The 144,179-nt window shown below is 40.8% G+C and overlaps 2 protein-coding genes across 11 annotated transcripts; one reads left to right on the top strand and one right to left on the bottom strand.

Annotated features, from left to right (window-relative positions):
• Positions 1-44,762: 44,762 nt before the first annotated feature.
• R3HCC1L (R3H domain and coiled-coil containing 1 like) lies at positions 44,763-113,556 on the top strand. Of its 9 annotated transcripts, none has more exons than XR_005654709.1 (10): positions 44,764-44,881; positions 58,874-58,942; positions 61,198-61,306; positions 88,548-90,379; positions 98,239-98,414; positions 103,395-103,465; positions 104,412-104,507; positions 105,009-105,149; positions 106,495-106,593; positions 112,747-113,556. XR_005654709.1 is itself a non-coding variant. In XM_039871565.1 (10 exons), the coding sequence occupies exons 5-10, from the start codon at positions 88,562-88,564 to the stop codon at positions 112,812-112,814; spliced, it is 2,370 nt and encodes a 789-aa protein (XP_039727499.1). In that variant the 5' UTR covers positions 44,764-44,881; positions 58,874-58,942; positions 61,198-61,306; positions 73,288-73,440; positions 88,548-88,561; the 3' UTR covers positions 112,815-113,556. The 9 variants fall into 9 exon arrangements, 8 of the variants coding, with proteins under 8 accessions (XP_039727505.1, XP_039727499.1, XP_039727498.1 ...); XM_039871565.1 differs by lacking the exon at positions 106,495-106,593 and adding an exon at positions 73,288-73,440; XM_039871566.1 differs by lacking the exon at positions 106,495-106,593 and adding an exon at positions 47,369-47,413 and having other exon boundaries at positions 44,814-44,881.
• A 2,725-nt stretch (positions 113,557-116,281) lies between these two features.
• Positions 116,282-136,560, bottom strand: LOXL4 (lysyl oxidase like 4). 2 transcript variants are annotated; one of them, XM_039871572.1, is made up of 15 exons: positions 136,406-136,560; positions 131,805-132,119; positions 131,015-131,193; positions 129,951-130,156; positions 128,514-128,552; positions 128,146-128,365; positions 127,091-127,277; positions 126,759-126,913; positions 125,815-125,982; positions 124,596-124,758; positions 122,153-122,396; positions 120,915-121,030; positions 120,098-120,234; positions 119,563-119,674; positions 116,282-117,529 (listed from the first exon to the last, which is right to left on the bottom strand). In XM_039871572.1, the coding sequence occupies exons 2-15, from the start codon at positions 132,085-132,087 to the stop codon at positions 117,459-117,461; spliced, it is 2,280 nt and encodes a 759-aa protein (XP_039727506.1). In that variant the 5' UTR covers positions 132,088-132,119; positions 136,406-136,560; the 3' UTR covers positions 116,282-117,458. The 2 variants fall into 2 exon arrangements, with proteins under 2 accessions (XP_039727506.1, XP_039727507.1); XM_039871573.1 differs by having other exon boundaries at positions 127,091-127,274.
• Positions 136,561-144,179: the final 7,619 nt, after the last annotated feature.

Genomic DNA, 144,179 nt, shown 5'->3' with positions numbered 1-144,179 from the left:
AGCTCTCTTGATCTAATTAGGGTGCTGGGTGAAGATTATTGTGTTTGCAAGCCATGAGTCATCTATCCTATTTCCCAGAGCAATCAGTTAAGCTTCTTCATTGTCACCACCACCATCATCATCACCAGAATCATTATCAGTATATATTTTTAGAGCTCCTTATTCTTACAAGGGACTTTTCTAGATTCTGAAGATAGATATATAGAGGTATGATATAATGCCTGTCCTTGAGGAGCTTCCCACTCAATGGGGAAAACAGAGGAAACTTCCATGTTGAGGTACATTTAGCCTGGGCCTTCTGAGGAGAGTTGTTTGGAGGAGGGGGAGCAGAGTTAGGACTTGTACTATGCTAGACAGAGGGAATAGTGTAAACAAAGGCAGAGAGATGTGGAAGTGCATATTTAAAGAAACCCATGTTTAAAGAAATGTAAGCTGTAGAATGAAGGGAGTTTAAAAGTTGTAACCTTTTACAAATATTTGGAATATATTTCATGTGGTGTGAGGTAGGGATCTGATTTTTTTTTCCATATGGATGATTAATTGTTCCAGCACCAGTTAATGAATTGTCAATCCTATCCCCACTAATTAAAAATAACATGTCTTCCTTATACCGAATCCCCTTAAATGCTTGGGTCTGTTTCTGGATTCTGTTCTGTTCCATTGTCTGTTCTGTTCCATTTCTCTGTACCTGAGCCGGTACCACATTATTTAAATTCATATAGCTTTGTAATATGACTTGACATCTGGTAGGACAAGTGTCTTTCTTTGTTCTTTCTCAAAATAGTTGTGGCTATTCTTGCACATTGACTCCCTTGTATGAATTCTGAAGATGCTAATCAAATTCTCTGAAAATCATAGAGGGCATAAAGGGAATGCCGTGAGGCATAGAGTGTAATGGACCACGAGGCTGGTAAAGTAGTTCGGAGGCCAAATAATGGAGACTTAGCTTGTCAAGCCAAGACATGCAACGCCCACAGCATTTCTGGGCATTTCTAAAGAAGCTAGAGTAACTTCTGGCACTCTAGCTCTTCCCTTAAGAAATTTGTCTGCGGTGCTTTACATGTAGATTGCTATGAGCTGGCCAGAACACTCTTGTCCCCAGAGCCCTGCATAGTGGGCTGAAGAGAAAGTTCAGCCTATGTTAGAACATCAAAGAAAGGCTTGTCCATTTTACCCATTCAGAATCAGAAGTGACCTGAATCTGAAACCCCGAGGCAGCTCCTTTTTCTCTGCCTTGGTTTTTTCACTGCCTCTGCCCCTTTTCACATGCAGCCCTCCCTGGCTGCCATCTGTCACAGTTACAGATGATTAGATAAGGATAAGGAGAGAGTGTCAGCCGCCTGTTCTGTCTTCCCCTGAAGACTAATGTCAGCCCTGGATCAGAAATCATGGGAAGCAACCTTGGCCCTTGGGGAAGGGGAGGAAGTATAAGGGCCCTTTGGACAAGCCTCCGAGAACAGGCTGCCCTCTCATCCATCCCATTCCATTAGCTACAAGACAGAGACATGTCTGCAGGGAAGATGTCTCCCTTCTGCTTGCCTCTCCAGTTTCTCTTCTTTAATTTTTATTTACTTCTTCATTTAACAAGTCTTTATTGAATACTTGCTATATATCAGGAATTGAATAAAAATGTGAACAAAATAGACTTGGTTTCTGCCCTCATAGAGCTTACAGTCCACTTGGGGAGGCAGCCAACAACAAGCTAGCAAACACACATATGTGTTTTCTCCTCCATTGTCCTCTCCTCCAAGCACAGCTCTCTCTCAGGAAGCCTCTGTCAGAGATGGGTAGAGGTAGATGGGGGTGATGTATCCATATAAAAAGGCTTTAGACATATCAGCCTGGGCATTAGAATGGGAGAATAATGGATGATTTCTAGGTGTAAGGGGTAATCTGGAAATGTCTTAAAAATCTTAGCTAGGTTTGTATTTTTCTAACCTTAACAGGTGATTCTTGTCTTCCCTTTTTGAGGGTCAGGTATATGTCCCATTTCTGAATAATAGCCCCCACCCTCAATGAATGACATGAACTGTAGGAGGTTGTAGGAATTTTTCTGCTCTATTCAAGGGGAAGGAGAATGGCGAATAATTCTATATCCAAAGGTGAGGAGGAGGAGGACAGAGTGTTCTGGCAGGGGGATCCCAACTTCCCAGAGGCAGTCTGCCCTCCCTCAATGAGGTTCCTGGTGCTGGTGACCATGATATTATGTGTATGATGGGAATTTTAGGCCAGCTCTGTAGTCAGAATAATTTGAAAGCAAGGAATACATGAAAAAGGGAAAGAACAGTGGTGTGGCTTTGAACACAACGCATCAGCAATCTCATGGAGAAGGTGGAGATGAAAGGAACAATGTAGACCCATAAAAAGAAGTGCCAGAGAGAAAAGTATGAAGAACTCTGGACAGAAATCTTTTAATACTGAATATATAGAATTTGTTTTAAAAATAACAAAATGTAAGTGTGGCCTGGGAAATGTCATGGGCAATCAGTGTCTGCATTTATAAATAAATTGTGGTTGGGGAGGTGGGTTGGGGCGCCGAGAGTGATATTTAATGATTTCTAAGATTTTTTGTGCCTTTAATATCGTGTGATACTGTTTTTATCCCTGTGGAGCAGACACCATGTTCTATAAATGTATAGAGGAAAGTTTTTGTTTTTGTATATTTACTTTTGGGAGTCTATAGGCTCTTTGAAAGCAAAAAATCTCCCTAGCACAGAAACTTGCATAAAGTTTTATTGGATGAATTAAGAAAAAAGTAAAACATATAAAAATTTCCTCTTAAGAAGGGGTCTACTTCTGGGTTGAAGAGAACAATTAATACACTTGAAATAATTAAAGATATCTGCTAGACAATCCATATTCAAGTTCTAAATTCTTACTTTACTCCCTGGTTCCAGAGAGTACTGTGGACAGCTCCATGGTGCTGAAGATAGAGCTATAATGAGGTGAATGCACATTTCAATCCACCTAATCATTCATCCCACAAACATTCACTGAGGGTTTATTACATGCAAGCAGCATCCAGGTACAGTTGGGAACAAAGAAGTCTTTGAATGTTTTAAAGTAGAAGATAACCTTAGAGGAAATGACCAAATGCTATTACAACATAGGTTTCTAAGAAAAATAGGAAAGGAAACACAAAAGAAAGACAATTTTGGTTTAGACAGTTGGATTCGGAAATATTAGGAAACTTTACGTAATAGGTACCATTTACTGAGTGTCTAATATAAACCAGGCTCTGTACATACTTACCTTATTTCTAAATAGTTCCATGAGACAGGAACCCAGAGAAGGTAAATGGATCCAAAATCACATGGCTTATAAGTGGAGCAAGACCAAGGTTCATGTTTGTTTCACTCCAAAGCCTGGGGTCTTTCTAAATCTTCATGATTCACCCATAAGTTCACCTTCTAGTTTGCATACAGCTTATAAGAGCTCATAGGGAGAAAGACCAGTTCCTCTATTCTCCTTCATCCTCTAAGTGTTTCCTTGCCATCTTGGCTGTGGGCCAGCACCAACTGGTGGTTGGCAGGAGCAGAGTCTCCAGAACTATTTGAGGTATATTAGGCAGAAATCTTTCAGTAAGGTAATAGTTTCTCCAACTCAAATAAGCCTAATCGAAAAGGTAGGTAATTAGCTCACAAAACTAGGAAATCTAGGTATAGATTCAGCCTCAGATATTCTGAACCTTGGAGGGGAGGAGAGTGGAGCGTTGTGTGCCACATGACATCATCGTAACTCTGCCACTTCCTTCAGCCTTCATTTTCTGCTTTGCTTTATTCTGGAGGCAGGCCATCATCATGTGATGACAAGATTCTGCCAGGAGTCCCAGAATCACACCCTCTCTGCAGAAAAGTACCTTCTCTCTCTCAACTTCCACACATCAATCACAGGGAATATTGTGATTGGCCCTGCTTAGGTCATGTACACCTACTCTGACTGATCAGCCTGAGTCTCACGGCTTCACCTGGTGGGAGAAGAAGAGCACATAGGACATGAGGATGATGGCTCAAATGGCATCACCTGAAGTGCGGGAGGACCTTCCTAAAGAACCATAAGAAAGACGATGGAGAGTCAGCCAGACAAATAAAAATGTTAAATACTCTGGAGCACTATAATAGAAACATACAACCCCAGGCATTAGGCAAGGGGCTCCCTAAATGGTCTTATTTCCTGACAGAAAAGTGAGGAGGCTGTGGGAAGCAGGGCCAGGAAAGGCAAGCAGCCTCACTCAGAGGGCTCTTCTGGACTAAAAGCAGTTCTGATTCCTGGTTTCACCGGCAGCGTTCACCTTTTTATGGCAGAAGATTAAGCCTATTCACAAAAACAGTGACCTCTCTATACATTCTCTCAAATTTACCAAAGACTGTCTTACCTTCTTCTCCTCAGAGACTCATAACTCCTCTGGAAGGTACTTCTCTACTTTATAGGTAAAGAAACTGAGGCTCTGAGATGCTAAGTGGCCTGCCCAAGGTCACTCAGTTAAGTTGCAGAATTGTGACTATCAACCAGCTCTCCGGTGCACAGAATTAATTAAAGGCCTATGAAAAAAAGTTCCAACATGATCAAAATTGGTAAGTGATGAGAAGAAATCTCATTGGTCAGGCAAAAAGCTGCAGAGAAAACAGATCTGCCAGTTGGAAAGGCAAAAATAGGAAGCTTGGCCCAATTGCCCAAGAAGAGAACAAAAAATAGCAAGAATTTATAGGTGTGAGAAGAGAAAAGTCAAAGAAAGAAATGAGACGCAACCTGTAAAACACATAAGAGGAAATAGAAAAACATTCTTTAAAATACACTAGGAACAAGAGGAAGATAAGAGGGAATGTTTCTTCCTGATAGATGATGAGAGAAAACATAATAGATGACACGAGAAATGCATAGGTTTTTGATGCTTTATTTCTCAGTTAGCTGGAACAAACTGCATACAGACTAGAAGGCAAGGAAAATAGCTAGAGAGTAGAAGGTAAAGGGAAGGTGCCTGCCTGCAAGGAACTAAAGGTCTCGGATCACCAGTGACAGGGAATCCTAGAAAATCAAAGCTCGAGGGACCCAGATGTCATCTGGCCCCAACCTCACGTTAGAGGCAATGAAACTGAGTATTAGCGATAGGGAGTGAGCTACCCAATATTACTCCGTTAGTATTAGAGGGTGTGATTTTTGCTCTCAGTTCAGTGTGTTTTCCCGGCACCTTTGGAAGATGGAGAGAAGGGGAGAGACAGTGATGGATAAACCAAGACACATAAAATCTAGTATGAGAATCAGGCAAGTACACAAATAACCTGATTGAAGGGAGGGTGGAAGGCAGGATTCAGGGAGGATCAGGGGTATAAGGTAAGGAAGAAGCTGCCTTGACATCAGGGTTCAAGTCTGGCTGTTGCTCTGGCCTCCAGGCTTCTGCTAGTCTGGATTTTTAAGGGTCTTCAGTTGTCAGACTCCCTCAGATCTGTGGGTCTCTGGATCACTGACTGTTGTCTGTTGCTTGGATGCTGCCTGTCTTGCTTTGTCTCTTGAATCAATTTTCTTTTGTCACAATAATGCTGTCTAACAAAACAGACCAATATTCAGAGGCCTAAAACAATATGCATCTATTTAGCTTGCTGTGGGTTGATGACTGAGGCTGGGCTCAGCTGGGAGATTTTTCCTATAATGGCTGGATTCATTTACATGTGTGGGGAGATTGGTTTGCTGTTGGCTGATCTAGGATGGCTGCCTCTGGATGTTTTAGATGATTGGGATAGATGAGATGACTCAGCTCTCTGTCAAGTGTCTGGCAGGATAGCCCATATATATTCTCACGGCATGGCAGAGGTGCATGGCCAACAACTCCCATCATACAAGGAATGGGAATACACAAGTACCTTTCAAGTTTCTGATTGCAGACATGTTTGCTAACATTTGGATGGTCGATACAAATTACAGAATCAGAGCGGGCAGGACTACAAAATTACAGGGTAGAGAATATAGTTTGGCAAGATTGTTAACTGGAGCCATAGCACACTCAGTGTACCATGGGCCCTCCTTTCCCAGGATCTTTGGCTTTTCTGCCTTTTTCTACTTCCCACTATCTCAGTCCTGCTGAGTGAGATGCTTATCTGGCTCCCATCTCTCATCATGGAGAGTGCTTCGCTGTGTGGGTTCACTCAGCCCATTTGCCGGCGGGATAACAAGCTGAGTCTCACACCCTGATTCTGCCCAGGTAGACTTTTGGATATCCCCCATCTCACCTGAGTTTGCCACTCTTCGGACAGTGATGAAGACACCATGTGCTCAGAACCTGTCTGCTGCTTCCGCAGTCTCAGTAGCAGCACCCTTTAAAAGTTTGTTAACCAGAAACCCCTAAACTTGTGGGCATTTATCTGCTATTTGCTTCCAAGTCTTCCCTGCCCAAGGTCACATGTCAAGGAGAAGCCAGGTAGGTCCTCTGCAGCCTTTATCCTGCGTCCACATCACCCTGGACTCTGCCCTCTGAGAGGATGTTTGGGCTCAATTCTGTGGTACTTTGTATGGCAGCCTGAGCAGACTAATATAGAGGGAGCTACCCAGCCTTGGATGTTTGACTAAAGATGTCAGGATCCTTGGAGACAGCCTGCCTTTCTGCACCATAACTACAGACTTCAAAACAGGGAAGCGCTCAGTGGAGACACCAATCTGTGTGAAAGTACCTCTGGTTTGTATTCTGAAGACTGAAATGTCCTCTCCCTACTTGATGAGCCTCTGGTCAGAGCTAATTGACTGCAGGACAGCAGACCTCTGCTTCCCCCCAACAAGGCTATTTCCCTCACCTCTGGTTCTTTACCTTCTTCTGCCTGGCCCTGCACCCACTTCTGTCTTTCTCCTCCTTATCTCCATCAGGCCAGTTCAAGTAGTTCATCATTTCCTGGCCCAGGGTCCTACTATGGGGAGATTGGGTTTGAATTATCATGAATTTAGGATGTCAAAGCTCATTCTCTTCTATCACCCTCAACAACATATACTATTCAATCTTCCTTTCTGAAAGAAAAAAATTAATGCCCCTATAATTTGAGAAAGGAAGGATAGTGTGTTTCATTACAAGGCAATGAATAAGGAGGACCTGTGCTAAGTTCTGAGGCAGGAGAGCGGTTGGTCAAAGGAAGCCTTTGTTGGATGTGGAAGCACAATTTAGATTGCAAGGGATGGGCTGGTGGCTGGGAATGGGCTAGGTAGTTACTGCTCTGGTGGAGTGAACAGAGCCCTGGGCTAGAAGAAGACCCAGTTCTGAATCTGATTCTGTTGGTCAAGCCTTGTACGTATTGAGTAGGATGCTATGTGCCACTTTACCAGGTGCTGGGAATACAGAGTTGAATATTAAAGACATGGACCCTGCCCTCATGGAGTGTTCAGTGTCTCTCACCATGACACTGGGCAGTTAGTGCACATCTGAGCCTCAATTTCCCCATCTCTAAAATGAAAAAGTTTAGACCATGATTCCTAATGTTCTTTTCTGCTCTAGCATCCCATAAGGGCTGTCCTCATATATGAAGTATTGAGGATTTGATCATGACAGTGGCAACTTTAAAAATAGGGAGTTTACAAATGAACTGACTCATTACTTATGGGAAAAGAGTGAATCTGAAGAAGCAAAAATGCCTGAGGTTTTTAGCATGAAGATGTCATTGACAAGGAAAATGGAAATTAGGAAAATGACGAAGATGAAGCTAGCCCAAATTAGATTATTTCTTGGTGATTATACAGGCAAGTGGGTCAAAATGATGTGTTTTTTTTTTTCCTCCAAAGAGGGAAAAATAAACTATATAAGTAAAAGGAGTATATGGCGGTGGGGGAAGTACTCAGTGGCTACATATACAAATGGGTGACAAAGATCTTGAGGTCGTAGTAGAAATCAGTACTGCTACAGAAGACCATCACAATATGGCTGTGTAATAACAGATGGGAATTGCATGTATAAGGACCATTCTTATGTGTGCTGGAGGCCACAGTGCTGAAGATGAAAACTGCCAGTTCATTGCTCCTGGGGGATTGTGAACCTGAAGCAGATGTCCTTCTTAACAACATAATTTTTCATCTTCCGTGGGAGCTGAGTGCCTGGTAAACTAGCCAAACCATAAGTGGCCATCGTTTAGTCAACTCAGTAAACATTATTGTAGTATCCCCCATATTCCAGGCAACAAGCTAGGTGCCAAGGATGCAGACATAAATAAGAAAGAGTTCCTGTTTATAAAATTAGAATAGGGGAGACAGACACATGACTGAGTCTAACGCAGGCACCCTGTGACTTTTGCTTAAAACATTGTATGCGAAGTGCTGGTGACTAATTCTAATGGCCAAGCTCTGAGAAGGCTTCATAGAGGAGGTGACGTTTGGGCTGGGCCTTATGTGAAATCTATATAGGAAGAGGTAAGCTAAATGAAGGGACTTGTGGAAGTATCATCTGTAGGCTTTGGCAGGACAAGAACAGAGAAGAGTAACATGGGGAGTAGACGATGTTTTAGACCAAGAATGTGAATAACTTTGGAGCGGGGACAGGGGAGGGGGCTCTCCTAAGATGATCCTGGATCCCTAAGCGCCCACACAGGACAGAACCAGACAAACTGATTTAATTCAAAATGAAATGGGCCACCATCCAGAGAATGACAGGAGTTACGTTGGTAAGGTGGGGAGGAGTCAGTAACGAGGAGGTATGGGAAGAGGCTGTTACAAGCCAGCAGAAGGATGTGGAAGGTTTCAGACAATGCAGCTCTTTAGGAAGGGTGAAACAGGCCAATGCTGCAAAGACGTGGAAGGCTCCAGAGCCCGAGGGACTGCGCACTGATGAGCTGCTTGGTCAGTGAAGCAAGGAGAGGAGCTGGGATGGCAGCTGAAAAGATCCGTAGGGTCAGAGGAGGAGGGAGGCAGTAAGAGGCCTGGGAATTCTTAGCTTTTACCTACGCTGCCCTGCCTGAGCCTGGGGCTGGAGGTGAGAGGGCTGCAGGTTTGCCAGGATCTGCAGGGAGGGGTTGTGGACCAGCTGTAGGGTTCTGACAGCATGGGGAGTGATCAGACTTTAGCACACACACAGGCAAGCTTCTGAGGCAGTGCAACTGACCAGATGTAGCCTGCTTACCTGGCAGGTATTGCAGACAGGGAACAGGTGTGAGCCCAGATCCCTATGCTGCTCCCACTGCTTCCTCTCTTGGAGTCTGCCTTCCTTTTCCTCCCCTTTTTCCTTCTTCTCTCTCATCCTCCCTATTGCTGCCCTACCTTTCAACAAAAATTTATTAAGAATGTATTATATTTGTACTAGACTGTTCTGCATAAAGCCTCAGAGATTTTTTTAAAGAGGAAAAACTGAGGCTCAGTTACAGTTACACCCACCTGGATCCCACCTGAGAGTCTTTGCAAGACCCTATCTGCACCCTGCATGAACTGGGCAGGATAAATCTTGTCGGCTGCTCTTTTCTCGTGCCCGCCCCACAACTGATGACATACCAAAGAGGATTTTGAGGTAAGGCCTTCACATTCTTGGTAAAGTCTGTTTCCTACACAAGGCTATTTTCTTCCCAACAATAATTATCTTCCTAATGTCAATCTTACCTTCTTCCTCCCAGTCCACTTTAATTTAATTCCTGGCTTTCTCTCAAGTTCCTGAGGGAAAGTTAGAGGGTTCGGCTGGGAGGATTATTAATAATAATAATGTAAATGGCTATGACTTACTGAACAGTTATAATAATGTCAGGCATTAATTAAGCAAGTAACTTTATTTATACTTTAGAACAACTCGATAAGGTAATATTATTCCCTCCCCATTTTTCAGAATAGCATACTGAGGCTCAGAGAGGTTAAGTAACTTAACCTGCAAAGTCATACAGCTATTAAGTGGCAGAGCCTATATTTTATTCCAGGCTTACCTGACTCTGAACCTGGGCTAATAAACACCGCTTTAGACCGACTTCCTTTAGTCTTTAAACAAAGCCTCACAGGTTGTCGCCTGGGATGAGAAATCAGATGATCCCTTCTCTTCATACCCATATCCCCACTCTGCAAGTCTAGCCACATTTAGTTTCAGCAACATCCACACCCTTAATGCGTCCACTGTAGCTGTATTACCTACATGGGGTGTCATTTTGCCACCAGCTTTTCAGAGTGAGGGGAGCAAGGTAATTTGGCAGCAAAAAAGGACAGAGCTCAGACACAGAACAACCGAGGACAAGGGCAAGGGAGGGAGTTGGTTCCATTTTTCAATCCCAGTGACTTTATTGGCAGAACAAGGTAACCAAGCGTTGCCAAAGCTAGTTCATCAACCTCCTGCTCTTTCCTCTCCAGCGGGAGCTAACGTTCCCATCTCAATCCAAGCTGGTCGGTGTCCCAGGGGCAGCTGTTGGCTCCTGTCAGGAGTCTGTCTGCCACCTCTTCTCCCTCCAAAGCCCCTGATTTCTTTCCTTGATAATCTAGAGATGATGGTGACTATGATGCATTTTCACGAGCATCATCTCATCTCCATATTAGTAATGAGGCCTATTCCAAGAAATGTTTTCGGGGTGAAAGGCTTAGATACATTCTGAAATGCTGCTCCCCATCTCTTTCCCTGGATTCCAGTCTTTATCTCTTTCCTTAGCCAGATTTGACCCCCAAACTCTAGCTTTTGCCCAAACATGTAGACTCTACTGTCACCTGGGAGGGAAATGATGCTGCTCCTATTAAGATAGGAAAGACTGAGGTTCGAAGAGGTCTTGAGTAAGGGTACACAGCTATTAAGTAGAGGAGCCAAGATTCAAGATTCAAGGGCTCTCTCTATTACACTGTGTTGTCTCCATCCCTGCTCGAGCCTTCCAGGGGGTAATGATTGAACTGGGCCATGATGCGCAAGCAGGATTTTGATTGCAAGGGAGGGAGTACGAAAGGCAGGAAGGTGGGACAGGACATGACAAGTGACTTTGTACAGCTGGAGGACAGACAGGGCTGGGGACATGGCGGGGATGTGGGGCCCCACTTCAAGGGCTTTCTCTGCCATGTTAATGACTTTGAACCTCACTCCAGGCATGGCCCGTAGGGAGCCATTGGGATTCAGGGGAGGGGAGTGAGATCATCTAATCTGGGTTTTAATGTAGTTTGAATTTCTGAGGGATGTATCGGACATTCCAAGGAAACACCTGAAATCGGTCATTGGAGAATCTGATGAAAGAAGTGTAGTTGAATCTAGTGGTTTTGTCCAGTGAGAATATTGCTGGAGCTAGGATGAGTCAGAGGGTTCTTGGTCAGCAGTACAGGAGGTATCAGAAGACTTGTGTGTTCTGAGTAGGGGACTGGGTTCTTACCTGAGCCAGGGCAGGGGACTTAGGAGCTGTCTCATGGGCTACAGAGAGAAGATAGGTTCCCATTAGCTGAAAGACCAGGTGTCAAGACTTCAAGAAAGAGCCACAAGGGGTGAGAAAAATTACCTTCAGGCCTCCAGAAACAAAAAAGCATATGCTCATGGATTTGGGCAAAGGGTCCAGGGCTCTGGGGGCAGTGCTCAGTAAACTCTGTGGAACCTCCTCAAGAAGCCTGGGGCCCAGCCTCCCCTGATCTTCCAAGGATCTGGGAGAGGGAGCCCTGACTTGACATGAAAGCCCTTGAAGGAGGAGACTCAGCAGATTTCAGCATTCCAGCCTCTGGGAAGAAGATGCAAAGATGTGGCTGAATATCCCAGGACAGGACAGGACTCTGCCCCTGGGCTTCGGTTAGAAAATCACTCAAAAGCAGGCAGGTTCCCAGCTGGGGAGCAGGAGGCAGTTTGGGATTCTCTCCACAAGCTGAACCAGGCCTTCCTCCCCACCCCACCACCTCCTGGCTTACTACACTCCAGCCATACCGACAAGTTCCTTCCTTAGCTCCCTATGCCTTCCCTATGGGGGATTCACGCAGTCTCCCCTATCGGTCCCTTTCCCCTCATTATCCCTATTTGTCCTTTGGTCCGTTGTACCTTGGCTTAGATCGAGTTCTTCACGGGGGACTTGCCTGACTCCCCAGATGGAAACTGGGCCCCTAGCCTGGATCTCATAGCTCCCTGTATTTCTTTATCGCAGAATCTTCTTTCAGTTTGCAACTCAGAGGTTTATGTGTATGTGTGGTTTTGTTTCATGTCTGTCTCCAACCCTAGACTGTGGGCTTACTGCGGGCAGCCACTGAGCCTGGTGTGCTCACCAGTATGTTCTGTGCCTGGCACATTGTGGGCACTCAGAAGGGCGATGCTCAGAAGTGCTTCCTGCCACTGTATGAAATCAGACATGAGACTGCCCTGTGCCATCATATTAGCCTTGGATCTGGGAGTCTGGTGAGTTCAGGGTCTCAGGCATCAGTGGGCTGTGCAGTGTAAAGGTGCCTTAGGAGGTTTGGGGGCTATTTTAGGGAATTCTAGATGCATTTACTCAATCATTTAGGAGATTGAGTCTTCTTAAGCAACCAACCAACATGGTGGCCCCCAGTTGCTCAATCTTCAAATCCAACGGAAGAGAGAGCTTCACTCTCCTATCAGTTTCAACAAAATCTCCAGGAGGGGCTCTCACTGGCCTGGTTTGAGTGATGACATTCCCTAAACAACCAACGAAAATCTCTTTTTTGCCAATTTTCTCCCATAACGTCATCCGATAAGAATGCTGTAAGGTGTCGTGATTTTTATCAAGATTGTTGCAAGGTTCCAAGTTTTCCAAGCAACTCTAGAGCCTTCCTTTTATGTGACACAAAAACCCATGAGGTAGGGAGGGCAAGCATTATCTTCATTTGAGGAGGGTAAAATGAGACTCAAGGAGAAATTAACTTGCCCTGGTGAAAGGTTCATAAGAGAAAGCAAGTCTGTAACCCTGGTTTTCTGACTCCTAGGACAGAACCCTTTTCCTTACACCCGTGATGCCTTCACTGGAAGTGGTTGTCATCAGGACATACTTCTCTCACTCTCAGGATCCCAGCTCAATTCCTCTTTGAGTCCCGAGCAGCTGTTCTTGCTCGGCAATAGAATGAGAGACAAGAGAGAGGGATATTCCACTTGCAATCTTTTGTCTACCCACCCAATGAAACTGCCCTCTTAGGGGCACCCCCTGTGTGCCAGGCACAGTGCTGGGGTTGCCATCCTTGTTTCTCCTTCAACAATCTCATGAGATAGGGCTGATACTAGAAACTCATTTTACAGATGAGAAAAATTGAGGCCCAGAGAGAATAAGTGACTTGTCTAAGGTCACTGCTATTGGCAGCACGGCTGTTGATTTGACTCCAAAGCCCACGGACCTTTCATATTCTCACATTGCTTCTCATTACCATATTCTCTGGGAAGAACCAGAGAGGAAGATGGAATGCAGATGTTGAGTGATGGTTGTCTTTTACCTGAGGCAGGAGTCAGCTGTTTTGAGAGATGTGATTCGGTCCTTCATCCTCTCAACAGGTTTGCAGATGAACTGAATGAAGAGGATTCTTCCCCAGTCTGTTACCTAATACTTCCCGGTGCAGGTAGGCTGTACCCAGAGACCAGAAAGTTTATTTAGAAGCTTCAAGCATCTCTGCCCACGAAAGAGATACAAGCAAGCGATGGGGCATTTGTCAAAGGTAAAATAGAGGGAAGAAGAACAAAGAAGTCAGTGGGAAGCAGCGAGAGGAAATAAGAGTCAAGGGGATGGTGGACGACAGAGAAAGACAGAATGACTCAGGAAGAGGGATGGGTGCCCTGGGGGAGGGCTTGGGAACAAGACTGGATTGGCGAGCTGCAATTTGTGAAGTTTACAGATAAATCTTGGTCCTTTCAGCAAAGCTTATCTGTAATGGGCTCGGCTCTCCGAGGCCCCGTCTCCTATAGACATAAATCATTTTCTAATTTATAACATGAATAATTGATTTTGCCTCTGTAGCCTCAACAATAAATCTCCCGATCACACATGCATAAGAAAATAATAATAATGAAAGCGATCAGGATATGCTGCCATCGATTAACTGTGAGAGGGGCCACTTGACTCACAATTCATGTTTTAAGTATTCCAGGTGGCACTGTGCCCACAAGCCACTTCTGCCCCTTGCCCCTGGGCTCTGCCTGTCACTAGTGGGGAGGGGAGGGGAGGGAAAGCTGGGTCTGGCCATGACTGGCCACAGACAAGATCAATTCAAATGTTTCCTCGATGGTTATCATCATTCATTCATTTAGCAGCCATTTACTGAGCATCTCTTACCTAGAAGGTCCTGGAACAGGGCAAAGCAAGACCTGGTATTTAGCTTCAAGGAGCCTATGATCTAGCGAAAGGGCAAAGCATGGCACACACAATTTGGTGTTCAGGAGGGACTGAAGAGGAAAGAGGCTTTCACTGGTCCATTGTGGTCATCTCCAAGCCAGGGACCCTGGAGACCTTCTTGATTCCTTTCCCTACCTCTCCCTCCCCAATGAGTCCTGCACAGTGTGTCTCCACGAGTGCCTGGAAATCCATCCAGTCATCTCCACTCTCAGCTACAGCCTCCATCATCTTTCTCCTGGCATCATAATGACCTCCTAAATGGCTGCCCTGCATCCCTCTTTGCCCCCATCATTCTCTTATAGTCAGTTTATCTCTAAAATGATAAGTGAGCTTCCCACAGGCTCTTGGTTCAAGCTTCCTCCATCACCTCTGCCCATAGTCTCTCCAGCCTCAAATACCAGGATTCTTCTTCACTCTAAACTTGAGGCATATTCAACTTTAAAAATTTTTTCAAAGGTGTCCTGTTTCTCTTTTCAGCCTCAGTCATTTTAATTATGTCTGTCTGCCTGAAATGCTTCCTTCCCACCCCTGCGCCTCCTGTTCCCATCCTTTAGGTCTCAATTGAAGCATTACAACTACCCCAGACAGATAATATTTCTCTGATAAGCACTCCTACCACCTGCAACATTTCTTCACATTACCTATCACATTGGTAATTTCAGTTCAACTTCTTTCCTTTCCATTAAGGATACACAGTTCAGGAGGCCAAAATCCATATCTTTATTTGCCACTGTTTCTTCAAGACCCCACATAGTGCCTGAGACATAATAGGTGCTCAATAAATGCTTGTTGAATGAGTAAATAAATGATCTTCCTGCCTCCAGCCTATTTCCTCTCTGGATCATCCTACATAGATAACTACACACACACACACAAAACACACATCCTACATGCACACACACACACACAAAACAAAAACAAAAACAAAAAAAGTCATTGCCAGATTATTCTTCTGTTTAAAAGTTGTCACTAGCTGCCAGTGCCTGAGCATGAAGTCCAAATATCCTAGCCTGGCCCTGACAGTGGCAACCTGTCCTACTGGGTCATTCCAACTTCATGTAACATGTGTCCCCTCAATGGGTCTCTGCTCATTTTCTGGAAGACTTGGCTCAGATTCCAACTCTATCGTAGCACTTGTTTCCTTGTTTAAACTCTCCAATGGTTCCCCTGTGCTCTGGATGGAAGGGGAGACATTGAAGAGTTTTAAATGGAAGAGTGATGCGGTCAGATTTGGGCTTAGGGTTGGTTTGTTCCTGTAGCTACATGGGTGATGGATTTGAAGGGGAGGGAACTAGAGGGAGGCAGGCCTTTCATTCTGAACATGACCCTAGCCTAGCACCTCAGATTCATGGAGCCAGGGACTCACTCAGTGCCTCACTTTGATTCATCATCAGACTTAGATTTATACCCAGTCAGTGCCAAGCTGCTGCCATTTTATCCACTCGATTATACTGCTGGTCTGGCCCCTGGGACTGTGGTTTCCCAGCTCCTTAGATCTCTGGCCTGAATCCCAGGGTCACCCTTACGATGGAACTTAAAAATAGAAGCTGCTTTTATAGTATAAGGGAAGAGGCAAAGGACCTAGGCAGGGTTTAAATAAATAGAAATGATACCTGGAGGGCTCTCTGGGGAGCATGGGGACTGACCCAGAAGGCTCTGAGCACAAGGGGGAGCAGAGGCTAGGCCTTCTGGCAGGAGACAAAGTATCCCTGGTGGCATTTGGGAAGGCCTGGCCTCCCTTTCTTCACCTGTTCACAACCTCTCTCCCCATGCCTTTCCTGGCTCCGAGCCCATGTCTTGCCCTGTGCTCTGTCCTTATCCTCAGAGAGTCATTTTGTAGCCATCAAGCCAATACAGGAACACTAGAAAAAACTAAGGAGCTATCAAACCAAAGCAAATCAGTACAGTGGAGAAGAGGATGGGGTATGGCGGGGTCAGGGAAGGGCAGGGATGAAGACCTGGCCCTGGGTATCTGAAGTGACCAACCACCATCTTGAGCAACACGCAGCTCTTTCTGGATTACGATCCCTGGACATTACTGCTCCCACCCAAAGGCCATTGAAAATGCCCTATGTGATCCCACGTGCGAGAAGGACTGAAACGCAAAGTCATTGGGAGGTTTCAATCCAGACAGTATGATCTAGACAGGTGACCTTCCAGAATTATAATTTTTTCATATTTACAATGATAATTCCTTTAAATAGTAAGAAAAAAAAACACCAAGGTATAACTCCCATAATAAATCACACAAATCTTAAGTGTACAGCTGATGGACACCACCCAGATCAAGAAACAGGGCAGTGCCAGCACTGCACATGGCTCCCTCAGACTCCTTTCCAGTCAGTACACTGCCCACTCTGCATCTGCTCCAACCAGGGCAATCACTATTTCTGATTTCTATCATTATAGATCAGGTAGGTGTATTTTTTTTTTTTTTTTTTGAAATTCACATAAAACCATACAGTATGTGGTCTTCGGTGTCTAGATTTTTTCCTTTGGGGAGAGAGTTTTGTAATGATCCAATAAACTAGTTCATATCAAAGCACCTGGTATGGCACTCCGCAAATATCCAAGGAGGCATGGGGTGGTTTGAATTACAGAAACCTGACTTCAAACCATCTCTATACCTTGACATCTTTGTGACATTCTGAGCCTCAATCTTCCCATCTGTAAAAGGGGGTAATCATTGCTATCTCGTGGGGTTGTCATGGGCATTAAATGAGTTTAAAAAAGGTATAGCACCCGAACACCAAGTGCTAAATAAATATCCATTCTGTGGTCTTTTCTACTATGGTGCTGAAGCCAAAGCCCCAGACTTTGTTCTAGAGAGCCAGTTACTTTGCTGTATCCCAGTGGTTTTCAAATTGCATTTCCTGGGGCTTCAGGATCCTGCAGTTATGAATCAGAGGCTGAGGGAGAGGAGAGAAGAACAGGTGAAGGAGAAAGCTTAGCAGATGGGATTTGGCTTTCATATCCCAGGTCAACGAGAGCAGCTCTGCTGTCATCTGTTTGAGGAGTTGGGGCATTTGCACAAAGGTTCTGCTTCTAAAAAGGGCTTGAAAACCACTCTTTTATTCCGTAACCACAGAATGTTACCCAACATGCCAGCCAGATGTTGTATAAAGGGGAGAACAAATGAGAACATACTCATGCTAATTGGTTAGACCTTCCTGAAAACTGCTCCAGAAAAATGCCCTACACTTCAGTGCAAGGACACCATAAGAGGCAACCAGAAATGAATAAGGCAGTTCTTTTTTTTTTTTTTTAATTTTGCTCAAGTATCAGGTGCTTTTGAGGGACATCTACAGTTCTATTTATTGTAAGAACTGTAATACAATAATAAAGTAAATTTTTAAAAGAAAATCTTTTATGATTATATCCCTTAAATATGGCAACACTGAAATTTATTTTTTCTTTAAAAAAACCATAGTGTGTCTCTGTCATTTTTGTTTATCAAGTAAGCATTTACCCCTCCTCTGCTACCAGCACCTCATTTTTCCTTTGTGGAGCCATCCCTTTCTTACTCTTGGTCATGTGAGGTACATCTGGTTTCAAAAACGCACATATAACCCAGGCCTGGACACACAGGGAATTCCATTCCTTGGCCCTGATGATCGTTTAGGGAATGTCATCACACAAACCAGGCCAAGGAGAGCTCCTCCTGGAGATTTTGCTGAAACTGATAGGAGAGTGAAGCTCTCTCTTCCAATGGATTTGAAGATTGAGCAACTGGGGGCCACCATGTTTGAAAGAGCTGCTGGAGAATGAAAAAAAAAAAAAAAAAAAAGCACAGGAGAAATGCTGAGAAATTAGGAAGGCCAGGTTCTGAATACATTATTTCAGTTCCTGGATCCAACTATGCCTGAAAGAAGACCTACCTGTGAACGTTTCAATTACCACTAATAAATTATTTCTCCCCCTTAAGCAATTCTTTCACCAGCCACCAAAAAAACCCAACAACAACAACAAAAAAAACAAAAACAACAACGAACGTCCTGTTTAACATACAAGTAGACCAAAGCTTCATCATGTAAATGCATTTCCCTTCAAAGCTATCACCTTGGGAAGCGACACATGCCAAAGTATTTTTCAAATCTCCTCATTGAGATGACCCTTAGTACCAATTTAACAATAAAGTCATCTCCTTACTTATATTGTTGTGAGGGAGAAGAGTACTCTGTTTGATTGCTTAATATATTTACCGGACTAACCATTTCCAAAACTCAGCTGTACCCTCAGAGGATGAAGACTTGCTAACTAGGATTCCAGCTGAGAATGGGTTGCAGGCACATCTGTGAATTGATGTTTTGTTTTTCAAATGAATAGGAGAAAATTAATTTGCATAGATGTGTTATATTATGAAATATCAACCTCATTATCTTTGGCCATACCTCGAAAATAATAGCATGCTTATTCCCCTGGCCTCTATTGCTTAGAGAACCATATGGACTTCATTTCCCTCTAGTCCTGATGACTCAATTCCCATTTCACAAATAAGCAAATCAAGGCAAACTTAAGTTCAGAGTAAGGTTTTTATGAAGCCATGTATGTATCAAGATCCAGAATACTAAATGTACTCACTCGACAAAGAGACCACCAGGAGATAAGGCCAGAGCATGGATCTTAGGATCTGGGCAGACAAAGGGGCCAATAGGAAGCAAGATGAGGAACATAGGAGGGGAGGATCCAGCAAAAACAGTTACTCGCTGGGAGCAGGCTGAGACCGGATAAGACCAGAGAAGATGCCTAGCAGAGCAGAGAGGACCTGGCTCTGTTGGTAGCTCCTCCTCCAACTGGCAGTGGGTCATGCGCTCAGCCCTGGTGCACAGTCTGTGTTCCCTGCAGGGTCCTTGCCAATGTGTGTATGACCTGAGGAGAGACCCAGGAGGGACTCCAAGGCCCCTGGCTTGCAAACTCTGCCCCAAGAAGAGGCATCTTGCCCTTCAGAGAGGTTTTATTGCATCCAAGCAATTTAATCTTCCCAAGCAGTTGGGCAGGCCCTGGAGATAATAAAGAAAGAAGGTAACAGAGTGGATCTGCAAAGCCTTTAATACACAGCCTTAAAGGGTAATGGGAAAATCGATGGGACTATACAGCAGGGTCACCCCAACTGAAAGCAGCGCTGTCATTAATGGGACAGTTGGTGTACCAGCCACAGCAAGGCTGCTGAGTAGGGCCCCAGAGTGAGGGTCTCAGCCTGACCTTTCCAGTGCTCAGTTAGCTTCATGGACTCTTGGACTTCCTATTTGGATCAGAACACTCGGGACAGCCTTTTTTTCTCCTATGGACACACTCCACTCTCTTTACCCTGGTCAAGTGACTTAATAATAGCTACCATTTATTGATTGCTTTCTATGGGCTAAGACACTAGGCTAAGAGCTTTCTGAATTGTTGCATTTAATCCTTACAACAACTCTATAAATTAGCTACTCTCTCCATAGTTTCCATTTCACATGTAAGTAAAGTAAGGTCCAGAGAGACACATGTGCTCTTGATCATTTGCTAGGAGAGAGGGTGGATGGATTAGCACCGATCATAGAATGTGAAACCTGGAAAGGGTCTCAGACCATCTGACCTGACCCCTCAGGACAGAGAAATGGAGAGACTTGCCCTGGATCACTCAGTAGAAAATGTGGAATTACAAAGCAGATGTCCTACCTTTTAGGCTTGTGTTCTTTGTCCCCATTGTATCATCTGATCATTTCCATCCACAGAGCACACATTCCACTGGCTTTGAACTTCAGAGTCATTCATTGTAATTAAAGGGATGGTCATTTAGGAATTGTTTCAATTCAATGTAAAGTTACTAAAGCCATTCAGTGTGTTCTGGGGGAGGTGCGCCGAAGAGCAAGAAGGTCTGGTTATTGTTCTTAAACATCAACAGCATCTGGCTAGGGAGAGAAAAACACACAGACCTGAAACAACCTTAGAATAATTCTAAGACAAGAAATAAATAAGTGTAGGAGTGTGTGATGCCAACCACGCACGCTGACCACTAGGGAATGAAAAGTAACGGAAGGTAGGCTCAGCCTGAGAAGGCTTTGTGGAGGCAAAGAGTTTGGAACTAGGCTATTAAAGGAAGGAAGGATTGAGATTAGAGAAAATGGGCAGTGGCGCTTGTCTGGTGAAGAAAACTGCATAAGCGAAGGCCTAGTGGCTGGAAAGAACATAGTATAATAAGTTGGACCTACAGGAAGGGAGAATTTTTGCTGCTGAAGCAGGGAGACATGGGTTGAAGTAGCAAGGGTGTTTAGACTCAATGTGGAAGGCAATGCTGAGCCAATGTAAGATAAAGTTAGACTTGGTAATGCAAGAGGACGGCAGTGGGTTTAGGAAGATGTAACTGACGCTAGCCACCTAGAACATTGGAAGGTTGGAGGACAAAATTCTAGCCAGAACATAATGAAGGAAGTCTTCCAGACAGGAAGTGGTAAGGATAACGAAAGCTAGTATAGAAGCCAGAAAATATTCAGGGGCGAAGCCCAGAGAGGAAGCAGTGAAGAGTTTCCCAGGGTCTGAGTAAGGGCTGAAGGAGAGAGGGTGTCTAGTGGAATTTACATGTTACAGGCCAAAGAGCCTGGGAGAATGATGGCAAACTGGGTAGTGTAAAATTGAGTTCAGGGGTGTTGGGTGGAGAGGGGAGAGAGAGTTATTTGGGCAGAGGGAAGTCAGGCCAAACGCAAGAAGGCCTAGGAGAAAGGAAACAATTGGGGAAACAGGACTTTTATCTTGAGGACTAGTTTTCTTTGGAATTCTTATGGGAAAAAAAGTTTCCATAAAATAAATTTCCCAAATGTTTCCTCTCCTTTAGCCCATCTCCTAAGTGCTTGTGTTGTGAGCCACATGGAACAGGGTTAGGGGAATGCACTCAGGAGACCGTCAGCTCAGGCCTTGGTCCCTGCTCCGCCTTTACCAGCCTGGGACCCTGGGCAAGTCACGTAATGTCAGTATAGGAAATAGTAAGACACACCTCACAGAGTGGTGAAGGGATTAGATGAGTAGCATGCAAAGTGCTCACCCACATTCCTTATACACACATGCTCAACAAACCTTAGCTACTGCGATTGCACAACCAGCTTTAACATATCATACATTTCAAGTCTCCAAACCACCAAAAGGTCTCAGGACTTCCATGGATTGTTGAAAACAAGTGGAGTTAAAGTTTCTTTGGATGGGGTGAGCAGGAGAGTGTGAGGCAGCCACTCGTTCAAGCTCACCCCTGAGTTTCTCAGAGTGACCAACAGCCTCCAGCCTGGGTCTCTGTAGGGTCTCGTGGAAACAGCAATGCTCTGGCCCCTTTGCGGACCTGGAGAGCCAAGTTCAGGAGCAAGGCTTGGAACTATGTTTTTAATAAGCTCCACAGATGATTCTAAAGTACACTGAAGTCTGAGAACCACATTTTATCTGCTAACATGAATCTCCTTGGCAAAATCTCTGGCCTATGTGATCACTGCCAAGGTGATGGGGAGCTTATTCCTTCCATCATGGATCACTGGCCAGCCCATCCATCTCTTTGGAGTGAATTTCTTATTAATAAGGTCCCTCCCAGCCTCCTGACCCTCTTAGAGAAATGAGAGACAAGGGAGAGAAGAAAAGGCATGTGAAATCTGGCAGCAGAGAAGAGAGAGACTGAGGAAAGAGAAAGGACCCGAGCTGTAGGGCGGTGGGTGGTGTGTCACTGGGGTGAGGACAGGGAGCGTCCAGAGCTGATTCCCTCCACAGTGCAGTCACGCCGGGTTATTAAGGAAAGAAGAATGAGCCTCTGTATCTCGGTGGAACAGGGCAAGAGTCATCAGCAGACGTTATTAAAATCCTTTCCTCACCAGTGAAAGACACTTATCGCTCTTCATCAGCAAAGCTCTCTTTTTGAAAAGGAAAATCAGCTTAACAGGTGGGGATTGTCCTTTCACTTCTCCTATGAAAGAGTCCAAGGCTGCCTTCTGACAGGCCCCAAACTAGTGCAGAGCTCACAGAGCACCCCCAGAATGGCAGGAGAGGGACTCTGGACCCTCAGCCTCTTGGTGCTGTATTTATAAGGGGACCTCTCCCCTGCTGCAGGGAATGCGTGAATGGCAGTGGCAGTTGCACCTGGCTGCTCTGGGTACCAGTGATGACTAACTGCTGCAGAGGGGCCCTGGTTCCCTAAACAAGAAATCGTATAGGAGGAGTGCTGCAGTGTGGCTGCAGGGGGCAGGGCCAATCTGAGCCGCAGCCTCCTCGCAGCCTCCTCGTTGGTCTCCCTGCACTGGCTCTCACCCGCTTCCTTCTGACCTCTGTCCCATCAGAGGCATCTCCTGAGCATGTCACTCCCTTGCTGACAAAAGCTCAGAAATTGCCCACTGCAGCAGGAATCCATTCACACACCGTAGCCCAGGCCCCGCTTTTGTCCAATGCTATTGCTCTGCCTGTAACGCCTTTCTCCCTCTTCTCTGCCAGGTGATCTGCTTAATGGCCCAGCTCAAATGTACCCTCCTCTGGGAAGCCCTCCCTGACCTCTCCAGGCAGAACTAATTATTTCCTCCTCCAGCCTCCCAGAGCAGGCATGCTACTGTTTTAACAATTACCGCACTATATTCTAGTTGATCGTAATCCCTTGTTTTTATCTGTCTCTCCTCATTACAGGGAGTTCTAGCAAGAAGGGAAGGAGGGTTGTATCTTGCTCCTCTTTGTATTTTCTGCAGAAATACGGAGAGTTCTTAATAAAAATGCCAACTAGCATGTACTGATGGCTCAGTCAACATTCGGAAGCTCCTTTCTATACATCATTTCCTATAATCTTCCAGGTTATTAAGCCTGTTTCATAGATAAGGAAACTGAGCTTTGGAGAAGAGAAGTGACCTGTCCAAGGACACATGGCTAGTATATGGCAGAGGAAGGATTAGAAACCAGGGTCTGAACTCAATAAAGGTTTGTTGACTGACTGAATGAACCCCATCCACGCTGTTTCTGGTGCCAGCAGCCCCGTAGGTAGACTTGCAGAGGAGCCTGTGGAGTCGTCTAGCTTCTGAGCCAGGTCCCATTGGTCCATCTCCTTCCCCGTCTCTATGAGCTCAGGATTTCTCTGCCTCCAGGGCATCACACCACCTGCTCTGAAGTCCTTCGTCCATTTTCTCCGTGACAAGGTAAGGACCTAGAGAAAGGTCACTGTAACCTTCCCAGAACTAGCCCCTATCACTCAACCACTCTCACTCTTCCCAAGTCAGCAGCCCCTTTGGGCATCCCCTCCCCAATCCCTTCTCTAATACCCTCCTAGTCCCCATCTTCAGCCCCTGCTATGCAGTCAGCATTTCAGCTTCTCTCTCCCAGCATCCCAGTTCTGAGTGCTCTTCAGGCCTCTGGCTAAGCCCTGGGAAACCTACACGGCACAGTGTCCTTGTTTCTGCCTCCAGGTTTCAGATAACTCTGGAGGAGGATAGAGCCCTGGGCAATTGTCACAGCTTCTTCCTTCACTGGGGAAATTCATGGGGTAGCTCCTCCTTCCCAAGCCCAGTTTTCAAGACCAATTTTGATTATACAGAAAGTAAGCTTTCTGAGAACAGTAGCTGAGTTGTTTTCATCTCTACAGGCCCCACAGTTCCTAGTCTAGACTGTGCCCCTAGGTGATGCCCAGTAAGTGGCGAATGAATGACTTCGTGAAAAACACAAAGAACATGTCATAAATACGCTCTCAAATACACCACGCTTCATCTTAGTATCAGCGTATCCTATCCCTGCATCAATCTTCTTCTTGTTCCCTCTAGTTCTAGAAGGGATGGTATCTTTTCTCTCTAAACCTGACTGCTCCATTGCTGCTGTGCCCATGCCCGCAGGCAGCAACTCACCAGCTGCTAGAAGGCAGGCCAACAGCTCAGATGCCCTCCCTTCCATGTGCTTCTGGAGCTCTAGCGTACTAAATGAACCCTGCTTTAAAAGATAAACAGAATTAATCTCATTTCTATGTTCATTTAACAACAGTAACCGAACATCAGCCATAAGCTAGGACCTTTGATAGGAAATGTGGTTCAGGGCCACTATTGGGGTACAGTCCCTGGCCGGGCCAACCACATTGTTTTGTTCACTGTTGGTTTCCAAGTGCCTAGAACAATGCCTGGTACACAGTAGGCACTCGGTATTTGTTGAGTGAATAAGTGAATGAATGGCCATTGTGCTTACTATACTTCCTATTCATTCCAGATATGTTTATGATATATCACTATCCTTCAACCTCTTTTATTCCTGGGACTTCTCTCCACTCTCCCCCTCAAGCAGCACTCATCTTATCATCACACAAAGGCCCCAGTTCTGTAACACCCTCTGAGCACCAACGCTCCCGCTCATTCATTTCCCTTAACACAGCCCTTCATCTCCCTCCTGCACTTCCACCTGGCCTTCAGTCTCTCCCTTCCTCCCAGTTTCCTTGGTCCCCTTATCTGTTCTGTCTTTGCTCACCTCCCTGCAAAGCCTGCGCCATCACGAGCCACTGCAGCAAAGAAGTTGGTCATCTCTTGGTGACCCCTGTCTCCTGACCCACCACCTTTGGCTCTGAATGTGCCTGGCTCTTATTTTTTTTCTCTCTCTGCAAAGAGAGATTGCCCAGGAGCCCTGTAGATCAGCGTCATTACAAATGCATGCTGAGTTGCTTCAGCTGCTTGGCAACTCTTTAAAAAATGTGTATTTAAACCATTTTCTAAAGGAGGAAAAAATCTCTCTGCCTCCTCATACCAACTGTTTACATAATTTAGTGACCTTTTATGAACCCTATCATTGTAAAAGCATCATTTTTCAGAGTAGAAATCAACTTATCCATCCTATTTCATACTCCACCTTACATTTTTCTGTATATACTTTTTCATGTATTGACAGAAAACTCATATTTATCATTTGAAATGGTTATATAATATTCCATCACATAAATGTTCCATAGTGTGCTTAACCATTCCCCAATTGTGGAGCATTTGGGTGGTTTCCAGGAATTTCCTATTATGAACAGGGCAGCAATAAACATCTTTTTATAAATAGCTTATATTTCCTTTTCAGTTATTTTCATGGTATGTATTTCCAGAAGAGAGATTATTGGGTCAAAGGCCAGAAACACTTTTATGGCTTTTGTTGCAAGGTGCCAGCCTGCTCTCCGGAAAGACTGTACTAAATTGTAGTTTGCAATTTCTATTCATGTTCTGTAGCTTCCTGATGAATTCCTCCAGCAGTTGTTGCAACTCTTCTGGGCCCACTTGGGCACCCACCTACCCTCATTCTCCAGAGGTTATTTTACTGAGAAAGTTACATACACGTGTCCCTGAGTTTCCTCAACTTCCTTCCACATTAACATGTCTATTTTCAGTCTGGCTCCCCTCCTAGGCGGCTCTCTGAGGAAGAGGCATCCAAGTCTCCCATCTGGGGTTCCGCGACAGTAAAATTCCCTTAGAGCTCCGATCCTACCAATGGTGTACCTCTCAAAGAATCTGTTCTTGGGCCTTGTAGTGAACTTTAAATGATCTCTACTCCCATTGTATAACAGGAGAGTTAGGTGGGATCGTTCCTACCCCTAGTTCTAGTGATAAGCTGTCACTGACCTAAGCCCATTAGTATAAACCTATTCCTCCTATCACAGTGATGGCTCAGGTAAAAGCAGACCAGAGCAATCAACATGCGACATTTACATGTGACCTATGGTGATGCAATTAGAGCAAAACTCAAGACTTTTCGTAGTCGAGTGAAGCCAGTTCTTTCTCTCCTCTTGGGTATACATGGTAAAGCATATTAATCTTATTGCTCTGGGTCACCATCTTATAACCTTGAGGGAATCTAACATAAAGATGATGACAAAACACAGAATTTGGAGCAGTTTAGAGGACTGAGGCATAATGATCCAGATCCCTGACAGAACCATCCTGAAACCCACACCGTTGCATTTTTCAGTTATATGAATAAAAAAAAAAAATCTTATATTATTTAAACCATAATGTGTAGGGCTTTCTATTGTTTGTAATTGAAACATTTAATCATTATAGCCCTCTTCATTGTTATCCCTTCATACTCTATATCTCATTGCTCTCACTCATTCCAGTAGCTTCCATGATCCCATCTATGTAGACGATTCCTCTCAATGCCTAACACCTGTCTCCTCACCTCCGATTCCAGCACTGCTAGCTCTTTGTTGAGTGGCTGTATGTGGTCTATGAAGCTTTGATCTTAGCATTTAACACCAGAATTTTCACCGCCACCAAATCAACCTTACTTCCCTATTTCCCCATATTCGATTATTCAGTTGTCCAAGTTTGACACTTGAGAGTCATCCACATACTTCTCTCTTTTACATCCTACAGCCAGTCAGCCACCATGACTTCACACTTTTGCCTCTGGCTGCATTCTGACCTTCATTACTTCTCTCTCAAGTTGATTAGCTTCCCAGTTGGTCTTTCTTCCTCCTGGATATCCCAGCTTCTGTCCATCCTAAATGACACCTTTATCAGAAACATCTTTCTAAAACACCTAAGCAATCAAACATTACAATGATTTCTCAATACGTTTCAGATTTAATCCAAACATTTCATCTTAAATCTAAGTCCTCTGCTACAGGATCTTTTCATTATCTTTCTAGTCTTATAATCTAATTACTCTCTCAGTGTGCCTGAGCTACAACCAAACAGGGCTATTTACAATTTCTTCCACACCTTGCTGCCAATGGGTTCCACATGGACCACCTTCCCTTCATATTTCATCTATTGAAATTTTGCTCATCCTTTAAGACTCATCTCAAAAGACATCTCAATAAAATATACTGACTCTGATTTTCCTGAATAGATAAGTATTTCCTTTTTTTGAACCCATTCAATATGCCACTCTTGTGTCACTCATCGGAATAGAAAAGCTGACTTTTATTTTTATGTCCGTTAAGTACAGGGCACAGGGCCTTGAAAATAGTAAGTGTTCAATAAATACTCATTAAATTATTCTGAATCAAGGGCAATCTTATGGGGACAAGGTGATACAAGAAAATGTCTAAGAGTCGTATCCTTTTACCTAAAGATTCACTAGAACCACTAGAACCTCTTTTCCCTTGTTTTTTTTTTTTTTAATATTCCAGCTAGGGATTTACCAGGTTGACAAATATTTATTTAGTGTGAATTATGTGCAAGTTAAAACTGGAATTTGGAAGAAGCTAGCTTTGAAATCTTGTACCCTGGGATGACTCAGAGCCGTGGTTCTCAGAGTATGGTCCATATGGATATTCCTGGAAGCTGAGGGATAAACTACTTTCCTACAATATCATTATTTAGGGCAAACTCTGAGCTGTATAGCTATTAAGGCTAGTGAAGGAAAAGCAATGAGCTTTAGTCCATAGACCCAAGTTCTGGGCCTGGATCTTTTACTAACTAGCTGTGAACTTGAACAAGTCTTTTAACCTCACTGAGACTCCATTGCTTCTTTACCTGTGAAACAATACAGTTAGACTGCAGTGTTTCTCAAAATGTGGTCCTCAGAATGCTTGCATCAGATTCACCTGAATTACTTTAAAAAATAAATGCAAATTCCTTGGACTCAAACTAGTGCTATTGGAAATGAATCTTTGGGGATAAGACTAAGGGGCCTGCATTTGAGCAAGCTCCCCAGGTGATTCATATTCCCATTCAAGTTTAAAACCTTTAGAATTTTAAATTACAAGGTTCCTTCTGTTCTAAGATATGGGGGTTACTGGATTATGTAACAATTTGAATTATTTCGCAGTGACAAGCAGGATGGATGAGTGAGTGATCCAGATGGCATCTTGCCCTAACAAAGTGTCTGTGGAGAGAAATGTTAGAGAACCCCTATTCCATGGCCTGCTACTGAGGCCACAGCCCAGGGCTACGCTTCAGTTGCTCACCTGTCTATTTACCTTCCTTCTTTTCCCTCCCTCCCACTCTTTCTTTCTTTTCTTCTCTCCTTTTCTTTTCATTCTTCCCATCCCTTTTTTCCTTTTCCACCTCCTATTTCCCTCCCTCCCTCATTTCTTTCTTCCTCCTTTTCTTTTCCATTTTCTTTCCAAAATCCCATTGGCACCTGGGTAAACACATCATGAGCAGTATATTCATTTGTACTTATCTAATATATATATATTTTAAAATAAAGTCTTTCCGGCTCCCCCCATCAGATGTGAACATTTCCTGCTCTCACAGCACTTTGAACCTCTCGTGCCATTAATCATACTTTGCCACGTAATATTTCTAAGTCTACTCTATTGTATACCCCTGAGGAAAAGGCTATTTTATTCATTTTTATTTCCTCCCTTCTATAGTGCCTAGCATGACGCTTTGCACATATTGATAATATTTTAAATTTATGTAGTATATACTGGTTTAATAAGTATTTTCACAGGCATTGGTAAATAGTCGACACTGAATAAATATGTGCTGAATGGATCAATGAATGAATGCCTCTATTTTTCTTATCTCATTCTTGAGCTTATCTTATCTTCTGTTCAAGAGGCAGGATGGTACAGTGGCAAGGCCACTGACCTCTGAGTTTGAAACTTTATTCTACCTCTTAATAGCTGAGTAGTCTTGGGCAAACTGTTTAACCTCTCTGAACCATTACTTTATGTATAAAGACATACATTAATACCTTATTTTCAGGATTGGTGCTGATTAACTGTAATTATTTGTGAAAACATCTGGCACATACCAGACAATTTAAAAATACTAGTTAAATGAAATTCTTCCCTTCCCCCAACCCTTTACGTCCATTGGAATGTCTTTTAGGACAAATACTGGCTTTTCACATTCTTTCTCTCCAGATTTGCATGCTGTGTCTTGGTGCAGTGCATACAAAGGCATGCAGAATACATTTTGTGGACTCTTAAAAATAGTCAATGTCATAAGGTGAAACACATATGGAAAACACTCAAACTGAAATGAACGGACTGTATTTTTCAGGATTCTTGGTTGTAAGGTCTGTAAACCCAATTCAAAAAAGCTTAAGGTGAGGGGGGAGAATTTGTTGATTCCTATAATTGGGACGTTCTAGAATGGATCTGGCTTTAAGCAAAGCTACACCCAGGGTTAAAATACTGACGTCGAGATGCTGTTATCTTTTTCTCTAGCTCTGGGTCCTGTCTCTATGGCTTCATTCTCAGGCAGGATCTCTCCAGTTAGTGGGAATGGTGGCTAATGGCCTGCAAGCTGAAAAGGAAGAGGCCTTTTTTACCTTTGAGTGTGCATGCAAATCTCACAGCAGGATTTTCATGGACCTGGCTTGGGTCTTACGCCCAGATCTGGACATGTCAGTGCATCCAAAGGATGTAGTACTATGCCTGGGCCAGCCTGGGTCACATGCCCACCCCTGTAGCCCACAGGGAAGGAAGGACACGGTGGTTGACAGCCCTTCAGACCATAGGAATGAGGGAGAGGTAGCTCTTTCAAATGAAGGGGTGTCGGCAGAAAAAACCAACTTGTTCAGTGCACAAGTAGAAAGTACACCATTTCCCTAAAGATGCTTTACACTTAAAATTGCCTACTTTGTATTACTTAAAGTGCTCAGCTTCATTTACTCATTAATTTATTTATTCGCTGTTATAGGGAAAACAAAACCATTTTGGGTGTGTCCTAAGCCCCAGGCCGAGTGCCAAAAGTTGAGGTAAAGCAGTGACAAGGACAAACATGGGCTTCCTCTCATTGGGCTTCTAGTCCAACAAAAGCTCAAAATCTTCTCACGGCATGAACTGCTGCAGTTTCTAAATGTTCTCCGCTAAATATGACCCTTGGCTTCCAGGAAAGATTTCCTGAAGATTTCAGTTACGGTGTATTAACTGGGAGGGATATCACTTTATCCCATTATCACCCATTTAACACAACTTATTGGCTGAACTGGCCTCTCCTGGCAAAGATCATAGAATTAGAGAAGATGAGATGGAAAGACATATAAGGCCAGCTCCCTTCAGAGGCTTGTGCTTGGTTCTCGAGGATGGCACAAGGAGATCAGGGAATTTTTTCATTTTTGTTTTTGAATTTGTAATTAAAAATTTTTTTTAATTGTGGTAAAATACACAAAACATAAAATTTACTATGTTAGCCATTTTTAAGTATATAGTTCAGTAGTGTTAAGTGCATTCACATTGCATAACCAATCTGTGGAACTTTTTCATCTTGCAAAACTGAAACTATGTATCCATCAAACAATGCTCCATTCTCCCCTCCCCCTGCCGCTGGCAACCACCATTCTACTTTCTATGTCTATGAATTTGACTATTCTAGGTACCTCATACAATTGGACCTTTTGTGATTGGCTTATTTCACTTAACATAATGTTCTCTAGGTTTATCTACATTGTAGCATGTGTGTCAGAATGTCCTTCCTTTTTAAGGCTTATAATATTCCATTGTTTGTATATACCACATTTTATTCATCCATTTCTCTATCAATGGACGCTTGGGTTGCTTCCACTTTTTGGCTATTGTGAATAATGTTCTTACAAACATGGTGGAGGTCAGTTTTGCAAGCAGAAGCCTGAGTGTTCTGAAACGGCAGAATTCACACAAGGTAGGGCCTAGTGGAACCCCGGACAAACCCTACGATGGAAAAGGCAGCGTAAGAGCTCAGGGCGCGCTCCTCTGGAGTAGGCTGGGGTTAGAGGACTGGACGGTGTCTTAGGCCTGAGGAAGTGTGTCCACATTTCAGGAAAAGGATCTAGAAGGTAGGAAAATGCCAAACTCAACCTTCCTCACTATTTGTCCAGCTTTTGTCCTGATTTCACACTTTGTTGACCAATCTTTGGAATACTTGTCAGGTCATTAGAGGTGACTTATAAACTATAGCATTTACTAATTATGTTAGGAGAGATCTTTACTCAGTCTTCAAGACCTACCTTCCTCCCCTGCTAAGCCCTCCATCAAAGGACTCCCAGCAGCTGCTGGCAACCCCAGCCCACTCCTCAGCAGTGTTTCTTTGCCATTACTCAGCCCCAATTTCACTTTTCTTTGCCGGAATTGCCTATATCAGAGTTGGTAATTTATCTGTTTATCTGTTGTCTACACCAGACTGAGGTTTGGAGTCAGCCTTATGCTGAGAGCCCTGCGCTATTCCTGGCACTGAAGTGGTAAATGTTCAATGCGGCTCTTTTTGAAGGTGGAAAAGGAAGGTTAGTTACACTGATTAAATGGGGGCTGCTCAGTGATGCTCAGCATCAGTAGCCTGTTACCTAGAGGCTGAGCCAAATAGAAGTAGAGTGTCCAAGGGACTTTGAAATGGTTGCCGAAGACAAGGGAATTGCTTGTTGGAACTAGCAACCCAGGAGCAGGTTTCATGGTGCAGTAGATCAATATGGTTCCTTCTAAGGAAACAAACAGAATCAATGCCAGCTGCTTCAGGTCTCTAAGCAGATCTGAAGGCCATGGGGTCCATGGATGGACTTTCTATGCTGATTTTGCAGAATGGAGCAATGCCTCCCATTTGGGAGACTGGAAGACACTTTATTGAATTGCATACCTGAAATTGTACCTGGGCCCCTGAAGGCCTGATAGACAAGCATATGGCAACAGAGGACCAAGCAATTGAAGGGTTGAAAGAGTCCTGAGATATTAAGGCAGGCATTCTTGCTGCCATTCCCTAGTCCTCTAGCCACAGCAGACATTGTCCATTGATATTCACACGCTTGCTTGCTGAGCAGAGCTGCAGCCTCAGAATGTTCTCACCAGTGTTTCAGGCAGCCACTGCCAAACATTTATGGCTGAGACTTAAAGTGAAAGCATTTGCCTCTCCTGTGCTAATACAATCTACCTTATTCCAGTAGGACTCCTTTCTATGGTTTTCTGGAGGGCAGCTCTAGAGGCTTTGTGAGCCTATGTCATTGTTGTATAGCTTGAATCATTAAACCTCCAGTTCAATTAGAACACCTTGTATTCCTACTGCAGAAAAGGCCAGGGCTAGGTGTTGAGAAGGCACTTCCTTAAGCAGGTCAGAAATCTGCCTCCTTGTTAATTTTTTCCCATTGGTCCTACACTTGCCTCTGGACAGTGCATGGTAAGATTCTCCCTGCGACCTATGACAGCCTTTTCACTGCCAGAAAATGCTGTTGTGCTTTCCATACCCCAGCCTCCCACCACAGTCTTCCTTTTTTCCAGAGGATTTCTTCTTAGTGTTTCCAGCCATTTCTTAATAGTATTTAGTTTTCAGACCCCTCAGCTCTCTGGTTAGCCTCCGAGGTCATGCTCCAATTCGTCTATGTCCTCTTAAATTGTGGTTCCCAGTATGTGCGCAGTACTTTATTTGCAATCTTACTAATTCAGAGTACAAGCCAACACAAAGGGACATTTAGGTGAGTCTTGGGAGGTTAAAAGGAGTTCAACAAGTTGGCAGGGTGCATCGAGGCATCTCTAGTCAGGGAGAACCTCTGTGAAAGTGTGACCATGACTTTTTGGGGTGGATAAAGCAAACTCTTATGCAAACCAAGTTCTATTATTTTTTTATGACTTAACAATTACTCTTAGAATTATAAAAACTCAGAGTTCCAAAGATTCTTAAAAGGCACAAGCACCCATCTGATGATTAAATTGCCAGGCTACACCATTCCTTATAAAAGATTGGAGGTCTTGAGTATTTTTTCTAATGGAGAACTTTTTTTTTGAAGGCAGACCATTCAATTTTTGTACTCCTCTGTTCAATAGTTCCTCCTTTTCAGCTGAAATCTCCCTCATTGTGATGTTATTCATTTTTCAGAGTTATTGAGTGTTTCATTTGCTCAGCACTGTTCTAAGCATTGTGTGCGCATGGGTCTGTGTGTGTCAGTGGACATGAGTGCACCACAGGGGCAATCAAGGTAGAGGGACAAGGACAAATACACTCAGATTTTTGTCTCCAAGGCAACGACACTCTAGTGGTGGTGGTGGGAGGGGGAGGACATAAAAAAGAGTAAAACGAATGCTATAATAAAGAATGGGCTAAATATTGTGGAATTACAGAGGGAAAGGTAGTTACTTACAATGAAGAAAACAGAGACGACTTGTTCTTGTATCTACACAGCAGCCAGAATTATCTCTTTAAAAACAAAATCTGATTACACAGCTTTCCTGCTTTAAACCCTACAAGACTTCTCATCACACTCAGAAGTGAATCCAAGATCCTTACAATGACCTATAGGACCCAATATGTCCTGGCACCTGGCCACCTCTCATTGCCTACATGAACTCTTGCATTTTTTTGCTCTGGTCACCCAGACCTCCTTGCTGTTTTGAGCCTGCCAGGTTCCTATCTTAGGGCTTTTACACTGTGTGTATTCCCTCAGGTCTCCCCATGGCTTGCTTGCTTATTTCGTTCAGTCTCTTCTCAATTGTCAGATGTACAGAGAGACCTAAAACCTACTCTTTCTCCTTCTCAATTTGTCACCTGCTATCCTCTTACCCTGCCTTATTTAATAACATTTATCACTACCTGCAATTATCTTTATATGCATTTTTTAATTGATAGTGTCCCAGTAGAATGTAGAATGCTATATCCCCAGTGCCAAGAATGTTGTGTGCTCCTGGCACACAATAAGTACCAAATAACTATTTGTGGAGTAAGTAAACGAGTTAATTTTTTGATAGCCTACTATAAAAATTTAACAGCAGTTGACGTTAACATCTAGTATATTTGACTATAGTGTCTAGAAACAAGTCCGATCCCTTTGAAAATGAGTCCAAATAGTTTCTCATTTGAAATCCTGTGTCATTTCCTACTTTTCGTTTCTCAGAGATTTCGACTATGGCTCTGAGATCTGCAAATTCTCTCAGCTGTCTGGGAGATTTTCCATCTAGGCCTAGGGACCTAGACAAATTGCATGCACAGAGGATTCATTCACATCTAGCATGAGGGTTACATTTTCCAGACAGCATAAAGTAACATCAAGCTAAAAGTGACATCTCATTGAAATTTTCCTCGATAGCCTTAACATGGCAACAAATCACTGATTCTTAGTTGCGTGCCCAAGGAATTGGTTTGTTTGTATCAGGAGCCCACAGTATGAAAAATATGGATCTCTGAACACCCAAATCACTCGTAGCTGGTTAGATGTTTTTCCTATAGGAGACATTTGGGAACTGAGTCTAGTGAGTACTAGAGCCAGACTGACTAATTTTGAATCTTGGCTCCACCACTTTTTTCTTGCTGTTTGACTACAGGCAATTACTCAAACTGTATGCATCAGTTTTTTCGTCTGTAAAATGAGATAATAATAGTACCTGTCTCATAAGGTTATAATCGAAGACTGAATTCATTAATTCATGGAGGTCTAAGCTTAGACTAATTCCTGGCACATAATAAGTATTTCAATTACTATTAGCATTTATTTTTATCTCCCATCTCACGTTCACACTGGGGCATATACTCAGTGGGTGGAAAAGAAGGCAGAATGTTCTAGATTATTTAATTGTAATTGCTTGCTCGTTCTCTCTTGCTGTTTTTGTCTCTGTTTCTCTTTCCGCAAGTGCCAGTAGTTGAATGTGTATGATGTGACCTCGCTGCAAATCGCTTAGGCACTTCCCTTCTGCTGGAATCTTATACCTTCTTATATTGGTTATCATACAGTTTCTAGTTTGAACGCCTTGTAAAGACTGGAGTAGGTGAGAAAAAACAAATGTGGAAAGTGTGACCTCGTCTCTGTTACACACACACTGCCACACTTTCCACAGAAAAGGGTTTAGCTTTTTCTTGATGTTCCCCTCCAAACATTGCAATCGAGTTCTTTCGGTTGCTTTTAGCTTTTCTGGGAACACTGGCCCCTTCTCTAGCTTCAGCTTTTTTGGACACTATTTTTATAGATTCATGCTTTTCCCTTTCTTTTAACATTGAGGAAGAAGAAAAGTCAGGAAGAAAGACAACACTGCAGAAAATTCATGAAATATAGCCGGCCAGTCTTTTTAATTTTTTTTTTTTTTTTAATGTGAAGAACAGAAAAGAGAGAGGAGGCCTGAGGAAAAGGAGCATTTGCTGTTATATATGGCAGAAGAATCCTGTCCGAGGTGATGAATTTCCTGAGGCTAGAGCTGCAGGAGACATGCAGGGCTCTCTGGAGCTGTCTGCCTAGGATGCTAGCTAACTGTCGGGGTGGGTAAGCAAGTTTTGACCACATCTGGGAAGTTCAGTTATTACAGGTATTTGTTTGTCTTTCAAGCTCTGGAACAGAATTCCTTGGTTCTAGGCGGATGCTGAGAAAAGTGAGGGAAACCTTATAGAAAAGCTCAGTAAGTACTAGATATTATTATCAATATCATCCTTTGGCCCAATACTCAACATCCATTCATTAAACAAATATTTACCAAGCACTTATGTTCCAGGCACGACACAAAACATTGAGGATAAAAAGATGAAGTAGACACAGTCTCTTCCTTTAAGTCACTTATGTCTAGTGAGAATGAGAGGCACAAACAGATAACTCTCATAAAGCAGGGTAAGTGTAGTGTCTTGGGTTAGGTGCCTTAGAAGTAGTCCCCAGGCAGTGATCCCAGGAAGTGCCAGGAGAGGAGTGAGAGGCTGAGACAGAGAAGGAAAAGAAGCCCAAGCAGAATGTGTTAATAAGCAGGTTACTGCTATGAGCAACTGGGTCTCAGTCCCACTGGGGATTTCTCAGAGCTAGTATAGAAGCTGTCTTGGTGCTGTCCCATCTGAGGGTAACAATCTGAAAGTTGCCCATTAACTCTCATCTCCTGGCCTACCCTGACTGCTGGCTGAGCACATGTGTGGCCATAAGCAGTAGAAAGCTATGGGTATATAGGAAATGATTGTGCCAAGAGCATGCGGGCAGGGCACTGACAGTGTCTGTTACATGCCCTTATAGGAACAAACCCAGAGCATTACAGAAGCCTCAAAGAAGAGCTCTCATCCCAGCGTGGTTGGGTCCAAGAAGTCTTCCTGGAAGAGGTGACAGTCGAGCAGTGTCCTAAGGGATGCCTTACCTCAGGGCTGTTCAGCGTCAGCACAGGGAGAGTCCCTAATGTCTGGCCACACTAAAGATTTTGAATTGAGAGTTCTGACTAGAGTTAAAAAATTTCTACTTAGTACCCTATGCAGGTGGTTTGAGAGGTTGAGAGCAGGATAAGAACTCAGATGGCTGATATTCTCACAGTGCTGTCTTCTGCAGAATTCAGGAATGAGAGAGAGAACAGCAAGCAGTGAACTTGTATTTGCTCTTTCTAAAGGAAGTTCCATGACTTTTCTGGGTTCACCCGAAACCTACCTCAGGTTTCTGTCTATTTGTGGATTAGGGGCTTCCTCAAAGCATTCTTCTTCCCAGGGCTGTCATCCGCAGCCCTGCCCAGCCCCCAGATGATCGACACATTCACTCCTCCTTCATCAGCACCATCTCCCAATTAGACAAAGGATGTGGCAATCAGGCTGCCCAGAATTGCTCTCCCCACCTTCAGCTTGCCCTGAGCAGAGTTCAGATTGCACATTTCCCGACACTCAGAGAGACCCATTAATATTTAGCATGTTACATTTCCAAAGCACTTTGCTAACACGAATTGATCTTTCCGGCACCCCCTTGTGAGACAGCTCAGTACTGCTGGCCCTACCGGGGACATCAGGCTTTGGGAAAATAAGCTATTTAGGCAAGGACCACAGCTGTCGAGCTATGAATCCCGATTAGAACCAAAGGTCGATGACACCAGTTGTCTGAGCCACCAGACAGAACTCCAAAGTGGCCCCATCACCCCCTCCCTGCTAAGGATGTCCTGGAACAAACCCAGCCTTCTGAAGATTTAAAAAGAATGGATTTGTCATCTTTAAGATCGTACTACTTACAAACCAGCTACCATTATGGAATGCTTATTGTTTGCTTGGAGCTGGGCACTTTATATAAAATGTATCATTTAGTTCTCACAACCCTTGCCCACCTCTGTGATGTCGCTACTGTTATTATTTTATGCATCAGAAAACTGAGGCACAAAAAGATAAAGTAACTTCTTTAAAGTTGTACAGTTAGTTATTAGTAGAGCTAGGATTTAAACTCAAGCTATTCAGCTTCAGATCTTTAATTGTTATGAACCAACCTAAGGGTGGGTAGAGAGACCATTCAAGTGGAATTACTCTTTGTGAAGTTCTGGTAACACCCTGGTAATTCATCATACGCTTTGCAAGATTATTTCTGCAGGTAAAGGAAGTGGCGGGTAGGGGGAACTGTCTGCAAATGTGTTCTTGAGGAATAAGTATGTAAACTAAAGTTATTGGCTATTTGATTTCCTCTGATTTTACACTCGGCCCCCCATCCTGGCTTCCCCTAAAAGGACAGATAGAAGACTAGTTCATCAATAAATAAGTGTGGGTCCTGTGTACCATGCATTGTGCCTCATTACAGCACTCACTCTGGTAGAGTACAGACACACATAACTATTGATGATTTGGTGGGAGCCCTATAACCAAGGATGATGAGAGCTCATTGAGAGGAGGAGGCAGAAATGACCTGTTAGTCTAGGAAAGTTAGGGCTGTTTTGTGGAGGTGACATAAGTTGGATCCTGATGGAGGTGGAGGAAGGAGAAAAAGGACATTCCAGGCAGAGAGGACAACATGTACAAAGGAATTAAGGTGTGAAATAACATGGCAGTTCAGAGGGAAATGAGTTCTGTCTGCCTTGAGCTGGGCTTTGTGAATTTCTTCAAATTAGTTGGGCTGATTTAGGGGCCCCTCTGCACTAGATAAGGAACTGGGTTATAAATTCGAGGGTGTCCTTGAAAATGGAATCTTTGTGACATGTCTAGCCAAATTCTTGGTTTTCTATTGTTTGGTAGAGGAGACAATTGTTTAACAAATATTTTTCGATTTTTTACTATATGCAAGGCACTCTGCTAGGTGCTGTGGATAAGGGATCATGACTTTTTGAGTGCTACAGGGATGTGAGACAGAGTCTGGGACTCAGGGATTATGTACTGGGAAGGAAACTTTGAAGAAGGGTCACTGCCTCTACCACTCCCCTAAGGGAAAAAAGAATTAGCCTTGACATTAAAAAAAAAAAAAAAGTCTGTTTGTTCTCTATTCATCTTTGTCCCTTATGAGCACAACTTTGTGCAATGCATATGCCCCTTTTCTGTGTTATCCCTTTACAATTTACCAAATTACATCTCATCCTTTAAATGACTTAATCCTCATGACTACCCAGTGAGGTAGGTGGCCTTGGTGGGTCTCCATTTTACAGATAAGGAATCCGAGGTTTAGTGGAGCATCTAAGGTTTTATGCTTTATAATAGTAGAAATTTTCTGGGTTCTGGTCTCGAGTTTGCTCTCTTGCATTTACCATCTTGCCTTCTAGGTTGGCACTCAGCACACAGCCAGAGGCCTCTGATGGCACCTTGGGGCGAGAGGTGTGGCTTTCTACACATCCTGAGGCAGGTGTTGAGGATGTTAAAATCAAGGCATAGATGATGCCATGTTGGAACACAAAAGCCCAGCTCTAAATATTTGGCTCAGTCAGAGCTGAGCTGTGAGATTATAAGTGGCAGAAGTTACTAGACTATTTCTCAGTTACCGCTCTGAGGAGTCAAGTTGTCCTCAGATCATGATGACTGTGAGCATATCACCAAGCCCTTCCCCTTAAGCAGGCATTGTGGCGTTGAATAGTTTAGCCGTACAAGCCTTGAGGTCATAGAGTAGCCTTGGTGTAGGAAAGCTAATTAAGGAGAGTATGTGTGTGCAGGTGGGGGTGCTGGGACAGCTCATAGCTGAAGAAGAGCATCATGTGCTGTGACCTCACAGCCCAGAGAGTCAACCAAAACAATAGTTGTGGCCATGCCCTCTTTAAGGTAGCTTTAATTAGAGTTAGGAGAGTTTTCTGGGCCTCTAACTGAAGCTTGGGGATCTGGAGTCATTGCCGCTTGTCAGAGTTCTCTGTCCTGCTTTTCCTCGGGAGCTGTCTGTCCATTGATACCTTGCCCTCCTATTGTCTTAAAAATCTTATGTTTCCTCCAGTTAATGCCTAAGACATCTACAATTCTAGGCGGTAGCACTTTATGAAGTAAGAATCCAAACACCTTAAAGTTCAATAAAATTCATATCCTTCTGCGCTTGTTGGCTAAAAGTCACAAAAGAAAAGAAATCTTGCGTTAGAAGGGATTAATCAGGCCCCACATCTCCAAGAGGCAGGCTTGTTTAGTCCCTCCTTCTCGATAACATTTTTTTCTCCATATTCCATGCCATCCAGGTAACTATGGTATTATATCAAGAGGATATTAAAACTCTGAGGAAATTGTGAAATGTCCCCCAGCAGGGTTTTTCTCTTATATATGCCTTGTTCAAATGGTTTGGTTTGAAGCTAGGCTAGAGATGACCATGGTCCAATCACTGAGCAGACAGGTGACATGCAATCCCTAAGAGTCTAAGAACCAGATATCCTCTGTTAATTATCCTAGGACTCCAAAAGGTCACACTGTTAAAACAGAGGACCTGGCATCAGGAACATCAAATGCGAGGTGGTATAACTTAGTGGCTGAGAGCTCAGACTCTGTAGAGCTAGACTGTCTTGGTTCAAATCTCAGGTTTGTCACTTATTAGCTGCATAGCCTTGGGCCTCAGCTTCCTCCAGTGTAAAATGATAGTAATGATAGATAGTACCTTGTAGAATTGTGCAAGGATTGACTCAGATAGGGCATGTAAAGGGCTTAGTGCAGCTCCTGGCACACAGTAAGCTCTTGTTAAATGTTAAATGCTATTGTTTATTAAAGGGAGACTCCTTTTCCACCTCTAGGGCGTTTCTTTCTCTTCTTTCTGTCCTTGACCCCCAACCTTGACCCTCTCCCTAGTTTACATTTCTGAAGCAAGCTGCTCCAATATCCCCCTCTCTTCTGGTAGGGGATGTGAAGGAAAAACAGCTTGCACAGGAGCATTCTTTTATTTTCCATATTGCTTATTGCATCACCTTAAACCAATATACCACAGTTCATTTTTTATCTAAGAGCTAAGGGCCCTTTAAACCAGCCATTCCTTATTTATACTGTTAAAAAAAGAGAGAGAGAGAGAGAAGATCCTTTAGTTTCATGTTCCTTTATTGTATTTTGTAAGGGACTGAGCACATATTGGATACTGTGTAAATGTGAAACACTCTAACAATAGTAACTGAGACAGATGAGAAACTTAAGGAAGCAAAGTCACCATTTTGAATTTAGCTTTTTATTGACTGGCTGAGTGATTTGGGAGAGACAATGTGGCTCCACGGCTAAAGAGCCCACAGGGATTCAGAGGACAAAAGTTTGAATCTCAGTCACAGCAGCAGCTCCAGTGACCCCAGGCAGGCAGCTTCCTTTCCCTGGACCTCAAAATTTCCCCACACATACTAGGTTTAATGCCACAAAACCATCTCCCAGGGATGTTTAAGCCAGGCTGCTGTATATATTTATAGAGATTGTGCAATGCACGAGGGTGTCAGCTGAGAGGGTGAATGGGGGCTGAAACGTAGCCCATGTTCGTTCATCAATCTGCACACCCTGGTGATGGGCCATGTCCATCTGCAGGAAGAGGTACTTTTTTCCTAATTTTCACAAAGGTACTACATGGGCTAGTGGAGGCCCTGTATGAATGAAGCAAGGTGACAGTGATAGGGCACAGAGCTTAGCGCACAGAGTTTAGTGAATGGATACATTCACTAAATACAGTCATTGAACATCAGCTATGTGCCAGGCCCTATTCTAGGGGGCTGAAGATATGGAGATGAATATATACAATTTCTGCCCTTGCATCCTCTTTCCTTCACCGGACCATTCTCCCCTACATTCAATCATTAGCAAGTCCTGTTGACATAATCTGCGAAATATCTGTCAAATCTACCCACTTTGTTTCAGTGCTAACACTATGTTTCGTTATTTCTTACCTATACTGCTGCAACAAATGGACTCCCACTTCTACTCTGGTCTTCCAAACAAAAGCAAGAGTGACTGGATGAAAAAGTGAATCAGATAACACCAACCCCTTGGTGGCTATAATTTAACCCAGGATCCTCACCATGATGTTAAGGCTGTGTCCACCTGGCCTTAGTTACCTCATCATTCATCTGGATCACTTGGTTCACACTCTTGCCATCTGTATTAGGAGTCTCCAGAGAAACAGACCCATAGGATATATATATATATAATCTCCTACGTATGCGTGTGTGCATCCTACATATTTAAATCTAAACAGGATATATATTCTACGTATGTATATATGTTGGATATATTCTATATATGTGTATATACAAGATGTACATTCTATGTACGTATGTATGTATGTATGTATGTATGTATGTATTTTATGTATATATAAAAGGAGATTATTGTGAAGAATCTGTTCATGCAATTATGGAGGCTGAGAAGTCCCACAATCTGCTATCTGCAAGCTAGAAGCCCAGGAAAGTCTGGTGTATTTCCAGTCTGAGTTTGAAGGCCTGAGAACCAGGTGAGCCAATGGGGTAAGTCCCAGTCCAAGGGCAGGAGATGAACAGACCAATGTCCCAGCTCATACAGACAAAAAAGAAGGGACTGACTCCTTCCTTCCCCTGTTTTTTATTCTTCTCAGGCCCACAGAGAATTGAATGATGCCCACCTACAGCAGAGTGGGGAGCAATCTACAGTTGACCGTTGAACAACATGGGTTTGAACTGTGCAGGTCCATTTATGCATGATTTTTAAAAAATAAATATAGTCTGCCATCCTTATTTCCGGGTTTTGTGTCTGCAGATTCAAGCAACTACAGATCAAAATCAGCATTTTCAATCAGTGGTTGGGAATCTGCTTGGGGCTGACTATATGCACTGTTTATATAAGTGGCTTGAGCATGCATGGGTTTTGGTATCTGCAGGAGGTCCTGGAACCAATCCTTTGTGGATTCCAAGGGAGATGACTGTAGTCAAGTTTTTGGGAAGGCGTCAAAAGTTATATGTGGATTTTCCATTGCACGGGGGTGGGGGGTTGGTGCCCCTAACCTCTGCATTGTTCAAGGGTCAACAGTAGTTTATTGAATCCACCAATCCAAATGTTAATCTCATCTGGAAACATCTTCAAAGACACCCCCAGAAATAATGTTTAATCTGGGCACTTGTGGCCTAGTTGAGCTGATACATAAAATTAATAATCATACCATCCTACCCAAACTGGCCATTCTGCCCTTCAAAAGGCTTAGCTCTTTCTTTGTATAGTCTGATCCCTTTGACTGGAATACTTCTTCCCTGGTTTTTCTCTTGAGTATCTCTCATCCTTTTGTGCTCAGTAGGAAGGTCACCTGGACCACCCTTTAAAGGGGTGTCCATCACCATCCATTGCCAGGTTGTTCTATCACAAAGCAGCCACACTCATTTTGTAAGTACAGAGTCTTTGTTTATTTTCTGTCGTATCTGTTAGATTGTAAGCTCCATAATAGTAGGGACAATGCTTTTTTGTATCTACTCTCTACAACTTCAGTATCTTGCTAGTCTCTGGAGCATAGTAATAAATATCAATAAATATTTGCTAAATCAAGTCATTACAAGGAATTCATCTAATAGAAGTGTAATACCACAATGTGATGTAGAGATTGTAGTATGACAAAAGCAGTGGTACCCTGGTAAACTTACTCTCAAAAATAAAAAAAAAAAAAAATAATAAAATAAAATAAAAAGGCCCTGATTTGTCATTTGCTGATTTCCATAGTGGTGTAAATATTCTCATCACAGTCGATTTTAAGCTACCAGTGGTTTAAGAACTGACTTGCAAAATTCCTGAGTGTTTAACAGTTGGTTCTTTAAAACTGGTATGGCTGGCTCTAGCATATCACTGGAAGAAAGGTCAGCATGGGTGCAGTGAGTACTCAGAAGAGAGGCAGTAGTTCATCTTGAGCAAAGGCTTCTTGGAGAAGGTGATACTTGATCTATTTTTAGAGGATGTGTATGTTGGCTCAGGTTCTATAGTGCTAAATTGGTTGACATAGCCCTGTTCTCAGTAGCCCACATTCAACTGTTCTTGGCTCCCCTACTCAGTTCATCTTTGCTTGGCTGGGAGTTATCACTTGACTCAGTGCAATCCTCAGAAAATCTTTCCAGGTGGTTGGTGTTTTACTAGGTTTGCTTTGAATCCAACAGAAGAGAATAACATAGGGTAGAAAGTTAGTCAAGGGAAAAAGGAGTTTCCCAGAGAGACAATGTGTTGTGTGCAAAAGTGAGAGAGTGAATGTAACGCAAGAATTTGTTAAATCTAGATGTATAAGGGAGGAAGTACAAGGAGATTAGCTCCTGACAGGCTGTATTTGATAGGCTGAGAAGCATAAACTGGGCTGGGGCAGGTGGCAGAGGGAAAGGGAAAGAGACTGATTACTTTTCCTCTCTCATTCAAAAACTGTGGGGGTTTTGTTGTTGTTTCTTGGTATGGAATCATTTGATTAATATGTCTCTTCCAAGAGACTGTAAACTCCACAAGGGCAAGGATTGTCTTGTTTACTCTTATTTTCTCGGTTTCCAGCACAATGCCTGATATATGAAGTAGGCAACAAAATACAGCCTTGTTGAATGACAAATCACCTAGGGAAGTTTAAAAAAAAATGCCCATGCCCACATACCCCACAATAAGATCTGCTATAAATCTTACTCTTAACCTCTCAACCATAATATGAGAGGTGGGAGGGAGATAATATTGGAGCTGGCTTTCATGTCTTGCAAAAGCCACCCAAAGGATTCATCTTCATTCCTCTTTCCAAACTCAGTCAAGTGAATCTTTTAAAGGATTTTACCAAAAGTGTGACATTTAATATTCCCTTTGCATAAATGGGCCTCTTGGTAGTATAGAGGATTCCATAGAGGTGCTAAGGTGCTGAGACCAGTAAGAAAGCCCATACTGTAATCAGGTAAGAAATGATGCAGGTCTGAGTAAAATCACTGGCAATGGATGTGAAGAGGGAACAGATTCAAGAGATACTTGGAAGATAGATTCTACAAGATTTGTTGATTATTTGGGCATGGGTGAAAGAGCAAATGAGAGAGAGGGAGGAATTTAGGTTGAAGATTGGAGTGATCATTAGTGAATACGAAGGAGGAGGTAGTTCACTTTTCAAGTTGCTATATTTGAGGTGCCTGTGGGACATGGATGAGGAGGGGTTAGTCAATGAAGTTGGGAATACAAACAATGAGCTCAAGAGAGAAGGGGCGGGGGCTCCCCTCTCCCTATTCTAATCAAGAACTCTAGAGAACATTAATATTAGAAAAATAATTCTTGAAAGAGACTGAGAAGAACGACCTGAGAGGAAGGAAAACCTGACTAGTGTCAGAAAATAAGTGATAAAGACTGTCCAATAGCGTAAAATGGTGCCTAAAGCTTAAGTTAGAGGACCTGAAAATATCTCCCAAGAGTTTGGCAACAAGGACACTGATGACAACAAGGATATTTTCCGTGGCGGCATAAGCAGCAGCACAGAGGACGAAAGAGGAAGTGGAGACAGCGAATGTAGACTACCTTTTCAAGAAACTTGGCTGTGAATCAGAGGGATGTTAAGATTGAATGGGACATGAAGAGATCAGAGTACGTTTCTAACTGAGCGTAAGAACGAAGGGTGGAGCAGACCCGAGCGTCACTTTACCAGCCCCCATCCTCCACGTGACCAGCAGACAACCCACACGGCCCTGGTATCGCGGAGACTACAGCCCCCAGAAGGCCCCGCGGCGCTGGGGGGCGGAGTCGAGGCCTGGCGCGCGCCCCAGCGGCGCGAGCGGAAGAGCAAGACCTTCGAGGACGCGGCGGAAACGGAGAGCGACGGCGCCCCCGGTAACTAGCATCCCCGCGTCCCTGCGCCTCCTTCGTTCCTTCCCTCTGTATCCCAAGTTTAGGGCCTGTCAAGTCCGCTTACCCCCTCACACTTGGGACAAGACTTAACTCTTTTGTTACTGGTATTTTTTTCTTCACGTGACGCGCAGGGCGGGCCCCCGCCTGAGGCTGAGGGTACTGGGAAGCTCCCGCCCTTCGACCCCCGCGGGCTCCGGGTTGCTGAGGACCCTCCCGCGGCACCCTTGTTTTCCCAGGGGCTGCGTGCCCACTGTGGGCCCTCGCTCCAAATAATCCCTGCGGTGGGAACATCCCTTTCCCGGGTTTCAACAGGTACTGAGCGGATCCGTGATGACCTAGGGATGGGGCTGTGGGCCGCAGCGGCCGCCCCGAGACGACCACGGGGCTGTGGGCGATGTCCGGGCCGCGAGCCTCTCGAATGAGTCCGCTCCACTGCCCAGGAGCCCGGGACTGGGCTGGTTGTGAGCAGTCTGTCCGGGAGGGTGGACTTCCTGGTTTTCTTGGGACGCCCTCGGAAAACCCCAACTCCGATTATTAAAGTTTTTCTTATCAATAAAGTCGCCTCTCAGAGTTGAATAAAGAAAGAATCTTAGGCTTTTAAGTCTGATGTCCTGTGGGGAAGTGTCTCGGGGCTTCCACTTGCTCAACCTGTGATCTTTTGTAGCCCGTGTACCGCAGCCTGGGGCTTCCCTTTATGAAATATGGGGATAATAGCCTTTGGCCTGTCTTCCTTCCAGTGTTGTGGTAATCAACTTCTTCCTTCAGTAGAAGTGATATATGTGAGAAAGCATGTTTCACATATAACCTGATTATTCTGTCTTAAGTCCAGGTCAGTTGAATTTTAAAACCACGTTTATGTCTTTGTAGACTTGATCATAAGCATGGTCGTGATCTTTATGAGGGTGAAATGAATTGATAGACAGGAGGAAAGTGTCTTTGGAAACGAATATGGGCCATGCAGATGTTCTTATGCCATGTTCCTGATGAAGAGGCTATATCAGGGCCCTGTCACCTGTGGAGTCAATATTAAACTTCATCTAGATTTTAAAGTGCACCAGAATTTGTACACTTCCCTTCTCCTGACACAGACACACCTGTCTACCCTTGTTGCTTTGTGATAACCTTCCTTCTGCGCTCGCTACACAGGTACAAGTATCTCAGATGTGGTGCTAAACTAATGCTTGTCTCCAGTAGGTCTTGTGTCTTTTCTCCCCTTTCAGATACTACTGCTAAACCTAGCTCTGCTTCTAACACAATCCCATTAACGTAGTGTGCGTATTAGCTGAAATATTGTGGTTATTTTCACCTGTCCTAGGTATATGCAAGGAGTCTGTTTTTCCTCAGAGTTAGAATTCAGAATATAAATAGCCAGTATTCAGTTTTCTTTTATGGCAATTAAGCTCTGAGACTCTAAGCAGGTGGCTTTTTGTCTTATTTTTCTTCCCCTTGTAGAGAATGGGGATTTTACAATCAATTTTTTTATGGTTTGGAGGAGTAATAAATAGGTAATCAACTTGTATTTATTCTGAAATCATTGGTTGAAAGATACTTGAATGTGGTTCAGAAAACAAGATGGCAGTACAGTTGTTCAGATCCTGGTGATGTGACTTCTAGTTTATGACTTGGCTAAGTAGTTGATCTTTCTAAGACCTGTGCTAATTTCTAGAATGGAGATAATAGCATTTACCTCATAACGTGTCTATAGAGATGAAATGAGATGTGACTATAAAGAGCTTAGTAGTGCCTGGAGTAAGTGCTCATTATTCTGTTGCTATTGTAATTGATGACTACGATAATGATAAAAAGATGATAATTTTAGGTAAAGTATTTTCTTGATATTACTTTTTTGTTTGTTTATAAAATGAAGGTAGTTATCCTTAACCCATAAACTTCAAATTCTATAAACGGAAGTTCTCAGATTTCAGGGTTTTTGTTATTTTTTAAGCTGTTGCATTTTATGTAAAGATTATATTATGCTGTTTTTCATTTTTAGAGATTTCTAAAATGCTGTTGTGAAGATTGTTGGGATGTGATGTTGGACTGGTGCTTCATTTAAAACCTGTAGTAAGAATGCAGTTTTCTGTCTGCACATTGTATCTTGTAGCAGAACAATTATCTGTGTTTATGATTTATATATTGACTACTGACAGAATTTTATAGAGTAGGGGTCCCCAACCCCCAGGCTGCTGACCAGTACCCATCTGTGGCCTGTTAGGAACAGGGCTGCACAGCAAGAGGTGAGCTGTGGGCGAGCAAAGGAAGCTTCATCTGTATTTGGAAGCTTCATCTGTATTTGCAGCCGCTCCCCAGTGCTAGCATCACTGCCTCAGCTCCACCTCAGATCATCAGGCATTAGATTCTCATTGAAGCACTGGTCCCTGATGCCAAAAAGGTTGGGGACTGCTGTTATAGAGCATTTTTTGTCCTTCTCTCCTACCCCCACCATTTTTTTTTTTTTTTTTTTTACAGCCAGACTTTTCGACTCAAAGTTTAGTGTAAGGTCCAGAAGACTTGGTAAGTGCATTTTTTGAAGGTAGAAACTCTTAGTGATTGGTGCTGATGGTGGGTGGCATTGGTATGTGTGTATCTATAGGGAGTGAGAGTTTAGAGAAATCAAGGACGAAAGCCTAATAGAGAAAACTGATTTGTTGATCAAAGCAGAGTTTTAGGGTTAAGAAATGAAATGTGTATTTTTGATTTCTTTAAATACCCTATTGACTACAAGATATTAGATTCAGATGTTTCAGAAATGTTTCCTTTATTCTTTTTTGATATTTCTGTTAGCTCTACTTTGTCAGTTTTAATTTTACCTTTAGTCATGAATCAGCAAGATAAATATTTTTTCACTACAGATTTGTTTATGAAATTATAACAATAGAGTCAGTTCCATTAAAATCTACTTTCTGTGCGATAATGTTATTTTTTCCTTTATGTCTTAAATACTTTTGTTCCTTGACTTTTTTTTTACTTAAAAGAAGTTTCTGGAAGGTAGACTCATTCTCATCTATAGCATCTAAGTGTGCATAGTGAATGCTGTTAGTGATGACTGTGCTGCATAGTTCTGAATAAGAACATTTTGTTGATTGTCCTATGTCCCTAAGGCATGCTCTGGAGAAACAGTATGGTATTGTGTAAATAACCTAAGCTTTGGAGTTAAGACAGCCCAAGGTTTGAACCCAGGCTCTGCTACTTACTAGTTTTGTGACGTTGGTTCATACAATCTTTCTGAGTTCACTTTTTCATCATCTGTAAAACAGGGATGATAATACCAACCCTTGTGACTGAAAAGATTAGAGATTATTTGAACTAGATGCATACTAGCCAGGCTTAGTAAGAAAGATGATGTTGTTATTTTATTTTTTATTATATTTTTCTGATAGTCATGGATTTTGGTGCTACATCTATATTCATTCCCCCAGTGCTTCACATGATCAGTGTACTTTTTGTTAGTCAAGGTTAAGGTTGTTGATTTTGACCATGGAACCCTGAAACACAGCAAAGCTAATTGGCCAACATGTTTGAATCTTTGACCCTGTCCTTATTAGCTCCATAAGCTAACTATTCACAAAATATCTCATCAGAATAAATGATAAGAATGGTATGTTGTTGATTTAGCATTCGTGCATTCATTAGACATCACAGAAGTAAATGAACTAGTGCTGAAGTAGAAGTATAGATTTTAAATTATGAAACTATAAATATAATATTGGCACTCACGCTTTGTTTAGAACTGGTGACCTGCAAGGTGATCTTTGACAAACACTAACCTGAACAGTAATTTAGACATTTATTTTAGTTGTTAAATTGTATTTATTGCAGACTTATCACCCATAGGAGAAGTGAGAAGAAATGGAACTAGGCTAGTCATGTCTTCAAAGAGAACCCTACTTCTTTGCCACCCATCACAAAATGTGCTCTTAGCGGGTGGGGTGGGGAAGAGTTCTCCATTAGTGAGCCCAGCAGGATGGATGAAGCTTGTGAAACTCCAAAGAACTTACTGAATTGCAGCTTGAGATAGACAAGAAGTTATAGGATGCTGCTTAGCAGCAGTAAAAGCTGCATTTGGAGCTTCTCTCAATGCTCCCAGTTCGTGGCGTGTATTTTTCACTCTTATGCAAGCTTTTTGTATAGTTTTCTATTCTTTAAATTCAGTCTTCAGTTTATAAATATTTGTTGTCCCTCTTTTTTTTTTTAAATGTCAAACATGGCTGGTTTTGGACTAGGAATAAAAATAGAGAAGCACTGTCAGAAACAGCAGGTTCTGGTGTCTGGTAAGGTTCCCAAATAGCACGGCTTAACCTGTGAATATGGTGGTATGGATTTCTGGAATAGTCAAGTGGTTGACAGTTCATAACCACTTAACTTGGTGCAGAGGCAAAAATATGGGCAAAAAGTGTATGGCACTCAATATGGGATTTGCCTTTTAGAAAGGAATATCTGTGGTGTTAATATTGACTTGCAGTTGGACTGTTTCCAAGTTCTTTGCCATGTTATACCAGAAGGGTTTTAAAGAAAGAAAGGAAGCACTTAGATTTAAATCCTGACCGCTCAAATTTATGCCAGTAGTCCTGTTTGTATTTGTTTTCATATCTGTAAAATAGAAATAACAGTACCAACCCTGCTTGTTTATAAAGATTAGAGAGAAAAGTTAACAAGAATGTCTCGGAAATGGGGTGGGTTACTGGGGGAAAGAAAGAAGAACTCACATAAACAATAGGTAGAGAGTGAAGGTTAATCAAAGACAGGGGAAGTCTGACACTGAGAGGGACAAGTCAGACAAAGGCAGTTAAAAAGGTTTCAAAGGCAGTTAAAAAGGCTTAATCAGAGATGTAGAGGAAGGGCCGACTTAGAAATGACATAGACAGATGCAGAAGGGGAGACAGAAAGAACGTGAGAGAACAACCGGGGCATGACCAAGAGATGGAGAGCTTATTGAATTAATTTTTGTTTATTTGAAGAGAACTTGTAAATATTTGTAATTAGCTAGGAAAGGGAAGAAAAGCAAATATTAGTAGTAAATCAAGTAATATGTTTATGTGGTTTTTATTACACTAAGATTTTTCCTTAAATACTAAATTTATTTTGCACATTCATCATGCATACACGAAGCCAACTTTTGTGTTGCAGACCTGTTTACTACTTACTTGATCCCTTTCATAGTGTAAATACATTTTTAAAAAAATTAAATTATTTCTTTGGAATTTTTTTCTTAAAAATCTAATAAACGCTTACTATAGAAAACTTGAAAAATATAGGAAATTTTTGTAAGAATGACAAAACAACAAAAAACACTCATAATTTCACAATCTAAACATTAACAAGGCCTACAGTTTTCATGTTTTTTTCTGTTCTTTTTTCGTAGGCATTTACTAACGCTCTTCTACTTTCCTAAAGGAATCAGAAAGCTGTTTATAAGTCCAAAATGATTTTATAAATTAACTATTTGTGGTAGAGTTAATTTTACATTCCTATTTTGGCACTTAGGTACTTCCGCAAACTGTGTACCTATTTTTATTCTTCTCTAGATTAGATTAATAGCTACAGACTATGTTATTCATCTTTGTGTCTTAGACATCTAGTAAAGTGTTCTACATGTAGGTACTCAGAATATATTTGAGATGAGTTCTTAAGTTCTCTAAGTAGAAACTGCATTAATTTAAACAAGTCTGCCTAATTTCTTAGTGGTAGTTTGAACTTTTCCTTAAAGTTGAGAAAAGCTTGATTTTAGGGCGTATGTGCATGTATGAGTTTAATACGAAGCTACTGAACTAAGAAAGGGTGCTTCTGTTTAGCTTTGTCTTGTAGCAAGCTACTCTGAAATTTAGTGATGTAAACTGTTTTATTATGCAGGGGATTCTGTCTTAATTCAGATTGGGCAGTGTGGAGATGGTTTGTCTGAGCCTTAGCTGGAAAGACTTGAAAGCTGGTGCTGACTTGCATGCTGAGAGCAACAATCTGGAGGCTTCTTTACTCACATTGTCTCATGGTTGATGTTGGCCATCCCCCAGAACACTTACGTACCTAAGCTAATTTGAGCTTCTTCCTAGCATGGTGGGTGGCTATTTTCTAAGAGTAAGCATCCCAAGAGAACCACGTAGAAGCTATGTTGCCTTTTGTGAACTAGCCTGGGAAGTCACTGACACAAGCTTGTCAAATTCAAGGAGAGCAGCAATAACCCACTTCTCACAGGAGTGTCAGAGTCACACTGTAAGAAAAATGGGGTAGGGAATAGGTGCCATCTTTGGGAAAGACAGTCTGTTGCAAGCAGTTTCTGAACTGAGAAATAGTAAGTTAAAAAACAAGTTAATAAAACTATCACTTTTTGAATCCTGTTGAATATTAGTAATGCTAATGGTGTTTTTATTAATTTAGTTTAACAGCTTATGCTAAATTTGTAAAAACTTTTAAACTCAAAACTATTTTAAATTATTTTCTTGGCTTTTAGGCTCTGAACAAGATGTTATTTCTCTCTCTCTTTTTTTTTTTAACTAGGTTTGCAAGTTGGCCAGTTTCTGTATTTGGCTTTATCCCACCCCTATTTATTTATTTATTTAGCGAGGCAACCCTTGGTTGACCTCACCGATTGCAAGGACCTTGTCAGCTTACAATCCCTTATTTTTTAATTTTTTACACCTGCTGCATCTGGTCTTCTTAGATGGTCTCCCATCCAAGTACTAACCAGTCCCGACACTGCTTAGCTTCCGAGATCAGACAGGATCGGGCTTGTTCACGGTAGCATGGCCATAGACTATCCCACCCCCTTTTAAATTCATCAGTCTTGTTTTGTAAATAATCTGATACATGTAAATAATATACTGCATAAAATTTTAAAAATCAGGAAAGAAATAAAATCCACCTATATATAATTTCACCTCTTAGGTGTAACCAATTTGAAGTCCATAACCATACTTCCTAAATTCAAAGTGTGAAAATTGGAAGTTTTAAAGAAGTTTGTGCCAACTCGGTTGGCAGCAAAAGTCAATATAAGGCTATTTGTAGTCCATCATACGTAGCATAATGATTTATACTTTGCCCCACAGAAATATTAACGTGTTTAATTATAGAACATTGCCCCAGACCTTGGTTGGAATATTTTGTACTGTATAAGGTATGTATCATATTAACCTTTCTAAAATACGAAAAAAAAAAATCTGAACTCTGCAGCCTGCCTGACCCCAGGACTTTTGGGTAAGAGATTATAGACCGGAATTAAAAACCCTAGTTCTAGGAAAAGATAAATTTATTAGCCTATCTTAGTGGTTCTAAACTTTTTTTTATCATATGACTCTTCCCAGAACTTTTGTGCTTTCATTTTACTTTTTCATTTTAGGAAAATATTCAAAAGGAAAGGCAGTAGTCTTGATTGTTTATGTGATGGGTAATTCTCTTCAACCATCCCAAATAACTGTTTAAAATTCAGTGTGACTATCTTTCAGTACATTCAGAATTTCTAGTGATCTTTTAGACTTCTTGGCTCTTCCAGTGTGAGAACCAATGATTTATTAAGTACTGGAGTTGATAAGCCCCAGAAGATATGTAGCTCTTGGTTTCTGCCATCAGTGTGTTTAATGTGATATTGCTCCTTTTCCTTTTTGCCATAGTTTCTTTTCTGTATTGTGCTTCTCGTTTGTTTCCTTGAGTAGACTGAAACTTTTCTTTGCCTCTGATTCTTGACTTCAAGGTTGAGGAATTTATCTTTGATTTCATAATGTCACGTTTTAATTTCTGAAGTTTCTTATTTTTACTGTTCCCATAAATTCAATATATGATTATTCTAGAGAATTTAGAAAATATAGCCAATTTTAACCACCTGAAAACTAGGGCAAGTTATAGGATATTTCTGGGCCTCCATTGTGTTAGCTGTCAAATCAACTTTCTAAGGTATTTGACACAACAGTCTGATGGAAGTGAACCCTCTCCTTAGAAAATCACTCTTAGACAAAAGAAGTCCTAGACTGGTCAGTCTTTGAGATTCTTTTAGTTCTGCTACTGGATTATCTCTGTTGAGATAATTAGCAATATCTATATGAGGTTATTTAGGCCTCATGGAAGAGGAGGATCTTGAAGTAAGTGATATAATGATAATTTGGAGAGAATAGAAGAAAATTCCACATAGAGTGATGAGAAGTTAGAAGCAAAAATGAGTACAGTATGTAAACTGAGTGAGACAAAAAGAGAATGTTAACAATATTGCACAAATGGAAGGTATGATTTTTACCGATGATTAGTCATTTGTTAGGTTTATGGGTCTGGGGATAATGAAAAAATTAGTAGAAGGCTTTGAAGGCTAGGTTGAAGAACTTAGGTTTGATTCTGTAGGTAATGGTACTTTTGAAAGTCGTGTGAAAGTTTTAGGTGTTAGATAATTGAGTGGTAGTTTAAAATATCTGGTGCTTTAAAAATAAAGAATAGTGTAAATGAATGCTCTGCTTTTTTAAGTAATCCATTTACAAGACCATGCATTTATTCTAGCGAATAATCTTTGGAATTTGTCTTTTGGAACTGCTTTCAGAACCAGTAGAGCCATATAAGAAAACTAATCTCATTACTTGATGGTCATATCCTTAGTCCCCCAAAGAGTATTATCTTGCTTAATCACTCATCTTATTTACCATACTTGTTTATAAGTGATATTTAACAGTTTCTAAAATTTAATCTTCAGAGGCATAAAATTTATTACCATGGTAGATATTTAATGACTATCATGATTGCTGAGGACAATCTTAAAATTAAGTCTTTAGATGTGGTACATCCTCAGAATAAGGTCTGATTAAGAGAGAGTGGGTTCTAGAAAGCCTGGGTTTGAATGCTCTTTTTAGTACATTAGTTATGTGTCTTGAGAAAGTTATTTAACTTGTCTGATTCTCAAGTTTCCTCATTTTTAAAGTGGAGGTAGTGATAATACTCCCTACATAAACGATTGTCGTGAGGATTAGCTCATAGACTTAGGACAATGCCTGGCAAATATTAAGAGCTCAATAAATATTAGCTATTAATTACATCACAACAACTACTATTATCGCTACTATTACCACTTTGTCTATTTTGTTTGTTTTAAAAATCACTTGTTCCTGTTTAATAATATCTCATACAAGTGAAATGATAGGCAGTTGGAGATAAAATTAGAGCTCAAATAAAAGATCAGACATACAGAGATGTGGTTTTTTAGAGTGTTTGACCTAGAACTTAGTTAGAGGAGAGCAGAAAAGACCAACGATGGAATATTGGGGAACTACTAGTAAAGGAGTGGGAGGCAGGAAAGGAGCTGGCAAAAGAACTAGGGATAATTTAGAGAAAGAAAGAAAACCAGGAATGTATATTAGCATAGAGATTATAATAGGTTTAGATTTGATTGCAACAAGATAATAGACTTAAACATGATAGAAGTTTATTTTTCTAGATGTCAGGAATTCCAGTAGTAGTCTAGGATTGATATGGTTTATTATGGTGTCATGTTGTTGCTTCACTGTGCATTGGTTCTATATTTTTTGAAAATCTCCTTGTGGTCTAAGATAGCTATCGGAGTTCCAGCCATTTCATCCACATTCCAATCAGCAGAAAGGAGGAAGAGAAATATCTCTGTTTCTTTAAGCATCCTTCCTGAAAAATATATACTGTATCACTTTTTGCTCATATTCCTTTGGTGAAACGTAGTCATATAGCCAGCCACACTTTCCTGCTGGAGAGTTTGGGACATGTAAACTATTTTAAATGATTAATGTCTGGGAATAAAGAACAGGAATAATGAGGATAATTCAAAGATAGCTAGATGAAGAACATAGAGTAGATAACTGAGTTGTCTTCAGGACAGTTTAATTCATTATTGGTAATCCTTGATAGTTTCTATACTCATGAAACTATGAGTATAAAACTACCCTTGACAAATTACGTCAACAGTACTTTGTTTTTAGGATGTAATCCCTTGATGAATCCTTACTTAATTAGTATTATCAGTCTCTATAAAACATCATGTGTGTGTGTATGTGTGTGTGTGTGTGTGTGTGTGTGTGTGTGTGTGTCTCCTCATTTAACATATGTTGGCCAAAATTCATATGCCAACATAGTGTGGTGAAATTAATGGTAAATAAGCCTCCAATATCTCTATTTTGTTGTTTTAAGCCTATAATTTTACCTAGCCTTCCATTCACTCTCCAATTTGGTTGTTTTGGGCCAATGTTCTTAATTCATCTCTGTTCTTTTATATTACTACTTTTTCTCACTGCTGTTAATCATAGTTCCCAAAATAAATAAGCAAATTTAATTAAATGTGTTATTTGTACTCTCCTGGTCATTAATGAATTTGTAAGTAAGGTCAGACCTTACTTACTTACAATCTTCGTGGTATTACAATTACTGAATTCTCTCCACATCCTTGGTAGTTATTTGCTTAACATTTTTTTAAAATTATTTTTAAAGCTTCTGTTTTTTTATGTTTATGTTCTTTCAGTATCAGAAATATAAAGGTCTTCTAACAATTGAAATGTTTTATTTTTGTATTTTTGAATGATGAATAATATATTTAAGATCGTATGTTGCTACTTATATTTTATCAACAAATGTAGTTTAATATAGACACAGTTTAAAAATTCAAATAGGAAAAAAAGTTTATAATGAAATATAGTTCTCCATTCACTTCTCTCTTGTGTTGAATATCCTGTTTTCCATATCCCATGTCTTTTGATTTATTTTCTCATTTGGTGTCAAGGATGATGAGGCCATCACTCACTATCCAGAATATCTGACCAGGCACAATCTCCCTGAACAAAGCAGATTGTTAATTTTACACAGCGTTTTGGGGGAACATGGAGTTCAGGGATTGGAAGATTTTAAGGAACAGAAGTGTATTAACATCTGTAGATGCATGATTGCTCTGTTGACATTGTTGTTGACTGGTTGGCACTCAGGAGTGTATTTATTGGAATGAATCAGTCAGTGATTGGTTGGCTCGTAAAGAGTGCCTGCTGAGGTAAGTCGTCCTTATCAACTGCATGCATTTAAATCTGGTTCTCCTAGCAACTTTTTACTGTGGCTACAGTCTTCTTCAATCCTCTAGTAATTTTCTAAGGAAGAGTATGTGGGAGGTAATTTTTTGAGCCTTTTCATATAGAAATATCTTTTTTTCTGTCCTCACATTTGGTTACTATAGTTTGGGTGAGTGTAAATTCTAGATTGGAAGTATTTTTCTTCAGAATATTGAGGCATAGTTTTTGTTTTCTCCTTGTCCTCTGTTGCTGTTTAGAAGTCCCAGGCCAATATGAATCTTCTTTTGTTTGGACCTTCTCACTGGAAACTTGTTGGATATCTGCTTTGTCCCCAGGTATCCAAAATTTCACAGCGATGTGCCTTAGTGTGGGTCTATGTCTGTTATAATGCTGTGCCAAGTATTTGTAGGTACTGGGAGCTGGCGTGTGGAAATGGAGGTGAGGCAGTAGATCTCAGTGTTGAGTGTGCTCACATAACCACCTAGTTTGAAAGGCCTGTCGCTTCAGACCCCAGAGATCTTCTATTTTACATTCTACAGAGATAACCTCAAGTCTCCTTTCACGGATGAGGAGGGAATCTAAGGACCGAACTACTTCTCAAACAGCTTTCATGCATACGCCTTCCCCACTTCACTTCCAATTCCAGAGTTGGTGCCAGCAGGGCAGTTCTTGACCGTTGTGTGGATTTCTGGTGTAAACTGAAATCGAGCCTCAGTTTTCTCTACTGCTAGTTAGGGATTTGGCTCTCCAGGGTCTGCTATACAGTTAGCGTCCATTTGTATATGTTCTAATTTCCAAAGTTTTGTTACTTTTTCCATCCTCGTTGATTTATGCCTTAAAAAAAAACTTTACTATTATTTTAGTAGGATTTTGGGAAGAAGCAAAATTATTTGTATATGTCCATTCTACTCTCTTAACCCACAAGACTGGAATGATTTGATAAGAATAACTGGAATATTTTTATGTGAAATTACAATCTGTGAAAGGCAAAGTAATAGAATATGGTACTCAAATACAGTAACTAAATATAGGTCTGCTAAGAGGGCACTGTTATGGAAAAGGAAGGATATCTTTGAAAAAATACTTGAGACTTTATAAATACTGTTATTCCTTGAAGTTTTTTTCATTAATTTTAGTGTCCATTGGTAATTTCTTCCTGAATCATTTTCATGATGATTCCTAAGTGATGATTTTCCAATTCCATCATTCCTTCTATAATTATTTATAATAATACGTTATTTCCTTATCTTGATGCTGTCCCTGATTTGGTCAGTGGGAGCCCCTTCGAGTTGATTTCTGTCTCCTTTTGGCTTGCCCTTGTCATTCTTTGAGCACTTTTTCACTTTTTATCACAACAAGATGTTCTAGCTCATCTCGTACAGCCCAAACCCTGGAATGAGTTCTTTCTCCAAGAGCTCTGGTTCCTTTTAGTAGAGAATGGCTTTATAAGCCATGATCTGGACTCAACAAGTCCTCATTGCTGCTGCTGGGTGTCATTGCTTCTAGGCCCTCTCAGCATGCATCTAGAAAATAGATACATGTGACATATGTGTGTTTCCACACACACTCATACACATTTTTGTCTACTGAAAGCAGTGAGTTTAAATTGTTACACTGATTGCAATCCAACACTAGAGGATTTATTCTATTCTTCATTCTCTATTTATAACTCCCTCTTCTAACAGTGAGAAACCTAGTCTTAGTGTTCACATTTTTACTTACTGACTCAATCCTAGAATATTAGAAAATAGTTTAAAAATTGCTAACTTATGATTTTCCAATTCCATCATTCCTTCTATAATTATTTATAATAATACGTTATTTCCTTATCTTGATGCTGTCCCTGATTTGGTCAGTGGGAGCCCCTTCGAGTTGATTTCTGTCTCCTTTTGGCTTGCCCTTGTCATTCTTTGAGCACTTTTTCACTTTTTATCACAACAAGATGTTCTAGCTCATCTCGTACAGCCCAAACCCTGGAATGAGTTCTTTCTCCAAGAGCTCTGGTTCCTTTTAGTAGAGAATGGCTTTATAAGCCATGATCTGGACTCAACAAGTCCTCATTGCTGCTGCTGGGTGTCATTGCTTCTAGGCCCTCTCAGCATGCATCTAGAAAATAGATACATGTGACATATGTGTGTTTCCACACACACTCATACACATTTTTGTCTACTGAAAGCAGTGAGTTTAAATTGTTACACTGATTGCAATCCAACACTAGAGGATTTATTCTATTCTTCATTCTCTATTTATAACTCCCTCTTCTAACAGTGAGAAACCTAGTCTTAGTGTTCACATTTTTACTTACTGACTCAATCCTAGAATATTAGAAAATAGTTTAAAAATTGCTAACTTATATCACTATTTAAAAGACATCAAGTAACAGAGTTCAATATTTGTTGATAGTTTTTTCCTTTAGCTTATGGGCATATAGTCTAAATTTCCACTGTCTACTAGGATAGCCAATAACTACATGAATTGAGATGTGTTGTAAGTATAAAATATATACTGAGTTTTGAAAACTTAGTATAAAATAAGGAACGTGAGATATCTCAATATTTTAATAATGTTTTTATGTTGATATGTTGAAATATTTTAGATATATTAGGCAAAATAAAATATATCAAAATTTTTACCTATTTTTATTTTAATGCAGCTACTAGAAAATATTAAATTACATATGTGGCTTTTATTATGTTTCTGTTGGACAGTGCTGATTTAATAACTATGTTCAAAAGTTACTTGAATTATTTTTCTCTCCCCAACATTCTTCCCCGTCCCTGCTGTGTAGTTATGTTAGTCATTTGAAATACAGTTCAGTTCTATTCGTATTCTACGTTTTCCTCTTCATCCTAATTGATCTGATTTATTTTTAGTACGTGAAACATTAACATGGTTCCAAAAGTTAGAATTGTGGTAAAAATATAGACTCAGAGCAGTGTTACCTATTTGTTTTATTTTTTCCTTTCCACCCTGTTTCCACCCACCTCTACAGGTAACCAATCTCATCATTCTCAGAATTACCCTTCCTGTATGGTTTTTCCCCAGGAATGAGAAGATACAGGTATATTTTCTTATTTCCTCTTCTTTCTTAAACAAAACGTAGCATACTATAGATAGATACTCTTTTGTACTTTGCTTTTTTCACAGTCTATTTTGGAATACATTCCACAGTAATTTATAGAGCTTGCCTCCCTCCCTCTGTCTTATTTTCCTTCCTATATTTGCATAGTACCCTATTATGAAGATGTTAACCTATTTCTTATGCTATTTCTAATATTTTGTGTTTACAAACAGTGCTGCAGTGACTAACCTTGTCCATATATATTTTCTATGTTGAAAGTATATGTTTGGGTGAATTCCTAAAATGAGATGGTTAGGTCAAAAGTTTAAAAGCATATATGGTTTTCTTAAATATTGCTAAATCCGTTTGGTGGGGATGGGTTTGTACAAGTTTGAATTTTTACCATCAGTGTGTGAGGGAGTTAGTTTCTCTACAACCTCACCATCAGAGTATGTTGTTAATACTTTTTAATTTTTGCTGACCTTATAGGTAAGAAATAGTGTCTATATATAGTTTTGATATTCATTTTTCTTAGTAGTGAGGTTGAATATATGTCATTTTAATATCATGCGTGAGTTGTATTAATTTTTCTATCAGATTTTTTGGTGTTTTCCTCTCAATTTTAATAATTTAAGAGTTTTTAAAAATATATTAGGGATATTAGCTCTTTATAAGTGATGTATGTTACAATTTGCTTGTTCTTTGATATGTGTGTGTGTGTGTGTTTAGGCTTTTATATAGTCCAATTTTTTAGTCTTTTTTTGCATCTGAATTTTGAGTTATGATTAGAAAGCCTTTCCCTTTACCCAGGGTAAAGAGGAATTTACACACTTTTTTCTCTAGCACTTGTATGATTTTAGTTGTTATGTTTGGATCCCTGATCGATTTGGAATATTATATGAGCTTAATAACCTTTTTTTCAAATGCTAATTAGTTATCCCAGTATATTTTTTTAAAAAAATACAGTTTGCTCTAGTGTTTTGAGATGCCACCTTTATCATATATTAAGTTTCCATCCAGTTTATTTCTGTACTTTCTGTTCTTTTGCGCCAGTCTGTCTATTCCTGTACCATTATCACAGTTTTAACTATATCAAAGACTACCTTTAAAAATTTTTACTGTTTTATTGGCTATTCTTACATGTTTATTTTTCTTTTGAACTTTAGTATCAGCTGTCAGTCTCCATAAAAAACTGCTGCTTGTACTGAAATATTTATTAAATTAATTTATTAAATTAATTTAGGGAGAACTGACATCTCGATGATGTTGATTTGCTTTGAGTTTCCTATCCAAGAACAGGGAATATCTTTCCATTTGTTCAAATCTACTTTTGTATCCAGGAATTTTTTGAAGTTTTCTTTTTATTGGCTTTGTACACTTCTTGTTAAATTCTCCATTTTTAAAGAACTTATTAATATGTTTTCCAGATTTTTATATCAATATTTATAGAGCTATATTATTCTTTTTAATGTCTGTATTGTTTTCCACAATATAGATATACCATAATTTATTTAATCTGGCCCATAAAAATGGACATTAAAGTTGTTTATAATGTTTCACCATTATAAATAAAGTATCCTTGTAGAAATACAGTTATTTCCTTATGATAAATTCTTTGAAAGAGATATATGTAAAAGATTAGAAGTATTTTTAAAATGCTTTTTATATTAATAAAATGTGTATCTCCACCAATGATGCGTGAGCATATTCAGTCTCCATTTACCAAAAGAGGACCTTATTGCTCTTTTTTTAAATCTTTGCCAGTTTGTTGGGCAAATATATATATTTATTTTGTATTTCTTTGCTAACCGAAGTGATTTATTTTTTCTTTGCTAACTAATGAGGCTTATTTTTTTTTATCATCCATCCAGCTATCTATTCAGCATACTCTTATTGAGCATCCACTCTGTGCCATCCTATAGTCATGACTAGAAGTTGAATATCTTTTTGTATTTTTGATCATTTGTATTTTGTTTCTATCTTTTTTTCCGATGGCAGTTAATAAGGGTTTCTTTCCCCAAAAACTAGTTTTAAGAAGACTGAAAATGAGAGGAGATGACATTTCTTTATTCTGTTTTGTTGATGAGCTTCTTTAAAGTATTTTTTATGTGTGTGTTTTCATTGTACAATCTATGATAAGTCACTACGCAGTAACGAAATGAAATAATGAAAGTTAAGTTCACAGATAGTTGTCAAAGAAATGATAACTACATATTTTTATTAAAATAACTTTTATTATTATTATTATTTTCCAGATGAGGCTGCTGTGTCTATCAGAAGGGAACTTTTGTACCATTTGCCTTCAGACTGAGTCTATATGTGTTCTAGTGTTTTAGTATTCAAAAAATAAATGTCGCTTACTTGGTAAGTCAGTTAACTATATTTTATAGAAATACTGTTCATTTACTCTAAATATTTGTTTGCTTGTATTTTGTTTCTTCACTGTCATTTTATTTTGTAACTCTCATGTAAGACAAGTTTGAAAGTGGCTATTCCTAAGAGACTGGCTGTTTTGAAAATTTTCTTGCTTCTGTTCATTGTCTTTCTAAATTTTAGTGTTGTAAAGAAAAATGGGGCTGGTTAAATATTGGAGTTAGTTCTCAATTACTAGCTTTGCTTTCTTCAGTCTCTTTTCACTGTGAGAACTGAGAATTAACATCCTTCCCGTTAAGTTCTAGCTTCTTTATAGTTCATATAAAGATCAGCAAAGATGCGTGTTATTGTGAGGCTTAAAGAATAGATCGTCAACTAAATCCTTAGTAAAACATAATAAAGTAGAATGAATAATACTATCAAAGAACTTGGAAATGAAAAATAGGTGTCTAGTGAAACTGATTTCAGTTTTTAAAATATTACTCTATAAGTATTTATTTTCAATTAAAAATTTTTTCAAGATAACTTAGTTGCTATGACCTGCTTTTTGTAAGAGATTTTTCTAACCCACATCCTCTGATGATCTTTTCAGTCTGTTTCAGCTTTTAACTTTTCATATGCATCCAGAGGCAACTGGAAAACTGTTGTGTAGGGTGAAGGTTTAGTGGAAATGAGAGTCAGTCACAGCAGTTGTCAGAAGATAATTGAACTTGTGTGCTGCTGAAGCATGTGGCAAAAAGTTGGATGGAAACTAATGAATTGATACTGGTGATTTGCAGAATTTTCTTCTAAATGGTTTTGCAGAGCAAGTAAGAAGTAATTGTTGATGTTGAGAGCCGAGCTTAAAATATTCTCAAATAGAATCGAAGGATGAGGAGCTATAGTACAGAAAAAAGGTGAAAGAAGCTTCCCCTTTGATATGTTTTTTGGTAGTCTCTGCTTTTGTTAGTAGCATCAGAAAGCAGACTTCATAGGTCCTGAATGGTGAGTAGAAGCATGGTATTTCATTGTGCATGACTCTGAAATGACCCAGATCTTAGAGCAAACTAAAGTGAGTTTTAATCTTGGTTATTTAAAATCTCCTTGTACCTGTCTTATTAGGAGTATTATTTTTTTAAGAGGAAACTAATTTGCAACTGGCTATTAAGAGTGACATTGTGTCTTGGAAAATGCTGTACTAACGCACTGTACTGTCCCACAAGAGTACTTCTCAAGTCCCCAAACACAGTGCTGACAATCTGTGACAGCCTGTGAATTGTTGGGCAGCAGTTGGGGGAAGATGGACGCAGAGTGAGGTGGTTGTTTGTAAGTTATAGAGGAGATGGGGGGAAGGGGAGAAATGAGAAGAGCAGAGCAGCTCAGGTTCTGTGGGTAATTTGAATGGAAGCTGTTCATCTTAGTTCCAGTGTGTTTTGGTGGGGTAGAAATAGTGTTTCATTTTTCCTTTCAAGATGTTATTGTTTCATTTTGTCATCATAACTGTAAGATTAGGTGTTCTTTTGATGAGAATGTGGATTGGGTAGATTTAAAAAATTTTTTTCTTATCCTCCCAATTAGGTAGAGACAACTTAAAGGGGAGGCTACATTATTCATGTTCAAACCATGTTATTACTTGTAGTCCTACTTTATAATGTCCACTGCCCCTAACATATCGCAGTACAGTAGGTACACTTAATATTGTTTGACTGCAAGAAATGCCATTACCTATTGTTGTTAGCTTTTACCAGTCTTTAACATTTATCTTTATTTTTGTATCATAAGAATGATGGATTAAAATGCTGTTTAAGTACCCAAGCCATGTTTGTTCTGTTGATTATTATTCTTTGAAAGCCATCTGTAGTACTCTGTACAGATGTTCTGATCCTTAAAAGGAACGTTGCTCTGAAGATATTGTATTGTAAGGTAATTATTCGTTATTCTTGAAACTCTAATAAGTAAACTTTTAATCTACATATAAGAGAAGCTCTTATTTATTATCTAATATTTTCTTTGCCTGCTTTAAAGTGAAACTTGCTTTTAAAGTCTTTTGGTTTCTCAGTTTCTTACCAGCCACATTTGGCCTTCACACTTGGCTAGCATAGCTGCAAGGAGGAAGGAGATAGATATAGAGTTGAAACTATATCTCTAACATATAGAACTCCACCTTCTTTATAGTTATTCTCTTTTTTTGCTATTGTACTTTTGTGTTCTTTGTTTTTAACCTATTTTCTGTTGTGCTTTGTTTTACTCCATTTTTTAAAAGGCATGTGTCCTAGTCTACTATAGTGGTTAACTATAGGGATTTTGAAATCCTAACAAACACTAAAGCTGTAACTTAAGTTTCAGATCTCTTATCTGTAAAATTGAGATAATAATATCTTCCTCTTAGTATTTAGTTGGGATCAAATGAGTTTATGTATGTCAAGTTTGAGTCACAGCCCCCAAAGCCTTATCTATTTCAACTCTTTTATTGTCACTGTAGGATATCAGTGTAACCCAAGGTAGATCCAGGAGAGGAACTAATTTCAAATAAGTCTAGAAACACAAAGCAACCTCTAGATGTATAGTGAAGGAAAGAAGTTTTGGGGAGTTTTTTCTTCTCTTCCTGCCCCTCCCCCCAGGTATATATACAGAATAGGAAGTAGACTTTTCTACTTTTCTATTACATATTATATATTGCCGTTGTTCAGTTATATTAAAGCTTTGATTTGATTGCCTTTTGAGATGGTCTGCTGTAGGTGCAGACATTAAACTTGGTGAGCCATGGGGTTACCATGTCAATGGAGTGTGAAAGAGACTGAGCTTTGGAGTGTTTCCCAGCCTATAAAGCATGAAATCAGTTGGTGCTGATGCATGACGACCATGGCCAGTGAAGTATAAAATAAGTTGGGGACATGAATTGTGTTATGTTAGAAAAACCTTTTCATGCCATGGTTTATGTGTTTTGGGGTTCCCAAGATCCTACTGGAATCATGTATCTTGTCTTTCATTGTTTTGATTCTCAGATTTTTCATGAAATATTTCTTCTAGTTACATAAGCTATATTCTTTCTCCAGCTGCATGCAGAGGCAAAGGCTATAATGTCCAAGGCAGACTATATTAAAATACTATATTATATTTTGCTTAAGATTACGTCTGAAAAAACTATCTGCAGTAGGTATTTGATGCACAAGTTTTTTTCTGTTTTTATATTCAGATTTGAAAGTGCACTCTATATTCTGCTTTGAAGCTTCCTCCAGTCTAAGCACTGTTACTGATTTCACTGGTCATTGTTCCCATGTTCACATGCGCCTCTGGATAAAAGGAAGTATGTAGAGAAGGATAATGTTTTCAGATGGTTGGGGGAGTTAGTAGGAAGAAGTATAGAGATTATTCTTGTGGGGAATAAGGTGAGAGGGAGTTCCTTTCCTGACACCTGGTGAGTTTCTTCACCATATGGCTTTGAGGGTGAGGCAAGGTGAATGAGGAAGTTTCAGAGACAATAGTGAATTGTTATTGTCAGCACTTTTAATTCTAGAAGGTTACTGAGAATAAGCATACCATGAAAGCATTAAACTTCTTTCATTCTTATCCTAGTTGGTTTTCTTGTTTTACTGCAGCAGTCTTTGAACTCTCTTTGATTGCTTTGCGTTTATGCAGATTCTAAGCGAATTGTGAATATTTATGAAATTACTATATTATTGTGAGAGATCATCCTATCAGGCAGTCTTGTGTAGTAGTTAAGTGGAGGGACTTTGAAATCCTAACCAATACTTAGAAGCTGTGTGATCTTAAGTTACTTAAGCTTTAGATTTCTCATTGGTAAAATTTAGATAATAATAATGACCTCCTAGTTGTATAAAGGAATTAAATGAGATAATATATGTTAAACATTTAGCCCAGTCCCTGTCACATCGTAAGCAGCTATTAAATGGTAGCTTGTTATTTTTTTCTCTTTCTCTCCATCTGTTATTGCTATTGGTACTACTCTACCACTAATTCACTTTTGCTTGTATGGCCTAAACTTTAATGAAACAGAAAACATAATTAGACATGGTTCGCAGCAGCAGATTTTGAAAAATTTGTCATTGTTCTTTTAGGCATTGCTAAATAGATCTTTCTTAATCAAATTGAAACTATAAAAAGACTTTTTTTTTTAATGAAAGGAAAGCATCTTTGTGTTGGCTTAAGATAGCCTTGCAAATGAGTAGAAAAACTCATTATTCTAAAATGTATTTGGCTAATGCAAATAAAACACCCTTTCTATGAACTTATTGAGTACATAGAAATAAGAGTTCAGAGAATTGCCATTCCTTATTATTCACCTAAAACCAGCAAATTTTGGGGGGGAAGTACTTCTTTTGGAATTCTTAGGAGAAATGTTTTAAGAATAATTGTAGAGTTTTTGTCCAGTGTATGAGGCACATTTTTGTGGGAATGGGATGGAAATGTCATCTTGATCACTTATACTAATGGAAATGAGCATTAGTGTGGACAGTATATTTAATTTTGAAGTGCATTAATGATTATTTTTGCAGCACAATTAACTTCCTGATTAAACTTTGCTCAGCTAGTATATCCTGGGCAAATAGTGGGTAGAAAACTGGTTAAAGCAGCTATGACGATGATAAAACTACTCATTTAGTTGATAAAAGATCAAGGTTCTGGTTTCAGTTCCCACTGAAATAGCTGTAAATCTTAGATAAATTCCTCCACTAAAGTGAGGAGGTTATATGACACGATTTTCAGAGGTCTTTTTCAGCTATAAGGTCATAAGATCAGATCAGTATGGATGTAGTTTGGCGATCAGGAAATGCAGCAATGATACGTTTTGGCCAGCAGAGGGTGAAGTCCCATCAGTCAACTTGTGTTCTGCATTTGACCAGAATGTGGCATCCTTGAAAATGAAGAGGACACATTGCACTTCTATCCATTTAATTTATCGAGTCTCTTGCTTTTCTGATTCTGCTTATATTAAATATCTTTCTGCTTTTTTCTTTTCAACCATCTAGATAGGATGAGGACAAATACATAAGAAAAGAAAAGAGAAGGGTTTCTAGTTGTCAGAGATTCATCTGCTTTTGTTCTCTAAGGTAGTGACTCTCAGATGGGTAACTTTTGTAGCAAGCACAGTAGTATGGGTGACCAAATTTACTTATTTGTGGCCACCTTCCTCCCTCAAAACACACAGGCACACACACAACTGGCACCCAACCTTCATTACCTTCCACGCCCTCTGAAATCCCAAGTATGAAAATGATATGTCTGAGAAATAGAATGAGCACAGTGCTTGTAATTGAAATCTAGGTTCCAGTCTTGCTTTACCACTTAGTATCTATCCAACCACAGACATGACAATCTCAGATCCTCAGTTTCCTTGTTTGAAAAATTTAGTATGTTGAATTTTGACTTCAGTAATGTAATTTTAAGATTCTTTAAAAATTCTTTTATGCTTATGTGAAGGGCGGCAGTGCTATTCTTGACATATTTTAATTAAGTAGTGTCTCGTATAAATAGCACATGATTTCTTTTTTTGCTGAGAACAGGGCTGTAGTTGTTGTTAAGGCATAAATATTAAAGTAAACTGTCATTACAGCAAGAAGAATGACAGTTGTCACTCCACTGAGACATTTTTCTGACTCCACAAACTTAATACAAACAAATCCTCTTTGAGCATTAGGCTCAAGGGTGGCAGCAAGTCAGTCAAGAGAGGGAGGACTAGGAGCAAAGCCAAGCTGAATTGGTTATAGTTGATAGTAAAGCATTTAGAGAAGTCATTTGGGGATATGTGAGCTTAGAAAAAGAGGGCATGTGGGTTCTGGGAATCTATATCACAAAGCTGGAGGTAGAGTCCATTTCTTCCAAACAAATGAGTGGAAATAACTTCGATACAGAGTCCGGTTATAGGAGTCTGAATTGCTGTCTGAGAGCACAGGATAACATAGGAATAACAAAGAGGGCATGGAGTCCAGATCGACAAGCTGAGATGGGTGTCTAAAAGGTGACAGAACAAATGGATGCAGAAGTGTGCTTGTGAAAACAGGCAAGGATTAATACTTATGATTTGATATGTACGCAAGAGAGTAGAAGCTAGCCAGGTAGACTAGATAGAAACAGCATTTTAGGATTATGTGCAAAAGACAGTCCCAGTTTTAATCACCCTCCTTGATGTTGGTAGGTCCATTTGGTATATCCAAGGATTCATACATTTGATTATATCACGGACAAACTATGTGATTTGTATGATGCTAATAGATCACACTCTACTGGATACACATATTCACAGATCTGCTCTCTACTGTTGCAGAGTTCATTTCACAGAACTGACTAGTAAAAAATTTGGCAGGCAAACTAGCTTTTCAAGCGCTCCTAGGAATGGAGCCCGGCTGTTCCCTTTGGGCTTTGAGACGTTTGAATTCATTGGGTTAGCATGTAGAAAGAATGAAACTGTAACATTTTCAGCCTAGTTCATGACAGCAAAGCAGAGGTGTTAGAATTTCTGTTTTAGAGGTTTATACTGCAAGTAACTTAACCTGATTGTGTGTCTTAATATTACTGGCTTCTGACTGCTGAAATATGGCTCGGATCGATGGTGGTTTGGAGAAAGTAGAAAGAGGGCTATCCATCATTTAGAGGCTTCATAGAAGCTGCCTGATAATGCTGCTTTCACCACGCAGCCATCTGTCCATCTATCCATCAGTAGGATGAAATGAGATTTAGCGGAACAGGCAGCCGTAACTCTGAGACACTTTCTAACCAACGATTGCAGCCCTGTCCTGTATCTGACCGCAAAGCACAGCACTGGGGTTTGGCGGGATATGGCAGCAAGTGCAGTCTCATTCCTGTCACTGCCACCCTAGAGGGTGTTCAATATGAGGCTGAAAAACAGCCTTATTTCCCATACAAAATTGACTAAACTTGGGGTGATGATCAAACAGTAATTCTCTTTCAAGTCCATACTGTTTTACAAGTTGAGAAGACCCTTTCTTTTCAATGGACAATTTTTTTTGTTTGACTTGGAGAAGAAATAGAATTAAAATGTGATTTCATTTCCCTGGAATCCCACCACACAGTTTAGCCTTTAACCTATATACTGGCATAATGCTTTGTAAATCCTAATGAATCAGGGAGACCACCTTTTCCTTAATTGAAGATGCTGTGGGTGCTTCTGGCAATTCCCGGTTTGTCATGGTAATGAGAGATAAGACTAAATTAAATTCAAGGATAATTCAGTGATTTTATTTTATACAAAGTCTTTTTTCCTCTTAAATAGAAATTTTTACCTAGGTTGTTAGCAGAAATTGAATTTTCTTTCTCTTCTCTCTTTATTAGTGGTGCCAATATGAAATGAAAGAAAATGTGGACAGGAAAATTGGTAAAAGATTAGAAGCAAGAAACTGGATTACCCCTAAAATGGATAATCAGGCTCTGAGTACTGAATGTTAACTGTTATCTTCGTGGTTCCCCTGCTTTTTCAGGGCACTGAGCCTTCTGAGAGCCTCTTGGTCAGTATAGCTCAGTGCTCATGTTGCTATCCTGGTACTTACCCTAGTCATGGGCAGCTTCTTTGAATGTTTTCTTGCAGTGGTCACTTCAGACCTCAGCTCCTACTCTTTGTTCTGAAGTCTTGCTTTTCACTTTAGACTGGGGGAGGGGTCAAGGAAGCCTAATGTACCGGAGATGCCTCGGAAATGAGAGCCTTGGATGAATTCCTGGGCCTATTGATCCACCGGCAGTTTATGCATCCTGACATTCATAATCTCAGTAGGCTGCTGATGTTCCTGATTAATGGGCCCAGGGGCTGTCCATCCGTCACTTCACATTAATTACTGAAGAGGTGTTTTTCCAGTGATTTACCTGACAGCGGGCTGTGATAAATACCCCTAAGCAGAGTGGGCAGTGATTAATCACAGGGCCACACCCCTCCCCCACTTACCCTCCCCCCTAACCACAGGCCAGCACTGGGACCTGACCATAGAGTGCCCCCTCCCTATAAGCTATCTATCTTCATAATTGCTTGTGGATGCATATTTATCAGGGCATGTGACCTGGCAGATAGCATTCTAGAATTTGTGCCAAAGATGATGAAAAATAAATCTTCTCAGTAGGAAGAATAAATAGTATATTTTTACATAGGGCAGAGAAGAAGATATAAGCTGCTTTTATGTTACTTTTAAGAAATCTGATAGAAATATTGCCTACCTAGTATGCATAGACTCAACACTGCGATAGTTGCTCTGCGAGCTTTAGAGAGGAGAAAGCACAGTTTTTGTCTTTGTGATATTTGTAGTCTGTTAAGGGGGAATCTGAACAAATATGAGAATTAGGGAACATATCAAGGCACTAATATAATCATGGGAGGATTGAGATAGAACTCCAGGATTCTGTTTCTTACTTTGTGGCCTTATAAACTGAAATTTAGTTCAGTATTTAAATATATCAGGCACTGTATTCAACTTTGGAAATATAAAGATGAAAGTGATACAGTGGCAGATCTCAGGGAACAAAAGTCTAGTAGTGCCCCTGGCTTAAGTTTCTCAAGCTATAAATAAGCTTATCCAGGAAGTTGTCTAAATCCTTTAAGTGAATTTAAAATTAATTTAAAATTTAAAGTGATTCAGAATTAATTTTAAATTCCACATTAATTTTTTTTCTCAATATTTAGTGAATACCTGTTGTGTTCCTGGAGATACAAGAAGCATGTGAGAAACAGTATCTGCCCTTGCGAAACTATATTATAGATATGAGATGACATTCATAAATGAAACATTTAAATAAGAATATGAGGTAGTATATAATGACAAATGAATACCATAGATAATGAATGCACAGAAGGATGAAATCAGTGTGTCTTCCAATAGTTAAAGGAAAATGCTGGATTTGAGATAAGCCTTTTGAATGAATAGTGACTAGGGTTGTATAAACCGAGATAATTCAATGAGGATATTTCACAAGTTGGAATGAACAGACCATGAGGCCATCTGGTGCAGAATAGAGGATTTGTGTCTGAGAGTGGTAGAAATGAGATTGGAACACCAAATTGTGGAGAACCTTGAATACCAGGTAAACTTAGTTTATATCTTGTAGACTCTGGCAAGTCAACAAGGTTTTTGAGCAAGGAATTATGAAAAAGTGTGTTTTAGAAAAAAATTATTGTATATTGATGTACTTAATGTCATTTGGAATTGCCAGAGTATCTTAGACTATTCTCAGTGCCCTTTTTTGAGGTTGTTTGGAATAACACTATCCAGATTAAAAATACAGTTTTATATATCTCCCTGAATGCCATGCAAAGAATTTTGTAGTTTGGTTATATATGGAGTAGATAGATAATAGTGTTGACAGTCAAAGGTGACTAAATTTTACAATCTTTGCTCATGCAAAATTGAATAAGTCATGGAAGTTTTAAGTAATGACTACAGAATTAAATTAAGAAAGACTATAACCTCAAGTTTTAAGAAAGTTTTAAATCTTACTAATGTAACTTCACTAAGGCTGCACTGATTATTCACTGGCTTCTTGGTGGGTATATTTTAAAGTCAAGGATCAGAAATTAAAGAGTCAGTGTTGTCAGCTGTATTTTAGTAAGAATTTCTAGGAGATATGGATTTTATTTTCATTTAAAGAATGAAGATACACTTTATATATAGTATGAAAATTCACCTTTTTTAGAGTACATTCTGTGAATTTTGACAAAAGCATGCAGTCATGTAGCTTCCATACAATTGAGATATAGAACAGTTCCGTCTATTCAAAAAATTCCTCTGTGCTGCTTTTAGACAACCCCTTACCTAAACTTAATCTTCCGTCAACTACTGATATATTTTCTGTTCTTAAAGTTTGCCTTTTCCAGAATTTTATATAAGTGGAGTTGTAGTTTTTAGTGATAAATGATATTAGCATTTTTTTGGTGTGCTTATTTGTCATCTTTATATCTTCTTTGATGAAGTATTGTTCAAATTGTTGTTTGTTTTCAGATATCAAGTTTTGAGAGTTTCATTATGTATTCTGGATAAAAGTCCTTTATCAGTTATGTGATTTCCAAATATTTTCTCCAATTTGTGGTTTGTTTTTCATTCTCTTAATAGTGTCTTTGAAGAGCAGAAGTTCTTAATATTGCTGAAGTCCAGTTTATTGATTTAAAAAATTTAAAAAAAATTTTAAGGATAATGCTTTTCGTTTCATATCTAAGAAATCTTTGTCTAACACAAAGTCACAAAGATTTTCTCCTGTATTTTCTTCTAGCAGTGTTATAGTTTTAGGTTTTTTATATAGATTTGTGATTTATTTTGACTTGATTTTTGCATCTGGCGTGAGATATGGATAGAAGTTATCTTTTGTTGTTGTCACATATGAATTTTTGTTTTAGCATCATTAATTGTAAAGACTTTTTTTTTCTGTTGAATTTCCTTGTACCTTTTTTGAAAATCAACTGATCATATATGTGTGAGTCAATTTCTGGACTCTTTTTTTTTTTGCCGTTTCATTAATCTATAAATCTGTACTTTCTCCAGTACCACACTGGCTTGATCACTGCACTTTACAGTAAGTTTGAAATCAGGTACTGAGTTCTCCAACTTTGTTCTTTTCAAAATTGTTTTTGCTATTGTGATTCCTTTGCCTCTATATCCATTTTAGAATCAGTTTGTTAATTTCTAATTGAAATCTAAAGATCACTTTGGGGAGGTCCATGGAGAAGATTCTATGAGTGGGTGAGAATTCTTATTTCTGTGGTTGTCAAGTGTTCTGTATTCTCATGATAGCCCACATTTGGCCTTTAGCAATTTTGAAAACACTTTGAGTTCTTACTGGTTTGTATTGGTGTCTGGCACTTACTACAGGTAAGGAGGTGCTCATGTTCCATCTCTCCTTTGAGGAGCCTGTCTTATTTCCTTTGACTTTGGGTTGCTTGTCCTGTGATCTTCTCTGATGAGCTCAAGAAAATTTGTGATTTTTGCACCTCATCCATCTTTTATTTTGTTTTAAGGGTAGGAATGGCATTTTCCAGCTTTCTATGTAATAAGCAGAATCCAGAAGTCCCACTTATTTATTTGAGAGTGTAATTTTGATATGGGATTTTTGCTGATCAGAATACCATTTAAATCTGTTTCTTTCAGTTTCCATCCCCAAATTGTTTTTGTTTTTTGTTTTTTTTTTGCTTGTTCTTTCATTCATTCATTCTACCAAAAAAAAAAAAAATGTGTGCTGTATGCACAGGCACTGTGGTAAGTGTTGGGGATATATTGATGAGCAAGAAGACATAATCCCTTTTCTAATAAGCATTTAGCATAGTGAGGGAAGACTAGATAATTAAAGAAGTAATTATAATAAAATATAAGTGCTGTAATAGAAGTATATGGTAGAGGCACCTAATCTAGAATGATTAGCTAAGGCTCTCAGAGAAAGAGCTGTGATGGACACCTAAAGATTATATAGAAATTAGTTAGGTGAGGATGGTTAGGAGACCTCAGGGGAGTAGACTAGTAAGAAGGAAGAGACTGTGTAGAGGCTAAGATGAAAAAAAAACCTACAAAACAAACAACATGGAGAGTTCAAGAATCTGAAAGAAGATCGATGTGGCTATATAGCATATAAGGACAGAAGTGATAAAAAGCTAAGAGAAATTGATTGGAGCCAGGTTAAGAAGAGTCTTGTAAGCCATGTTTAAAAAGTTGATTTTATCATAAGAATGATGGGAAGTCGTTGAAAGGTTTTAGGGGAGGGGTATGTCCAAGCAGCTAATTGTTTTAAAAGGGTCATTCTGGAAGCAAGATGAAGATGAATGGAAAAGAAGCAAAACAGACCAGTTAGATGGGCTTTTATAGTAATCTAAGCATTTGTGTGTGTTGGTTTAACCTGGAGTATCATTAGGGATAGGGAAAACTAAACAGATTAAAGAGATATTCAGATGTAAAGATCAGTGGAACTTGTCAATTGAGTGAATATGGAGAGTGAGGGAGAGGGAAGACTCGAAGTGTATCCAGTAAAATAAAAGTCTTGGTATGCTTCTGCAGAACCTCCAGGTTTCCTTCCTTCTTTGAGAGAGATTAGAAGAAAAGATCCTTGGTTTACTTTAATAAATACCACCATTCATGGCCCATGATTCAAAATTCATTGAGGTTTTGGGTGGAAGTAAGAAGAGAGGAAAAGGAAACAATATCTAATAAGTAAGTCATGGCAAATAAAGTTTTCTTACCTGATCATTTTTTGAGTATTGAAAAAAACAAGACAGTTTTATTCCTTCAATGTTGGTGTTTAGCCTGTTGGCATATAAACAAATAGAATCTGCAAACCAGCTTCCCTGCTCTAATAGAATACAATTGATCTTCTCAAAGAGCTGTTCCACGCAGAGAGAAACTTATAATATTTAATCACATAATTTTCTTATTTTTCCCAGATTTTTTTAAACAACGTTTGGTGTGGTGGATGTTACAGAAACTTTTAGACTTGCATTAGAGAGTTCAAGTCTTTTAGGACTCCAGAGTTCTCTAAGGTAGTGACCACCATCACTAATAGCTGTGATAGATTTTATACAGAATGCAGTGGTGGGTGCCAATAGAGTTTTCATGGTAATGGAAGGGCAAAGCCTAATTTTCAGAAAAGGGAAAGTTAGTGATAAATAGCCCTCATATGATTCAAGATTTCAGTGGTTAAGGTGCGAAGTTATGTATGGAGTTCATGAAGGTAAACAGTTTTCCTTTATTTTACTTATATGTCTCAAAATGATGAAGTTAATAAATATGGTATATTGTCACAATGTTAAAGTTAGGCAGTTGCGATTTAGAAAATTTAGAGTTGTTTTGTGGAGGATATACTATGAGATGCAGACTTGTGAGCAGTGAAAAGCTGGAGGATCAGGCAAAGCTGGGTTTCAATTCTGGCTCCTACACTTACTAGCTAGATTTGTGACCTTAAATCTTAGTTATCTTATCTTTAAAATGGTAGTTATGTACACCTCAAGGACTTGTTATGATTGTTAAATGAGATAGTCTACATGAGCACTTAGCATAGTGCTTCTTCATTCATTGACTTCTTTAGGGCTGTACAAATTTAAATTATATTGCAATGTGTAATTATTTAAATCTAAAATGTTACAAGTTCTTTATAATCTCAAATTCATAGTCTCAGTGCTTTTCATCATTTCCTTTAATTAGAACATGTCTGTATATTAGCAGTCTATAAAAATGGATAATACTTGAAAAATATAGAGCCTCGTTTCTTTGATATTTGCAGGACATTTTGGTTTTCAAGAATGAACCAGGTATGGGGGACACGCCTTAAATCTTGCTGGTTTAATTTTGCTCTCACCACTAATTTGCATATAAGGCTTCTTTTGTAAATAGCTATGTATCATGTGTCACATAAACAAGTAAAAAAGAGTGTTCCTAGAAAAATAGCTGATGAATTGAATAAAAAAAACATGATAGAGAATTCTTAACTTTCATCAAGAATACACATGCCTTTCACCTATTCACAGTCTCCAGTTAAGGAGAAACATCTGGATTAATATTGCTTTGTGTTAAGAACATTTGTTTTATACTCTCTTGTTTACCAGTCATTTATTGAATGCCATCCATGTGCCAGGAATGGTGCTAGGCATTGAGGATGTAACAATGATAAAGCATTTCTTGCTTTCAAGGAGATCAAGGTTACTTGAGTCGGGTAGGTTAATAGTTTGGTATGGCAGCAGGGAGGAGAAAATCTCTACCTCACATTTACTCAAGGAATAGTTATTGAAATCCACAACATGCAGTAGGTATTCAGAGATCATAGAGGGCTGCATCTCAGAAGGAACAATTCTAAACCATCCTTGGCAAGTAGATCGTCAAATGGCAGTGGAGAGTCTTGGGTTTAGATTCTCTGTAGGACAGGCACAATGTAATTGTAGACAAGGCTAGACTTCTAAAAACTTACTGATCAGCTTTGTTGACCCACAGGTATTCCTCTGGCTTTTCACTTCAGGACTGACTTATGTCTTTCGGAGCAGCTTTTGAAGATGTGAAAGGAAATAGGGCTTCTGACTAGACATAACTAATTGATGCAATTATTCCTGTTTTTCTTTCCCAGAGAATTGTCAAAGATATTAAAGTGGACGGCACTACACATACTGGTCTGTTCATATTGCCATAAAGTAGTACAGCGTATTGCGATAAAGCAGGAGCATAAACACTGGAGTCTGATTATCGAGATTAGAATCAGCCATATTCTAGTTCATTGGCCTTTGGCATTTTATTTAATATCTCTGTGCCTCAGTTTTCTCATCTGTAAAATTCAAGCCATACAAAAAAAATATCACTTAATGGGGTTGTTGGGAGTCTCAAATGAGGATGTTACTATTATGAGTGTCACGAAGTAAGCAAATAACATCTGGCAAGGGGCCAAAATAGGTATCACAAAGTTCATACATTAAAGTTTATACGTTTTGCTCAAATAAAAAGCATCTCAGATCCTTAGAAGGCTTTTTATTTTGTATATAATCTGAACACACTGAAATTAAGCAATATTCATTAGGTTGAGAAAAATAAAATACTTAGAGTGGCAAGAAGTGACAGGTGGTGAAGAGACAAACAATAAAAAGCAGATACTCTGCTGAAAAATAGTAATTTGGAGGTCATGATATGATTGTGTTATGTGGGTGAGAGAGAGCAGCCTTTCACAATGAATAAGGCCTTGACATGTCACTTTATACATGGCCAGTTTAGCAGTTTGAATAGAGCTGTTTCCTCATTCTACTTCACATTAATGAATGTTTCCTGCATACCTTTGAATAAGGTCTGCATAAAGTCTTCTAAGTGTTTACCTGCTTTAAAACCTTTTTTTTCTCTTCAGTCCAGGTGTGTTAAAGAGTCTTAGAGTAATCGCTTCAATTTTAGGCACTAATGTCACAAATTATTTTCTTTATTCTGTTAATTTAAATTAACATATATTTTATAAACCTGGTTTGAATAGAAGAATAAAGCTGCAGGTAGATATAGGAATTATTTGGCATTTTCAAGTGTGAAATGTATTAACTAGGGCAAGTTTATTTATGGAAGGATGCATTAAGAAAAACTACGGGAGAATCAGTTTCGTTCATTAGCAGATTTTATAGTTTTTAAAATATGAAGCTATTTTTCTGCTGTCCAAGTATAATTTTTCATGTTATATTACACATAAGTGCCTCTGTGTTGTGTTTGGATCAAGTATATTTTAAAGTGAAACTCCTTCATAGAGGACATTTCTTGGTTATTTGCAGAAATGTGCTTGATATTGGGAGTAGGGGATCTTGAAACTGTGGAAAGATTAGATATATTCCTAATATTATTTTGATAAAGACTCTTGGTTGGGTGGTATAATATTTCTATTTTTTACTCATCTTTTACTTTCCCTTTTATCTTGTTCTACAACCAAAATTCCAAATCATTTAAAATAGAGAATGTTTTCTATTCCTGCTATGAAAGTTTCTGGCATTGAATGTGCTGTTTAGTGTTTTACAAACAGCCAATTAAGTGAAACAACTTAGTGAGTAAATTGATGTTAAATCATAAGAATCTAAAAATTTTTTAATTAAAATGAAATAGATTAAAAAAGGACAGTGCAAATAGTTAAGTATTTTATGGAACTATTTTTAGTTACATATGTGTATAAATCTGTATCTACTGTGTCATCATGTGAAATGTTTTGAAATTGGAGTGCAAAAAAGTTTGAAAAAAACTGGCTTAGAAAGTCTTCCTATGTAGGATTCTGTACTCATGGCAGAATAAGTCTTTTATTAACAGTAGACATATATACAGCAAAATGTAAATAGTGATTATCTATCTCTTTGAAGTGAGAATACAGATTTAATAAAAAGGTTTAGTGTATAAAGCTTTTGTATTAAGGAATATACAAAAATTTTACTTATTTTTGGTTAGCTTTACACTTTATTACATTTTTTCTTGAAAGTAGACTTCCTGTCTATTATAGACCTTTGAGCCATCTATTACTTTTTTAAAAAAGTAACCTGTTTAGAGAAATCCTTTTTTTCTACTATGCAACGTTCATAGTGACCAAGAAAAAGAACTTTGTAATCTAGCTTTGTCATCTGAACACCGAGTACTTTATAAAAGTTTGTAAGTGAATTTAGCTGCTATCTTCGCAAGGTCACCCAGTACTCCAAAGGTACATACCGGCTATTGCTAAAGAAGCAGAATTTGTGTTGCTTAGACTGATTAAATAAAAATGACTGAAGAACTGATTTTATACAGGCTCTAATGAATCCCGAACTTCCCTAAGGCAAAAATGACTTTTAAGAAAGATGTTGAATATGTGAGCTTGATTTATGTGTAAATCCTGAGGCTCAAGGTGCCATAACTGTCCTGAGGTGAATAATTGAGCAATTCAGAATATCATATTCTGTTTAATACTCCCTTTGCATTTCTTATACAGATATGACAAAGCAGGAATTGATAGAATTTTTACTTATAGTTGCTAATTTTTGTTCCGATATTTGAAGACTATTGTAAATATGCCTTTTAATAAATAGTTAACCTCCCCATTCTCCATTTGCATCATCAGTTTCTCTCTTTCTATTTGTATCATTCTTTCTTACCTCATACTTGCTCCCTAACCCATTCCAGTGGGGTATTGATATCCCAACCCCACTGAAACCAGACCAATGTCACCAACAACCTCTGTCCTACCAAATCCAGTATAAAAATGTTCAGGCCTTCCTACTTGACCTTTCAGCTGTTAATGCAAATGATTACTCTTGCCTTTTAAAAACTTTTTTTTCCATTTGGCTTCTGGGATGCTTTCTTAGTCTTTCTTAGTCTCCTTTGCCAGCCACATCTCCTTTTTGTGACCTTTAAGGGTTTTAGTTTCCCCATGGCTCAATCCCCTTGACCTTCTATTTTTGTCACTCTCTAGGTGTTCTTATTATGTTCCTTGGCTTGATTTTTTTTTATGGTGATGACCCCCCAATTTTTATCTCCAATATTTGCATCTTCCATTGAGCTTCCAACTTATATATCCAGTTGCTTCCTTAACAACTGTACAGGCTATTCAAAAGGCACTTCAAATTTAAAAGGTCTAAATCAGAACTTTTGATTCCTTGTTTCCTATTTCATTCCCCAGTCTTCCCTATCTTAGTAAATGTAACTGTTGTCACGTGCTCGATCAGATCAGAACTCTCAAAGCGACTCATCTCTTCACATCCATACAGTTAGTCCACCAAAGTTTTGTTAGCTTTGCTTTCAGAATATATTATTAATCCAACCACTTGTGCCCTAGACATGCTCCACGTTCATTAGTTTTTAGATTTCCTTACAGATTTTCCTCCTTCTACTGTTAACTCTTATATAGTCAGTTCCTCACATTTTTGCTAGGAAGATCTTCATTAAAGGTAATTCAGATCATGTCATTCTCTTGTTGAAACCTTCCAATAATTTCCCAACACATTCAAAATCAAAGCTCTTGCCTTAGCCTGCGAGCCCATACTTGTTCTGGCCCTTAGCTATCTTACTGACTTCTGGGCCCTTTCTTACTCTGCTGTTAACCACACCTGTTTTCTGATTATTTCCTTGAACATTTTAGACTTGTCCTTCCTTTTGCACTTGTTCTTATTTTTCTCCTGGAATTCTCTTTTCCCCAGATAATTTGTGTGACTCACTGATCAATTCAAGTATTAGCTCAGGTATTAACTCCTCATTGTGTTCTTCCCCACTTTACCATATGGTCTTCCCTTCTAAAATAGCCATATACCCCATCACTGTGCATCTCTGTCCCTGCTTCATTTTACTCCTTTGAATTTATCACTATCATGGTTTCGTAGGTATTGCTTTCCTCTCTGATGATTCTCAAGATATTCTGTTATGTATTGATGTTCCCAAGTGTCTACTATGTGTTAAAGTGTATGTTTAGTATTGTTTTTCTTTTAGGACAACATTATGCTTCTTGAATTTGAGTATTTTAGCAGAATCTTTTACCAGTTTTATTCTTTCAGGGCAATAGCTTCAGATTCATCTTCCACATCACCAGTTTTCCCTTCATTTTTGCCTATTTTTTTTGTCTCTGTTATTGCCATGTAAGCTTTTTAAGGCCATACTATTTTGTTCATTGCTGTGTTCCCAGTGGCTAGATGGGACTTGCCATGTAATAGTTATTCAGTAAATGTTTGTGGAATGAATGAATAAATGAATGGGGCCTCAAATCTTAATTGGAGGTTGAGGAGCATCACCTTTTGAGCATCACTTGCCATGATTTAACAGATATTTATTTAGTGCCAAGTGCAGTGTTATGGTATTGTAGATTAACAAAAAATAACCTTACACTGAAGAACTTACTATTTAGAAGCGAGCTGGACATGCAGACACATAACTGCAAAGTGACATAATTGCTTTAACGAAGATATATGTAAGGGTATAGGGGGATGAAGTTATAGAGGAGGTAATCTCTAAGGTGAGAATTGAAGGACAGGTAGAGACTGTCAGGCAGGCATCTGACTGAGAAAATAGTATGCCTTATACCACAGAGATGTAAGAAGGCAGCTGGGCATGTTTCTAGTACTACCAGGAGCTGGAATTGATGGAATGAATATACAGTCTGAAACTAGGAGTGGCTGGAGATGAGACTGGACAGATAGGCAGTTCTAGGGGTGGTAGTGGAGTTAAGATCATGTAGGGTCAAATATGCTATTTAAGATACTTTAAAGTTGGTACATGATGAAGAGCCACTGAAGTATTTTGAGCAAGGAAATGGCCAAATCTGATTTGCACATTAGAAAATAATAGAATGAAGAGGGCTTGGCAATTGATTGAAATGTCAGGGATAATGACTTCTAGGTTTCTGGCTTGAACAACTGGGTTGTCAGTGATACCATTCACCAAACTATGAAATTGAGGAGAGAAGAACAGTGACTCTTTCTGAAGGAATGGCTAGAATTTAAAAGTATATAATCATCTTAGTGCTCAGAAATCTATTGGTTTACTTGTGCTACTTAATATAGTTTAGATACTACATTTAATTGTAAACATACTAAATTTACTTCATAGGTATTTTTATTCCTTTACATATATGCTGCTGAACTGCTGAAGGATGTTAGCATCTCTTAGTTCTGCCACTTTGTATGTAAATAGACCAATGAGAATAAGAATGATTTTGATAGTATAGTAAAACAAAGGAAGCTGTTTCATTAGAATGCAAAGAAATGATTCTTAATCTAGGGCCCTCCACAGTTTTAAATGTATATAAAAAGCCCTCATTTTCAGTGTAAAAAAAGTTAAATTAGAAGAAATGGTCCTAAATTTGTTGAGGATAACTTATATCACATAGGAATGTTGTCTAATCAGTCTTATTTTTGATTTATGAAACATAAGTAAACTTCTTTTGATTCTTTTTTTTTTTTGGATCATTATGAACTTATGGAACATTAAAATGTGCAGAGATAAGCTTATCTATACATTCATATATTAGTTTATTTCTTGGTTTGGTATATATTTATATACCCTTGTTGCTGAAAGTGGAAAAATCGGAAACAGGCAAGGCAGAAGAGGAAGCACAGACTGTGTTTGTTCTTGTGACATTAAGGATATGACAAGATCTTAGCCCAGTGGTATCCCATTAGAAATATACCACAGACCACAAATGTGGGCCACATAAGTAATTTTAAATTCTCAGGTAGCCATATTTAAAAATACAAAAATAAACCAATGAAATTAATTTTAATGTGTTTGATTTAACCCAATATATCACAAATAGTATTGTTTCAAGATACAATTAATACAAAAATAGAGACATTTTACTTTTTTGGTGGAGGAAGTATACTAAGTCTTTGAAATCCAGGGGTATTTTACATGCATAGAACATTTCTATTTAGACTAGACACTTTCCAAGTGCTCAGTAGCTACATCTGGCTAGTAGCTACTGTATTGGACAAAGTAGTTCTAGATCATTCTTGGACCAAAAAGTAGAGGTTCCTTCAGCATTCTGCAACCCTTGAAAATATCTTTCCAACATCAGGTAATATCTGTGCTGTTTGTTTTATTATCCCATCAGATATATTAAAGAGGTTACTCTTTTCTTCATCATTTTCCTACTTAAGTAATTTTATCTAGTAAAGATCTGTTTATCAGTTTTCATTGCCTTTGCTTTCTCCTATACCAGTTTATAATAATGGCCTCTTATACTGAAACAGTAGATCTTTAAATTTTAGTGATTTTGGTTTTAATTACAAAAATACTATATGTTAACAAATTTTAATAATACTGAGATACGTGTATAAAAAGATAATAATCTTTTATTTTTTCCCCCCCTCTCATATTCTCCTCTCCCAAATCTAACCACTTGTTAACAGTTTAGAAAATAGCCTTTCTCCCTTAGGAATTTACATTTACGAGAAATTCTTGTTAAGTGAGAAAATTGGTACTTCAAAAATACCTCTTAGAGTAGACTTATTTAAAGTGGAGACTAAAGTTTCATAGTTATTAATGAAAAAAAGACTTGTTAGGGACAGTTTTCTGAAATGAAAACATTTAATTTATCACATAGTTCATGAAATTTATGTTGTTATTACAGTTGTGCTAATTCTCAGAATTAATAAAGTGATAAACTTTCTTGATATAATTTTTCCACTAAAATTGTGTACGTCTGATAGCATCCTTCACTTTGATTTTCTTAGGATTTATCGTATAAACTAGGCTAGTGCATCAGTTTTAACAAAACTATTGAGAGCTTTAGCAGTTTCTCAAGAGATTTTTCATTATCCTTTGACATTTTTCTTGTTTCCTATTCTGTCATTATCCTTGTGGGGTTTTCCCTTCTTCAGTTATTTACTGGTTTGATTCTGCCAGATCTTTATTCCCCAAGGGTTTCGTTGTGAGATGAGCTCTTCCTTCAGTGTCATTATCGACTTCATAAAATCCTGGTATTCTTTTCAAGTTTTGTGTTTTCATTTTACAATTAGGCTATATTGTGCTTATTTTATATTATTGGATGTTTGCAGCATTAGACTGTTAGAGTTTGATGGTCAAAACCAGGATACATAGTTGAAGTAGATGTTAGTGTCAAGTAGAAATGGGTTCTATGGGTAATCAAGGCACATTTTGAATATTATTGTTATTATAATGGCTTTTGATTCCCTATGTGAAACTTGGAACTTCGTGAACTCAATTGCCTATAGCTAACTTGTATTGAGACTTTTACCATGACTAGCAAATTTGTATACATGCATTATTTAATTTATTCAGTGTGCCTATAAAATAAATCTATTATAATGCTCATTTTATGCTTTGAGTAAACTAAGGCTTAGAGTGGTAATTTTTGCCATTCAATAAAGTAATTTGTCTGAGAGGTTAGGGCTAGTCAAGTATGGTGCTGGGGTTCTAACCCAGGAACCACAGCTGATACTTGACTGCACACTCATATACACGCACACATACTTTTGTGCAAAAAAAAAATGGATTGGACCATAATTTTCTTTTTTAACTTAGCATTACATTTTGGTTATTACTCTACTGTATGGATAGGCCATAATTTTAAGAAATTATTCCTGTTTAGATTGTTTACAGTTTTTATTTTTTATTTTACTAATGTTTCTATTCCTGGTAACTAAGAGGCTTAGCTTTTAATAGCCATATGTGAAATAGGAGTGGAGGCATTGGGCCTGGGAGAAATGAGTTGGAAACTGCGTTCACTTCCTAAAGCCTTAAATCTCAAAGCACTGTAGCCTCACTTGAAGAGTAGACTAGAAAAGAAAATTCTCAGTTTCAGAAAGAAAATAAGGAAGCTTGTGTGTTTTCACCTGGGTTCTGAGTGAAGAGGAAAAGTTTCCTGAGATTTTGTAGCTACAGTTTTACTCTCATGTGGGTTTGAGTTTCATATTTATACCTACTGCACGGTCCAGAAAACCTCAAACTTAAAAATTAATGCAGAACCACTCCGTAGAGGAACACTTGTAGTCTGGCTCTATGGAATTCCCACAGATAAAGCTCCATTAATATTGAGCTCACTACTCAAAGTTATAAAATTAAAAAAAAATTGACAATGCCTTAAGCACAAGTTAGAGACCCAAGAGACAGCAGAAATAAATTCTCAAGAACTTCAGCAAGTCGAACTATTAAATAATAAATATTTAATATTAATTATAATAAAATTAAATTATAAAACAAAAGTAAATGCCATAATTATAACAAATATTAAATAATAAACATGTTAAAAATGATTAAAGGTAAAAGAAAACAAATATAAGGAGAACAACAAAACTATTAAAATATAAAAGACCAAGAAGATAGGGGGCAGGGCAGGGGATAAATAGGACTTCTATAATAAAACCTTAGTCATTAAAATTTAAAAACTGCTTGACTAGGATAAAATGCAGAATAGGCAAAAATGAAGGGAAAACGGGTGATGTGGAAGATGAATCTGAAGCAATTGCCCTGAAAGAATAAAACTGGTAAAAGACTCTGCTAAAATACTCAAATTCAAGAAGCATAATGTTGTCCTAAAAGAAAAGCAATACTAAACATACACTTTAACACATAGTAGACACTTGAGAACATCAGTACATAACAGAATATCTTGAGAATCATCAGAGAGGAAGGAGACACCTACAAAACCATGATAGACTGACACCAGAGTTTTAAAAAAATAGAAATAAAAATCCATTAAAGGAGAGCAATGTAAAGATATTATTAGACAAAAACTAAGAGTACATATGGAAAGGATTATGAAATAAAAGTATTGTACAGTTATCTAGGAGTCAGGTACAAATAGTTACTAACTTTAGATATTTAGACAGACACTTATGTTAAAATGCTAAGAAAGTACTGTGATAAACTTTTATATCAATAAATTTGAAAACTTAGGTCAAAAGACAAATTTTCTAGAGAGATTTGTGAAACTGACTCAAGAAGAAAGAAACTTCCATAGATGTAACATTAAAGAAAATAATTTAAAACGTCTTCGCCAAAACTCACCATTCCTAGACAGTGCTACAGATGAGTTCTACCAAATATTTGAGGAGAAATAAGCCCAGCCTTATACATAAATATTTAACTTATATAATGTCTTACAATAACCTCAATGCAATCATGTAATTCCCAGTAGTAGGAAGGAAAATTGTAGACTGATCTTGCATAAATATGCACATAAAATCCTAAGTAAAATCTTGACCTGATCTTGGATATTCTGTAATTTTCCATTGATTTGAAGTGCCACATTTATTATAACATGAATTCTAATATAAATGTAGGTCCCCCTTTTTTTTTTTGGAGGGGAGGATATATTCGTGTGCCTCATCTATTATCTTGAACTGAAAATCTTACTGTTGAACCTACATTCAGGATATTTGCATTGGCATTTTAATATGCTTTACATAAATGTCTTTCTATTGCATAGTTTTGCAAGTCATTTGAAAGGGATGTCAGGGTGAGAACTCAATATAGTATATACCTCATTTGAGACATTTCATTCTAAAAAATATTCCATAGTTCAAACAAATGTTAAAAAATAGGAAATAAATATATTGTCTAAATATTTCCCACCAAAAAATATTTTCCTCTGATTCCTTCACATTTACATTTATTAATATATATTAATTGACTGTGCCTTGCCTCCTTCCCAAAGTATTTGAGATGGTTTTAAAAAGGAACAGAGAAATAAGTATTACCAGACATTTGGGATGGATTAATTATTGTGTTTCAACACTAATCTCGATTCTTTGTTTTCTGGAAAAGAGCAAAAAAGAGACACGTTATGCTGTCTATTTAAGGGCCCATTTTGAGAGACACGCCTTTTTCCCTTTTTATAAATGGGACATTGGATAGATGATAGTTACTTTCAACTTCAATTTGCAAAAGTTAGAGGATGTTCTTGAGATACATCGACCAACTGAAAAACTAAGATTTTAACATCTTAGTCTTAACTTAGGGAATCTTAGCTTCTGTGGTGAGTTTTCAGATATGTAGTTTACTTTTACTTTCAGAAAAATGCCATGGATTGATTGGTAAATGTGAACGAGTTGCAGAGTTTGAAGATCATCATTTTGCAACCATCAGAATGAAGATTGGATCAGATTAGAATCATTAGTGGGTATAAAATCTAGGGGGACATTTTGATGAGGAGCAGGATATTTGCATGCATTCGAACTGTTACTCCACAAACTGCTTATTAGTTGCAAGCGAGAAAATACACAATTACTATATAGTAGAAAAATTGGACAAAACCTTGACCAGGTGGTCAAAGTTAAGATCACCATTGGAGGACAGATAGAAATCATGTGCATGCCTCCAGATGTGATGTCCTGAGGACACATGACTGACCATCTGTGTACTATTTGGTTGATAATATATAACCTCGGTCTAATCATTAGGAAATGTCATACAAGTCTTAAGTGAGGGATGTTCAATTAAAAAAGTGGGGGAGGTTAGCTAGTCTTCTAAAATGTCAGTGTCATAAAAGACGTGAAAGGCTACAGAAATTTTCTAGAATGTAGGAGGCCAAAGAGACATGATAACTAAATGTATTACTTGATTCTAAACTGGATCCAGTCTTGGAGGAGAAAATACGCTATAAAGGACATTGCTGGGTTAACTGACAAAATTGGAATACACATGTTAGATTTAATAAAAGTATTAATGTTAAATTTGCTGACATTGATAGCTGTTGTAATAATGTAAGACAGTGGTCCCCAACCTTTTTGGCAGCAGATACTGGTACTCCTGTGAGAATCTAGTGCCTGATGATCTGAGGTCGAGCTGAGGCGATGATGCTAGCGCTAAGGAGCGGCTGCAGATACAGATGAAGCTTCACTTGCTCGCCCTCTGGCCTGCCGCTCACCTCCTGCTATGTGGCCCATTTCCTAACAAGCCATGGACCAATATGGTCCACAGGCTCAGGGGTTGGGGATCCCTGATGTAAGAGAACATACCTATTTATAGAAAATATAGTCTAAAGTATTTAGGGGTAAAGGGTCATGATATTTTTAATTTGTCCTCAAAAGGTTCAGGAATAAAAATTGATGGATGAGTGTAGAGAGAGAGAAGAGAGGAGGAACATGCATGATTGCAGTGATCAAGCAAATGGAGTAAAATGTTAATAGTAGATATATATGAGTAAAAGTATATGGGTGCTCTTTGTAGTATTTTTACTTTTGTAACTTCTGTAAATTTGAAATTATTTCCAAATAAAAAGTTAAGACAAAATATATGATTTAGGTATGATGCATTCTAATGAGGTAACAAAGTGATAGAGCTTAGAGAATTTGTTCTGGAAGAATGTATATTTTATGTGCTCATTCGGCAGTTTCTCTCATGTCAGATGTCTCAAGTTTGCTTTGGTAAATACTGGATCAGATCAATTCGTGGTTGACTTATCCAGTGAGTGCCTTTAAGTGCCAGTTTCCTCTGTTTTAGATACCAAATGTAGACAAACAGCATTAACATTCTGTTATGAAAATGTAAAAGTCTTATTTATTTTGTGCTAGTTCACTTACTCACGAAGATGGTTCAGAGAAGTACTTACAGGATGTTACTGACATTTTCTTTCAAGGAGAATTTTGAAACTATAGATGCAGTTGGACAAGTGGTCATGTATGATGTCAGTGGTCAGAAATATAGTTAGAAAAAATGATTTGGCCTACAGTATTTAAGGTGTGTGTTAGCAGTTAACTGTCCACCGTCATAAAGGAATCTGAACTTTTATCCTCTTTAGGAAATTGTTTACATCTAAATGATTGTTTAACATATTGAATTTCAAGGAGCTATGGGGACACAATTCTCCTTTAAATAACCCTCTCTAAATTTACTTCTACCCATTATCATTACTTTTTGTGGTGAGTCCACCTAATAGTTCTGTTAAGTAACTCATAAAATTACCATCTTATATACAGAAGTTCATTATAATTATTTTGTCAGAGGCTTTGCTAACTGAGATCAAGATACACTATGTCTGTGGCATCCCTTCCAATGAAATATACTTTAGTACTTCTGTCTTTGAAAAGTAGGCATTTTTGAAAAATCTTTGTATGGCTAAATGTTAAAGTCATATTCTTCTACAAATGGAAAGAGAGAAAATCCATGAAGAACGGTGGGCTAGATGACAATTAAGACATCCAAAGAGAAAAGGGACAAGAAGATCACTTAGGACATTTGATGATCAGGGCCATGGTATGTACTTGGACTGAAAATAAAATAATAGCCTGCGCCATGAGAGCAGAGCTTCACTGAGGAAATATCTTCGATCAGGTGACATTTTAGGGATCTGGAATAGAGCAAACAGAATTTGTTAGCCTTTTTGTCTTACTGTCTCTTCTTTTTGAACTGTGCGTGGTGAAATATTAATAATGGATGCTTCTGAGTGTGTGTGAGTATTTCTTTGCTTTGTACAGTACCTCCTTATTCTCTTTGCTCTGGACAAACTAATATCTACTTCACTTATTTTGAAAATTAAAAGAATGACAATATGAAATTATCTCACACATTTCTCTATATGTTGTAGATAGTAGATAAAGGTTTATTTAACCTTTGTTAAAATTCCCCCCAACCCCCTTTTAAATTCTATTGAGCAACCATGGTGGAGGTTGTCAGGAAATTACTAGTGTGAGTTGTCTCATCATGTTCTTTGGCCTTCACCCTCCTTCATCCTATTCAAGCCTATTTTATTGCTGCTGGAAGGAAGAAAATTTATAGTAAGTCACTTGATTAAATAGTATTAATAGAATAATAGCTTTCTCTTTCCCATTACCTCTTTCTTTCCAAAAAAAATCATGTTCAAAAGCAATGTCTTCTAGAAAGCAGTCCCTGATTAGTCATCTCATTTTCTAGCCCACATTCAAGTTATTACCATTCAAGTTACCCTTAAAATCATATTTATGGATAAATATTTATGTTGAGTAAATGTGTTTTAGGGGTCCTCCTTGCATATACTCTTCAATATAAATTCTGAGCTCCTGGAATATGGAGACAGTTGTGTTTTTGCTAGCCAAGAATCACTTTTAATAATCTGTTTGAATTCAGCCTAAGATAAGGGTTACTTGTTTAAAAAGTAGAAAGGACTTTTTAGGGAGGTAGAGGTAAAGGATTTGGGAAATATGAAGAAAGAGGACATATGGATAAACCCATGGGCTCATGAATTATTTTGGAATTTACTTTCATTAGCTGCTTACTTGATTGCATTAATTATTTTACGGTAGATTTTCTTTCTTTTAACTTGAGGGTCTCTATAGAATGGATTAGTAGGCCCTCTACTTGCTCTAAAAATTTTTTGGTTCAATACATTGTAATTAGTTTCTGGTAATTAAATTATTCTCTTTTTCTTACAGATTGAGGTGGTGCCATGCAGCAAGAAGCAGCAAGATGCAGAGTTCGAGCTAGGAGGCCTGATATGGCACTTTATGTACCTAAAGCTCGAAGGGGTGTAGTACTCAAGACAGGTGACAAGGAAAAAAGCTGTGGTCCACCTAACTCGGTGGTGAAAGAAGAACAAAGAGAAGATTGTCTCTCCCAAAAGGAGATCTTTAAAGACAAACCTGAGACTCAAAGACCAAGTATTAATCCTGATGAAAAGGAGCACAATCGTAGGGAAGGAAAGAAATCTTCAACAAAATTAAAGAAAGACACATGCCCTCAAGAAAGAAGTAAAGATAGGATTTGTACTAAGAGAGGAGCCACGGAATCCAAAGACATATTATCCCAGGGATATCAGCAAGGAGACCTAAATCCTGAGGTTATTCCTAGTGTATCTTTACAAAGACATTTTAAACCAAAGAAGGTAGAATGTTTGGAGGATGAAAGCACAGATGTGACAGGACGTGAAAGGTTACTTCTGACTCAGTCTTGTTCAGAAATCAGTAAGGCTCAGATTCTAAACAAACCATTCCAAAATGTGGAACTCTATGATCTCACTAGGCACAAACTAATTGGGGAAACATTTGAAGGCAGAGATTTGGAAAGCAGAGTTGAAACTGATGCCAAGGTTGTAGAGGTACTATCCCAGTTTCCTAGAGATTTTAGTTCTGTTTTGAAACCTGAGTGTATGATTGCACCAGTAAAACTCAGCTCTGATTCTGGAATTGTGCAACAAGGCATGCAAATATCAGATGGAATGTTGAAGCTCAGCAGTGGAGGCATCACCACTATTCTTGTTCCTGGAAGTTCAGATGGTGTCACTGATCAAACTTGTGTAGACTTTGAAGCTGAGAATGTTGGTGATAGAGTCAGCAGTACTCATTTCATCTTGGGTCAGAAAGGTGTAGATTCCATTCCTGAGACAATGAGTCACATCTCTCATAGAATGACTGTAGTCAACAAATTAGAGAGCACAAATGGCATTTTTGATCCAATAGTGATGAGAGAATGTGAGGATAATGGCAGTGCTGCGGATGAGTTATGTGTAAAGTATGGACCTTCTGATACAGTTGTCCTTGTTCATGAAACAGATACAGATAATGAGTCTAAGAGTGTAGGTGACATTACAAATGAGGCATGTAAGATAGACAATACAGATGATCAAATAACTGTAGGCAGCCCTTGTGTAGTTGCAGTTAGAATAGCTGATGAGGCCTGTAGCAACACAAGTAGTTTCTCAAAATATTTAGGAATGGATGCAGGTACAGCTTCTCTTCATGTAGCTGGAAGTGGGAATGACACTGAAAATTTCAGCAACCTGACTGCTTGCTCAGATATTTCTGCTAAGCATGTTTCATCCAGTTTCACAGAGTCAACAGGGAAGTTGATAGAGAGCTTGTCAGATTATGCTTCCTCTTTACCTATAAAGAAGATCTCCTTACCTATAAAGAAGATTGCTGGTAGTAATTGTAACACTTTTTTGGACTCTGAACTCAGTATGCTAAATGGGACAAAAGTACTTTCAGATAGTGCCTTGGGCAATGATCTAGATTGTACTGGTGATATAACAGAAGCATTGCAGAAACTGAAAACTGCTGAAGAGTTCAAAACAAAAGAGGAAGATGACTCAGAGAATATAGAATTTGGTATATCTTTTCCTGATGTAGAACCAGTATCTGTGGGGACATCCATGGAACCGAAAGCAACTGAAACTTCTCGCATTGAGGGAAGTGCTGCTACTGAGGAGAGCTGGGAGTCCATGTTTAATGATGACGGTGACTGCCTGGATCCACGTCTTCTACAAGAGGTATGTTTAATGGAAATTGCTTGATGCTTAGATAATTTATAGATTCATAGAGCCTGGGATTTGGGTGCTAATTTTGATAGACATTTGTGTACATTCCTCATATTAGATCCATTGTAAAGGTTCCTTCAAAAAACTAATAGGATTGTAGATTGAGAAAAGAATGTATGGTAGGTAGATCCTTAAAAAATAAAATATACAGAATTAAGCTATATCTATAATAACCGAGGCCTGAGAGATTTTATTGAATAAAGATAAATTTAATAGATTTTGGCTATCTGTTTAAGAAGTACAGAGGGAAACTTCTTCAAAAGGGCTTTTCTGTGTTGACAGGATATATTTTACATGGGCCTATTTGAGGATAGGAGAATAATTTATTCATTTTTATTTTTCTAGTAGATATTTGAATTTTGTTCGATATTGTAGAGGGAACGAGATAGAGAAAGGAAGGGTAAAATAAAGGAAGGTATGGTTGTTTTTTAAGGAGTTTATGCTGAGTTGAAGAATAAATGATTGTTGAGTCTATATAGAAAATATAAATGAATAATGACATGCTGGCTAGTTAGAGTTCATGAATACAGAATGTTAGATTTTTGAAGGCATCTTAGAAATTATTGAGTTCAATCTTTTAATTTTCTTAATTTAGACATTCCTCTCTATCCAACATTTAAATTCCTTACCATAAATAAGAATCATTGTTTTTTTTTAATTTATTTTTTAATTTTTAAAATTTTTTAAATTAAGTTTATTGGGGTAACATTGGTTAATACAATTATATAATTTTCAGGTGTACATTATAATTTGACATCTATACATTCTATTGTGGGTTTACCACCCAAAGTCAGTTCCTTCAGCAACCATATATTTGATCCCCTTTACCTACTTCATCCTCCCCCTGTTACCCTATATTTGACCTTCTTTACCCCATCTACCTCCCCCGTCCTCCTCCACCCCCTACTCTCTGGTAGTGGGTTCATATAACTTTTGCCTGGAAGAGATAAAAATGATTTCTCTATAAAATCGCCAGTTTTATAAATGAAGAAATTGAAGCTCACTGGTCATACCTTTAGGAAAGGCAGAATCAAGATTATAGCCTAATTCTGTCTTAATCCAGTGTTTATGTTCTTTCTACCAGACCACTTCCTCACTTGTAAAATAGTTTTATTTGAGTGACTCCAAAGAGCCTTTTAAATACTAAGTGATGAGTCTTTTGTTTCTGAGAATTAAACCAGAAGTACAGAAAAATGATGACATGCATGTGAAAGAGGCACATGAGACTGAAGAGAGGTTAGTCCATGGGATAGAATGGACTTTCCAATACCAGGCAGTTCCTCCTCACTCTTGGGTGTTTGCAGGCACACCTGTACCACAGTTAGCACTTCTTATGGTCAAATCAGGAAACGCTATGTTCTGACCACTCCTTAGAAATATAGAGCGGAAAATATCTATGAATGGGTATTCATGAACTCTTTGAAATTCCATGAAAATTTTTATTTTTTTTATAGCTTTCATCAGATTCTCAAAGGTGATGGTTCCCATAGTATGGTCCCTGGACCAGCAGCATGAGCATCACCTGGGAACTTGTTAGAAATGTAAACTCTTTAGCCCAGCAGTGTGTGTATTTATAAGTTTTTCAAGTGATTCTGATGCACATAAAGTGAGAACCACTGCTCAGAGGTAATACACAAACTTAAATGTATATCAGAAAGTGAGTGTGGCAACTGGAAATGGCTGGCAGCCCATAATCAGAAAAACACTGTTCAGAGGTTTTAGACGCAAATTGGATTAAGAAATACTAATAATGGGGGAAGTGAGATGAATATAAAGAAGTTACTAAGGATCTAAGCATCGGAAGAAGGCCTTCATCTAAGAAAAGAAACAGTGTTCATAGGAGTTGGCAAAGGGGCTACTCAAGGCGATAGCACAGGTTGGAATAGCAGGGAAAGAACAGCTTCCTACAAAAGAAGAGCATAGCACAGCACACAGAGCGTTTTAACATGTGGTAGGACTCTGACTATTCATTGAATGCATGTAGGCTACAGAGCAGAACTGATACTTCCTTTTTAAGGTTGCCTCCAGGCACTTTTAAAACATCATTGTTGCTAGTACTTGAATTCTGTGTGGTAGTTTAGGGTTATGGCTTCTCTATTGAGGTGGGCAGGGGGTTCAGGTGGGCAACTCTTTCTCAGGTCTTTTTTTTTTTAAGCAGTTAAAACATTTTATTCAGACACTGTTGCCAGAGGAGGAAAGAGACCTCGGTATAGCATCAATTCAGGCTCAATTCAGAATCTTTTTCAGATATTAACACTGTTTAGAATAGGTGCGAAAGAATTTCGGCAACTACTTAATAATTTGAGGAGCATAGTGCTATAGCCAAAGAGGACACCAGCATAACCAAAAGCTGAGAACTGCAGGAAAGTGTGGAGTATGTATTGTTTTAAGCTGAAGACAGCCAGTGCCTGAGTGTTGTGTTTGTATCTTTTGTGCTTGGTAGAGAGTGGGTCTGTGTTAAGGGATAAGGATGAATGAGAGCAAGAAAGGAGATAGATTGAGAATACCGTGTTGTGGATCCAATTTTAAACTTTGGTCTCCTGTGCTTTGGGTTTTAGAAGATATAATGATAATATTAAAAGATGTCACGACCCAATAATATTAATAGTCCTTTGGTGACTATTACTCTTAATTTATTATTTATATTGCTCCAAACATACTTTATTAAAGGCTAGAGTGTCTGCTTACCTTGAAAACTTTCCAACCAAAGATTTTTGGCTCTCTTCCCAGCTGGCCTGTTTCTTTGTTGACAAAGGTTAGACATATGGAAGTATGTTTAATACTTCTAATAGGCATGGAGGTATGCTGTAGAGCAGGGTGTGGCAGTCATTGGCATGTGAAGCAGTTTCCTGTGACATTTGAACCTCTGAAACTGCCTAAAAAGGATTGAGAGCATAGCTAGGTCATTGATGAGCTCCCAGAACTGCAACTCCTGACGAGTCTCTAAGATCACACTTAGTTTCCTAAAGTGATGATATGAAATGCTTAAATTGGTAATTGATAAGGAAAAGGATGTTGGCATGAATTTTTAACCCTGAGATCTTGGTACAAGTAAGTACACAGGAATTATTGTCTATATAACATTTCTAAAGCCGCTGTGCCTCTAATGATGAGCAAACTTATTGATAGGAAGGTTAGTAGGATACCAGCAATAGCACATTGATGTTGATAGACATTGGTATCTGGTCCTTTCACTAAAGCTATTTCTGGCCTTGATTTGAGTTTGAAGGTAAGAAGAACTAATTAGGTAAAAGTTTCCTTTTGTTACAGAAGGCTTCTAACAATGTGCAGCCATGGAAAAGAGGAGTAAATGAACACTATACTCCTCTAACTAACTCATGTCCATATGCTCTGTCTCCCTGTAGTTTTTTTGCAAAACCACTCTGTTTTTAAGTAGAAAACCCATAATTGAAAGGAAAAATACATAATCTAACTAGTAAAAACAAATTATATGAAGTGCAAAGAGAGGAAAGTCATCGATATTCCACCCCGAGGGACCTCATTAATAGTTGGTAACCCATAACTTTGCTGTTAAATAGAAAATATTGAGCATTTAGAGTTTGATACAGTATAAATTGTAAATAGCTGTGTATATACTATTATTATCACTAGTATGTTAAAGGCCTGCCTGGAACAAGATTGACTCATTTCTTAAACCAGTGGGTCTGGGTCTGCAGTTTGAAGGTCAGAAGTACATATATATTGCCTGTTGCTGGAAGGGACAGATAGGCAAGGACTAACACTATATAAAGCAATAAACAAGGAACAATTTTGATGTGGGAGAACAAGCCTGGGTGTGATGCAGGATCTTGGGTAGCTAATGAGGTAACTAATGGGAGCATAAGAATTAGAGGGATCGGGGACTAGAGAAATCAAGCAAGAAGTAGAATGGCAGTAAATGCCAAGTTTGCAATTTTTCTTAGGTTCAATGGACAGCTGTTGTCACTGATTACTATAGCGGTACCTGAGTTAAGCTATCAAAGTTAGTTTGGGAAGCTTCAAACCTCTAGCATCCCCCATTTGACTTAGTTTTACTATTTTAGACTAGCCTAGTCTTATCTTTCTACTTCATCAATGATATCTCTCCATCTAGTCTTTCCAATCATGCTGAGAAGAGGAGGATATATAGATATGTCTCCCTGCCTTCTTAGTTTTCCTCTTGACTTTACATTTAATCTACTGCAATGTTTTCACTATTCAGTGGATGTATATAGCACCTTCCCAAGAATGCTGACATCAGTCTGCCATGTTAAACTTTCTGTCCTGTCTGAGTAGGAACGAGGTCCATGTTGGTTTAGGATATTCACTTGGTCCTTGCTCGGTCATGTACCATTACATTACCATTCATGATAGAGAACTAGATCTCTCTGGCTATTCTCTGGCTCTGGGTCAGTAAATGATCATCTGAACCAATTGTTAGAGCACTGTACATGTCTCATTATTATAGATTTTTCTCCTTATTTTGCCCTTTTCTACTTGCCTTTTCAATTTCTACTTTCCCTTCTCTTTTACTGTGCTTTAAGCCAAAGCTATGGCCATTGCTTTCTCACACTGATGAAAATCAGTATTGAGATGTTGCTGATAGCTATTCTAGAGAAATCTTTAGATGATACCTTCTATGGCATTCTACCCATCCAGTTTTACAAATATTTTGAAGCCGTTTGTTTCTGGCCTTGGTTTCTTAATAAGGTTAATGGAGACATAGCAGATATATATTAGATAATTTTATTTGCAGTTAGGGAATACCGTTATTAGAGATTATTTACTCTTACACTTAATGTATAAAATGTTAGCGTTTAAACATCTGAAAAGGACTTTTTTATTGCTGAAAAGGACTTAAAGGACTTAGGCCCAAAGCAATATGGAAGAGGGCTGGAAGCTATAATTTATGGTATATATTAAACACTGTCATTATCTTTTTATTGAACTCTTTTTGAATGTTTTTGAACTTAGAACATGAGAAATTCGAAAAGACTTAAAGTACTTTTTATTTTTTAAATAAATAATGTTATTTCCCATCTGCCAAAGATGGGAAGTTAAATGAGTAAAACATTTTAACTAGAATGCTTTTGCTTTATTCACATTACCATAGACCAACATGAAAAATTCTTGGCTGTTCTCAGTTTTCTGTGATATTGTAATACCTTAGAATAGAATCAAATCCAGATAATCTAAAAACCTTATTATTATTTTTTTTTCGTTTATAGCTTAAGCTGTTCTCCAACCAAATCTTTTAATTTATCAAGGTTATAGTAAATAATAAAATATTAAATTGATTTTCTTCAGTAGATAGTGAATTAATAAGCAGTGAATTAACCACAAGATAACAGTGGAAGAGCAATATAGAACCAAAGTACTTGAATAACCTAACCTATATAGTTGAGAATTGACTATATGGGTTAGTTCTGTAAATAATCACGTGTAAATAGACATGGTGACATTTGAAGCTGCTGCAGTAGTGTTATACCACCAGCTTATGAGCAGGTCTCTGTCGTCCTTGCCCCTTTAACCCCTCTTGCCCCCCATATTTAAATTTGTTATAGCCATAACTATAAAGTGGTTTGTTATATTTAATTATGTACCCACAAAAAAATGTTCTTCATACTTTTCAAGATCTGAGCTAGGATTATATCACAGCCCTTGAACTTTAAGGATTAGGAACTATAACTTGTTTAAGAGATAGAACTATACTTTTTTTAAAAAGTAGAATGTTAATATTGAGAGGGATCTGTAACATAATGTAGTCTAGTCCTCTTCTTTTATAGGTAAGGTAACTAAGGCTCAGAAAAGTTGGTACTTACATAGCTAAGGTTAGTGCTGGAGTTGACACTAGAATCCAAGTGTCCTGGTTTCTTTGAATTGAAAATGCCATTGTTAGTCAAATAAATACATCATTATTTTATGTATCACTAAGAAAGAATTTAAACGTCATACCATGCTTACCCTTTAGAATTTTTATTTTATAAATATTGAAAGAACTCTTTTAGATTTATTAGACAAAATTTTTATCATATAACATTTCTTAAATAAGGAAAATGTAGGTGAAATAAATCGGTTAAGGTTTTTCTAAAACTTCATATTTATAGTCCAGCTCATTCTAATAACTTCTCGACTCAGTCATTGACCTTGATGTCTTTCCATTCTGTATTAACTTCTGTGTCATCAAGAACTTTGAAGATGCATCATTTCTTAAAGATTAAAAAAAGCAAAAATCATTGTCGCTGTATTCTTAAGCTACCTTAGCACTTATATAGAGCTATTCTTATACCTGAGATTTTCTTCCACATTATTAACCATACTTTCTGCAAGTTTTGGTACTAGTACTTTATGCTCATGCATATGCAGGCAAGCAATGATAATATGCACTATTGTAAAATGCATCCTGATGTCAAAGATGTTAAAATGTGAAAAAAATGTGCATCTTAGAATTGACGAAATATGATATATATCCAGCTGCTAAATGTTATGATATAGTAGTATATCATTTATATAGTAGTATATAGGAGGGAGAGACCAGCAAATTTGAGTAAATAGGGAAAGCTTCAAGAGGAGATAAAGATTGAAGGATCTTAAAGGAGAGGAAGGATCAAGAGCAGACAAAGCATTCCAGGTTGTAAGAACAGCTTGTAAAAAATACAGAATATTCCCAGATTTAGGTCCTGAATTTGTCATCAAATACTTAGGTGTCAGGCAGTATTCTAAGCACTTACTGTATCATCTTATTTAACCATATATGTATCTATGAGTTGAAATTACTATTATTATTCTCATTCTTTTTATATGTAAAACTGAAGCATAGTGGAGAAATGGAACTAGAGGCACAGCACTAAATATTTTTGTTGATTTTACTTAAATCACCTTTCCCCTTTTCTCCCTCCCAAATAAAATTCTCGAATCCATGTTTCACTTCTCCAAGGAAAAGTGATAAATCATTGGCATTGCAAGTTCTCATTTCCTCATTTGGTGGGAAAAGAAGCATAATATAAAACGGAATGCTTGATGGGATCTAGTTGGACTTTTGATTATCAGAGAGAAGACACTCTTGGGTGTGCAGGTTTTGGGTGGTCAGTACTAGCAACTAGGTTTTATAACAGGTAAATGACAAAATGACTCTCAGGGCTTTGCTGCCACTTTCTATTTTTCCATTTCCCTCTGCTTCCAATGTGAAATAGCCTTTAGTTTTTTCATAGGAGAGTAGAATTTTAAGTATTTTTCATTATTATTAACTTTTTTTACTAACCTGCTATGTAGGAATTCCTTTAGGTAGCTTTCATGCTCGGGATCTTTAATTACTTGTACCACTTAAATTTGTTTTAACAAATTCCTTTGTAAGCTATATTCAACAAAAGGTAGACTAACAAAGTATTTTCACTTTTAAAAATTGTGTTTTTGTTCACTTCCAAAAAAAGAAACTATGAGATGAGTCTGATCAATAAGCTCAATAAAACAAATGTTATTAATTCATCTCTTCATCTGTTTTCTGAAATTCATTTTCCAAGATGTGCCATTCGTAACTCACCACATTAATCATTTTACTTTTTCTCACACACTGGTTGATAGATGCAAGTTGAGTTTCATGTGCTGACTGTTTTTGTTAGAATTTCAGTACCTTTTCAAGTATTCCACATGTATAATATAAACTGGCTGATAGAACCGTGGTCATTGTTGTATTTATGAACAGCGTTAATGCAATGCTAAAGGTCAAGGAATGGGAATATAGAGATGAGGAAAATTGTTTATATAAGGGAGGATGTTTTATAATGCTGTGGCTTGATGTAACAGTCACTTTTATGCTTCTTCCTCCTCCTCAGTTATCAGGGAATATGAAGAATAGAAAAAGCATCCAAGAACCTAGATTTGATTATTACAACAATGAAGTTCCTGATATTGACCTCAGTGATTGTGAATTCCCACATGTCATTGAAATTTATGACTTCCCCCAAGAATTTCGTACTGAAGACCTTCTACGAGTTTTCTGCAGTTATCAGTAAGTATTTGCAAACTATTGGGGATATTAGAGAAGGTGGAATGAAATTTTCTTAAAATGTTTTCTGAAAAGTCATCTCTTTTGCTTTATATTCCCTGTCGTTTAGCATCAAGTTTGTTTATTATCTGTTCCAGGTCCATTAGAAATGGACTGTATTAAACAAACCACTCTTCTAAGTTCCTTAAAAATGCCAAATAGCCTTTGTAGACCCCATTTTAGCATTTAGAAAGAACAATATCAATGATTTCTAAATCTACCTTCATTGTGCATTTATTCCATTTATAATTATTGTAATTATTAATACACAGTTGACTCTTGAATAAGGTAGGAGTTAGGGGCGCTGACCAACCCACACAGACAAAAATCTACGTATAACTTTTGACTCTCCAAAAACTTTAATAGTCTTCTGTTGACAGGAAGCCTTAACAATAACATAAACAGTCGATTAACACATATTTTGTATGTTATATGTATTATATGCTGTATTATTCAAAAAAATAAGCTAGAGAAAAGAAAATGTTATTAAGATCATGAGGAGACAATACAAATACAGTACTGTACTGTATCAACACTGTAAATTAAAAAAAATCACATATAAGTGGACCTGCACATTTCAAACCTGTGTTTTTCAAGGGTCAACTGTATTTGGATATATACCTTCCATCTTTTTTTGTGTGTTTACTTGTTCCATCTTTTTCTCTTCTTTCTTGCCTTCTTTTGGATTGATGAGGTATTTTTTTCTCATTCCATTTTTTGGGGAAACGATACTCTGTTTCTAGTCTTTGGTAGTTACTCTGGAAATTACAAAATGCATGCTTAATTTTGTCAGTGGCTAAAGTTAATATTTTTACACTTTTTCAAACACTATTAGGGCTTTTAGCTCCATTCCCCAGTTTCGTTCTTCACCTCTTCTCCACCCCAATTTATATGCTGTTGTGATTGAGCATTTTGATCCTTTTAAATTTTTTCATTTTTTCTTTTAAACCCCATTTGATGTTTTTGTTTTATATATTCAGCATTTAGGTTTACCCATTTTCTGTGTTTTCATTTATCTCTTCTTGCCTCTCATACGTTCCATCTGAAATATTTTTCCTCCTGGATGAAACATATTTAGCATTTCATTCAGTAACTGTTTGCTGGTATGGTAACAAACTCAGTTGGTTTTTTGTGTGTTGTTGTTTTTTAATGGCTTTATATCAACTTCATTCTTTAAAGATATTTTTGCTAGATAATAAAATTTTAGATTGGCAGTTATTTTTCTCTCAGAAACTTGAAGTTGTTATTCTGTCTTCTGCCTTTCTTAATGGAGGATGAGAAGTCAACTGAAAGTCTAACAACTATCACTTCTGAATGTAATCTCTCTTTTCTCTTTGGATGCTCTTCAGGTTTTCTCTTTTCTTTGGTATTCTGCATTTTCAGTATGATGCGACTTTGTGTTTCTTTTTACTTATTCTTATTGAGATTATTTGGGCTTCTTAAATCAATGAATTAATGTATTTCATTGGTTTTGGAGAACATTCAGACATTATCTTTTTAAATATTATCTGTACCAGTTTCTCTTTTACCTTCTCTAAGATGCCAATTAAATATATATTAGACCTCTCACTTAATTCTCATGTCACCTCTCTTTCATATTTTCCATTTCTTTGTCACATTCTGAATAATTTCTTTACCTCTGAATTCCAGTTCACTAATTTTTTTATTCAGTTATGTTTAATTTGCTGTTAAATCTGACCTTTGAATTTTTAAATTTGATTTTGCTATGTTTTTCATTTTTCAAAGTTCTCTATCTTTTCCAAATCTGCATGGCGATTTTTTAGTTTCTTGTTTTCTCCAAATATTTTCAAGATTTAAAAAATTTCTTTAAGTATATTAAACATAGACCTCCTATAGTTTATGTCTGGTAATTCCTTTATCTGAAGTCCTTTTAGTTCTGTTTCTGCAGATTCTTACTCCTAGTGCCTTGCTTTTGGGGAAGTTTAGTTTTCATGTTTGTTCATTTGTTTGTTTTTACTGTGAGCCACCCATTTTCCTTGAAAGTTTATATATGGGAATTGAGATTTCTCCTGAAAAGATTTGTTTTTTTCTGCCAAGCACCAATGGCACTAACAGTCTAAGAACACTGTAAATGAAATTATTGATTTGAGGTCAGAATAACCTCAGAAATAATCAAGTGGAGAATGATAAAAAATAATTGTTATGTGTCTCAACTAGTTTATTTTAACAACACTTATAAATGTCCACTTAGTTGCCAGTCTTTGATGTGGTACCAAGCCTTTTTTTTTTTTTTTTTTTTTAAGTTATTGGTAGGTTGATAGAAGAGTTCTTGTATGTCACCATCATAATATATTACTATGACTTCCAGTTTCATTTTTTTAGAGTAAGAACTTTAACGTACCTTCAGAGTCATCTGAGTGCATATTGCTTATAGGGTTTACTTTTATCCATATTGCTTTTGGCTGTTTTGCCCTAACATAATTGATAATAGTTCTTTGAGTTTTTTAGTGACTTCACCTTTCTCTGGTCTTCCAAAGCATTCAACTCAGTTTTTATAGACACAACAATGCTTCTGTTTCCTACTTGTTTCATTGATTTAATTTTATTCATTTATGTAGTGAATGTAAATCGAAATTGATATAAGTGGTTTTGAAAACAATTGCACTGACTCTTAGTATGCATATCATTCCTAAAAGCATAAGAAAAGATAAAAGAGTCAGAAGTATACCTCCATATCTCTAGTTTATAAGATAAAAACAAACTTCAGGAATAAAGAAATAATCTAGAAAGAAAGTTATTAAAAGATTTTCAGGGTCTGAAAAGAGGTCAGTACCAAGAAGAATTATACTTAAATGCTGTAATCTTGATATTAAAATTTTTAATTTAAAATTAATTCATGTAACTCTTGAATTTGTACAATTTTATATCATTTGGGGATAGCGTCCAACTTTTTCTTAAAGGGCCAGATTATAAATATTTTAGGCAACTCCGTTATCGTTGCACAAAAGCAGCTATAGACCATATGTAAACAAATGAGTGTGGCCGTATTCAGTAAAATTTTATGTGCAAAATCAAGTGTTCTATTTTTCTATAAAGTTCTAGAACAGGCAAACTAGCTAGCAGCAATATACATCACTTATATTTGGTTGAGGACGCTGGGCATCAGTTCTATAAAATAAAGAAGGGGTGACTGAATCCTGGAGGACAGTTAGTCTCTCTCATAGACCTTCTAAATATATAGTGCAGGTGGTCAGTCAAATTTATTAGTTATGTAAGACCCAGTATTAGAGCCTGTTTCATACAAAATGCTTTGTAGATTTTTAAAAGCAGTCAATGAGATTAAATCACAAATTAAAACTACCTTAGATTGTTATTAAAGGATCTAGACTTTCCTGAAGATTAGTTAATTCTTATGAATTGTTAACTTCCCATTGATTTGTTTTTTCCTGATCTTAACCTGTAAGACCATTTAAAAAAATAAATCCAAAAACATCCTCAAAAGAAAAGCATTTGAAAAGATTTTAAATTCCAAAGTCTAAAAGACCCTCCAGAACCCATCTAGGTCTTTTTCTGTCCTTTTTGTAAACTATCTTACGCTGTAGATTTCTACTATTGAATTTTTTCTGTCTCTAACTCCTGTGGTCATTTTATGTTATAGTCAAACTTACCCTTACATTCAGGAAATTTTCTTAACTACCTACAAAGCCTTCTTTATTTCTTTTTCCCTCAAAGGAATTTTTTTCTTAACTGATTGTTAAAGAAGAAAAATATTTTAGGAGTTGTCATTTTTTTTTCATTATAGTGCTTTATAAAAATAAAGAAGAGGTCATAGTACAAAAGCCTATAATATCTGAGCCAAATACTAGTCAGCTTCATGTTTTAATCACCATTTTCATCAATATTAATAATCTTCCTGATGAGTATCGCTATTAATAATAAAAAATAATGAGCACCATTCATTTACTAAATGTCCACTGAGTGCTCAGCACCGTGTTCTTTGCCTTGTCATGGATGATCTCATTTCCATTTTTACAACAACTCTGTGAGAAGTACTATGCCTATTTCTGCAGATGAGCAGAACTAGCTCAAGAGAGTTTAAACCTGCCCAAGGATTCAAAGTGTGGCAGAACCCAAGTCCGTTTATATCTCTGACCCTCAAACACCTGAGTTCTTTCCACAGTACTATATTGAATCCATGAACAGTTTTAAGCTTCTAACTGAAAAAAATAACTGTTGTCATCCTGATAGTCTTTGTGCTCACTATATAACTCTGCTCTAAAATGATGGTGTTTTTTTAGTACTTCATTGGTCATTCTTTTGATTCTAACTTAATTGATATTTCTCTTTATCTTGATTGCTTTTATCCTGATTTTTTCTGGCTTTGCCACATTTCTTTCCTATTTTCTCTTTCTACTTCCCTTCTACAACAAGTAAGAAAGAATAGATCAACCTTTCTGATTATAGTTGTCCTTTCTCTCCATTACTTGACTTTTTTTTTCCTTTGAATGACCTGTCTCCCACTGCCTTTCTGTCTCTATCTCTATCTCTGTTCTTGAGCCTACATATGCATTAAATCCAGGTGACCTTCCCCGCCTACCTCCTCCTCTAGTATTCTTCTATCCCTCCTCTGAACTCCCTTTCTACCTCTTATTTTGTGCCCATATGCCCATAGAACGTCTCTTGTAAATAGTGTTTAAAAAAAAAATACCTCCCCAAGGGACTTGTGAGGATTAAGTAGTTGATGTCTGTAAAATGGCTGGGAATGTAAAATACTCCCAGGTAGTTCTTTATGATGGTATTATTGCTTTTAAAAATCAGTGGCTTCTTCTGTCCTCCAAGCTGTTTTTTATGTCATTATCCCCATTCCACCTGTGCTCTTGTTGAGTGTTTCTTATCATGCAGTGCTTTATGGGACTTTATTTGAAAGGTGTTTCATGGATGTAAATTTTAAGAAAGAAAATTGTGGGGTTTTTTTTGTTGCAGGAAGAAAGGATTTGACATTAAATGGGTGGATGATACACATGCCCTAGGAGTATTCTCCAGTCCGATTACAGGTAATTTACCAATGGATTTTAGTGTTCTTTTCTTATTATACATTTTCTTCTGCTACTTGTCCTTTTTTTCTCTTCAGTTCCAGCCAACTGGGATTTTATTTAGCCAGTATAGGTACTTGGCAGATAAAGGTTTTTTAGGCATGGTATTGGTTACCCATGTGCTTCCCTTCTCCCTTTTTATGTTAATCTGAATGTATTTGGAGAAATAGTCAGCTCCTTTTGAGGTTGTTTGTTACATTGAATGTATTTGGAGAAATAGTCAGCTCCTTTCGAGGTTGTTTGTTACATAACTGTCAGTTACACTAGTACATAAACAAATTATAGGTAGAGATTTAAGATGCTTGTGTGACTAAATCTTACAGTACTTATGATTTTTCCCCCCAGACAAATGAATTTGAAGTAGCCTTTTAACCTATCCAGTGAGAGATTGTAATATCTGCTTTCTGAATATATGATTGAGCCTTTTCACATATATCATTGGCCTCATGTTACATCTGATGCAGAGGTATTCAGAGAAATTAGAGATTTTGGTTCTTGTCTGAACCACCTAGAAGAGAGGTCTGCAAACTTTTTCTGTAAAGGGCCAGATAGTAAATATTTTAAGGCATATGGTCTTTGTTACTACTTAACTTTGCTGTTGTAGCAAGAAAGCAGCCACAGACAGGATGCAAACAAATGGGCATGGCTGTTTGAGTAAAACTTTATTTACAAAAACAGATAGTTGGCTGGAAATAATCACAGAGCCATAGTTTGCTGATCCCTGATCTGAAAATAATCACTGTTAAGTTGTTCCTTAGGGATTTTCTAGAGCTTACCATCCCCTTTGCTTGCCATGAAAAAAAAAAAGCATAACATCTAGGAAATACTTTCTAAGAATTAGTCTTAATTTTCCTTTGCATCACTCTTCTTCATGTCTTTTCCTCCTTATATTTATTTCTCTTTGTAGCTCGTGATGCTCTGGGTAACAAACATGCCATGGTGAAGATCCGGCCCTTGTCACAGGCCACAAGAGCAGCCAAGGCCAAAGCTAGGGCTTATGCTGGTGAGTCTATAGTCTTGGTTTTTTTCTTGTTGATGTTAGTGTTATTGTTTTTTGCAGCACTTGTACAGCATCCAGAGTTCTAAAGACATAACACTTTTATTTTTAGTGTTAAAGGAAGTGTGTTTTTAAGGAAAAATAGAAAAGAGAAATGGCTATGTTGGAAATATGGCATCTGAACAGCCACTTGGAGAGAATGGGAGATGCTAACTGCAAGCAATGCAGCAACCATTTTCTGATGACATCCTTACCTAGTTTACCTCTATGTTTAGCTGTTTCATAAGAGTCACTATAAGAAATTGTGTTAATAGAGATAATGAAGCAAGGGGTTGTTTGTGCTTTGCCATGTTAATTTCCTCTGATCTTCATCTTTCAGGCTTGTATTAATTACTACTGATGCAGCCCTTATTAGTCTATTTTGCATGTTAATTACTGAGTTAAATCACTTAGAGCTAGAGTGTTTTACGGTACTCCCTCTTACACCCTTCTCTTTCTTCCATTCAGAATTCCTCCATCCAGCAAAAGAGCGTCCTGAGACTTCAGCAGCCCTAGCCAGAAGGCTGGTCATCAGTGCCCTTGGGGTTCGAAGTAAACAGAGCAAAACTGAACGGGAAGCCGAACTCAAGAAACTGCAAGAAGCCCGAGGTGAGTTGAAGTGATGGCGTTCTTCTCTAATCCCTTTAGAGCTCACTATAAGATATGTATTAAAAAACAAAATGAAGCTTATTCCATTTTGTCATTACTGTTTCCTAGAAGCCTCCCAGGTGTATTGAAATAGTTTTCATGCCTTACATTTAGGAGGAATACATTTCAGGATTTGTCTGCATGTTTTGCACACCAAGGCATTTTAATCCATTCTCTTACTGTTGTTTTCCGAGATAGGTTCGGTTTTCTCAGCTCATCCATGGCTTTTTCTATAGTTCTTGCTCCAAACGCTGAGAAAATTTTTTCTGTGAAAACACAATAATCTCTGAGGCAGAAAACATTATTTGCTATGGTTTTACTGGGCCACGATTGCATGATATTATCAAATGGTTTAGATCTTAAGTGAAGACAAATTAAAGAAAAGCCAGCAGCTGACATTGATAACTGAAGGAGGTGTTTTTTTTTTTCTGTTTAGACAGTCCTGAGTGGCTCCATTAGAGTACATCTAGATTACCTAACTTCTGATTATTTTTCAGTATCTAAGAGTTCTCAGAAAATATTTCAACTGATTCACAAATAGGATTTTTCTTTCCCTATAGTTTTGAGGTTAAAATCTCTCTCTCCACTTTATAGGCTGTTGATTTGTCTGTAAAGGTTTGGGATTCCAGCTTTGTAGTTAAGTACTTTTTATCAACCTTCAGGCTATAGACAGTCTCATTGCCTTAAGCCCACGATCTGTGGAATCTGTGAAGGCAGTTTATTCTTAAAATTCCACTTACTGAAAAGTAACTTCATTTTTTCATTAAATGAATTGAAGTTTCAAACTCCTTGTTTATTGCCAGTCTAACAAGGCCATTAATACTTCCTGTCCACTCTGCTTTGGTGATGGCAGGCAGCTTCTGGACTCTCAGCTGCACTGGCCAGATAACTAGTGACAGAGTATATTTTTGCAGGTGCTAGAGTTTCAGAACAGAACCCAACTAATGTTTTGAAACTTTAATGATTATAATAAGGCAGTCTTGATTTTTCCATTGCATTGTTCACTCAAAGGCCTCTTACAGTCTATAGAAATGAGAGGATTCCTCTAGTTTTTATCAATAGCAGTAACAGAATTAAAGGAGAATGCAGTGTCCTTAACTCTTTATTAATTGGTTGTCTCTGAAGAAAATGATTTCTCTGTGATAACCACAGTTATCTCAGAAGATCAATAGAGGGTAATAACAATGGTATCTATAAAAAGAGTAGTGACTTTTTGCAGTGTATCATGCTTTCCTGTGTATCTCTACAGGTATCCAGCAACAGTTTTACATGGATATCAACTTGAGTATTCTCTACTTCTCTGTAGGCACATCAGCATACAGCTCCACCTGAAGTATTTGTGTTCAGTACCCAGCTATACAAAGGACAGTTCAGTGATGCAGTTACAAATGAGACTGTTGGCTAAGTGGGTACCTTATTACTAACTTTTTTAAAGAAGGCCTTTAGTTGTGAATAGAGACTCATTGTGATAAGTTTCTACTATCTATTGGTGCCAAGGCTGTACATATTATAGAGGACTTTTCCTTTAATAAGCTTCAGAGCTTTCTCATTCTTTATGTCTGAGAAGATGCATGTGGAAGATTCCTGATTTATCTCTTTCTGGCTTCTTTATACATTGAGCAGATACTCTTGTATCTGCCTGCATGGACCCCAGAGTTTCTCACTTAGCAAGATTATTTTTCTGTGGAAAATAAAAGTAGTATTTAGGTATTAAGCAGAGTAGATATTTTTGTTCTAGACCTTTTTCCACTAGAAGGAGAGGGATCAACATAGCATAGTGGATAACATTATAGACTCTGGAATAAGACTGCCTGGGTCACACCTTAGCTCTGCCATTTATTGTCTCTGTGACCTTGGACAGATCTTTTACTCTCTGGAAGCCTATTTCCTCATCCATAAAAGGGAAATCAAGTGAGATAATCTACAAAAGAGACTTCATTTTCAAAAACCGTAGGAATGCCCTCGCTTCTGATTATATAGCCTATAGTGTGTGATAAATTTAGCTGCAGCTGTTTTTATTAGTAATAGGAGCAGTATCATTATATGGTGAGTCCAGCACAGACTCTAGTGCATGTTTTTTTATCATTACTCTTTTTATTTTACATTTCCTGTACTACTCTCAGCTACATTCAGCTTTCGCTGAGAACCCGCCCTGTGCAGTGCATTGTGTGCTCTATTTAGGAGAATTAGAGAGTTGGCAAGATTTGGTCCTTTCAAGTGGGGATATCTGCCTTGAATAAGGAAGAAAATATGAACCTGGTATTTTAAGTACTTGTTTCTCTTCTCACTTTAGTTTGGAAGATTTTAAGATTAAAAGCCATGGGTTTTTTGTTGATTAAAAGTATTAGAAGGAGACTCCAGGTAATGTAACATGTTATGATAACTCTGTGATGGATGGTATTATCTCCAGTTTAGAGCCGGCCCAGAGAAGTTACATAACTGTCCTAAGGTAACCTAGCTGGTAAATTGAGGTGGCATTTGAACCTAGATCCCTCTAATTAAAACCCATGCTCCTTCTATAATACTGTGATCTCTCTTGAAGGATTTGGGGGCAATTAACATTTTTTCCCAGAAAAAAAATATTTAAAATGTTTTTGGGTCTTCAGAAAATAAAATATGACAGGCTTCTTTTTAGTTACTTATTCCAATGGTTAGCTGCTTCCACTGTCAGAAAATTCTTCGTTAGGTTTAACTTAAATCTGTACGATAGTTTAAACCAATTTCTTCTTCTTTTTTTCTTAGTAGAGAAATAGGAAACATCTGGACACCATTCTGTTCTAACAACCTTTAACTATAAAGATCAAGGGTAGATCATTTACAAATGAGGAAATCTGGGCTGTAATAGAGTTTTTGCCATTAACTAGTTGTGTGGCTCTGGGCGAGTCTCTGTACCCGTTTCCAATGAAGTGAAAGTAATGTCTGACGTAACCTAATCTAATATGTGTAAAAATATTTAGAAAAGTGCTTTACAAATTCAGAATACTATTATTTGTGTGATTCTTAGGAAATTAGTGTTCATTATAATATGAGCCAGCAATGACAAACACATACTGTGTACTGCTGCTCCCCACCCATTACCCATAGCAGTGCTCATCAGTCATGACATTCTTGGTGAGTTTTGACTCAGTGACCATTGCCAGTTGATCAGAATTAGAATGGGAATTGAGATCTGTGTGCCTTCTTAATATTAATAATACTATAATCTCCTTTTTCCCACTTGAAGAATTCTGTCTGGCACAGTGTCTGGTTTATAAAAAGATACTCAATATATATGCATGTTCATTGACTGAATATGTGAATGATTTGATTACTTTAATTTTTCTTCACAAATCTTATTTCATTCATAACAGTACTCTGAACCTTGTCAAGTCCTCCATGTGTTTCTTTATAAAATCCAGAGTTGAACAGTGCATCTGAGACCCTTCTAATTAATGAATTTGGAATTCGTGATTCTGATATTTAAATACTTTCCTACTAAGTTCCTCCACCCTACTTTGATCTTTTTACCTTTTTAGTGAGAAGTCTATGTCTTAGTCCTTAAAAAGGAAAGAATTGAGAAAAGGGAAGTATCCAATTCATTTTAAGCAAATCATACTATATATATATATCTGGAGGATAAGAGTGTTATTTCCTAAGCCTTTGAACATGTGGAAAGTATATTTTTCAGTCCAGATGAGTACATAACAGATTAGAACTTCACTGAGAGTGGGAAATGAAAGCATAGATCATCCTTCAGTGCTTTATGTATGTTTTTTTTTTCAATTTTGTTTTTTATTTTTCAATTATAGTTGACATACAATATTATGTTAGTTTCAGGTATGCAACATAGTGATTAGACATTTTAATAATTTTTGAGATTACCCAATAAGTCTAGTACCCATCCGACACCATACATAGTTATTACATTATTGTTGACTCTATTCCCTGTGCTGTACTTTATATCCTTGTGATTTTTTATAACTGGCAATTTGCACATCTTAATCCTATCCCCCTTTTTACACCCCCAAAATCCATCCCATATAGCAGCCATCAAAATATTCTCTGTACATCCTTCTGGGCTTTGTATTTGATTTAATCACATTTAATCCACTAATACACTAAATGATAAAACTTTATAGACCAAACTAAGGAATATGTGTAAAATTTACTCACATTCTACTTACCAAACTACTTGATTCTCACCTGAAATTGGAGATAGTTAGCATTACTTCTCAGAATAAGTTTCCTTCTCATTTTCAAAGCCTGTTATAATTTTACTTCATAATTTATTTCCATTTTACTCTTGATGATAGGTGATTAATTGGCGGTCCTAAAAGGCTGTTCTTTGAGTTATAGGCCTGAAAGAGTAAACAATAATTTGATCTCCTAGTTTTGATGAGTTAAATCACTAAGAACTTAAAATCATCTCTATAGGATAGTCAACTATAATGAAAAAATTAATCATAGTTACTACCTTCTGAAGTCCCTTTTCAGGCATTCCATTTTTCTGCCTGCAAGAGTGGTACTGCATTGCCGACTCAAAAATCTAGGTCTTGGGGCATTTTCTTGATATCTTTTCTCTTCTGATAAGAAGTTCCCTTACTTTCTAACCACATTTTTCATTTTAATGTGGTCTTTTTCTCTGAAATGCAGTATTTCTCCATATTTTTGGTGTCACCTGCTGTTTAATAAACTTACATCCTGGCCTAGATCAGAGAGGAACATGTTGATCCTAGGACTAACTGAACATTTCACCAACTCTTGCTAAGTAAATAGCATGTAATTCTTTGTGTTGATACTTAATACATTGATAATCAAATCTACTCTCCAGAGTTATATGCCACTTTTTAACACTTAGGTAATCCAGACTATATTTTCCTGGCCTATTAATGATTATATAAATACTTGGTAAGCCTAAAATCTAAAACCTTCCTAAAATTAAGATATTATTTATATTACTTCTCCTTGATCTTCCAGGTCTGTCAAACCATAAAAGAAGGCAATTAGATTAGTTTAACCAGACTTGTACTGCAAGTCTTCATGTTGATTATTACTCTGTAGGTGACTACAGGTAGATTTTGTGATGATTTTCTCCATTTTCTTAGGTGTAGAAGTACATTTTTAAAGTTGCAATTTATATCTTTTTTAATTTTTTTCAAACATGACATCAAACTGGCCCTTTTTTAATCTTTAGCACTTTCTGTTCCCTCAGCGAGAAGTGATTTTAGTTGGCTCATTTAATATAATCATTTTTGCCTATTTATTTATTATGCTGGGAATGAAAAGCTTTTAGGGCCAGTTATGTGAATGCTTTAGGTTAATCATTTCATACTAATTCTTCTATTCTTCCTTACTTCTTTGCCATTATGGCTACTGTGGGGCTTTCTCTTTACTTACTGTTGTTAATTGTTGGAGGTAAAGTCAATAAGAGCTTTTTCACGCAGTCTGCTTTCCTTTTCCTTTAATAAAGGGACAGCATGTTTCTTTAACTTTGTCAATACATTTTTTTCCCACATTTTTTCTTTTTCTTTGTAGATATTTTCAGATATCAGGATAGTGGAATGTATGCTATTTGAAGTATTAAGGACCTGGGTTCTAGCTTCAATTTTTCACCGTTTAACCTTAAGCAAGTCATTTAACCCCCTTCCAAGCTTCCATTTACTCTTTAAAATGAAGATTATATTTTTAAGTCTCATCATAATCTATATTTCTCTATTCATGTTTATGTTTCTAAATTTATACCTCACATTTTTATTATTTCTTTGTACTTCTCATATGGTTTTCTCATGGCTTATAATCAGAATTTCCTCTTATATTTACATATTTTTGGTAATAGAAATCAACAATTAGAAAGCATTAGGGTAGAGAATGTTTCAGAATTTAAAATTTTTCCAATTTTAGAAAGTAAACATGGTTATTTTAATATTTGTTTCATAGCACTAAAATCAAACACATTAACATTAATATTTCTGCAGAACAGTGTATGACTAAGTCATCCTAAATGGCTTAAGTAAAGATTATAAACAGCCTCATATCCCTCAGGTTAATTTATCACCAAATTAATTTTGGTCCAAACTTTATAAAATAAAACAAAACTTTGTTTTCAGAACTGCTTTCATTTTGGAATGTGGATTATGGGCCAGTCATTATATTTTTCTACTGCACCTGGATTTCTTTTCTTATAACTTCCCATATTGTTTATTGAAAACTTTGAGTTCTAATAATTCACTTTTCTGGTTTCTTCACTTTTTTCTTGTAATCCAGAACCAGTTTTTGATTGTTTTTTTTCTAAGGTTACCTTCGATCCCCTCCTGACTTTCCTGTTTGTGAGAGTCAGAACCATACAGTGCTTTCCTAAGAAATGTGCTGTTTCCTAGAGAGTCCTAGCCCAATTCAAGCCTGTCTTAAAGCCATATCACACGACATTGAATTAGCGAGCCTTCAGTTTGGAATTCGCTACCCCCATTTTCTGCCTCTTGTAACTTGCTGCTATATTCTGATTGTGCCACAAGATGGTGCCCAAATAGCAGTGAATTTCTCTTTCTTAGATTTACAAGTGCCAGTCAGCTTCCTGACCAAGTTCTTTGCCCTTAAAGTACAGTCAGTTATAGTAAAGGAATTTTATAAGAGATTCTGCTGATTTGGAAAGATATGTCAAAATAGCAAGTATTAACTCTAAACTCACCGTGATTTTGATTTCTGTAATCCCTCTGGTTCATGACTTGCAAAATCTTGTACAGACATCTGAAATAATAATAGCCTGTAGAAGGAAGCACTTAGGCTTATCACCTACATTTTATGGTGTCAAGATAAATGACAAGCCATGGAATTAGAACGGGTATTGTGGCACCTAATGAAGTGCGCGTGCCATCAAACCATGTATGGTCTGTATTGTCTCAGGTCTTGGTGAAAGTGTTAATTGGAAATGAAGCTTCTGTGCTAAAAATTGAAGATGGATAACCCAGATTTGTGCATTAAAAAAAAAAAAAGTCTTTAGTTTTCCCTCAGTTATATGTGGTCATTATTTCCTGTTAGAATTGAGTATTTTAGAAGATTTCTGGTTCCTGAAAGTGTTCTGAAAATACTAAAATTCAGTTTGCCTCTGAAATATTTTTTCTAAGATTATAATAGATAGATATGGCTAAAGCCAGTAGCTACCATTTGAGCAGGAAGTTAGAAGAAGAATATTGAAACATTCTTGATCACTTGAAATATTTGAAAAGATAAGTAAACTGTGAATAATGGGCAATTATATTTAAGCACTCAACACAGTTGAGAAATAGAATTCTAATAAATATATTATCAGCAAGACTAGAATCTAGATCCTGCTAGATTCTGACTTAATCTGTATACTTTATATTCCTATTAGCCCCCTATATATTTTTTTTATGTCATAATAGTAACATTTCCATTTAACAAAGCACTTGGAAAGTTAAAGATATTAACTCTTGGAATCAGATAAGAGAAAATTAGGAAATCTAGCTTTTGTTTAATAAAGTTTGCCTTGTAATTTGGATTAAGGGAAAGTCACTGGTTATATGAAGTACACTACCACCTTTAACACTGCCCTGATTTGCAGAGAGAAAACGTTTGGAAGCCAAGCAACGAGAAGACATCTGGGAAGGTAGAGACCAGTCTGCAGTGTGAACATCACCCAATGAAAGGGATAATTCCTTGAATTCAGAAAATATTTCCACAGTCTTCAGATAAGAGGATCCTTCCAGAGCTCTGTGCACATGCAGATATGTGTGTCAAAGAAAGAAAGAAAGAGATAAAGCAATCAAGACAAGGACTGACTGGCATAGAAAGAAGACAGACTCCCGTTTGTCTTCATTCTTAAATGCAATTCTTTGGAATCGTCTTATTGTGTTGGGCTTCAGAGAGAGCCATCAGCCAGGAAGAAACTTGGAAAATGTGACTGCCAGGAGTCCTCTGGACAGGGCAAGTCACATTAGCATGGGTCACACATCAGAGATGTTTTAAGCAAAAACAAAACAGGACTCAAACCTGCAATGAAGGGAGATTTAGGCCCTGCAAAACCAGAGTGTTCCTTAGTACCTCACAATGCTAAGAACAGCAATATTGAGGGAAGGAACGGAGCAGCTAGTATGAAGAGACAGAACAGCGTCTGGTGTACTTAGTATTCACAGAATCTACACTGCCAGTTCCAGAACTCCAAAATTGGTGAACTGCAGCAGATGTGGGTATTTGGACTCCAGAATTTGTACTGAGTTAAGTGCTTGGGGCTGCTCCAGCTGCACAGCAGCCAGGGGCATGTCAGCTCCATTCCTCATAGGAAGCCAGTCTTGGGAACTGTATGCCAGTTCCAGTTTAAGCAGTACTATCATGTTGTAAGAGGGAGACATTAAAGCCCATTTTATGACATAGATCACTCTGGTATTTGTCAGTTTTGTCATTCCCACAAAGGAATTGGAGAGCAGCTCTCCTCTTATCTTCATCCCTGTAATGCTGTGCGTGGGTTCAGTGGATGTGTTGATTTTGCTGAACCCCACGAAGTAAAGAGCTAATCATCTCTCTGTCCCAGACTACATAAAGGTGGCTCTCCTGAATTTGGTATGTGGCAGCTCCTCTTCCCTCCCTGCCCTCTTTGGATACCTGCACCCCAACTGCTAGTCTTTTCCCATTTCTGTCAAATCTGACATCCTGCAGAAAGCATCTGGCACACAGCATGTTCTTGGTATGATCTTCTCAGTCTGTGCCAGAGGCACTTGGCAAGCAGCACCAGACCATCCATTACAATGAAGAATAAAACAAACACCTCTGGGCAGTGAGAGATTTCCTCCTAAAGGACATGGACAAGTCAGAGCCGTCACCTCAGGCTTTATCCATTTCATATCTGCATTCTCAGTGTTTTTGGAAAGTAGTTCTGTACTGAAGAAATGGTAGTGCTAGACCTTAAGATGCTGAGGTAGAAAGAAGTACTGTTTCATTGTGCTTTCAACTAGGGCAGTAGCCTCATTTTTTTAATGATTTAGTGCCTGTGACAATGATGGATTTTTAGAATTGCCTAGAACGTGGTGGAGTGGGGCTCTTTTGAGATGTTCCTCAAATGTCACTGGCCTTGAGTCTTAGTCCTGACACAACTATCCCTGCCTCTAAGCTGGTCTTAAGAGCCCTGTCACGGTTCTTCAGCATTGTTTTTCTCAGTCTTGGTCAGTTCTGTTAGTGTCCCTTGTTTATGTTCAATACTGTCATTCCAAGTTTGGGGGTTTAAGTAAGTCTTGACCCTAGTTCTAGTACTTAGACCAGTGCCCCTGTCGTTGGCTTGTAGCTGTAGAGCTTGTGCTTTCTGTCTTCACAGAACAGACTTCTCTGAGACAGGCAGGTCTATTTGAACAATATGGCTGCATTTGAAAAGAAATGCAGAGAATTGTAGCCAGGCTTAAAACCAAATGATAGACCGTTGCTCTGTTTTGATTCTTCAAGGCCGAGAGTGACCTTGGGCAGTAAAAAGATGATTGCCTCTGAGGGTACTTCCCTTTTTGGCAGCATTTTAGCTTTTAAGAGCATTGTTAATATTAACATACAGTCTCTTGTTTATTACCAGTTTTCTTGAGGTCCTTATAATTCCTAAAAGTTACTTTTGTAGCTAGCAACTTACATTTTATTTTCAGCTAACAATTGGCCACCTCTAACTTTCAGATTTTTTCTTATAACCAGACCCAGAGGATTTTTTTTTAAAGCCAGTACTGAACACTGTAGAGTGCTGCTGCTTCTCCCATTAGTAGAGAAGGTGCTTTTAAGTTTTATTTTTCTAGTAGTTGGGATCGATGTATCCTGGCTGGACGTAAGAGGGCCTGCATGGCCCAGCACAGACTACATTGAATTTGTACAGATGGGTATCAAATCTTTGACCATATCTAAACCATGCCTTCATAAGCTGAGCTAATTGGTGAGCACCCTGTAACTGCCACTGGCTCCTTTGTTAGATATTTGAGAAGACAGCTAATGCACTCTACTTTGCATGTATGTTGCTTCATACATGTTGAACGTCTGAATCCAGGATCACCTGGAATTTATAATAGAAAGGTACTGCATTCCCCTTGGGTTCTGATACATTCCCCGTAGAGTGAAAGCCTTTGTGGAATAGAAATAAATTGGGCTTCTGAAGAGTAAGCTGAGGTTCTTAGCACTTTAGTTTCTCTGAGACTAAAGTATGCTGAGGTGAAAATCTTCTGACATTTTTGGTTCTGTCTGGAATTCGGTGGTTGGTATTCTGTTAACATTCCTCATCTAGTTACAAGTCATGCCAGCCACCAATCTTCTCATGCCCTTCCCTTTCAACTCAGAGGTGTAACAGCACAACCTTTGTATAGCTTTTTCCAAGAACTAGAACTAGCTGCACCTATCAAACGTGTGATGTGGGCAGCAAGACTGAGACCAGAGCTGGTGGCTGGCTGCCAGGCCTGCTTTTTCTGGCCCTCTTGGACACTGGATCCAGCAAGAAGCTGTGGGTAACCTCCCTGCCTGAATCTAGTCATCAGTCACCACATGCTTCCTTGCTAGCTTCACATTCCTTCACAGACCATTAGCGGCATGTGCGAGTATAATGTTGTTACTGTTTGGGAGATGTTTGCTGGCTCCAACAGGAAATCAGTCCTTCCCTTGTTTACCTAAACTGCCATGCCAAAATATAATGCTCCCTCTGCCTAATGAAGGAAATGAGGGAGTCGAAAAGAGAGAAGGTAAAGGAGAAGGAAGAAAGTACTTTTTCATATTCATAGAGCATACCCCAGAGCATGTCCTTTTTTACTGTCTAAGGAGGGGCTAGCTCTCATGATGTGAGGAGGGAAACACTATTGTAAACCTGGCCCATTTGCTAACATTCATTTTGGCTTTGCAGCCTTGGTTATAAAAGTTTACAATCATTGAACTTTACCTCCTTGTCTCCTATCTTTAATCCCTTAACCTTTCCAACTCATGTTTCAGAATTGAGCCTGTGGTGGGAATTGGGAAGCAGATGGTAGGCTAATATCAGAGAAATGTAGTGAGGCTGTTGTGAGTAGTGTGCATCCTAGTCACCAGCTCAGTGGGAGTGAAAAGAGGTAAAATTAGTGTACTAGGAACTGCAGTGAATCACAGCCGATCTTGTCTTTAAAGCAGTCCATAGTGAGCAACCTTTATTGGCATTAGAGTGTCAGATCTGTAAGGATCATCTCTTAAGTTTGTCTAAGTAGAGAAGAGATTAAGAATTATGTCCAGGAAGACCATGGGGTTTTATACTACTTGAGCAAGACCATATCACAGCCACGTCAAGTAGGGATGGTGACTTTTCCTAGGTTTTGTCCTTAATTAAATGTTCCCCTATAGTCGCCTGGCCGCCCAGTCTACCAGACCTGTTCTTCCTACAGAGATGAGTGGCTTATTTGACCCAGTGTTCTTTCCATTGCAAAAATTTATTCAATGCAAAGTTCACTTCAGAAACTTGGTTGAGATCTGAAATTTAAGCCAGTCCTGAGATACACAGTGATCTTGAGGGAGATTGGATATGGCACATAGGTTTTCCTTGGCAGAGGCCCTGACTGGGACTAGGGTCCATATTATCCATATTATCTCAGCAGTCTTTTTGCTTGACCTTCTCTTGCTGCCCTGTCTGGCCACTTCTGCAAATCTTGCCCCTTCTCAAGCAGTCAGTAACTGTTGGCCCATCAGAAGATAAGGAGATGCCTGAAGCCTAAGCTTCCAGGGATATTAGAAACACCCATATGTGCAGTAGGATAAAGGTAATGGCACTAAAGAACAGACTCTTAGAGAATATGACAGGTGAGTTCTAAATGAGAGATCAAGCAGGGGAATGAATTCACAAACTTCTCTGCTATTTGTGTTGCTTTGATCTCCTTGCAGAGGGCTACTCCCACCTCTTGTGTATTTTGGTCCTCTGTCTTCTACTCCAAGACATTTGCAAAGCACCATTTAGATGGGGGACTGGGCCATAGTCCATCCCTAAGGAACTGATTGCTCCTGAACCAGGAACTCTGGGGCAAAATCCAGGAAAGATTGGGTCTCCTTATGGAAGGGGAACTCAGCTGAACAAAGTCTGGCGGTCATAGTCCATAGACCAAAGGTCCTTAGGGGACAGGCCCAGAGCCATCCAAAGGGAGCAGTACCATCCTGGTTTGGTGATCTTGCCCTCAAAAGGCTTCCTGAGCAGTTCTTGGTGCCCCTTGGCACTGGCCCTCTTCTCTCTGAGTTAGGGTTCTGTGAAGGGCATGGCTCCAATAAGCTGAGGTATCTGGTGTGGGCAGCAGCTGGGAGTGTGCCGTGATGGCTTCAGATGAGGTTGTTCCTGAGACGCTGCTCCTGCTCCAGGGAGAGCTCTGCATTGGCTCGATATGAATCCCCTGTGGGCCAAAGGAAAACAGGTAAGTAGCCAACCCTCTCGCAGGCTCATCCTTTCCTTGACAACGTCACAAACAGACATTCTGTCGAGCTATTCCTTTATACCATGTCAGTCACGGGCCAGACTCCAATTCATTCTATAGAAACAGACTCTTGACAGGTGTGTAGTTTGAGGGACATCGGGAAGAACAGGCTATTGAGTGGAAAGGGTTGTGCTGTTACTCTCCTTTGCCGCCTCTCCTTTGTTCTCTCTGTGCCCTGGAGAAATGACCCCTAGAGATTGCCTCACCCTGGCTCTCATCCTCTGGTTTCTGGTTGATTTAGGTCAGTGGGAAGCAACAGCAGGAGATCAGAGGGTAGAAGGGGAAAGAAGTTGAGATATTTCTCCCCCTGTTCTGGCAGTAGTGGTTGATTATGACTCCAGGCCAGGCTTTCCTTCCTCCACAGCTTTAGCTTTCATCGGCTCCAGGACACTCTCTGCCCCTTCAAGCCTAAAGGTGAAAATAGTTTTCCACCCTTGCTTATCCCTGGATGTCTCAACACCCCTGTTTCCTTAGTCTTACACTTCTATAAATAGTCCGTTCATTAAATAACTTCAGACTGTTATCCAAGTGTGCTCTTTTCTGCAAGGACCCTGATGAGTCAGAATTTCATTGTTTTTCTTTCCTCCTCACTGCCCTGGATCCCTCCCTCACAATCTGCTGCTAGCATTATGGAGGATCTGCTGTCTCCATATGCACAGTGTCAGATTGCAATTCCTGGTTCCTCTCATATTCTTATTTATTGGCCATACAATCTATCCATTCACACATATTCAAACCTTAGACTGTCTCTTCTTCCTCTTCTCGTTGTCTTTCCATCTGTTGCTAGAGTTATCTTTTGAAACAATCTGATCTTTTTGCCCCCTTTGAAATTTGTCAGTGGTTCCCAGAAGCCTACAGGTTCCTTTAGCAAGAACCAGCATAATGCTCCCTGCAAAGAACCTTAGTGAGTTTGAAGTACAATAGAGGAAACTTCTGAGGTTGGGATTTCTTCACTATCTTACAGCTAGAAAGAGGTCGAAGTTGGATCTGGAACCTAGTGATGCCTTCTGAAGCCAAATCCTATGCTCTTTCTCCTTCTCTCTTTCTAACTTCTGCCCCTCTCCTTTGAAAACCAGCTCATATAACTTCCTGCTTTCTCAATATTTAGTTCATACCTGTTTGGGATACTCGGTAGTATTGGGGTTATCCATTTGCATATCTGTTTACACTACTTGATACTGAACTCAGCATCTTACTCCTATTTACATCGTAGTGCCTGGCCCAGTGTTCAGCACAGAAGTAGGTCTTAATAAATGTTTGTTGCTTGAATGGACATGGCTGCCCTACCCCACATATGCAAGTGTGGATATGAATACACAGCCCATAGCAAATACAAGCATTTTTAAACTTGAAGATTGAGGAATTGCTACTTTTCCTTATAGGAGCTAAAGCAACCACCTCCTTACTATGCCCGCACTGGATCACCTGATACTGCCAGTCCTGCAAGTGCCCTGAGCCCTGTTTTCCATGGTCTCCTTGCAAGCAGTGATCACAGCTGAAGATACCAGCACAGATCTGGGGGGGGGCTTCTACTTTTTCCCTGTGAGTCAAGGATGGAGGCCCTTCACAGGACCCTAACTCAGACCCAGGCCGCATACCAGCTCTGCCACTCGCTGTGTAACTTGTTGCAGAGGTTCTGTGACCATATGAAAGGGAGGAGAAAAAACGGGAACGGGTAAGGGGAAATTCTGACATGGCTTGAAGTAACAGAGTAGGACAGATGGGAAACAGTTTGTAATCCAAACAGTCTGAAGGACAAGGGGATGTAGAAATAGTGATTGGATGAAGCTTGATGGTCTGATCAGTTCTAGAAATCTACCTGTGAAGATGTCAAAAGAAATTCAACTGTTCCATGCCTAGCCTTTTAAACACACCTTGAGGTCACACACGTGGGTACATTTAGAACCTTCCAGCACCCCCGAGCTGTGGGTCCCACAGTGGCTTGCAGTTACCTGTGTGGCAGTTGTGCAGCCAGACCCGGTGCCCGTCATACTTGCAGCGGCACTGCATCATGTTGTTGGAGAAATCTGACTCTGCCACTTCGTATTTGGGATTTACAACCACCTAGAGTGAGAGGAAAGGACAACTGAAAACAGGTGATTTGGCTTCTGAGTGAGTTGATAGTGACTGTAATAATTCTTTTTTTCTCATGTAGTCCTACAAAGCATGTTTCTATATTCTTTGTTTCACTAATCTTTAGTTACCCCAGGAGGTAGGCATTAATGTCCCTGTTTTATAGATGGGGACTAAGAAGTCACAACTGAAAAACTATGACTTGCTCATTGTCCATTGAATCAGGACTGAAACTCAGGTCCTTCGGATCCTGACTCAGTGTTTTTTCCCCTTTAGCATACCTAGCTCCTTCAAGTGCCTGACCTGGTTGGAGACCCTGTTTATGATACTCTTCCTTCATTTGACCCCAGTGAAGCTTTTGGAACATCTGGAGGAAATGGAGTCCCTGCGGGGAATCCCCACCAGCCCCCTTACCTGAAAGATATAATCCCCAGGGCCCACATCTGTGATATCCACCCACTGGCAATCAATGTCATGTCGGTAGGTGTCCCAGCAGCCAACGGTCACTCCCTGTTCCCCAAAGTTGGCACATGCATAGCGCCGCTGCAGTCCTGTAAGAAAGGGTATTACTTGAGGTGATGGATAGGTACTCAGGACCAAGCACCCTGCTAGGTCTTCCACGTACTTTATCTTTTTACCTCACGTCAGCCTTACCAATCAGATTAGAGACCCAATGTTCATTTAAATAACTTGTCTGAATATCAGAGTCAGAATTCCTACTAACCATGAATCCAACACTGTGACAAACCCTCCTCTGATGAGAGACTATTCCTGTGGGTGCTCTAGTGGAAATCTTTGTTGGCTTAGGAAATGTATTTGGAAGATTCCAGCTACTGTGCTAATACATTTGTCCATCCATTGGACACTCTGAATAGCCAGCGTTTACCATTCCTAAGGGGTAGGAACTATGGGCATGTAAATAGGAATCAGATGATCCCTCAAAGAACTTAGCAGAGATGAGATAGATCTGCAACTATTATCCCAAAATAGGAAGTGTTAAGCATCTTAAAACTGGTTGCTAAATGGTTGGGAATGCAGAGGAAGTAGAGATCTTCCACCTAAAATTTCAGAAGGTAAGAAATTGACCTTTTTGAATTGCCTTGAGAGTTGACAGTTGCCAAGCCAGAGTCTCTAGGTACCTGGGGCTACTGAAGAGAGCAGAGGGGAATCTTACCCCAAAGTGGGTACAGAATATAACACTAAGAAGGTATGCTGACAGGAAACCACATACCTGTGGGGCAGTTTGTGTCCTCTAGACAGAAGCTGGCCTTGTGTCCCTCAGCCACCTTGGAGCCATTGAGAGTGAGTAGGTCATAGTGGGTGAAGACCTCAATGCTGTGGTAGTGCCTGCAGAAGGGTCAGAGCTGTCAGTGTGGCAGCAACAGGAGAGGGTCCTCTCTGGAGGAGTTGGCAGGGAAGACTGAGGCCCTGGGCCCCATCATTACCCAGAGAACAACGTTATAATAGCAGGGCAGTGCCCTTCTCCTTTCTAAACCCTAGATTAGTGTGACCCATGGCCTACTTTCCTGGCTCTCCTGCCTGACAGCAAGGCACAGCTGTCCCTATTACCTAAGGTGTCAACTCAGGTGAGGAGAGATGAAAGCTCTACAGAAGGCTGGCACCTGGCTTCAAGGCCTGATCTAGAGGTAGAAGGAAGGGGTGCTTATAGGAACCAGCCTAGGAGTTGGCTTTTGAGGAGGATGCTTACTCTGCTCCCTCTCCGCCTGGGACCAAATTGCTACCATTGTTTTCAATCCAGTTCTAATGACAACTCTGTTCGTGCTAGAGGGCAAGGTGCTTATTATCTCAGCAAGTCCAAGTCCCAGAGTCCTTGCCCAGTCCTCTCAGCTTTCCCCACCCTTGGCTGTGTCCTGAGGAGAAAAACACTTTCCATACTGCCTTTGTCACAGGCATTGTCTCTCCTGTCTGGGCTGGAGACTCCTGATAGGAAAGAATGCTCATTATCTCTTCTGAGTACCAGTATTCATGCTCTTCTTTGGGGACCTTGCTTTGCTGCTGCAGAAACCAGCAAGCTTTTCCTGCAGAGCCAGCATCCTGGATGAGATGTCTATTTTGGGTCTCCGGGTTTCTAGGAGTGCCCACTTTACCTGGCTTTTAAAGAAAAGACCTAAGCTCTAACATTGAAAAATTGTCTGATATTCTAACAGAGACCAGCTCTAGCAGCAGTAATTGCTGTTGGACATTCCTGGGGAAAATGGACCCCATGAACACCATCGACCTGGCTACATCCAGGGCCGGTGATAGAGCATGGAGAGGGCAGACTGATGTTACTGGGATTCTCTATTGCCTCCTGGAAGCAAGGCTAGTAAGGCGTCTAGGAAGGAAGACTCTTATCTAGAGTGCACACCCCTCCCAGGAAAGTGCCTAAGGCCAGGGAAAAACCAGACTGGTTTGCCCCCTGGAACCCGCTTTTTGTCCCTAGAGCCATGGCATGGGCAGGTACTAAACCTGTGGCACTGGTGCCAAATCCAGCTGTGGCGTCCTGTCTTGGGACGGAAGTCAGCCCGGCCCAGGTTGTAGATCTGTGAGGAGAAGCGCAACAGGCGCCGATGTCCGTAGGGCCAGTCCATGTGGTCAGCAGACTGAGAGAGGCAGTTCTCTTCGTGGGCACAGTAGAGCTGGCTGAGCGGGCGGTCCTCCAAGTAGGCCGTCTCCTGCACTAGTTGGGCATTCATCACGAGGTCTGGAGCACCTGGGCCACAGAGAGCACGGTGGGGATACAGAGGTAGGAAGGCAACTGTGTTTGCTTTCTGTCATGGGGGACCCCAGAAGAGTAGGGTAGTTTGGGAGTCAGGAGATGTGAGATCTAGTAACAAAGGAATGATCTGTCATTGCCTTAACCTGGGAAGTGGCTGGTGTCACAGTTAAGCGTGCTGGCTTTGGTGCTGGGCTGCCTGGGTTCATGTCTTGGCTTCATTTCTGACTTCACCATTAACTAGCTCTGTGACTTGCTTAACCTTTTTGTCTCTCGTTTTCCTCAAATGTAAGATGGGGATAACAATAATGATATTATTAATGTGATAATACCTGTAACGTGTTTAGATCATTGGCTCATGGTAAGCATGCAATTGATGTAAGCTTATATTTCTTTTGTAAAATGCTTCTCAGCCTGTAAGTGCCTTTGTGTAGCTTAGCTCTTACAACTTCAGTAAGCGCTACTGGTATCTAACTTGGTGACCTTAGCTTAGTCTCTTCCTCTGGGCTTCAGTTCTTTCAGTGAAAAGGGGTGGTTAGGAGAGTTAATCTCCAAGCCAGCTCCTTAGCTCAGCCATTCTAGTCCATTCTGCTGCAGTTTCCAGGACTGTGCTTTCTCCAAGGTTCCCTTTCTAATCTGATTGCTATAGTGGGTATTCCTACCAGGGCATCCTGTGCATTCCCCTCTGAGGCATCATGGCCATTTCTAGTGCTTCTCTATGCGTAAAAATCCAACATGCTAGAGCATGTGTCTTTGATAAACTGCTCAGTGCTTCTCCCGTTCCCTTCCTGTCATGGGCTCTTACCCTCCCCAGAGGCCACACGCCCCCTCTACCATTGCTCTCCCTCATGTATGTCAGTACAGAAATGTGGAGATCCACGGCTGTTGCCATGTAACATCAAGAGAGAAAAGTTGCCTATTCTCAATACTTATCTATGCAGAAACGGTTACAGTTCAGATTTTTGTCAGAGGCATCATATGGGTGAGCCGCAGCGCTGACTATGGTGAGGTGGGAACAGTGGTTTACTTCAGTGGATGGGGATTGAGGGTGGGAGTGGGGGTATGGCTGGTTTGCTATATGGTGCCTGTACCATCACAAAAATGCGCTTGACATTCTTGTGGTATATTTTGGAAAGAACCAGGGTGTACCCACTGACAAACCCTAGAGTTCCTGAGGGAAAGAAGGAGAGCTTTCAGAGAGGAGACTAAGAGAGAGTAAAGAAAAGAAAGAAATGAGAAAAATCATAGAAGACAAATAGGAATGGCAACAGAGGCAGCAGGTCAGCTGTGCTAAGCCATTGTGAAGCATCAAATGCATTCAGGAACAGATCGGCCACTCCAGGGGAAGGCCCACTCCCGTGCCCCATCACCCTGCGGGGAAAGGTGAGCTGTAAAGTCCAGTGTTCTTCCAAAGTGCACTGGATGGAGAAAGCCCTAAAGCTTACTGACAAAGGTTAAGGACGTCTTGGCATTGGAGCTTGGTTGGGAAGAAGATTGAGGGGCCACTTGGGTTGGTGCCAGCCTGCATCTTTGGACTGGATATACGTAGTTACCCTGGCATGGACCTGGTTGGCAGGTTTCAGAGAGAGGTGCTGCTGCCCCAGGAATCTGAGTGTGTGGGGTAGACCGATGCCTGAAAGTGGCGTTGGCCTAAAGCTCTTTGTGCATATTCCACAGCTCAGAAGGAGAGCACACAGGGAGCTTTAGGCTCGTGTGTCCTCATATTTATATACCTTCTTATATTGCAGTTTTCAGACTTTTTTCTTACTACAAACTACAGTAAGAAATATATTTTATGTTGTGACTTAATACACACATACATAATTCCAAGAAAAAAAATACCCTTACTAAATGGAACACATTCTATTATTTTCTATTCTGTTTAACTATAGGTCATGACATGAAAATTATATATCCTTATATTTCACATATTCTCTGTTTTAATTCTCACAATAACTCCATGAAATGGGCAGAGCAGAATTTGTATCCCCACGCAGCTGTCACTTGGCCACACACAGCTGGTAAATGGCAGAATTAGTGCTCCAAGTCCAGCCCTCCTTCCACTCCCCTACCCTGCTGGCCTTGAGCTGGGACCAACACTTGGGGCCCTTCCCATGGAAGGGAGGTATAGGCTTGCTTATGGGGGAGCCCAGGCCTGCATATCCCACGGCCCTGTGGGCCCTCCTTGTTACTCACTGTCTGTGCAAGAGACTCCAGCTGAAAAGCGTCCCGTGCCATGGGAGCAGTGCACCGGCCCATGCCTTTGACACTGCTGCAGAGCTAGCTCAGTGCCTGAGCAGCGCACGCCGCTCATCACCACTTCTCCAGCCCCTGGCGTCCCCTGCCAGTACCAGGTATCCTGAGAAAACAGCCAGCACCACCCAGTCAGGGCAGAGAGATGCCTTTGGAATCATCACTGACTCCCATCCGAGGCTCAGACCCCATCCAACTGCCCCCACCATGCTGTGCCCAGCTTCAGCCTGAAAATATTTAGTGATGGAACAGTCCGTGACACTTTGGACCCCTCCAATAGTAGACATTTTTTGTGTGTATTGAGGCAAAAATCCACTGCCTTGGCTTCCACAACTGGCCCTGTTCCTATCCCTCTCCAACATGACAGCCCTCAGCTATTTGAAGAGGATGGTCCTGTTCCCTTCCTGCGCTCCCAGGCAGCCTGTCCCATCTCCCAGCCCCTGATGGTAGGTTGTGCTCAGGGTTGGGCCCAGTTCTCCAGGTCAGGTGTGCCTGGCATTGTCGGGCAGGCCAGTGAGGGTGTAGTTAGTGAAGAGGTTTGTCTACCGCAGCCATTCCCAAATCCTCTTGACTTTGTTTTCTTGGTATCTTTTGACTCTATCCACTTATTTTTCCCAGGACTGCCACTAGCTTGGTCCCAGCCAGCATCATTTCTCATCTGGGCTACTGCGACAGGGTTGTTTCTTGAGTGTATTTTCCTGTATTCATGTTAGTCTACACCCTGTTTGCCAAATAGTGAGGCAGAAATCTTTTCAAAATCTGCACTGCAGGCCTCAAATGGTCTTGGTCCTGCCTCCTTCTTCACCCTCACACTTCATAACACTCCAGGCCTAGTCCCTGACTGCCTCTACTGAGTCGAGCTTCCTCTGGCCACAGGTCTTTGCATGGGCTGTTTATCCCTCCCCTCCTCATCTGCCTAACTTCTGTTCATCTTTCCTGTGGACACAACCATGTGCCTGTTGTGTGAACGTTTTATTAACGACTGCTTCCCTCCCTTAGCTGACTGCTACGTGAGGCAGGAACTGTGTCTTCTTCATCCCAGTACCCCCAGCACCCAGCATTATATTGGCCTAGAGTAATTGTTGAATGAATGAATGAATGAATGAATGAATGAAGGGTTAGCAGCTTTAGCACAGGAAGTTTGGGAGCAAAATGAACCTACCTTAATGGCGTGGCTGGCAAAACCCAGGCCGAGCTGTCGGCAGGCCACCATGGCTTCAGTGAGTCCCCAGTGGTCACTGCACACAGCCCCCCAGCGTCGGACCCCGTTCACCTCCACCTGCACCTCCACCACACCCTCCTCGGGGCTGCGCCCGCCAGCCAAGCGCACCTGCAATGGTCAGAGGTGTGTGAGGAACAGGGCGGCCTTAGGAGGGGAGAGCTCAGGACCTCCCGGCCAGCTCGCTGTGCGGTCCTGGACACCACACACCCCTTCTCTGGGTTTGTCTCCTCTGTAACATGAGGACATTTCTTCCAGGTATTGAAGCAAAAATCATTACTAGATAGTCCTTAATGTCCCTGCCCACTCGAGAAATCTGACTCAAAGTGCCTGGTCCTATGGCTCCTACTCCAGTACCTGCCCCTCTCCTACTTGAAATCCTACCATTAATGACAATTTACCAATTGCAAAGGACTTCATCTCTATCGTCCCATTCACAGTGACCACGTGAGACACTTAACCCCATTTTACAGAAGAGAGAACCAAGATCAGAGACGTGAGAGACTTGCCTGCAGTACACATTAGCCTGACACTTGGGTTCTCGCCATCCCAGCAGCCTCCCCAGTGCCACTCCCAGCTGACAGCCCATTGGCCCTCTGCCCTAGGCACCTTCTTTCTCAGCTTTACAGGGATTCTGAGAGGGCGTGATGGGAGAGCACATCCATCTGAAGGGTCTCGCTGCGCTGAGGGGATGTGGGCCAGGCTAGGGGCGACTCAGAGAGGAGAGGGCTTTCCAGGCTGCCACAAGGGAAGGCCGACTGAGGCCCAATGCAGAAGCACTAGCTGCCTCTTGTGAACTCCTCCCCACTGGCTCCGTGCGGTGTCCTGGGGCTATCTCCGGGCTTCCCCAGTCCTCAAGCCTGAGGCGATGCCTAGACTGAGCTCACCTGATTCTGGAAGCCCGTATTTGGGACATGGCACCTGACGGCAGCATCATTCTCATGTTGACAACCATTCTGGGACCCTTCCAGGGAGGGGCATTCACTGAGGGTCCGCTCATATCCCTTGCAGCGCACCTCACTCAGGTGTATGGGCCCCAGCCCTACAGAGGGAGGGAGGGAAATGCCATGTGAGGCTCCATGTCCGTAGCCACCCAGCTGTGGCTCCCCCACCACAGAGGGGGAGAGCTGTCCTGGACCCTGGAACTACCTGGGCCACCAAGGGATAGACCAGTGGCACATTCAGGCCCACCCACCCCGCTCCAGGCCTCCTCACTCACCTTGGCCCAGCTGGGCCTCAAACAGGGCCTCCCGAGCAGAGCCAAAGCCAAGCTGACGACACACAATGCTGGCAGAGATGAGGTTCCACCCGTGGTCACAAACCGTACCCCACTGGCGATTCATGAGTACTTCCACCCGGCCCTCGCCCGCTTGGGCCCCAGAGCGGAGGCGCACCCTTGGCTCCTGCTGGGAGAAAACCAGCTTCAGGGAGGGCCGAGGAGTAGGGTCAGGGGTTGACCCACCGTGGGAGCCCTGGCGGGGCCCCTTCAGGCTGGCCAGAGCCACCTATAGGAGTTCCAGTCCCTCCTCTGACTGCCTGAAGCTATTACCTCAAATAAGCTCTTTTTCTCAACCTCCTTTTCTTCAGTGACGAAGAGCCACCTCAATAATGATAATAAGAACAAATTCCAGTTCTAACAAAAGAGCCTTAGGAGTGGGGTCCCTGGGCTTCAAAACCCTGCCACCTAGTCCCTAGACAGTTCCTCTTGCCCAGCCTCTGCTTCTTTGTCTTGTGGAGTTGAACTAGATCAACACTTCCCAAAGGGATCTGTGAAATGATTTTAAAGACATGTAGGGACATGGCGTTAATTAAACTCACTTACATAGTGGGGAAGCGATATCCATTTTAACTCTGCCCCCACTCCTTCCTATTTCATGGAGGAGACCATCTCATCAGGTGCTGCCCTGTCTGTAACACCTCACCAGCGCTTGCTCATTGCTTTTTATAACAAAGGGCCAGGCTCAGGTTCAACACGGGATGTAGCTACAGTGTAATTACTGTTTTTATGGTCACCTTCTATTCATGGCAGGTGATGTCAGCTTTCCATTTGTGGTAGATGGGTTATAACCAGTCCTTTTTAAATAAATTCCAAGATTCTACCATTCTGTGCTTCACTCTCCTCCTCCCAGTTGCACTTATGCCTCCTTGATGGGCTGCTGTCCCTCCTCTCCTGCCTGTCCTAGAGCTCCTCCCCACCCATCCTTCCCCAAAAGACTGGGTCCTGCTAAGAGGGGCCTGTGCCTTCCTGCCTGGGTGCAGGCCCAGAGGACCCACCTCTGTCCGGGACTCCTTGCGCCCAGGCTTTGCCTTTGGAGGGCGGAAACGGGGCCCTGCCACACAGCTGACCACAGTGTGCATGCCACCTGGGCAGGCTGGCTGCCGCTTGCCCCGTGCTGGCGCCACCTGCACCTGGCAGTTGGCAATGTGGGGCTCCTTCCCCAGGCAGTTGACACGATGGATCCAGAAGGAATTCTTCTGGGTCAAGCTCTTCAGCCTAGAAGACAAGGGAGATTGTGGGTGGGGGAGGGGTTGAGGGAAGCTCAGGACTCAGGGAGGCCAAGGCATTGGGGAGGGGAGAGCGGGGCAGGGAGGCCCTTTATGCCACACCCCTTTACATCCTTCCCCAAGGGTATACTCCTCACCTAGACTTGGCATCCTTCATCTTCAAATCCCAGACTTTCCTGGGTAGGAGAAAACAGGTGGGGAGTGGCGCACATGCAGAAACCCTATCCTGTTACCCTGGCTCGTCACAGTTGTCCTTGAGTTTGTGCCAGACTTCACAGTTTGTAAACTCTGTTCATAGATCTTATTTCAGTGCTGAGCATCACAGCAGCCCCGAAAGGATGGCCACCTCACAGATTTCCTTCCTGTTTTATAGGGAATGAAAGCAGGGCCTGGGAAGCCCCCTTGAATAATCCCCAAGTCAGGTCTCTGTTGTACTGGGCTGCCTTTGGGGCAGGCAGCTCCCAACTCACCCTCTCCGCAGTCCAGAAGAAGGGGCACTTTAGGGAGCATCCCAAGAGAAGGGACGCAGGAGAGAGGTCCTCTGGGAACAGGTGGCAGTTGAAGGCCTTGCTGGTGGGGGCTGCCCACCCATAGGCTATAATCAGGGTTTCCCTCCTAATAAGTGGTAGGTGTTGGCCAGGCCCAGGTGTGCAATTACCAGGCAGTGGGGAGTCAGGAGCCCTCATCCCAGTCATCCCCAAAGATGGAGCTATGTGTCTGGTCTTTAGTACCAGGGTTATCTAAATCAGAGACACAGGCCAGAGTGACTAAAACTGATTGGGGTCAGAGGGTAGACAACGCAGATGTACTATGGGAGATTTTTCCCTTGATGAGAACATAGTCTCCACTGACAGAACTGGTAGAGCTGTGACTGGCCATTATTTACAGGCTAATGCAATCTCGTGACTATTCTGTCACGTTTCTGACAGACAATTTTATGTCTCCTCTCCCAAATGCCACCCCACCCCATACTTTGCTCACACATAACCCAGTCAAGGCCTGGCTTGGATGAGAGTTGAGGAAATTCTCTGTGGCAAAGTTGAGATAATTCCCTGCGGACTGGATAATTAAGGCTCAGATGCCCTGCTGAGGCCCCACAGCTAGTTAGTGGCAGAGCTGAGACCAGAACTCGAGTTGTCTAATCTTTATGGGCAGCATTGTAAGTTATCTTCAGGAAAGTCTACTTTTTAAATCAGGAACACAATTTTACATTCAATTGTTTTCATTTAGGGAGTATTGTATATTATAATCAATTCTTTTTATTGATTGGCAAGTACAATATTTATTTTCTGACCATTTCTAGGCATCTCCCAAGGTCTCAAAGTTCATATTCACTCTCCTCTTAATTATTCTGAGGGTTCCAGAACCCAGGAAATCCAGGCACATTCCTCATTTGGGCCTGTTTTCCTCCCAATCCCAATCCCCACTGAATGTCCTGCCATAGACACCTACCCCTTCCAAGCTCACTGTCCTCTGCAAGGTCCCATACGTGTCACACACACTCACACATGTGCACACAGCCAGTGCCCCTTAACCCTGCCTCCCCGGCACCTTCTACCCAGCCATCCTCCTACCTGTAGTAGTGGTTGTCAACGGGCGCCTCGCTGGGGAAGCCCAGCATTCCGCACACCACCCTGCTGTTGTTCCTGGTCCAGCCGTGGTCACACACCTGCCGCCAGTGACCCTCGTACCTCACTTCCACAGCTCCCTCAGTCACCGGGCTCTGCCGCTTGGCACTGGCAAGGATGGGCTTGAGCCGCACCTCCTCCAGCTGCCGGCCCTGCAAGGTGCACGGTCACCATGGGCCCTGGGATTCTTGCCCCTGCCGAGCCTACTGCAGGTCCTCACATGGTAGAATTGGGGCTCATGGTGATTAGAGATGACCCACCCACGGCCTCCCGATAGGATGTGCTGGTAACAGAGGCCCAGACAGGGGAAATATTCGTCCCAAGGCCACAGGGTGAGCACAAGGCAGAACCTTGGTTTGTTTAGGGTCCTTTCCTCAACTCCAGAGAGAGCCAGGCAGATCTGCCTTCCCTGGGGTCAGGATGGGAGCCCTTGGAGATTGGGAGGCTTCCACTAGGCACAAGGGGCCTTCCTCTTGCCACCCTAGGGAGAGCTGAGGATGAGGACAGCTGCTAAGACCACCAATACGATCCTTCGGCCCATGAAACCCCCCACTTTACCCCTGAGGTGACTTAGACCATCCAAGCCTACAGTGCTTGGTGGGCCAGGGCCAGCTCTCCTCAGGCTGAGGGTGTCTGGCAGTGGACGGTGGGAGCCAGGACCTGCCCTGCCTGCTCCTGTTGTTTGGCTTGGGCTGTTTTTAGCTTGGGGTTGTTTGTGCCGGGAAGAGGCAGCAATTGTGGCCGGGCCTTGTGGGTGAGGCAGCCCCTTCCCCCTCTACTGTCTCCCTTACAGAGAGCAACTTCAGTGATTCTTAGCAGGCCCAGCCTCACGCTGGGGCCCTCTGTTCAGGTCCCTGTTGTAGGCCATCAACAGGAATCAGGGCCCAGGGATGCTTCTTAGCCCATGCTCTGTTCCCTTTCCCCTCTCTCCTCCAGATTCATCACCCAGGAGGCTCTCTGTCCCCTGACCAAATACTTGGCTCAAGCCAAGGCCTGAAAAGCCTCCTCACCTGGGGCCCAAGGGCATTGGAGACCCTCTCAGAAAGATAGCCACGCTGGCGCTGGGGATGGCACACCACGCCGACATCCTCTGAGTGGCTGCAGTCACTGACACCCCAGCCATTAGACCCGCACTGGTCCAGGGAGCTTTCTGTGCCCACACAGCGCACATTGTCCAGCCAGATGGGTCCTGTATGGGAGGGGACGGCTGATGCTCAGGTCCCACATGTGTCATACACACACACTCACACGTGTGGATATAGAAAGGCAGGTCATGGGCTCTGCCTCAAGGTAGGACCCCACAGTTATCGACTTTCCTTTTAAACCCTGCATAGAAAGTGTGAGGTGGTGGGAGTGGAGAGGGGAGAGGAGTTGGTTCTCCTTGGATCTTGGTGTCTACAACCCTGCCTACTGCCTCCTCTTGTCATCGGGTCCTGTAGAATCTGTTTTTGGGAAAAGCCAGGTAGGCTTAGGAATTAGTCCAACCTGTTCACGCATTCATCCATCCATTTGTTCATTCAGCAACATTTGCTAAATACCCACCATGTGCTCAAGGAAGTTAGAGTTGAGTGATAGTGGTAATGGTGGTGGCCTCATTACAAGTGCAAAAGGGAGGGTCAGAGCAGGGGTCATCTGCAGCTGGGGCACTCAGGTAATGCCTCATGGAGGAGGTCATTTAAGCTGGGTATTAAAGGACAGGAAGGAGTCTGATGTGTTCTGTTGAAGCCCTGGTGAGCTTAGCCCCTGAGAGAAGCCTCTACCATTTCCTTGTCATCCTGCTGGGCAGTACCAGTCACTCACCCTCCCCTGGGCCATACTTGGCACTGTGGGCCCAGGTCAGGGCTGCCTCGAAGCCTAGCTGGCGGCAGACTACTGTGGCCTCCTGGAGTGCAAAGCTGTCATCACACACGGTGCCCCACTGGCCTTGGTACAACACTTCCAGGCGGCCCTCTTCGGGCCTGCTTCCTGGGCCTACCAGCCGTAGTTTTGTGCTGCCCAGTGACTGTGGCCTGCTGGGAGGGGCTTGGCCCAGCAGCAGGAGTAGCAGGAGCAGGGAGAGGGTGGCTGGTGGGAACCACATCATGGTGACTTCAAGGGCAGCTGAGGCCAAGGCACCTGGAGAATAAGTAAACGTGACAGTGATCACCACCTCTACCCCCGACCTCAGGCCTCTTCTGCTGACAGAGAAAAAGCATGGAAGGGCCCTTCCACGTGTGTGTTCAGTGGCACTGATTGAACCTGGGTTCTGAGATTATTCAATTTTATTCAAACTCACCATTCATTGGCCATGTGACCTTGAGGAAGTTTAAGTTTAACCTTAGCGAGTATCAGTCTCCTCACCTGCAAAGTGGGAGGTAATAATTCCTGTCTTACAGTGTTGTCGTGACTGTTAAATAAAGTACTGTATGTAAAATGTGTAGTACAAGCCTACCACAGGGTAAGTGTTCAATAGCTATTCTTGATACAGTCTTATATGTAGATAGAAGAGGTAGCCTACCCTGTGAGTCATGGGGGAGCTCCCTGGGGCTCAGAATATCTACCCCAGGGGTACTGTCCTCACCTACCTTTCGATGTTCCCAGCATCCCAGCCTCCCTCACCATAGAAGGCACATGGAAGGCTGAGTGGAAACAGTCATTTGAAGGAGGCCTAGACCTCTACCACTCATTTGTGGTGTGGCTTCAGCAAGTCTCTGAAACTCTCTAGGCTTAATTCCTTATTTCTAAAGTGAGGAGGATGAACCAAATATTGTCTAATCTCTTCTCCAGCTCACACAGTCTATGATATCCTCAAGCCCTAGCTCTAGGTCCATCTAGGTGCATGATTCATACATTGATTTAACAAACATTTTTGGGATACTTGCATCAGGCCAATTATTAGGCCAGGTGGTGGGACAAAGAAGTGAAGACATCACACACTACTCCCTGCTTTCATGGAGCTCAGAGAAGAGGAATCGGGGAAGACTTTCAGAGAAGGGACATTTAACCTGGGCCTTGTTGGATGAATAAGAGTACTCCTGGGTGGGAAAAGGGGCATACCAGGTAGAGAGAACAGAATGGAGAAAGGAGGGAAGAGGGAAAGAGATATTTGTGCAAGAGAAGGTGCTCTCTCTTAATCCTGTATTGCAGTATTGGGAGCTTGGAGGGGATACAGGTGGAAGGACAGGCTGGAGCCAGATGATCAAGGGCCTTATGCACCATGCAGAGAGTTTCTCCTTCATCCTGAAGGAAGCAAAGGGTCCTGGGAGGATCTTAGGCAGTGACCATACACCAGAGAGGGCTCCTGTTTCCAGGAGGCTGTAATCAGATGCTCTTCGGGTCCTTAGAGGGAATGAGGTTGGGGGCTGGTCCTCTCCCTCATACATTAGCAGCCTTGGTCTTGGGACCAGGATCAGGGAGGAACATAGAGGATTAAGTTATAGCTGAGAGCTGTCCAAATGTCTGCAGCTGCCAATGCCAAAGTTTCTCCACCTCTGGGCTCTGCTGCTGACGGGGAGCTGACGCGGTCTGGAGCAGTGGATGGAGAATGTTGTCCTTCACTCCCTGTTCAGTGCTTGAGTCATAAGAAAGCATGTTCTGGGGGACACCCCCCTCTTCCATGGCCACTGATGTCTTTGGGGGACTGTGTAGCTGGTCCGTCTCAGCAGGGAAGGTCTCACAGGGGTCCCCTGCCACTCCTTTCCCTTCGGGTTGGTATCTGACTGAAAACCACTCCATACTCCTTCCCGCAACGAGCCCCAGCCCCTTCAGCTGCGAGGCCTCTTGCTTTGGCCAGTCCAGAGCTAGGCAGAGTGGGCAAGCTCTGGGTAGAAGTGCCCTGGATGAGCTCAGGAATGAAGCTCCAGCCCCCAGTGCCCAGAATAGAGCCAGGATTCTCGTGAAAGTTAAATGAATGAATACATGTTAAACCCTTAGAAGAGCAAGTTCTCAGTTGACAGTTAACTATTAGTAACCGCAGCTGTAACAGCTACTATAGAACCATTGGACTAGGTTGGTCCCAGCCCCTCTTTAGATAAAGAAGGAATGGAAGCCACATGCTAACTCAACAGTAAGTTCCTGGTACCCTTCTCTGTGACGTTCTCCAGCTTTGTCTCTTTTCCTTCTGAACCCAGGTTCTCTTCTCTCCACTTCCTGAGGCTGAGTGTTGCCTCCTCCCCTTTCTTGCTGCTGAAGCCTCTTCCTGCCCTGACCCCTCCTGCACTTCCTTTCCAGACTTAAACACTGTTTTCTTCACGTCACTCCCCCTGCCAGCTGGCTGTCACCGGGAGCAGAGTGTTCTCTGCTGCTTGGGATGTCCCCATTCCCTCCTCTATCGCCCCTAAGGAAAGAGGTAGACGACGAGGGACTGACCCAAACTCAGTCACTGTGGGTAGGGACATTTCAAAGATGACAAAAGAGGAAGGGAAGGACTGGGTTTAGGGCCCTCCAGCTGTGAGGGCCCAGCGGTCACATTGGGTCTGGCCTGAGAGATGACCCCACTCCCCATTCCCAGGAGTCAGGATACTCCTCACTCTGCCAGCGAATTGTTATGTGACTTGAGGAGGGGGTGGCCCTAGGGGGTCCCCAAATCTATGACATGCTCTAATGGCCTGTGGGATGGGCTAAGCAGATCTTCCAGTGTGGCTGTAGCTGACGTCCCCACAGCAACATAGAGGTGTTATTAGAGGCTGTGGACAGTTCTGGGCCAACAGGCTCCCTCTCCTCCAAGGGGCTTCCCCGGAGGCGGGGGCGAGCTTCTGCAGCAGGACCCTGCGTGCTAGGCCAGGGCAGCTCCCTTCCATGGAATCTGCCCAGGAGGTAAATGGGCGATAGTGGGGACTGAGGGTCAGATACAGGAGGAGCCCTTCTTCCCAGCCTTCCTGCCCACTGTAGGTGCCTCACAGCTTTTGCTCACACCAAACTTGTCTTCTCGCATTCCCCAACGTACCTGCAATCCCCAGCCTCCAAGCCTTTGCTCTTATTGTTCCTTGTACTTGGAGTATCCTTTCCCTTTATTTCAGATTGTTAAATTCCTACACGCCTTTTAACCCCATCTCAAATGCTACCCCCTCCATTGAGCCCTCCCAGGTCCTCTCCTTCCTGGCACTTGGTGTGTTTGCTTGCTGTCTCCACAACTAATCCCCAGTGTCTCCCATAACTGGTCCCCTAGCACTGAGCACAGAAAAGAGGACCAGGGTGAGGAGCCACCCTTAAAGAAGAAAACAGCCTCAAAGCGTCAGCCTTTTTCCCAAGTGAAGGAGGAGACAGGGTGAGGGGAGGGATGTGGGAAGGTGTGGGGGTTAATAATAATTATTATAATTAATATAATATAATATAATATAAAATAAAATTTTTATTGAATATGTATCTCTACTTTACAGATGAGAAAATGAGGCCCAGAGTAGTGAAGTAACTTCCTCAGCCAGGATTCAAACCCAGGCAGCCTGGACCCAGACGCCAGGCTCTCAGCCGTGAGAGAAAGGGAGACTGGAGGAGGAGGGGGAAGAATGAAGGGAGGCAGGGAGATGAATGAAATTCCAGCCTGTTGCTGGTTGATTTATGACCCAGCTGTGGTGTGAGGTCACTGGGGTGGATGCCAGGACTGAATGCAACCAAATGACAGAGCCAGGACCCTGCCAACTTGAAGCAGAGAGGCACCTGCTCCAGGTGCTGCCAGAGGACTCTGGCACCTGGCCTGACCTGGCACCCCTAGAAAGGACTGGAAATGCCCAAGGGTGTTCAGGAGGGAGCATTGTGGGGTGCTGTCCTGGTGGGCACCAGCCCGGAGTTAACTTGAACCCCTTCTCTCTAGCTCTTTGGAGATGAGGTGGAGCTTCCACTCTCAACTCTGATACACTCCCTGGGACCACTGATTATGGTGACCTGAAGCAGTGCCAGCAAATGGTCTCTGAGCCCTACCTGTCCAGGCATAGGAAATGTGGGGGTTGAAGCCTTCTACCCACCTTCCACCCTCTGCCTTCCCTCCTCCCCTCCTCCCACTACCCACCCCCATCATCAGCTTTGGTCTGGTTAGTTGGAGAGCTCTGCTGTGCCCTGCTTCTTTTTCCCCCAAGTAACAGGAGAGACATCTGAACCTGTCTTGTCCCTTCCCCTGCCTCCTTCCTGGGTGAGAAGGCAGAGATATAGTTACACTTAGTGTGCTCACAAACAAGACACGCATGTACCCCGAGGCCCCAGCACACCATCCTAGGTGGGCCTGGGGCCAAGTTCCCCAACTTGGACACTTCCATTGGAAACGAACTGTGAGCGACTAGGGGGCTAGGGTAACTGTCCAAGTGACCTACATCCCTCCCAGCGTTCAACCTTCAGGAACCCTCAGAGGCTTGCAGACCCATAGAGAGACGGAGGTGGACAGACAGGACAGCAAGAGACAAACCCAGGGTTAGGGCGAGGCGGGGGCTCACCAGCTGGAGCGCGGACGGTCCGGGGCTGGGCGGGCACTGCGGCCAAGCAGCTCTAACGGGCCTCCTGGGTCTCCTAGGGCCCTTTTATCCCGCTGGGCCACGGGCGCCCCCCACCCAGCGGGCGCGGAGGAGGCCTCGCAGGCCCCGCCCCCGGGCGGCCCTGGACGAGGCGGGCGCCCCGCCCCGAAGCCCCGCCGCCCTGCGCGCCTAGCCGGGACGCTGGCCAGGGCGAGCGGGTGCCAGCTCGCGTACGTGTCTGTGCCCACCTGCCTTGGGAAATCCCAGGGTCGCGAAGTTACAGGGCGTCAGGGGGGAGGAGGAGCTGTTTTCCATGTAGGAAACTGGCGCGCGGCAGCAGGAGGGACGATGGGAGGATCCGAGTCCCAGTGAAAGGACAGTGGCTCAGCGCCAGCGAGCTGCGTCTCCCAGGACTGCCGCTATGGCTCCCGAGTCCCTGCCTGAAGCACGGTTTCCTTCTCTGCAAACCGGGTAATAGGCTCACCCTCAGAGTTGACCTGGGGATTACATTCAGTGCTTCTGTAAGGTGCCAGTGGACCCCCCACATAGGAGCGCCTCCCTGTCATAAGGTGCTTGGTTACTTAAGACAATGTAGACTCCCTTCTGGAGGTGCAGGCAGGAGGGCTGGGGGGTGGGCTCAGTTCAGAAAATCAGGATGGTTGGTACAGGTTTGCTTTCTTTCGAGTGGCAGGAGGTCTTCTCCATTGCTCTGGTCCCTCGAAGTTTATTGAGTACTATGTAGGCATGAGTTCTACCACTGAACAGTTGGGAACACTGAGGCCCGAGGGACATGACTTGCTCCCCAAGGTAATAAACAGTCACTGGAAGAACTTAAATTCTCCATTACAACCCTTTACAGAGTGGGCTGAGACAGTCCTGGTCCTTGACAGGCTCTGGGGAAGGAGAGTGCACTTGAAAGTGGGGTGGGAGAAGGAGGCTGTGGAATATGACGAAAGTAGAAATGGCTGAAAAAGGGGAGTCCCATCAGCTTAGCTGAGCACCCAGGTGCCGGATGCCAGTCCCTTTCCCCCAAATTCTTTCCCACAGTCTTGGCCCCTCCCAGTGCCTCAGTGCCCCAATCTATAAAACGGGCAGAGAGTTCCAACCTCCCCGCTTTCTCCCTAGGCCCGATCAGTACAGCCTGGTTCTGGCTCTTCCCCCACCCTTGCCTGAGTGTTGTTCCAAAGGCTCATTCATTCAGCAAACCTTTATTGATTTTCTCCTACATGCTAGACAAGGTGCTGGAGTGCTAGACACTGCAGGGGTGGGCGTGGGAGGGGTCTTCTCAGTCTGGGGGCGGGGAGGCAGACATGTAAGCAAACACCACCACAAGGCAGAGTGTGATAAGGGCTAGGGTGGCAAGGTGGACCTTTTTGATCCCTGGGTGACAGCCCGGTCACACTGACCTGGCTGCCGGCGGACTGCCATCCACCTTTGGCCACTCATGTCCTAGATGCCCCACCAGTGCCCCTGCCCTGCCTTAACTGGGCCCAAAGCATTCCCTGTGATGAATCAACAGGAAAGAATGCTCTCAGCCTTGGGTCGGTGGCAGCAGCAGTAGCCCAGCCCCTCCCCCAGGGACAATGAGGCAGCTGTGGGCTGCGGTGCCAGGTATGCCTCGGCCCACTCCCCATGCCCAGCTACCTCTCATGCCTGGCCAGGAACAACAGAGAGGGCTCGGAAACATGGGCCCCGCCTGCTGCCAATCACCGGCCTGGCTGCCCAGAGCTAAAAATACCCTGGAAGCCCAAGAATGAATGGATGTTGCCCGGAAGTCCTGTAACCTGCAGCACTCTGGGCAGAGGCTGAGGCTGGGGAGCAGTGGAAGGAGGGATATCTCAGGGTGTCCCTGTCAGTCCCCCTCCTTGAGAAGTGAGGGGCTGGAGTCCCAGGCCCAGCCCCGTCCTTGACTAGTGGTGAGATTGTCTCAGCTGAGTGGCCATCTCCTCATCCTTAAATGCTATTGCTGTGGGGGTCACATGGGACAGTTCCTTTCATCTCAATAAGCTTTGAATTGATAGAGACTGCCTGCTTCCTCCTTTGTGCCTGACTGTGCTCACAGCCTCAGCAGCTCTAAGACCCTCTGCTGCACTCTTGATGTATAGGTCTGTGTCCACCTTGACTTTGGGGGCCCTTTGAACTTCTTATTTATCTCTAAACCCAGTTTCTATCACAGGGTTTGGTACATAGAAAGTGCTCAGTAAGTGCTGGTGAATTAAATAAATGGACCTACTTTGCGCTGGTTCTTGAGACAGAGCTGGGGAGATGAAGACAAGCCAGATGTGATCCCTGTCCCCAAGGAATTTGCAGAGCAGTGGGGGAGACAGACCCAAACCAACCAAAAGACAAGACATCATTGTCATCATCATGACGGCTAGCAGGAGTGGAGCAGTTATTCTATGTATTATCTCATTTAATCCGCTTAAAATCCCTGTGGACAATACTTTCATCACCCTCCTTTTACAGATGATGAAACTGGAGCACAGAGAGGTTAAGTGATTTTTCCAAAGTCACACAGCTGTTTTCTGCAGAGGGTAGCAAGTAGTAAACTGTAGTGGAAGCACATGCCTGTGAGAGTCCAGAGGAGAGAAGTCTGAGGATTGAAGGCTTTGTGGAAGGAGATCCTTGAAGAATAAATACTATTCACTAGGTAGAGAGGTGGGAAAGTGGGGTGGTCACGAATAAAGCTTTGGAAGCCACAGAGAGCACTGTAGGTCTATCTGCATGGATTTACTAAAGTCAGGAATAGCCAAGATGCAGGGAAGGAAGGAGAGCAGTTTGGTCCTTGGATGTCAGAGGGGCAGGGAGGCAAAGTATCAGGAGATATCCCACCTCCCTTTGCCCCTCACCCAGTCCTACAGGGCCCCAGGGTGTAAGCATCACCATCTGCCCGCCTCTCCCAGGTTGAGGAGCCGGGAGGTTGAACAGTAGCTAACACGAATCTCTTCCCCACTGGGCATTCCTCAACCCTTCCCAAGTCAGGGCCTGTGCTTTCCTTCCAAGTGAGAAGGCCAGAATCTCCTGCAGAAAGCTATGACCTAGGGATGTTGCCAGCAGCACCTGGGGAGAACCTGGCTAACGTACCCAATGCCATGCCTGCTCGGCAAACTTTCCCCTTAAGCAGCCTTCAAGACTCAGTGCAGCCCCACCTCCTTTGAGACTCGGTATGGAGGAAATTGTACAGCTTGATACTCAGGGGACCAGAGTTCTAATTCTGACTGAACTGTGTGGCCTCAGGCAAGTCATTTCGCCAAGCCCCAGGTACAGACTCCCGCATCCATTTGTCCTGCCTTTGCCTCCCTGCCCCTCTGACATCCAAGGACCAAACTGCTCTCCTTCCCTCCCTGCATCTTGGCTATTCCCGACTTCAGTAAATCCGTGCAGATAGACCTTCCTAACATGTTGTGCCCTAGCTCAAGAATCTTCAATGGCTCACCGTTGCCCACAGATACCCCACTGTTGCCCCTCCTGTTCCTTCTACTCCTTTCTTCTTCTGAGTTCATTTTCCATGTTCTGTCTATCCTTCAGGCCTAACTCAGCTTCCAACTCCTTGCAATTCGTCTATGAAACTATGTATGAATTCTTTTAAAGTATAAGGTGCTGGAAGTCATGCAGCTGAACCAGGTGCAATCCCTGCCCTCGAATTGCTCACCGCCTAGTGAGAGAGATGACTCAAAGACACAGCATTGATGAGAAGTAGCTTGTGATAACAGAAAATGGGACACGTGGGGAGAAGAGACCATTTAGACATAGGACAGGCTACTCCTTGGCTGAGAGCTGTTTAACCAGGTGCAGGGCTGTTCAGGGAGGCGATGGGAGCTGCGGGGACTTTGAGAAGTCTTGGGGGATTGGGGAGTGAAGAGATGGATCTAGCAAGGCTGGAGGGGCTAGCCAAGGAGATGGTTTCTGGGAACAAAGAAGAGACGAGCTGGCTATAGTAAGGAGAGGAAATTGGAGGGGAGAACAGAGTTGATCAAATAGAAATTTTAGGAAGTTTTGCTTTGTGATATTCAATGTCACATTCCCCCATTCTTCTGAAACCTTCAGAAAAAAAATCTCCATTACTTAATAATGTTTGCAATTGGATGGGCCCACCCCAGCATTTGCAGGTCGTGGCCTTAAGTCAGAGGCCTCATACCTTATGTGTAAGTATCTAAGAGTTAAATATCAAGCTACTCATTGTCAAATAAGACACAGTCTCTCCTTTTGCCTTGACAAATGCACTATTTGAAAGACCTGTAAGGCCAGGTTTGAATGCAGAACTTTCCAGTCCTTGGAATTCTGTATGGAACATATTATTACGAGGAGTGTCTAACCCTGTCCCTGAGCTCCGTGTGGCCCACCCCCTCCTTCTCTCACCCTACACAGCAAGGGGCCTTCTGCTGTGACAGGAGCATGTACAAACTGGGCTCCGTCTAGACCTTCACAGTAGCTGCCCTTTGGCCACCCTGAGCCTGGGTGCGCAGCCTGGAGGAGCAGTCTGCACTCAGGAGGAAGGGCTGGAAGCAGGCTCTGGCCCCCTGGGCAAGAATTCATGGAGCACAGGTGTGGAAATGAGGTGGGGCTTCTAGTGGGCACATCCTTTTGGCTATGTTATCTCTGTGCTCTGTGAGAAGGGGCACGATTGGACAAGGGCCATGGTGATGCCCTCTAAAAGCATGGAGGACCAGAGGAGGGACCCTTTGTCCAGGTCTAAGGACAGCTGTGGGAGGTGGGAGGCAGGAGGGACAATATGAAGGTAGGAACACGGCTTAGAGGTGGTTCCTGGGAGTGGGGATGGGGTGTCAAGTAACTCAAGTTATGTTTAGAGAGCTGTGGTCCATTTGACCCCAGAGCCCGGTAGGAACCTCATCTTAGCTTGGCAAGTTTGGGGGCACTAAAGCTTTCTGAGGAGGGTAGGGAGTTGGGGTGGGGGATTAATTAGAGCTGGGCTACAGGACTTTAATCTTCCATGGTGCTGTCTTGAGCTGGTATTTAACTCTTCACAGATTCATACTTTTCATGGTGGGGCAGGTAGTCTAGGGAAGGGAGGTGTCTTGGAGGGGGCACAGAGAGGATCTTAAAAATCTATAAGCTGCTAAAAGGCAGAGAACCCAACTTAGATACCCCCAATCCCACCTCCACCCCTGGGATTCCCAGCAGAAAGGCCCTGAGGTTCCCACAGATGTTTGGGCATTTGATTTCATTTGTTTACAATAGCTTAATGTACATCTTGGCCCCACAGCCTTATCCCCAGCCCCGCCCCGCCCCCCCAAAGATACAGGCTCTCACCTCATTACTCCATGTCCTGTCTTTCAGTCCTTGCCTGAAGGTCATCTCCATCATCATTTTCTCCCTCTCCCTCCAGACCTGCCTTCCTCCCTGCTCTCCCCCTTTCTCTCTCTACCTCTTCCTTTCAGCCACACACCCCTCTCTAGACTGTCCCCAATTTTTCTCCAATTCCCTTAAGAATATCTCCCCTTCTCATCCTCTCTCCCCCACATGCCACCTACAAACCCACGTTTCCCTGTCTCAGCAGCTAACATAGGCGCGGTACCTAGACGTGCTTCTGTCCAGGTACATGAAAGCCATCAGTTCTGGGGGAGATGAGATGGAATGAAGACACAGTGCCACAGCCCCAAAACTCCCCAGGTCCCTTCAGAATCTCACACAGGTCCGACGGACCTTCTCAACTGCCAGTAATTGAACCCCTTTTTCCTCAAGCAACACCGGACAAGTCAAATTAAAAAAACATTTCTTTTTCCACACTGTTTTCCTGGATCTTTAAAAATAACTAGTGTAGTAACCACATTGCTCCTCTCAGTTCCTCGTGGCAGATGAAGTCGATAGGCCTTAGCGGGCTAGCCTGGGAACCTCACGGCCCATCCAGCATCTTCCCAGCCTCTTCTTAGCCCCTTTAGGAAGATCATTGATGATCTGGGAACAGAGCCAAACTGAAGGCTAAACTGATCCTAGCCCTGGATCAACCAGTTGTGAATTACTTCTAGAATTAGTGGAGGCAGTGAAGGGAAATATGAATTCAGGAACAGAGCTATTGATTAAAGAGAGGTACACATGGCCTAAACACAGTTTTGTATTCTCTCGCATCTGAGTTTGTTTTTGTATAGCTTTGCAAACATTTTAAAGTTTCTCGAGGAACTGGTTTTATCTTCTCAATTAGAATATAAGATCATTCGAGACTGGGACAGACAGAAGGGTTAATTTTCATGTAACCAGCCAATGTTCAGCTTCTAGGAACCAGGAGGGGGCAGCAAGGAGCTGTCCGGGTCAGGAATTCTCTTGACCTGGACTGCCAGGGGGAAGAAGGTGGGGACCTGCCAGGGTAGAGGTCAAGGGAAATCTCCAGATGAAGCAGGACCTAAGACAAGATCAGGCCCAGAGAGCTAGAGATGAGATGAGTAACCATCTCATTAAAGGTCGAACTGGGAGTGAGGATGGGGGGTGCAGGAGAGAGAAAGCCCTACTAGAAGGCAGGGCTAATCTGATGAGCCTATTCAGACAGCACCAGACAGAAAGAAGCAGGCCTGGCAGCCTCACACCCTAGTCCGGCAGTTCTCCGAGTGTGGTCCCAGACTAGCAACATCAGCATCACCTGGGAACCTTTAAGAAATGCTGATTATCAGGCCCTACCCCAGACCCACTCAATCAGAAACTCTGGGGATGGAGCCCAGCATCTGCATTTCACCAAGTCTTCCAGATAATTCTAATGCCTGCTGATATTCAAGAACCACCTCTATAGTCCACGCCCTTGAAAAATGTTTGCATTGGCAGAGCCTAGACCCCTGTGGATGCCTTGTTCCTTGGAGTCCCAGATCTGACTGGCAGGCTCGGCCCTGTCGGAGGCCTTTTTTTGTTAAGAGGAGCCTCCTTCACATCTGATGGACTGAGTCTTTGGGGGTCGAAGTCTTCTCCATCGCAGTTATGCTGGGGTGGGAGGTCCATGTCTTCTGTCCTACACAGAGTTCTACAAGGACCTCTATGTCTCCAAGGAGTGTGTCATTGGTGGAGGGAGTCCTCATTATTGTCCACGGGAGGTCAGGCCAACATTTAGATTCTGGCAAGACCTTTCTCCACAACAGGAATTTCACCGTCTATTCAACACCACAAAAATCCATGCCATTGTGAACATCACACTGAAGTCAGATCTGGGAGGCCAGTTGGCCAACAAGTGTCATTCAGGCCTAAGATGTCCCCCAGCTTGTGGCAGGCACAAGGGACCTGGAGCCTGTTCCAGTTGCCCTCTGCTCCCCAGTAGCTGATCTTGGTTTTCATAATTCTCAGTGGATCCCGAGTTGCAGGAATAATTCTTAGTCTTGGACCATTCTGGATACATCAGTGGCCAAAGAAGAGTTAAATAGCTACAAGATTGTTGATTTGTTCACAAAAGAAACTGCCCAGAAAGGACAAGAAAAGCTTCATTTCTTAGCCGTTAACTGAAAACCACTTTTCTTAGGGCAACTTGACCTCTAATGTGTTGACCAAACTATCCAGAAAAAATGTAGATAAACGACACCTCCTTTTAGCATTGAGTGCTAGTAAATAAGGCAAGAGAGAAGGAATTCCACCAAGATATTGGCAGAAACTTAATTTCTTAGATGAAATAATTTCCTCTCTTCATTACCAATTAATGAGCATAAGATTCTGCCCACCAGCACACTTTGAATTACTGTCACTGTGGTGAGGTGGTGTGACAGGAACTTGGTGTAACGCCTCTGCCTTTACAAGGATTTGTGAACCAGAGCTAATTGGTGAATGT

The sequence above is a fragment of the Pteropus medius genome, unplaced genomic scaffold (assembly GCF_902729225.1).
Source record: "Pteropus medius unplaced genomic scaffold, Ma_sr-lr_union100, whole genome shotgun sequence".
NCBI lineage: Eukaryota > Metazoa > Chordata > Mammalia > Chiroptera > Pteropodidae > Pteropus > Pteropus medius.
This window is presented reverse-complemented; position numbering and strand designations above follow the sequence as displayed.

Bases quoted from the DNA above. Each gene is read 5' to 3' on its own strand.
- LOXL4 (XM_039871572.1), bottom strand. From the start codon at position 132,087: ATGATGTGGTTCCCACCAGCCACCCTCTCCCTGCTCCTGCTACTCCTG. The intron at 131,194-131,804 runs GTGAGTGACTGG...CCTCCCATACAG, and splicing joins CAAGTATGGCCCAGGGGAGG to GACCCATCTGGCTGGACAAT. The intron at 125,983-126,758 runs GTGAGCTCAGTC...TGACCATTGCAG, and splicing joins ATACGGGCTTCCAGAATCAG to GTGCGCTTGGCTGGCGGGCG.
- R3HCC1L (XM_039871564.1), top strand. From the start codon at position 88,562: ATGCAGCAAGAAGCAGCAAGATGCAGAGTTCGAGCTAGGAGGCCTGAT. The intron at 98,415-103,394 runs GTAAGTATTTGC...TTTTTGTTGCAG, and splicing joins CGAGTTTTCTGCAGTTATCA to GAAGAAAGGATTTGACATTA. The intron at 104,508-105,008 runs GTGAGTCTATAG...TCTTCCATTCAG, and splicing joins CAAAGCTAGGGCTTATGCTG to AATTCCTCCATCCAGCAAAA.